Here is a 112,315-nt window from a genome sequence, read left to right as displayed (position 1 = left end):
CCTGGCCATGCTGGGCCCGAATGCTGGCGGACCCACAATAACACCTCACACGTTAATCAATGTTCACCAGGAAATATTTGAGGAAGAAAGAACTAATTTTACTTTATACTATATATAATCCTAAGTCTATTAGAACTTGTTAGGATGATTTTATCCCTTGCATATCACCAAGCAATTTTCATTTAACCTAAGAGGATGAAGGTTTAATTCAATCCTTCATTGATTCAGCAAAAGCTTTGTAGGCTTTCAATAATACCTGTGGTGGACACACCACAGAAAACCCATTGTGTAATATTGTGCTTCAAGCAAATAAGGTTTAAATCAAGTTCAATTTTAGTTAAACTATGATCTGAAAAACAAAGAAATTATGCATGGTGGTTGTTTAAAAAACAATAATAAGTAATGGTTAAACCACTGAAGACAACAATAGGTTAATTCTGTTATTATATATATTGTTGTTGTTGATGGTGCAGCGTTTAAAGCAATACCGTTTTCAAGGAACTTACATCTTTGCATACATATGTATATCATCGCAAGTTTATGGGTGTGTTGGGCTAAGGATTCTTCCACAAAAGCTGTCTGGGATTTGTTGTTGGTAAATTCGACAATAAATAAGCAGTACGAATTCCAATTGCTTTTAAAATAATTATATTCAACAAGAAGTTGAACGTATATTCAAAATTTTGTACACCATGAAGATCACAGTTACATCTTCAACAGTATACAGTTCTCTTCTTTTTGTCATTAGTGCACTTAGGCCAATTCAGTTGACAAGCCTATCTATTTTTATTTCTATTTCTGTCGCAGTAGCATTCGTGTATAGTTAACTTATGTTGTCGTTGAGTTACCTCGTTTTTACTCCTTACTTCCAATAATCGTCTGCTTTTGTATTTCCAAGAGTTGTCTGCTTTTCGTCAAAGTCCACTAAAGCGAATTCAATTACTTTAGAACACCCTTTGACGAGACAGTTTATTTTCTTTACATCTCACTTTAATATATCAGCTGTTAGGCCTTTATTCCCACAATGGTTAACTTTATGTTTAACTTTTCTCCGACGAATCTTCTCTTTTGTTTGATTTTTTCTTTATGTTTCTACTCGTCTAGTCGTCGTTATTTACACGTCATCACTCAGGCCTTCCAGAAATCTCTATAGCCTCGATATCAATCAATTGCATACAATGTTCAACAGTCTTGGCATGAGTTAGTTATAAACACAAAATAAATAAATTAATAATATTACCTTCGCTAAAGTATTTTATATCTGACATAAGTTCCTCTTCAAGAAAAATATTGAAATTTTTTTCACTATATACAAAAACTATTTTCAAGTCACAAACTAAATATTCTCAAGGCCTACACCAACACTTACAGTTCTTTGTTGGTCTCATCTCACGTATTATCTCCAATAGTATTTCATCTTGACAGGATCTCTTGTCTTCATCTTGATCTCATGTTGTTTGGGTTCTGTATTTCTTAATCTACCTGTATACTAACATAGCGGATTCTTTTCCTCCTACTTTTTCTTACTAGTCAATTCTTTACTTGTGTTGATGTCCTTGAACATCTCATCTCCACCCAATAGTCTTAGGTTTAGCAGGTACTCATCTTCTAAGATAAAGTCACTGTCTTCTGGCTCTACATTTATGTCAGTCACACCTGATATGTCCATCTGTACATCAATAACTATACCTGTGAGGTTTTATTCTTTTTTAGATTACCTCTTAAACAGATTGATGTGGTAGACAATGGTTATTTCACTAACTTTCATTTTATAATGCATTATCTTAGCCACTTCCTATACTGTTAAAGGTCCTTTCCACTGCAGGATGAGTTTGTTGTGATCTGTTGGCAGCAGAACTAAAACCTTCTGTCCGACCTTGAAAAGTTTGTCCTTGGTCTTTTTATCATAGAAACACTTCTTACTGCTTTAATCTGCATACAAGATCTGTTGAGCAAGCGGAAAGGATTCCTACAGTCGGTTTTGAGGTCTACCGCATAGTGTTATGTGTTCCTTACTTCTAATTATTCTTCTCACATCCATATTTCTTTCAATATTTAACCAACACAGTTCTTCCACACAGTAACTTGAAGACAGAAAATCCTGTACTTACTTGTGGGACTTCTCGATAACAAATAATACTGCCTTCAAGTACTGTCTCCCTTACGTGGTTTCTCTTGGCACATTTTCTTTAGCATGCTCTTTAAGGTTCCATTGGCTTTCTTACAAAGTCCACTACGTCTAGCATTGTACAGGGTGGTAAACAGCTGATGAGTATGCACGTTTTCTACATAAGTTCTGAAGTAAACTATGTCCCTCTGTAAGTCACAATTTCTCTCAAAAAGCTTTCTTGCACAATACCTCTAGAAGGGCTTCTGATACTCTTTCTCTTTCTATCTTCATCAGTGCTATCGTTTCTGTATAAGATGTCGCATAGTCGATTGCCGTCAGCATATGTTCATTGCTCTTGTCAGAAAAAGGTGCTAATAGTCCAGTAAAGTCTATAGCTACTCTGCTGAATGGCTCTTCTATGAGAAGCATCTCCCCCAGTGATACCTTCATTACTTTTTCCAGATACTGTCCTTTGGCAGAGGTCACGTGACTTGTAGAATCTACTCACAACTTTGATGACTCCCAGCCGATAGAAGTTACTGGTGATTCTGTCTGTCATCTTCTTTGTTCTTAGGCATCCTTTTACAATTGATTCATGAGCCAACTTCATCACTTGAGCCCAGTATTCTGTTGGTACTATAACTGTTACATTTTAACGCCCCCACAGCAGAAAGGGCGAGCATGTTTGATGTGAGGGGGATTCGAACCCGCGACCCTCAGATTACGAGTTGAACTCCTTAAACCACCTGGCCATGTCAGGCCAATTCATTTGTTAGTATTTAATTATAAAGACTGGGTATTACAGTGGTTGTTTATTTTGTGGAAGTTTTGCATTCACATCTCAGTAGAGTTTAAGGATTTTACGTTATTTTTATTATTTTATACTTACTTCTTTATATTTGTTATCATATTTACAACAATCTTTTTAGCACTGGGAAAAAATACAAACAAAATTATAGATTAAATCATAGATATTATTATATAACAAAAAACATCAGTGACTGAAAGTGTCAAAAATAATTTAAACATACTTTAAACCCAAAAGATGACGTCACAATACATTATTATTGATGTTGTTCGTCTTAAGTAAGAGATTTTTTATAACTTTAGTCAAATTATTTTTGTTTGCTTGTTTTTGAATTTCGCGCAAAGCTACTCGAGGGCTATCTGCGCTAGCCGTCCCGCGACCTTCAGATTATGAGTCGCACGCTTTTACCCACCTGACCATGCCGGGCCCCCAAATTATTTTTATAAGTATTTTTAAAGAAAGTTATATCTTCATGCATTTCCCTTCATCACAAAATTTATTACCTTTGTCATCAAAATTAATAAATAGCAGGTTTAGACATTTGACAATGCATAATATTTCTTCCAAAACCAATTTTTTTCGCATCATTTGATAACAAATACATAAGTCATAGTTCTAATCAAGGACCCTTACAGGTAATGACTAAATATACATAAAAAATGCCGTTTTTGAGAAATACTTTAAAAAGATACATATTTGTTACGCATACTTTGTTGCTATAACATAACTAATTTTTAGAATTTTAGTCAGATTTCATTTTGAGGAGAAAAATTAATCATCATTTACCGTCATATGAGGGGCAGTTTGTTTATAAATACAATTTTGTAGCATATCAAACAAAACATTCTATTTCCGTTTTCCTGTTTATTTGTTTTACCACTTTTAATTGTTGAAAGTGCAAGAATTATACACGTAACATGTTTTTATTATTATTAAATCAAAGAAGCTGGTATTTCTCACGTCGCTTGCGAACTCTTTATGAACTGTAAAGTTGCTATAATTTTTATTTATTATGTTTAGTTTAAAAGTGACAAAACGTAATAGAAATGTACATAAATCAATACTGAAGTGAATTTTAACAAGGGCTATATAAAGGTGAATTTTACAGAAAGAAGAAAACTCTGCAGTCAAAAGAACTACTCATACTGATGTTCACATTTTTTATAATACATATGTGCTAGTAAATGAAATATAGAACTTGGTGTAGAAAGAGCCCTTTCCGAGCGGCAATCGGAACGTTTTAGTTTTTACGTTTGCCGCTAGGAAAAGTACTGTGACGTTATAGTTGCCAAACAAACCGCCAACGCCAGCGCGTTGAATGTAAATAAATATGGCCATTGCATACGGAGAAACAGAGGCAGAGTCTGTTTTGACTTTGTGTTCTGAGCAGTGTCGAGTATCGCCATATCAATTCGAACCTACTCTGAACGAACCTAGAACAGTTACTTTTGACACAGATCTGACAATTCTAGTGATGAGGAAAGTTCCACGAGCGAGAGTAGCAGAACTGTGAGTGATACTGAAGAAATAAGATTATATATTAAAACAACTTGCGTTATGAGGTTTTTGAGATTTACATTTAATATGACAATGCCAAAGTACTGTGTTAAGATTAATTTTATTATGATAAGTTAAGGAAATATGTTGTGGAGTTTATATTTGATTGTTTACAAGTCTACAATGTGTTTTTTTTAAATACATAACATGTACTTGATTACTTTAACATGTTCAAGACATAGTCTTATTTCAATTTATCTTGAAATGTTAAATTTGAAAAAGAGTAATCTTCAAACTTTTCCATATGTAAAAATGATAGAGAATGATTTACCAGCTTTTAAACTTGGAATATACTCTATTTGAGATAGATTTCTCTACTGTCTAGACTAGGAAGTCGAGGTTTCACTGACTTTCAGGTGCCATAAATGCAAAACACGCTCATGAATGTGAAATGAGTATGTCTAGTTACATTCTTCAAAAACTTGTACTTTTTAAATTATTATATTATACTGGCTATTGTTCATCGCTTTATACTGCACATATACCTTTAAGTTTGTTCTTTTCGTGATGACAAGGGATGGCTTCAGAGGGGTGGAACCTGTACGCTACAGGCTAAGATCAGTCCTTAGCTCTACACGAGGAAAGATGGTGGGGACAATTCTGTCTACTGCCGATGGTTTTTTTGCAGTCTCAACCTGCCTGACTTGAAACCAACGGAATCCAAAACAGTGGGATCCGACACAAAACATGAGCGTTCAAAGTGATCTTGACAAAGCTTTGCATGGTGTGAAGGAGTCCAGTTCTTCCTATTGACCATCTGCACCCACTGTCGCCACCTTGCCGGTTCCTTCTTTTGCCCGATGCTGAACCGTTTTTACAAACATAAGCAGCGCAGTAAACTATGTTATCATAAAACAAACATAAAGTAGCAATATCAAGACAAAAAATAGTCTCACAAAGTATGTAATTCGAAAAAAAGCACCGATAAATTTACATAAAACACCAGCACTGAAAGGAACAAAAAATGAGTGGCGCGCAACGAAGCGTGTTTGGCAACTATTATGTCATAATTGTAAAACGTCACGGAAACAGCCGAACGACCGAGAGGAACTTGAGTTCGACGACCCGCATATATTGTTTCATTTTTTACTCAAAAACTAAAGTGTTTAAAAATATGGCAACCACACAGGAATTATACCTAATCAAAGTACAGTTTCTAAGGCAATTATTGCATTTGTTGAAAATTCACCTTTAAATAGCTTTGCATGAAATTCAAATAACATCACCAAAAGCTTATAAGGCTGGAAAGAAGTGTGAATTAGGGTATTTAATAACGTATGAGAATAGAGCACCCGAAGGCTTGGAATTTATGGAAGAGAGTCTCGTAACTGTATTAACCATTTCTGGATTGGAGGGGTGTCAATGATATTCACTTTTTTCTCTTTTCTCAGACAATGGCTTCTTAGTCAAACTACATGACAATTTTTAATCAATTGTTTGTTTGTGTTGTTTTTAATTTTACGCAAAGCTATACAAGGACTATCAGCGCTTACCCTCTCTAACTTAGTACTGTGAGACAAGAGAGGAGGCAGCTAGTAATCACCACCCACTTTTGGGCTACTCTTTTACTAACAAATAGTGGGATTATAATGTTCCCACGGCTGAAAGGGTGAGCTCTAAACTTTTAATCAAAATGGGTTCGTAATGAAACTACATTAAATGGCAATAGAAAGTTACCTAAATCTAGATTTGCTTGTTTACGCTATTTATATTAAATACCCTTTCTTTGTTATTTACTTCTGTCTTTTGTTTTCATTCTCGTGCTAAAATCGGTCCCATTATTCCATAGGATGTTCGAAACATATAATACCATAATATATGTGTGCCATTGTGCATCCTTGACTATAGAATTACGTAACTGACTTAGTCTTGTGTTTCATTGTTGGCAAAAATTAAGTCTAGTTGAGTTTGGGCGTGTTGCAATGCAAGGTTAAAAGGCTCAATAGTACGTAATAGTGCAATGGCACAGGTGTAAGCATCATTATGAAGTGCCAATGATAGGATGTATATATGTGTATATATATATATTTGTTTATTTATTTATAAACCGTAAGTGGTTTTATGTATTTCCTGTTATCTTACAATACTAATGTTTTAATTCTGTCTTAAGACTTAGTTTTTGTTGCCGTTTGAAAAGAATGAATACGGAGAATGAATTGACGGTCCTGCCTTGATAGATAGCAATGTTAATTGAAAAGAAAGGAAGGGATCTGTAGTCCAATACACTAAACGCTTAAAAGTAACCTAGAACAGGTTCTGGCCACACAGTGCAGTTTAATATGCTCCATCCGAAATTGAGTTAAACAAAGGTTGGTCATCTATGGTTAAGGCACTCGATTCGTAATCCGAAGGTTGCAGGTTCGAATCCTCGTCACACCAAACATTCTCGTCCTTTCAGCTGTGGAGGCATTACAATGTTGTGGTCAATCCCACTATTTGTTGGTAAAAGAATAGCCCAAGAGTTGGCGGTGAGTGGTAATGACTAGCTGCCTTCCCTCTAGTCTTACATTGCAAAATTAGGGACGGCTAGCTAGCGCAGATAGCTTTCGTGTAGTTTTGTGAGAAATTCAAAAACAAATAAACAAACTGATCATGTGGCAATTGTATACACCCATAGAAGATCAGTTATTTAGCTTATATTTATCACCATATATTAATGGACGGCACATTGTAGTTATTATTGAGATGAAGATTGAGAAGGAGATAAATGATTAGCAAATTATTTCCAGAATATGTTAAAAATTAAGCAAAGGACCAAGAATATACCCTGATAGTGGAGTGCACGTGTTCTCTCTTGATTCTTGGTTTTCTACACTGACGCTATTACTGACAAGCGCTGATCCATAAACAACAACAATCCCTGTTGAATTATAAACCCGTGGAATGTATAAAAGTTTGTGTTTATTGCCCGGTAACTATCTATATGTTTTCAATGGACGAGTCTCCGCCTGAACATGTTTTGAAAGTCAGTACAATATTATAGTTTTGTGTGTGTTTTTCTTAAGACAATCATATGAGTTTGGATCGTTTCCAAACAAATTCATCAACTTATATTTGTTTCTCGAGTGGATAGAAAAATATTTTAAATGGCAATATTGAATATACCAAAACAGAAGCATTAAAAGCGTGACGCATGCTTTCCCCCACGACAAACAACCCCCCACCCATGTGGCACAACAGGTATATCTGCGGACATACAATGTAGAATCGGGGTATCGTTACTCGTGGTGGACAGAACACAGTTTGTTTGTTTGTTTTGAATTTCGCACAAAGCTACTCGAGGGCTATCTGTGCTAGCCGTCCCTAAGTTAGCAGTGTAAGACTAAAGAAAAGACAGCTAGTCATCACCACCCACCGCCAACTCTTGAGCTACTCTTTTACCAACGAATAGTGGGATTGACCGTCACATTATAACGCCCCCACGGCTGAAAGGGCGAGCATGTTTGGCGTGACGGGGATGCGAACCCGCAACACTCAGATTACGAGTCGCACGCCTTAACACGCTTGGCCATGCCGGGCCTGACAGAACACAGATAAATTATTGTGTTGCTTCGTGCTTGATTTCAAACAAACAGAGAACTGAAAGAAAGGGGGAAAATATAAAAAAAAGTGAACAAAAGGAGAACACAAGTACATGTTTACCGCTGGTACAGCGGTAAGTCTACGGATTTACAACGCTAAAATCAGGGGTTAGATTCCGCTTGGTAAACACGGCAGGTTGCCAGATGTGGCTTTGCTATAAGAAAATCACACACACAAGTACAAATTTATACGTAAATGAAAGAATTAATAAAACTTAGAGCAATGTAAGTAATCATGAGCAAAAAGGAAAGTAAAAACGAAAGGATCAGAAGAGCAATAACAAAAGCAATATCATCAACAGCGTAATGAATAATAAATTGACGAGAGGTGTAAGTTGAAAAGAAAACATGTGAAATAGCTAAAACCAAACAATTTCTAAAGAAAACTGAGCAAAATAGACAACAACCATGAAATTACAAAATGTTATATGTATTTGAGAAGACAAGGATTACAGTGAGTGCAATCACACACCCAAAATTGCACTTGTATTCATATAAAGAATGTTTAAAAGGTGTAACAATAGCTTCAAATACTACCACAACGCACCATTTTCAAAGAATCTTGTTTTCGATGGGACATGCTTTCTGAACATCCAAAGTGTGGCTTTGCCACTCATTTCATTTTTTATTCCAGAAGTAGCAATAGCAGCCCTTTTCTAGATTTTTGTTTACTCGATTTACAAGGCATGAAACACAGAAAACATAAAGCAACAGATAACCGCGTATTTTGAATGTAGTAGCTATAACGAAGATTAACAAATTATACTTATCATGACATACATTTGAAATACATTAAATTAATCTTTCATGATAAAGGAAGCTCTAAGAAGAGCAACCTCGTGTTTTTAAACTGCAAACTTTTATCCAAACAGTACAGACATATATGTATGCAATTTTACCAGAATACTTTAAATTATAATGGGGTGACTTTTAATTAACTTTGTTGATGCTTTTTCGTGTTGAAAGAATTTGGTATTTTATGACAATATCCAAAATTTAAAAGTTAACTCAGGTTAAGTATAACCGATTATTTATTTTTTTGCTTGTCTGTTTGTGGTTAAGAACAAAACTAACTATACTATGAACTATCTATGCTGTGACTTCTACAGGTATCGAAATCTGGTTTTTAGCGTTTTAAGCCTTCCGACTAACCCATAATTCCATGGGTGGAGGAAGGGTCTGTAGATATGTGTAGATTCAACTAATGCTACGTGCAAAAATGGAGCAAATAAACATAAGTTTTATACGTTTTGGCTAGAAATACTTTTTAAGGGTTTTGAACATCACTACTGATGGTTATTTTAATTATGAGACACAAGTTCCCAAATAGTTAATACAAATAAACTGATCATAAGGACAAAAATTGCACTCATTGAATAATGGGAATTATCGAATTGAGTGCGAAAAATGATCAAACTAAGAGGTATGTAGGTAAAAATAATTTGTGACAGTTCGTTTGTATATCACGAGATTCAAAAATCACGTCGATAATCTTTTAGGGTCTTTCAAAATATAAATGGAGTAAATGTAATTATTATTGCAAATTATATTATACCTTTATTCGCTTGTACGAATTTAAGCGTCATGAACCTCACAACAGCTTAACTTTAAGCCTAACATTGCTGAGGCACTGTGGGAGCTTTGAATGGTTTGAAAATAGCTTGCAAGGTTAGTCAATGATTTTTACTGTGTTTGATGTTACGGAGTGTTTGTGTAGTGTTATGAATAACAACGACGAGCTGGACCAGTAAATGTTGTAGGATATATTGGTATGGTGTTGCTGTCACTTAATTATTAAGTTAATGTGTAAATATGTAATTAATACAGAAGTTAACACATTGTTGATATTCAAATACAAAAGTATTAGTAAAGTTCAGTAACGCTTTAAGTCACAATAATAGTAAAAGTTGCTTTAATGAGATGCAAGGACAATATCGATTAGAAATTAGTATATACTAGGATTGTATGCTGATAGTACAATAATACTAACGCTCAGTAACTAAAACTAAAATCTAGTATTGTTATAAATATATTCATTAATATTATTAATGTTATTTTAATTGTGTAATATTATTTTGTTAGTATAGCCGTATAATGTGATATACACATTGTAAAACGACTGAAAATTGGAGATCTATGTCTAGTACAAGAACGCGGTTTCTTTTTTGCTTACAAGGAAAAGAAAATCCACTAAAAATGTGCCATTTGTAATTCTTCGTACTATTCTTTTGCTAGTCTACAATAAAAACGGTTTGGTATATTGCTCCCAAACCTTTTGTGAAATACTAAATAAGGTATTGCAAAGGTTGTAAGGGTAGTTGATTTATTCATTCTATATTTTAAGTAAGCTAAAAAAACATAATTTCTGTTGTAAATTATGTTCTTGTTACTCTTTGAAGTTTGCGTTTTTACATATTTCTGGTGTTCCTTTAAAAGCTTAAGTGCATTGTGAAACGGGAACTACCAGTCAATGATATATGAATATTAGGTAACTGTAACATGTAAATACTTAATGCTTAGTTTACTATATAGTTGGTGTCTTTAGGGATTTGACCACTATATTATGTATGAAGTGAAGAAGTAAGAAAATCAGTACATATATTTTACACACATTTGTAGAATAATTAAATTAAGAGATACAAGGGTTTTTTTAAAGTGATGTCTTAGATGTATATGTTTTATTGATAAGGACTGCTTTTCTTCTAGTAAAATTGTATACATACATAGTTGGGGTTGTACCTTAGTCTAGGTATATATTTACTCATTGCTATGATTTATATGTAGAGAATATAGTTTCACAGGAACAATAAATGTTCATTTTATTCTCAAACAAATCTTAATGATAATTTCCAGCTGAAGTTTATCATTTGACATTCTGGACTAATGTGATTAAATAGTCAAAAGTTATAGTAAATTGTCATGAACCATATCAGCTAGCTACTATATGTTTATTATCATCACTGTCTATAATGCTAGCTACCATATCAAGCAATCCACAGCTTATAGTTTAACAAAAAATGCTAGCAGACGGGATAAATAAAAAAAACTGGGAATGTAAAAACCTTTAAGTGAGAATTGTGAAAAAAAAGCTACCTAGGTTGAAAATACTGTAGACATTATTTATCCAAACTATAAATCTCTATTTTGACTCCAGTGAATGTAATTCTAGGTAATAGCATGGATCCATAATAGGTGTTTGTAGTTTGAGTAAGTAATGTCTATGGTATCTCCAGTCTTGTTTGGTTGCTTTTTCATTATCCCTGTTTGCAAGATTTTAAATTCCCAATTTGTTAATTATCTTGTATAAATGGTGCTGAGGATATTGTTGTGAGAGTTGAAGTGGGGAAGTTCTTAGAGAAGAACGATTAGTGCATGATTAGGTTTCATATTTATGAAACCAGCCTTGAGCCATGAAACAAGATATATGATTAGTGAATTGGGACATTGGATAAAAAGTGATGAGGTACAGACATGGAAATTTTCAAAAGTATTTTAAATTGAAGGGAGATTTTTTTTAAACAAGGAAAAAACAACAAGAAAAATTGTAAGTAATTGGCTGTCTAAAGGCATAAATAAAATTAAGAATAAATTCCAAAAGTTTGAATTGATGAATAGGATAGAAGACTTAAAGAACTATGGGAAAGCTAGAGTTTTTCTTAGAGAAATTAGGAAATCAAAAATAATTTATAATATTTAGTGAACATTTAAAATTTGTTAAAACAGGGATTGGGCTGAGTTGGAGACTATGTAGCTGAGCTTTTATGTGTTCTGTTGCTTCTGCAAGAAAATATAATAATATTCTTAAGCATGAACTTCCTATGGAAAATATATGAATTGGTCTACACAATGCACTGTAGATATATTAATCCTTTAATTTCTCCATCTTTCTACTTGTCATCATAAAAATAGAACAAGAGGGAGTCTTCACATATGTTGCACTTGAAATTATTTTAGGTTGTTGTTGTTGTTTTGAATTAAGCACAAAGCTACACAATGGGCTATCTGTGCTTTGCCCACCACGGGTATCAAAACCCGGTTTTTAGCGTTTTAAGTCCACAGACATACTGCTGAGCCACTGGGGGGCTTTTAGGTTAGAGTAAAGTAAAATTAACCTGAGACCTTTTTTTTTTTTCATTAGCTATATTTTTTTGTGCTGGCAATGCCAAGTGTAAGGTGAATGATGTATACCTGATTAAATTTTATTCATCATCAGGATCCCTACCAGCCTACACTTAAATTATTTCAGGCAGGGCTAGAGTAAATTAATCTGATACTTTGGGCATGGTCAAATACACAAGTTGAAAGGGTTTGATCTCTTGAGTCCAAAACAAACTAGATATCAGATTGGTCAAGAGATGATGGAGTTAGGATCTGAAAGTTTGTACTTCAAAAACTTTGAGCCATTCTATGAACTGCTGTGATGCACCTGAAAAATTACTAGGACTGTAAAAAGGTTTTATTCATGGATTTAAAGGAGGTCAAATACCTTTTTTTTTTTTTTTTTCAAATATGGTGTATCAGTATAAATTAGTGAGTTGTTAATGCCATTATTATTTGTAAAGGGGTTCATACAATTTCTCTGGAAATTATAGGCCAGTTACCCTTACATATGTTATAATGGAAAACATTCTAGAAAGTTTGATAAAGGAAGATTTACAAAATTATTAAATGAAATGTAACAAAAGGAAGCAGGACAGGTTCACTGAATGTAAATATTGCCTTATCAATTTTTACAGATAGTTTTTTTTAGGATTTTACATGGTATCCTGATGATGGAAAAAATGGGATTTGGTATACTTGGGTTTATAAAATGCTTATGATAAGGTGCCACAAAGATCAGTGAAGGAATTCCATTCATCAAATTAATAATAACTGGGTTGACTGTCTTTCATGAGGGAGGAAGTTATTATCATGAGCAATGCTGTAAAAGTGCAGCCATTTTATTCAAAGGGTATGGATGAATGTGTATGTAGTACATTAAAATACTTTATATTATTATGTGAATAAACTGGTAATGGGTGGGGAAAAACTTGAGTTGGATTATAGTGATTGAATGAAAGAAAGTAAAAGGTTGTTAATAATGGAATCTAGTTAAATTGGATCCTTGTTACCAGTGGAGTGCCTCATGCATTATTATTTGTGTCTTTTACTTTCTTAATTTACATTAACGATATTGGTTGGGGTATCATTGGTAAATTAAAGAGATACTGATGACATTAAACCCAAGGTAGTTCTGAATATTTTGAGGTACTACAGATTGACTTGAATCAGCTGAATAAGTTTGATTTATATCTGATGAATTACCTTTAGAAACAGTAAATACAGGTAATTCACTTGTTATAATTTGGATCAATGTTTGGTATTGTGACAGAAGAAAAGTATTTTAGCAAAGTGGTAAATAGTTCACTCAATCTGTTGAGGCAGTACTCTGTTTTAAATAGCAAAGCTAATGAAATTTTTGGGTGTATTTAAAGATATGTTGATTGCAAGTCAAGAATAGGTTATTAATTTATTTACAAAATAATGGTTAGGCTTCATTTGGAATACTGTGTACAGGCTTGGTCCTTGTCAAGAGAGGATATGGATTTATTGAAGAGAGTTCAAAGGAGGAGGTACAAGGTTGATTTTGCAGGTAAAATAGTTTTATTTAAAAAAGATGTTAAGATCTTCATTTGCCTTGAGAAAAGAAGAGTGGGAAGTGCTCTTGTGATAAATGTTCACAAGGTTATTTGGGGATTAATAAAATGAAGGCCTCTGATCTTTTACTGTTATGTTCTGAAAGTGGTAGGATAGAAGGACACAAGTTAATGTTTTGAATAGGAAAGTTTAACCTCCAGTTAACCATTTTATTTTTCTTTATTCTGTTTCTCAATGGTGGCATAAGCAAAGATAGCCTTGAAAAAACAAATGATATTGTTCTAAAGTTGTTGAAGAATCAGCTGTTTCAGAAAAGCTTGAGAATGTTTTCATTCCTCACAAAACGTGCCACTGGATATAGAAAATTTCAAGATTATAATAGTACCATGAGTAGGTCTAACTATTAATTTTAAGTCTTTATTATGAGAAAATTCCTGGTAATTGAAAGCTTTAATAATATGATTCCTATTTATAAAAATTAAAGATCTATTAAGGATCTTGGAAACTAGGTTTGTTTGGTTTACTTCTCTAATTGGCAAATTGAAAACACAAGAGTTGATATTCTGTATCTTGATGACTTTCACTGTTTTTGTGAAAGTTTTTAAATTGTACAAATTATTTTTTAGTAAGATGATACTTATGAAGACAAGTTAAATTGGTTGGACACTTTGTTTTTTAGTACTATGAAGCAGAGAATATTTTTATATTTTGTTGCTTGTTATTTAGAAATATAGCAAATAATGATAAAAAGAGCTAGATGATTAGTGGACATTTATAATTGATTATTCTCTCATAAGACTTAATTAATTTGAATCATTTTAAATTGTAATGAGAGTTGGAGTAAATTAAAATGATAATAATTAGAAATACAGTTTAGGATTGGTTGATTTTTGAGAATTTTAAAATTATTTATTGAAGCTGAACAGTCATGCTTGCTGGTGAGAGAAACATTGATGCTATGGGAAGAGAGAGAGGTTTCAGGTTTTATTGTTGAATATTTAGCTGTGGTGATTTAAGCAAGCTGAGTTGTTTGTTTTGGGTATAAGAAGTAAGTGTTTTGAAACCAAAAGGTTATGGTAATTTTGTACAAACCTTTGAGGCCTCATTTTGATTTGCAGTCTTACTCTTTATATTGGTAAGTAGATCAACATTTTGAAGACAGTACAAATAAAGGCTACTACTTCTACCAGAATGATTTGGCAATTCCTGATGTAAGTCATTTATGCTCTTACTAGAGCTTAGTTTTGGATTTGTTTTTCTTGGAGTATGGAAAAATTAGAGTATTATTTATTTCAACCATTTCAGTTTTTTAGGGTTATGGAATGATAAAAGTTTGGGAATAGCAATTTAAATATTAAAAGTAATGAAGTTTGAAAGCCTGGGTGCAAATTTGCTAGCTCTTAGACAAATATTTAGGTGAATTTATAAATATATGGAATGTGTTTCTTGGTGTTTGTTTGCACTATTTTAATTTTTAAAGTTTTTTAAAAAATGGGTATATGGGTATAAAAGGTTGTTATTGAGGTAATTTAAATGAAGGATTTTGTATATTAGGGCTTGAAACTAGTGTTAGCAAACTGTAGCAAATTGTTGGTTAATGTTGCAGTAAAAGGTAGAGACCACTAGAATAAAATTACTGCAACAAATTTCAAAAGAAATATTTGAATTTTGTGAAGATTTTGTTGCATACTATGTACAGCTAAGCCTTGACTAGCTTAGTAATGACACACTGAGTAATCCATGAACTGTTTATTAACACAAAGATAAATTATATGAGACAGTTCATAAACACTGGACATTCATGTGCTAAAGAGTAATGCTTGCAGAATTAATACTAACAAAAACTACTGTTATGGATCTTATGATACACCAATAGGTTATGTGCAATCGTGTTTCAAAGTCAGATTTCTCTTTTGGAATATGAATGAGTTTGGGATGTTATGGATCCTTTTCATCACTTCTTTGATGTTTAATTTATTGATGCTGTTGGTAGCAGCCAACTTGTTGAATTATTTATGGGTATCCCCAGTGATCATATGGTTTTGCAGTTTCTTCTAGCTTTTGTGAAATGTAAACATTTTAATCATTTTAATGTAGTCCTTCTAAACTTCGTTATATGGTAGATATGACAAAGAGCAGTTAAGTTGGGAATAAAAGACTAGAGCAAGTAAAAGAAATTCAGACCAATGTTTAGATGAGCAAAGGAAGGAAACTGTGGAAGTTTATTTATGACTGTACTGTGAGTAGAGTTAAGTATTATTGGAAATACATTTTCAATTTAAGAAAATGTTAATTTTCATATTATTTATTACACATTGTTTAGCTTTGAAAGATTAAGGTGAACTAATAGATAAAATTATTAACTTTGAAATGTCATCTGAATTCTGTTTGAGTCTTGTTGGCCATTTTTTCAATATTCTCGAACACTTTTTCTTTATCCTGTATCTCCATACTCAATCAGTAGCTTCGATTGGTCATTCCACAACTACAGTGGGAGTGTAGACAGATTTCTCTGTGCCTCCAAAAGAATAATTCTCAAAATAAATGAAAAGTTAAAAAAGATGATGATTCAATTTCAACACCCATCTCTGTCCCTTACATACATTCCAACAAATCCCAAGATCCACTTCCTTTGTTTCCAGGTACAAGCATTTCCTCAGATACATATTCTTCTCCTCCCCCAAGATGCAAAACGATCATTTGTTTACATCCTCAGTCCCTGGAATCCTCTTCCAACAATAAAGACCTTCCCAATCGACCCAGGACAGGATTCGTGGAGGTCAATAGACCTCCCTTGAATAAGGACAGTAAGGAAAAATGCCGTGGTCGTAAACAGAAAGGTTCTCCACCCAGCTCGTCTGCACGTAAATAAAAATGGCCACCTTGATACAATGGAACTGTTGAGGTTTACCTTCTAATCTGGATGACATCAAAACACTGATTGCTTCCTACCATTCTTTATATCTTTCCTTACAGGAAACATTTCTGAAACCTGCTGATACAGTCACCTTTCAGCATTTTTCTTTGTACAGAAATGACAGGCTGTGTGGTGGATGAGTGCATGGAGGGGTGGCACTGTTGGTTGGTCAGCATGTGCCACCCACCTGGTGTGTCTTTGCCACTCGACACACCCTTGGGGTCTGTAGCCATCCGTGTTTCCTTGGGTCATACCATCAATGTTTGTTCTCTCTACCTGTTGCCTGGAGAGACCTTTGATCAATCAGACCTTGATGCTCTCACTGAACAGTTGCCATCTCCCTTCTTAATCCTGGGGGAGTTTAATGGACATCATCCCCTCTGGGGAAGTGCTGATATTGATAGGAGGGGTTGCTCTGTAGAGCGTATGCTCTCTGATTACAACCTTTTTCTTTTCAATACTGGTTCTTCTACTTATTTTCATGCACCTAGTCAGTCCTTTACTGCTGTTGACCTCTCAATTTGCTCCCCTTCATTATTCTCCCATTTTTAATGGAGGGTTGACAATATTCTATGAGGAAGTGATAATTTTCCTATAATTTTGAGAGAGACTGGTCATGGTCAATGCCACCCGACCAGCGTACCCTGGTAGAAGCTGGATCACTCAACTTGCCCTCTTTTACTGCTCTCACAGAACTCAATCTTGCCATTATCTGTAAGCCATCAATAGACGGCTGTGTGGCAGCAGTAACTGACTGAATTATACAAGCAGCTGTTGAGTGTGTTCCTAAAACCTCGACACATTCTCCATGATATCCTTGTCTGTGGTGGAATCCTGTCTGCCACATGGCACTGAAGGCTCAAAAACGGGCCTGGGATACTTTTCCTAGGTATGCCACGCTCTTGTACTGCATCGCTTTCCAGCAGGCCTGTGCACATTCTCGGTGGGTAAGATGCCAAAGCCAGAAGGAATCATGGGTTAAGTTCACAACCAGCATATCTTCTACCACCAGTTCGAATGTCATGTGGAAAAAGATTCAAAAGGTCAGTGGGCAGTATAATTTTGTTCTCCTCTCGATCTTGCTCTATGATGGCGACGAAGTATCTGATACTCAAAGTGAAAGATTTTGCTGGGTATCTAGCATTTCTGCTTCTTCTTCCAGGTAGAGCAAACACCTCTGTCCTTTCGAGCTGATTGTCTCTATGACTATACTTGTCCCTTTACATTAGTGGGACTGAAACTGGCTCTTCATTGGTCTGGCAATGCATCGGTTGGACCTGATGATGTATGCTGCAAAATGCTGTGCCATCTATCTCCTGCTTCTCTTACTATGCTTCTGCTTGTTTTTAACCAAATCTGGCAGGACAATGTTTTTCCTGATGCCTGGCGCCATGCTATTGACCTACCTTTCTCTAAGCCTGGGAATGATCCCAAGGTTTGTTCAAACTACCGTTCAGTTGCTTTGACGAGCTATCTCTGTAAGACCTTAGAGAGGATGGTTAATGCTCGTCTCATTTGGTTCCTCAAATCAAACAACCTCCTCTCATCCACTCAGTGTGGGGTCCAACAACAGTGCTCTACCAAGGACCACCTGATTCGACTTGAAACGTCCATCAGAGAATCATTTCTCAAACCACAATATCTTGTATCAGTATTATTTGACATTGAGAAGGCTTATGATATAATTTGGTGGTATGGCATTTAGCGAGTCCTCCATATATATGGGTTACGTGGCCATTTGCCCATTTTTATTAAAGATGTTTTAATGGACAGGAGATTCTAAGTTCGTGTGGGTTCAACACTTTCCCCTTCTTTTCTACAGGGACTTGGAGTCCCTCATGGCTGTGTTTTGGGTGTCACACTTTTAAGTATAAAGATTAATGCAATCACTGAACAACTCCCTCTTACTGTTGCAAACGGGCTGTAGATTGATGACTTTCACATCTCAGGTCAGTTGTCGAATATGAGGTATATTGAGGGGCAGCTACAGACTGTCCTCAATCGTTTACTGAAGTGGACCACGGCAAACGGCTTTAACTTCCCTGAAACCTTTTGCATGCACTTTTGCTTCCGAGGGAGTATTCATCCTGATCCTGAACTCTGTATCAGCAAAGTTGTGTTGTCTGTGGTCCCTGAGACAAAGTTCTTGGGCTTATCTTTGACCGTAAGCTGACTTTTATACCACATATCAAGCAGCTATGGGTCAATTGTAAAAGAGCACTGAACATCCTCCGTGTCCTCTCTTCCACCACTTGGGGAGTGTATTGATGTTCTATGCTAAAGCTATATTGTGCTCATATTCATTTGAAACTCGATTATCAATCACTGGTCTATGCCTCTGCCAGGACTTTGGCCTCAAGGATGCTCGACCCCATTCCTCATCAAGGACTTCAGCTCTGCACTGGAACTTTCTGCACTTCCCCAGTTCAGAGCTTATACGTAGTCTCATGAACCTTCTTTCCACCTCTGCCATTTGCAACTGTCTTTACTATATGCTTCAAAACTTTGGCTCTTACTAAACTTTGGTGCAGTTGGATGAATTGGGTCTGTCCTTAGATAACATTGCAGTATCCACTGGTCAGCCCATCCCACCATGGCTTATTACAGTCCCCAAATGTGACCTTTCTTTAAGTCATCTGAGAAAAGCAGATACTCCCGATTGGAAGTACCCTCTTTTATTTACTGAACATCTTTCGAACAATCAATCCATTGCTATTTATACAGATGGTTCAAAATCAGGTGACTCTGTGGACTCTGCCATGGTTTGTTGCGGTTCGGTGGTTGCTCGCAGAATCCCCTTTACAGCTTCTGTTTTCACTGCTGAACTATACGCCATTTCTCTTGCCCTGGATCACATAGAAGCTAAGCAGAACTCCAACTGCACTATTTATACTGACTCACTTAGTTCTCTACTGGCCCTGGAATCGCTTCACGTTGGTTCACTCCCTGTTCTCGCCGATATTCAAAACTCACTGGCCCATTTCTCTTTAACATCTACTTCTATCCAGTTTTTCTGGATACCGGGCCACGTTAGTATTCGCGGACACGAGCTTGCGGACACGGCAGCTAAATCTTATCTGCTCTGGCACTATCGCCACTGTGCCTATTCCATACATGGACTATGGACCTGAATTCAAGGCTCGGCTCCGTGCCAGCTGGCAGTCGACTTGGAGTGAGCAACGTGAAAGCAGACTTTTCCAAATAAAACCCTGTATTGGACTTTGGTCGTCTTGCTTCCGTAAGGATCGGAAGGAGGAAGTTGTTCTAACTAGACTACGCATTGGTCACAGTTTTTTAACTCATTGTTTTCTTTTATCTGGAACTGATGCACCAGTGTGTAGTCTATGTAACACTCAGATCACAATAAGCCACGTTTTACTTTCTTGCCGTCGTTACGACTCTGAACAACGGCACCATTTTAAACATGTTCTGTCCCAAGGTTTGTCCATAACGTTAGACAGTGTTATTGGTGATGGTGACACTGTCCACCTTGATAAAGTTTTTAGTTTTTTAAAGGTCGTTAATTTTTTTACTGTCATTTAAGTTTTTTAATTGATACATTACACTTTTTTTTTAATGTGGTTCCCTTTTAAGAAACACAGTCCCTCTAGTTCGATTTGAAATTTGAAAATAGTCGTAACATTAAATAACTTTACACCAGGACTGGAAAGGCCAACTTAACGTGACTGTTTGAACTATCCGTTTGAACTACCCATTAGTCATCCTGGCGAGTTATTATTAATATTTTGCTACAAGTCTTTTAAAACTTTTATTACTTTACTTTTTGAAAATGGATATAACGTCAAATAACTCGAAATCAGGGCTGGAAAGGCCGACTTCAGGTGACTGATGGTGGTTTTTTTACTTGCCTGTTACTCTTCCTGGCGAGTTATGATAATTACAATTATGCTACAGAAAATCCTTTACAACTTGTAGTATTGTTGTTTTTCTCTTAACGCTCTAGACTAAATTTAAACATTGGTTTTATGCTGTTTGTGTTTCTTTTTAAGCTTTGTTTTGTTTACATTAATTTCCATTTATAAATTTTACTAAATTTAATTTTAACTTTTTATCGGATATTTGTGCCATGAAACACTAAATCAACCAAACAACAAACTTTCGTTCAGATGACCAGTTATTGCAAATATCTGCAATGTAAAAAAAAAATTATGGTCACGTGCATTGACATACGTTTAATTTTTAGCTCTGACGTACCATCTGTTTTATTTTATCCGAAATAATATATTGGAATACTAATTTGTTCGAACGATTCCATGGTATTGTCGTTGGGTTGGTTATTTTTTTGTTATGCAGTTAAAACAATGCAAGGTGCAATCCACTTAATAAAATGGTTTTTATTATTATTACTACACGTACAAATTATTTCGATGGTTGGCCTAACTTAGAAATAAAACTGAACAGTTATTTTCGTATCTTTACTATTTCGGAGCTTTCGTTAGAAACGACAAATTCTCTCTCTCTCTGGTATTTGGGTATATTTATTTGTATACCCAGGAGGGTCAGGTACACTAGACCTCTTCCTCCTTCCATGACTTTGTTGGAGTGGCCAGATTAATATATTTCGAGTAAATACTGAACGGCTGGAGTGATATAAATTTAGTCAGGTACTTTTCAGGGTAATGTCCATTTATATTGTTCTTTGATGTTTTATTATTATTATTTTTTAATAAGTCTAGAACTTAGGTGGCCTGTTTTATTTTAGCTCTCTTCTATTATTACTATTATTATTATTATTTTAAATGATTTTATCTTAATGATCTAATGTAGAAATTTAACTGGGAGAGGTGTTTAGGTCTCTCCATCATATGCAATACCTGTCTAGTTCGCATAACTCATTTTTTTCGCCAATTTTTATCAAAATATTTTATTGTACTCTGTAGAAGTCTATCTGGTATTGTTTGTGTGTTTGAGTAATTATGCATGAACTTTGATGAAGTGGTTTTAGATAATCTGTATGCTGATGTAATTAGTGTATTCTGTAATGTTTGCAGTTTGGTTTGTATTTGTTTTACACTTACATTGATCCATGCAGGAGCTACATAGTCTATTAGAGGTCTAATGTATGTCTTGTATATTTTAATGATGTTTTCTGGTGTTGTTCCGTAGTTTTTACCAGTTAGACTCTTAGCATAGTTTATTCTTCGCCAAATTTTAGTTTTTATGTTATTTACATGTTTTATCCATGTAAGTTTCGAATCATATGTTAATCCTAACAATTTTGCACATGTAGCAGTCTGGAGGAGCTCTCCGTTCATGTAGATTTGGGGTTAAACTTTTTGATATTTCGTAGATTTTGAAAATATTACTAATTGCGTCTTCGCTGTATTTATTTTAATTCTATATTTTTCGCAATATTCACATAATATAGTTAGTTGTGGTTGTAAGTTAGTGGCTGCTATTTCTGATGTTGGGGCACTTTTCCAAATTGCTACATCATCAGCGAACTGAGACGCGTATCCATAGTTTGGGTCTTTAAGTGGCATATTATTTACATACATGATGAAGAAAATAGGGCTAACCACCCCTCCTTCAGGGACTCCAGCTTTTGGAGTGAAGAACTCCGAGAAAGTTCCCTCTACGTTTTCTCTACATTTTCTATTTTCCAAAAAGTTTGATAACCAGCGAATACTTCCTCGCGGTAGTTCTATTTCATACATACGGAACCGAAGACCATTGTGCCATACAGTGTCGAATGCTTTCTCGATATCGAGGAAGCAGGCGACAGTGCATTCTTTTTCATTAAAGCTGTTTATTATTGTTTCAGTTAACCTAATTAAGTGCTCTGTTGTTTGTCTATATTTTCTAAATCCGTCTTGTTCTTCTGGTAGTTTTGAATTAATCTCCAAAAATGTGGAGTCTATTGCTTATTATTCTTTCGAGAATTTTACCTACACAGCTGGTCAGGCTGATCGGTCGATAACTGTTTAGTTTATTGGCTGGTTTTCCTTCTTTGTGGAATATTAAAATATTAGCTTGCTTCCAAGAAACTGAGATGTATCCAGAGTATAGAGATAAATTAAATATGGCTAATAGGTGGTCAAATAATTTTGGAGTGCCTTTTTTGAGAAGAATTGTTTGTATTCCATCATTTCCCGGTGCTTTGTTTTTTGTATTTTTGATTGCCTGTTAAAGTTCATTTAGTTTGATTTTTTTGGTGAGTAGTTGGGTGTTGTAGTCCTATGTATTGTTAGTGTTACTGTTTTTAATGTTGACTGGAAAGTGTGGTTTATGTAATTCTATGTTATTTGTTACGTGGTTGTTTATTTTATTGTAGTAATAGTTGTTTATGTCCGTGTCATTATGTGTTTTGTAATTGATGTTTGAAGGCTTCTGCTTTTTCTTTGTTGGTTTGTGCTAAGGTGTTGTTATATTCCAGTGTTGGGTATTTTCTTGTAGTGGGTTCATTTGTGAATCTTTTTAAGTGTAGACAGAACTTAACGACAAATTTACGGCGCTGATTGTTTATTTCGAATTTCGCGCAAAGCTACACAGTGGTTACAGCGTCAAAGTAACTAACACAAACTTAATAATCAACCAACAACGATTCTTCTAATGCAAAATTCTGGATCTAGCAGTTAGCCTAAGCTGCAGCCACACGTTTATATTTTTGTCTTCAAACTCGATATAACTATTCTACTCTGTCGTTTTTATATCACTAAAGAGCCTTTTCACCTAATAAAAACCAAACAAAATCGAGATATCACGTCACACCATAACAGACCTCTAGGAAACAGTACAAACATCTATACAAACAACATTCAAGCGTATCTCGTAACATACCTTCTCTTTCTTCACTGCATACATATATTGAGGGTAAATGGATGGATTATGCGAGATTCAAAAGTAACATTAAAACGTACTATTTAGTGTACTGCAGTTCTGGAAGCATTTGTAAAGAAAAAAATGTAATTGCAGGCGTTTACTTTTTATGTAATGGCGTGATCAAGAGTGCTCTGGAAGTGTTGTTTCATTATCACTTTATGGTTTAAATGTCACTATACGTGATTTTGTTCTGTACCTGTTTAAATTGTTATGGGACGGGTATAGCAGAGTGGTAAGCGTGTCTGTCTCTGAATCTGAGGGTCAGTGTTCGCGATCAATTGAGTTCGCACTTTGTGGAAGTGTAGTATAATACTGAGTCGCATCTTTATTAGATTGTAGTAACGCAAATTAGGTACTTTCCCCCTAACTTATCAGTTACGATAGCTCATTAGTAGTTTTGCGTGAATATCCGAATTAAACAACAGAAAACCAACACAAACGAAGTATATGTTGTTGGGAGACGCCCTTAAAATTCGAAAGATGGAATGTTGGGAGAAAAAAATCTGTCTTACGTGAAGCTGAGGTTGTTCATAAATGAAGAAATGGTTAATCAGTGCTGTGAAATATTAGACAGACATTTATACCTGAAACAACTATTTATGAGGAGGAGAAGAAATTGAACATGTTATTTCTGAAAACTTGTCAGTTCTACTTCCACTGATTCGTACACGGGCAAATTAGGATGAAAACAGGTGGCTAGTTTGCTTAACTCGATAATGCTGTAAAAGCAGTAAAGACGATGATAGTAAAGGAGCTATAGAACATTAATTTTAGTGTGTAATTGCAGACTTTTTTTTTTAAGTAAACAAAATATGGATATTTTATGGTATATAAATAAATAGTGGTTCAGTTTGAAAATTAGGTATCCTAGGGCCTAGATAGCCTCATTTTCTGTGATACTAATGGAAAGTAATATCGTCCGTTGTCTTAAAGGATAACTATAATATTTGTATTTTCTAACAGTTTAATCAAGAGGATGTGCGTGAGATCTTTAAGTGGTCATTCATTGCACTAAGAATAGTAGAAACTTGTAAATACTGTGTTTTGATATTCACTTAGAAAGACCTTATTTGCCAATATAAATGTTATATCTTAAGTAAATATGTTTCAAATATATATAGCCTTTTGAAACTGTTTTATCGCTTAAATTTTTAAGTATAATACAACAGCGTATAGATAAGGACATATGGAGCGAAATACATTTATTACCAGAACGGGAAGGACGTTAACTGGTTTTATTGCAACTTAAATGTGATATTGAAAACTTCAGATTAAATGATCGCAAATGTTTTACGGCCCTTTTCACTGCTTTAAATAGTGTAATGTAAATATTTACTAGCTGTCAACTAAAATGTTTTACGAACTACAGCACTCGGCCGCTAATGCTTTGTTACGTCAAACGAATTTTAGCAGTAAATTAATCGTGAAACTCAAGAATGGAAAATTAGTTCTTAACTATGTTAATAAATACGTTAATGTTAATAGTTTCGTATTAACTAGAACTTAAAGTTATCCAGTGTTTTTTCTTGTTTTCACATTTAATCATTAGCGTTATTTGTAAAAAATTACATATAAAGTACTGGTTTTATAAATATAATAATCTTGCTGTTTCGTTAGTGCCCCCCTTAGTGGCACAGCGACATGTATGCGGGCTTACAACGCTAGAAACGGGTTTCGATACCCGTTGTGGGCAAAGCACAGGTAGCCCTTTGTGCTTAACTACAAACGTTGGAGTGTTAAGTTAGGGTGTGGTAAGTCAGGAATGAATAAATAAAAAGAAAGTTATAGCGTTTATTTTTCATTCTTGTTATATTATGTTTTTTTGCGAATCTTCGATACGGTGAATTTTGTTTTAATAGCGAATTTCGACATTCTTTTTGGTTTTGTCGGTATTACATCAAATATACGCTTAGATCGTAATTGTACTTCAAGTATAATTAAGTATTGTGTGGATTTTCGAGTTACCTTCTACAGCATTTAATTCACTTCCTGTTATTTTTTATATTGAGTGACGCATTACTATCGAGTTTTAAACTTGTTAAACGCGTTTTGGAGTTGTTATGCTTCCCTCAGGTGTACGTTTGTTAGTGAGTGTGTACTAATGTTGCCCTTGCATGGTTTTCTCTACCAGTACCAGGGCAAAAGTTACACCTTTTATTAAAGTTATTTTGGATTTAATTGTATACACAACATTTAAAAGAAAGGTATATTTGTTTAGTATCTTGTCAACGACGAAAGTTACTCGAGTTACTAAGACTAGATTGTATACCTGAAGGCGAATGACGTTTGTCTTGATTTGTAAACGTAGGACGCGTAGCGTTTGTTACCATTAGCATTGGTGCGGTCGATAGAATGTAGAGGTTCAAACTATGTTGCACAGCCTACCTGTCTAGTCGGAAACGTCAAGCATCTTTGTTCTCTTCAGTTACATTTTCTTATTAAAGAATTTTGTGAATAATCAGCTGTTGTATAAGATTAGAAAGAACTCGTGCGGTCGATATCTTCCATTTAAAGCAATTGTTTTTAAAGTACTGAGGAATCTTGAGTGTGCCTTTGGGACGACAGTGGACTTCAGTTTTGCTTTTAGCTTTTTTTTTTTTCACTTTGATTATCTGCTTACGTGTGTGTGTTAAGTTCTCTAGTATTTCTTTTTTCACTGCATGTAATGTTACTGTATATGTGTGTGTGTATATGTAGTATAAATGATCGATTTAACATTGGACTGTTTTAAATTCTGATTAGGCTTTTGAATGGGTACTTGTACGTGAATTTAAATGACGTTATGGTAACTAGATCGTCATTAGTGATCAAAAAAGTTCGTTCAAGTACTTTTTAGAATGTTTACTTATATTTAACTACAGTGTTTACAGACAAATGGTTCACAATAAAATATTTAGTTCTACAGCCTTAGAATTAAATACATTCTTGATTTTTATGCTTTTAAAACCAGTTGTCAAAACAATTAATGCTATCTGTTCTATAGGTCTAAAATTGGGTGCTAAAGCCATATGTGCAGTGTATGTTGAGTATCCTGTTGTGAAGCTTTGCAGTAGTTTGAAAGATGTAGATATTTATACTTTACCCATATTTTTATTCTTTATTTTTAAGCTTTGTACAAATATTGATATTTTTAGTAAATGTTACAATTAAGAACAAAAAAACTTAAGTTTATTTATATATATATATATATATTATTTTTTCACCCAAGGCATACAGTTATACTTTGTGTTGTGTCAATTTTTCTCCAGCAGAGCTGTGCATGCAAGTAAGATACATTATATTTTTTAAAATCAGCTTATCTAAAAAAAAAGTTACTTTGCCACTGGTTACACTAATTATCAGGATATTATAAAAATTTGAATAATTTCATTGAAATTGCATTTGTATTAAAACTAGATGTTTTTTTGAATGACCAGTTGTTTACAAGTGATATTCATATTATTTTGTATGTTATTATTGAATAATCAGTATTTAATAAAGGATTAAGTTTTGTGATATTTATTAGTGTGTATACATGTATCTAATAGTTCCATTTTTTCCAAATGCTTTTATGCTCTGAAATGAGCTTTTATTAAGGTTATTATTAATTGCTTTGTTACTGAGGTTTACCCAAATGTGAACACCACAAAGTATGTGAAATCATTAACTGAGTAGTTGTTATTCAATAAAGAATTTTAAAAGGAAAGTTTACATTAAAATTAAACATTTTTATTGTTTTTTTTCTCATTCAAAATTAACTTTGGATGTTTGTTAAGTAATAAATTATGGTCTAAATATTTTTTTATGGTTTGAGTAATGAATTATCTAATTAAACCTTTCCAGACAGATCATGGGTTTACTTGTTTACTTGCATTCAAAATCTTACTGAACTACTATTTTATGAATTTATGTTGGTATCAAACTGTAAAAACTAATTCAGATTTTGGTATTATATATTATTTAAAAGTACATAATAAAAAAACATTGATATTTTTGTGTCACATAATACTGAATGCAGTTCTGCTTCAAATTAGATGTTTGTGATGGCAAAGCACAAAGTTTCTAGTTTTGTGTGAATTAAAAGTTGACATTATTTATATTGAGAAATGTAGAATATAAATAATAACCTCAGTCATGTACTAAACCTAACTCAGATGCCCCACTCACTTCTTTGTTTTAGAACATGGTTTCTTATACCCTTACTTCTATATATGACATGTGAATAACCAATCAGAAACTTAAAATGTCCCACTAGTGGCTTTCTCAGCCATTCTCAAATATGAGGGCATCATCTCTTTCATTCAAGACAAAACTTTGTAATGGTAAATTGAACCTTTAGCCTCTTTGAAATTTCATATCGTTTGAAACTCAAATACGGCTTAGTTATTGAACTTGGTAAATTATAGTGGAATACTACAGTATTAATATAACTATTTATGATGTCTTGGTTATTTCCAATGTATGTATAAAACCTAAATAAAATTATTTTGCTTCACATCCTCCACATGCAATATTTCTTGAGGCTTAGCAGGCTAAGACAAGCAGCAACAAATGTAAAGGTTTTAACTAGAAGAGATAATAGTTTGCCTTATTTCTTTTTTCTATTTTTTGTTTTTGGAAAAATAAGTTTAAGAAGGTGTTTGTAAATCATAATAATCTATATACAAATATATTGTATAATAGAAATGTGACTGTATTTTTCAAAATATTAGTTCACTAAAACATGGCTAAGATAGGTCACTGTGTAAAGACAAAAGGTTGGTTTTATATAATTGGATACTGTAACATGAATGAACATGTGCTGCACTATTGTAGCTTCTATATTGCTAGCCAGGAATGGCTGAAAGATCTATATAATAAAAGTAATAAATATATATGAATGTATAATATTTAAGCTATTCATATTTTTTGTTATGATCTTTAGTCATTGTAAAATAAAAAGTGCACAATTAATATTTATTTTGTAATTATTTTATGGTGGTAGAAAGGATGATCAAATCAACTACATATCTATAGAGATTCATTAGTGAAAATAACTGATAAAATATTTTTTTTCTTCAGAAAGATTTTAACTATCTGGCCATTGTAAACATTTTGCATGGGAAATTCGAAAAACATTCTGATGCAAAACTTTTTTTTTAAATCTAAAAATGAAAATGACTTTGGATGTTGGTTAGACAACATTGAAATTGAAAAAAAAGCATGAGAAAAATATTGCTTAAAAAATTCAAGACTAAATTTAAGAAAAAGTGATTTGGCATACAATAGCCTTGTAATGTGTTTGATAATCTGCCAAATTACGTGAATGTACTCTTACTAATTTAAATGTTAGAGCATGAAAACTGTAAGAAGTGCAAAATGGATGTAGTTGGCCCCAGGAACTGAGCCCATGCTGATAAAGTTAATTAAATAACTAAAGTTGTAATGATAGAAGTATTTTTAATATTATAGTAATGTAAATGTTTCCACAATACTTCATAAACACATTTATCCTTGTTATATTGGAATTGAAAAGCTGCTTAATGATAGTTTTTTTTTTTTTTTTAAATATAACCCATTTATACTCTTAACTGCTGCTATAGAGTAAGGCAATGAAAAATAAATCTGTATGAGTACTATTCATTTTTCTTTCAGTATATACTACATCTTTATATTCTAATTTTTATGTGTTAAAATGAGATACTGAATTTTCTGAAGTTGGTATCTGTTAGAAAAGTATTGTAAAAACTGTGATATATCAATATTGAAAATAAATTAACACTAAATAAAAAGAATATAAAATTTAGAGCCTGAACTGTCTGTGGAGAAGATACGTGTAAGGAGTGATTTATAATGTTTTTTTTTATTAAAGTGAAATATCATTTATAGTTTTTTTTCCACAGCAGAATCATTTTTTATTCAAGTATGAAAAAAATTGTGTGTATGTGTGTAAACCTGTTTATTTATATTTCTGTAATTTGACATGAACTGTCTTGCATAAATTATTTTTGTTTAGTAGACACAAGATTTCTGGAAATATGTATTTAAAATAATTGTTATAAATTTACACTTAATTCGAATAACGTATGGCTTTTCATACTACATGTATTTAAATATCTGTTTTTATACTTTAAAAAAATTTTAATTAAACATTTCATATTTTTCTAAAATTGATCTGGAAATGTTTTTTTAGCTATTTAGTATCAAAAGTATGTAATTTAGAGTGAATGATTACTCCATTTCAAAAAATTTGAACAAAGTTGATTTGAAACATTTAATTGTTTTCTTATTAGTTTTCTTGTAAGTTGGTATGAAATATCATACATCCATAGAGTAACATATATATTCTATACTCTCAGAAGACTCAAATTACCTTCAGTATCAGCAATCACCAAGTTTATTACTGTAATGTTACTAATGTAAACAGAATATTTTATGTGCAGTTTTAGAACATGTATGACATGCTTTGTAGCCATTATTATTGTACTTGTGTTTATGAAATTATCTGTAATATCTTTATGGTAGCTTAAAATCTTGTCAGTTCATATTTCATTATAAACTAGTATAGTGTATATTAATTGTTCATATTTCATTTAGTGTCCAAGTAAATATCAATAATTTGAGCACTTTGAAATTGTATCAACAATTTAGGCTGTTTTATGTTTCACATTATTTAACATGAAAATGACATCCAAAATAATGGTAGAGAAATAATTTGCAGTTAGCATGTGGAAGTAAAAGTGAAATTCAAGCAATGATTAAACTGTAAATAATTTATGGACATAAATACTAGTGGTTCATTTAAAATAAGCTTTAAAATGATAAAAAAAATTGCTCTGTGACTGAAAAGATAACTCAGAAAACAAAGAGGACATACATTAAAACTTACACATATGCTTTAGCAACTATCACTTCTAAAAATGCTTGAAATAATATTTCATTGGCACATGTTTGTCCTGAATCTGGAAACTTTTTCCCTCCTATACTGCATTTTTGCAGAGAAATTGGGTTCTAAATTTAGGAATTTTGCCATATATATATATATATAAAAAATACACGTCCTCTTTTAATATATTTTAAGTAGGAAATACTTTTTGTATATTTTAAAGAACCTTATTTTAGATAGTTTTTTTGTTGCTTTTTTACAAATATTTTATCTGGTGATATTTATTACAATTTTATCACTATCAACCATCACATTGAATAATCTAAAGTATGTTACAGAGTTTTTATTGCACTTAATCAGATCACAGCATAAATCGATGTTAATTAGGTAAAATTACAGGGAAAATTTGAAATATCAGTATGTTTTATGCAAATGTTTACAGGTCTTGAAAGTCAATGGGAACATTGTAAAATTTGAGGCCAATTTTTTTTTTTGCTGGCCTTATGTATATCAATTAAGTGAAACATTTGTATTTATTGATTTTTAAAAAATACTTTGTGCTGGGCTTATAATAAAAAGATGTAAAAGTGATTATGAAAATGCACGCATCTTCTGATTTGTCAAAGCCAAATCATATACAACTTTATTTTGGTTTGGGTTTACTAATTATCACTTTTGTTTTATTTGAAAAAGCTTTTTTTTTTACTGGTAAAATGTTATATGCACATAAATGTTGGTTGTGTTTTATTTTAGATATAATTTGCTCATTGCTGTAATTAAAAAAGGATCACATTGGAATTTGCAAAATCTGAGAGAGTAGTTTAAACTTTATTTTACCTCCTTAAATATCTGTAGGTCCTTCACTTTCTGACATCAGAAAATCTTATTTCTGTAGGATGTTAGTTGAAAACTGCCATGATTGTTTTGTTGCATATCGTACGTTTGCTGTCTTTGTAGGGGTTTTCATGACTATATTTCAGCAAGATTTTAATATTAGATAATTACTATAGTAGATTTTCCGATTTAAATGATGGTGGTGATTCTTTCTACTGTTTCTTACACATAGCTGAAATCATGAGTATGTATACAGTATTTTATCTCCATTGCATATGGCTAGTTTTACTTACTGTTATGCTCCAAGTTGAACAAAAAATGTGACCTGACTAAGTAATGAATGAGTTGCTGTAAAATATTTACCAATACTGTAAGTGTAGCTATGAGTTTGGTCACCAGTTTTGATTTCATTCCTTTAAATTACATACTCTACTTTTTGTTCACACCTTTCTTTTCCTGTGTAAGGTGTATTTCATTGGATTATTTTCTTAAATTACACATCCCTATTTTGACTCCATGTCTACATTACTTTTCAAATTAGTGGATTAAGTCAAAATAAGGATTTCTAGCTTAAGAAAATGAGGTATACACTATTTCCAGTCTAATTTGTTTACTTTTTTTTTTAGAGTCCCTGTTTGTTGGCTTGAAAATATAACCTTTGTGTTTTGATTCAACTTGTTTCTGTACTGTTTTAATTTCTATCCCTCCTTTTTCAAATAAACAATTTTATTAATCTTGTTTAGTTAAATATTATTTGCTTAAGGTAGCCTACAGAACTCAGTAAGTTTATTAAATTTGTTATGTAGGTACATTCATACATGTTTGCAGACTCTAAAATAAAGTGCTACTTACAAGTATTACACTGTTACATTTCTAGTAATTTTTGTTGTTTTCATTAATACTGTGAGTGACCAAAGTCCAACATAATGTAGCATCAACCTTGTTCTCCTGATGACAGATGATATAGCTCTTAACTGCATTTTTCAGCTTTCATTTTATAAATGTTTTTTTCATAAATTACAACTTTCCAAGGCCAACAAAATTATCACCATCTTCAGGACACATAGACCTAACTTTACTTGCTTTTAATTATTTACTTATTTGGAATATGTAGTACTTCATAATACAAGTATACTTGAATATAAGACAACCACTTTTAGTCTTTAACTTACCGCATGCTGTGAACATAATAGAACTTTATTAATGGACCAATAGTTCTTAAGATAGCATTTCTGCTAGAGAATAGTAATAGCACCTACCAACAAAGAGGATGTCATCGCGTAATAAAAGTGTTGTTTTGCTTCTTATAATTTTCTTTACAGTCTTTCTTCGTATTTAACAAAAACTATAAGGAATATTAAAATAACATTATTTCTTCTTAAAAGTATTATTTACCAGCCAAATTGTTTTTTGCTTGTTGTGTATGGCTTCTAACTGTACGTCATAATCGGTGTTCGGAATTAATACTTACATTTTGTGGTATGTTTTCTGTTTTGACGTGAACAATAGAATATGCAGATTTTGTAAAGAATAGGTTTGCTATGAGATTTAATAATAGTTTGTAACAGTTAATATTAACTTCAGATTAGAGAAGGTCTCTATTTTGAGCGAAAATACGCATGTATGTTTACACTTGGCAGTTACGTATGACTGTCTTCATGTTTATATACAAGTCATTCGTTACATTATGAATACTTTTGATAATTCCATATAGATATTAGCATTTGTTATAAAATGTATTATAAATACACCAAAGTTGAAAGTACAGTCACTTCGAAAGTTAGCAATACATTATTGTTTTTGTAGTACCGGTTTTTCGTAGGTGCTGACATAAATACTAGTAAAATGTTATTCATATCAGAAAATTAGTTATCTGTCAGATGTATATCTGCACCAGTGTATGTGTTGAAAAAGTTTCAAGCGAAGCTTTGCTTGAAAAAGATTCAGTATTTTCAAGTATACTTTTTCACACCCTTCCAACCTTTTAACTACCCTTTCATTTTAATTCCTCATCGCCATAGCAGCCTGCTAGAACTGCTAGTACCTCAATATAACAAGACAGTCTGGCATTTTACCCTCGTAGCTAGCTCTATTTTTGGTCTTCTTACAAAAAAAAAAGCAGTAGAGGTGTTAGCTGTATGGTTACTGATACGCTCAGTCAACCAACCGCGCACTGTTCAGGAGCTACTGAGAACTTGTAGGAAAGGTATGTTTTTGTGCAACCAAACGGGACGTAAAATTTTACATGAGTTGTACACTTGGAATTTATATGTATACTGGAAATTAATGTTCAGGATAGTTTTACGTACAGTGATGTATAAGTGCTGTACATTGGTGAAATATGTAAGCTTCTACATCAAAAAATAGATTGTTGGGAGGTAAGCACTAAAATTTCATCTTTTTAAAAATTAGAAACGTAGGTTGGTTGTATAAAACTAATGGTATCAATAACTGGTATGTTTTTAATTCACAAGTTCAAAGTTTTAAATGGGTATTCAATAACCAGTTTAGATGGATACAAGAAGTGTAGTGGAAAATGGCATTGTCAGCTGTTAAACAGCAGTTTTATGTCTCGGAAAAAAACGTTTTTTTTTTATCTACACACAAAACATCATAAAGGATTGCATCAGCAATCGTTAGTACGATTAGTAATATTAATGTATTTTAACTGATTTACAAGCTTATAAACGGTTTTTAAAAAGAAGAAATATTTAGCTTATTGATACAAGTTTTAATATGCAGAATCAAATTATGGATTTTGTTATCGTATATCTTTAGTCTGAATATTTTAAACCTGTTATTACGCATAGAGACTTAAAATCGTACAAGCGAATATCCGATATCTAGTTTTAGACATGAGATAATTTTAAGTGCGTGTTAAAATTTGTTGTTTGGAAGGTAATATAGCTTTTTAAATTTTAATTTACATGTTAAATTTTTAGACTTTTATACTGGATTCAAATGATTAATCCAAATAATTTGTGCTACTGGTCCCACCATACTTTTTATTTCACTGGGATTTTCAGATAATTTGCAATGTTAACATTTCTGTCGTCTTTTGACAACTATATTTACCCAATCTAATTTGGATAGTATCTTCAGCACATTTTATTATGCGTAATCTCTGAAATATGACATGTTTACTCCACCATACATTTTAACATGAAAACTGTTATGAGTTCAGTTTCTATTGATGTGGCATTACTTCGTTATAATCATATGCACAGTTTATTATGGCAAGGTATGTTTTGAGGTACTGTTTCCCTGTAGGAAAGTAAAATATAAATACATGAAACTTTAAATTAATTGAAGATGATACACAAAATACATGGTTATCATGATTTCAAGATATTCCTTATAACAAAAAGAAGTACTGGGTGAGAGGTGGCATTTTTGTATGTTTTTTATCAATAGAGAAATAAGTATTTAATTTGGCAATGTTCCACACACTGGAAGTATTAAGATCTTCGATAACTAAAGCAGTACACCTTGCTTATTCAACAGAACATGTTGACAGTCATGGAGAAAATGCGCTTTAAACATTGTAGTGTTCCCATAAAGGATGATAAGCTTATAAATTAACAGTCGTGTGACATGCAGTGCAAATTACTGGCCTAAGGCTGATAAAACTTACGGAACTTGTTACAAGACAAACATCTGCAGTCTTGTGGAATAAGTAACACTTTGCTTTGAATGTAATCTAGTTTCAAGTATGTGATTTATAAATTGACTTAAAGGGTCTATTGATTAAAAACAGCGGTGCTTGTTCTTAAAGCATGTGTAGGCCTATACGTTGTTTTTAATTGTTTATATAAATCGGATGACGAGGAGTGAACAACTGTTGAGCGTACGGAAATTCGTGCAAGGGAAATCTTGCACGCTTTAACGATAAATGAGAAGTAACGATACTGTTCTGCAGTTAGCTGAAGTCATTAAGATACTTTGATGAACTAGATTAAGCAAATTGCTAGACGTGCATGTATCGAGTGACTTTAATGTTAGAAAGATGTATTAATTTTAAATGAGAGATTTGATGTGGTTTGTGCGTACAGACGATTTTTTTTTAATCCAAAACCCAAGATTATTTTTTGAGATTTATGTGGAATAAATAATAACATCTGGTAATATAAGCAAATTGTTACATTTTAAAGATCGTATTGTTACCATAGCCCGTGAATAATCCTATATTTTGAGATGCAATACATCTGCCATCCCCATTACCTGAGGCAACAATGTTAATAAAAACAATTCAGTTAAACTGCAGTAATTTGCGGGTGCATATGATGTCTTAAAGTGAACTATTTGTGGATAGTTACATATTAAAACTGTCCGATGCAAAAAGCGTGTAAGGCACCAAATTTCAAAGTTTGGAAGAAAGAGAAATCTGTAATGTTGATTTGTAGCAGTAAAGCAAAGGAATGCGTGATTCCATTAGTGGAAACCAGACTACCACAAAATAAACGGAAAAAAATAGTAAAGAAACGGCTTGTCATCGAAAGTAACACAACGTGATGATTGACATGAAATTATGTTAAAAAGAAGACACAAGAGTCATGCTTACAAGCATCTAAAGCACATATCTGAAGGGAAACCAAATGTCGGAAGATGTTCGAGCAATATTTCAATATCTGCCAAGTGGACGTTTGTTGTCATACGATAACGATCGCGTCTCTTTAAGTACTCGAAAAGTTGGGACAAATTATTATTGTCCTTCATATAACACAATATATTAAAGGAGCATGGGGCATATCGTACAAGTTCGTTTTTTTTATTCAAAGATACTTAATGTTGGTTGCAGGTTGCACGTAAAGTAGTAAGTTAGATTACCGAAAAGTCGAGATGTCGAGACGAATTCGGCGTAATTAATATCAGGCTAACGTGCGTAACAACACTGTATCGCGAAGAAATACCATCTTTGTTTGATGCTAATGAGATATGGCAAAACATTCAGACACAAGTTGAAGTCAACAAGCCAGTTCCATCGCAAACGATTTAAGTTTGAACGATAATTCAATGCTATACCGCCAAATGTATATATATAAGACTGTTTAAATGGGCTTTCAAAAGTTGTCGCCTATGCATGAGTTGTTGGACTTTGGAAAGCCTCGAAAGGGGGGGAGAGAGAGAGACATTGACCTCGGTATACAAAAGCCTCCTGAAGTAGAACTTGCACTGCGGAGCAAATAGCCCGTATCTATCGTCTTAAATATTGAACAACGTGTGGTGGAAGAAGGAAGTTGTAATCCTTAGGTGCTCGTCCTTGTTATTTTTATCAGTGATCGTGAACGTCCCTCTCTCTCTCTCTGTGTGTGTGTGTATATGTAGTATTTATAAATACATATCTCAATTTCCATTAGTTTTAAACATTTTTGTAAGTAGTTGCTATAGCATTTAGACTTGGAAGTAATTACATATTTTGTTGTTTAATGTAACGTTCAAAAGATGTTTCTTTGTTGTGTTTTTGACGGTGTGAGGATGGATGCTAGTCATTTTATCGTTCTGCTGGGGTTTGGTAAAATGCGGATCGTTCAACCTGCTCTACATCATGCTTTGTAATGTTATTTCAAAGCATTTTTATCGTAGTATGATTATGGTGAAAACTTCTGCTATGATGTTAACACTTTTTCTAACCTGGCGAAGAATGTTAACTTATAATTTTAGTATTAGGTCTATTATATTTTTAACACTATTTATTCACTCTTTATGGACAATATAAATATTGCAATTTAAAATAATCAGCCTAATATTTCCGGCTTATGACAAGTATAGTTCATTAGTAATACGATTATTTTATACGCCATTTACATTTGTAGTTATGACAGTGTGAATATAAAAGGTAAAACAGCAATATAATTTTGTCTTAAAATGCCAATTACGAAAGGTTGTGATATAAATATAAAAACGACAAATTTTTAGATATAATAGTAATTATATATTCTAAGATGCACCAAAAAAACATTTTTTGTTAATGAATAAATAATCATACCTAGAGGTTGACTAAAAGACCAGTTTGTTCACACACACACACAATCCTTTCATGTTTTCTTTTTGTTTTGAATTTCGCGCAAAGTTACGCGAGGGCTATCTGTGCTGCCATGTTTTCATACTAACGATTTAGTGATTTCAAGCTTTAAATAGTTTATGTTCTACGAACGTTTATTAAAAGAATAATCACGTTGTAGAAATTAGTTATTTTGCTAAAGACTTAAAAATACTTAAGTCATGCACATTCTTTTTACGATTTTGGTTTAATTTAGTGTTTCTCATAGACACAATTTGAGGTACGAACGAAGCAATTTTGTCAGCTACAAAACATCTGAAAGCTCTTACGACTAGCTTGTTTCAACCTTACTTCGAGAAAGGCGTAGCTGAACACGTGATGATGCAGTTGCAACGTCAGCAGGAGAGACGCTTTTAGGAAGTTTTATTGCCTGGCGTTGCTTAGCGAATTTCGTATAATGGTTCGTTAGTGACTAGCAGGATTCATTAAGATAGATCTATAGTAGTTTTGTGTCTTCCACGAATATTGCTGGCCGATTTCCTTTGTTAAAGGATTTTGATATTTGTGTGTTTATCACAAAATACTTGCGTCTTTAATTTTATGTGGTTAACTGAATTGATCATTCTCTTCAAAACTTATGCTAATCGTTATTGAAAGTTGACACATAAATTATCGCTCAGTGGTATCAGTCACAACAAATCAGAATATGAAGAGATGCTGTCCAGTCAATGTATTATTTTCATATTTTTTTTAATCTATAAACGGTTGCTAACTGAAAAGTCAGGTGTATAGAAGTTTGCAGCTGCGCAGTAAGTATCCTCCGTCCATGTTTGCTAGCGTAACGAGGAGAGAGCTTTTAGTAAAAGTCTATGTGGGTACTAGTTGCTGTGCGCAACAAACTTAACAGTAAAATTACAAGTAGTTAAGTGTGGTCAGTTTTTTCTTCAAGATTCAAAATAACAGTTCACGTTTAATAAATATGTTGTTAAGAACAAGTTAAAAAAAAGATAATCCTGTTGAGTTTTTACTTCCAGAATTGATTTACCAACTCACACAGACACACATAGTAACTTATTATGGTATGTTGGAACATCTACATTCAAAATATCCCCAAAACAGGTGACTGATTTATACTAAAATTTAAAAGTAATTGCTTTCCACAGTGTACTTGTGTATCTTGCAGTATTGCATATTAGAGGTGGTACAATTAAAATTTGATGTTATTAACATTCATGAAGTTTCTTATATAGTTTGCTTACAATTAGTAATTTGAAAATTACATTTTATTAATTTTTTTTCTGCAGTTTCTGTTACTCATTTTAATTACAAAACTACAGTAAGGGAAAATTAATGTACTGAATTTTTTGTAAACAAGGATTTGTCAAGGAGCAAATGTTTGACAGGTTTTTTATTTACATTAGGAACTTCAAAAAGATGTTGCACCATAGAATGGCCCGACATAGCCAAATGGTTAAAGCGCTTGACTCGTAATCTGGGGATTCGAACTTGTGATCCTCATGCTCGCCCTTTCAGCCGTGGGAGCATTATAATGTGAAGGTCAGTCCCACTATTCATTGGTAAAAGAGTAGCCCAAGAGTTGGTGGTGGGTGGTGATGACTAGCTGCCTTCCTGTTAGTCTTACAGTACTAAATTATGGATGGCTAGTGCAGATAGTTCTCATGTAGCTCTGTGCAAGATTTAAAAAAGAAACAAACAAACCATTATAGGAATTAATTATATATTTTTAGGTATTTGATTTATTTGTAATTTAAAAGTACTAGATGTTGAATTAGTGGAAACTTGTACAAGTGAGATCTGATCTGTCACAGTGATCTTTTCATAATGTTATGTCCTGAGATGTTATGAAAAATATGTTGTTGGAATTTCTAATTTGTTTGTTGGTGGTTTCTTCACCAAAATGTGTATATGAGACAAAAACCTAGTTTTTTTGTTTTATTAATAATTCTTGAATAAAATGTGTAAAGCCTTTTTTACACATCATGAAATATGAGCTGCTTAAATCTTAATAAATTCAGAATTTTTTCATTGATATGAATGTTGTGTTTTAACTTAATCCTTGAATGGTGCATTTTGATTTAATTTAGAATTGAGTTCATTTATAAACATAACATTCTCTTGAGACCTACAAAATTCTAATAAATTGCACATTTATTGCACCTTGAATTTAATGTACCAAACATAACATAGTTTGTACTCATTCAGTACTAGTTATGGTAGTAAAATGTATTGTCATAGCTTTAAATTATAATTTATCTTAAGTGTTATTGAACTTTTATGAAAAAATATTAAATTGTATATTTTAATTGTTGAATTGAAGCCAGAAAATGAGTATCAATGGATGTAGTTTGTTCTCATGTTATCTCACTGTAATGGATATAACATGTATGTCACTGTGTACGTATATAGCCAGAACTCTTGCCTCATCTATTGAATGACATCACAAGTGAAAAACTTTTAAAAAATTTGAATTGTGGGTATTCAAGGATTCGGATAATTAGAAAAGTAACTGATGTATGTGCAACAACTATTTCTTTGTAAAGAACAAAACCTTAAAAGTACTCTTCCCCAAAATAAGAACACGATTTTTACTAGAACTGTATGTGAGGGTTTGATCATATTTTTATTAATGTGACTTTTTTTTAATGTAATAATGAGAAACTGAAATTTTTTGTTATTTTTAATTTCCAAAACATTATCTGCTGACACTAGCTATTTCTCAATTGCCGGGGTTTCTACTCTTAGTCCATCTAAGTATTGAAAATGCTTGCTCCAGTTTTTCTTACTCTACTCAAATGCCTTAGGCAAATTCTAATATGCAAATTTCTCCAACTTCAGTGTGCCCTTTGTATTGATACTGCACATAAGCATCTTATTTCAATAATGTAATCATTTTTTTCTTGGAAAAGGCTTCAGTATGGGTTTCTATCAACAGGAGTGTTGTGATTTTGAATGTGATTGGCATTTTTATGGTTATCCTCTTTTTTTTTTTTTTTTTTTTGTAAATTAATAATAAAAATCAAAACACCCTACCAGTGGTTATGAAAGCCGAAGTTACTGTTTCTACTACAAAAGTCAACCATGTCCTTCCACCTCTGTTATCTGGTGTTTGTCAACAGCCAGGGAACAGGGTCACTTTCAGAGGAATGACTGGCAAGAATTTAGACTCACTTCTTCTGGCTCCTTCTTTTACTAGGTCAGCCTTAACTGAGGATTGTTTTGATCAGGCACCTCCAGCCCCTTTTCTTTAGTAAATTACTTGGGTTTGTGAGGTTTTGGCAGGGGTCTCTCCTTGTGCATTTAATTTTCTCCTTGTTAGCAGAGAAGATGGCAAGTGACTACTTGGTTTTTCCTCTTCCTCCTGATATTGCTGTTCAAGCTGGGAGATTTGCCACTCAGTTACACAATGGAATAAATACCTTTGCTTTATTCCCACATTTATCAGATCAGCATATGTTGGCTTATCACCACCAGGAGGAGACATATTTAGATTTACAATGGATAGATCCCTTTTTGGACCTGTGAGGATCTAGATTGGAACCTGTGATCACTTTAAACAGATTAGTTTTCTTGGATTTGTCTTACTCTCATGATTGTCCTGAGGTATTTATTTTAAATCCAACTTTTGTCTGAAGCCTATCAATGTTCCCTTTGGCAATTTTAGGATGAGCTTCTTAAATCTCATTCTTTGGGATGAATACAATTCCACACTAGCAACCACTTTCATTATAATTACTGTAGGTTGCAACATGCTCTGTCAAAATGGTGTGTTCCATAAGACCATCTAGACACCTACTGGATGATTTTACTGTATTATGGACCATCACTTATGAACAATCTTGAGTAAAGCTAAAGGGGATCTTGCTTATCCCTGAAAATCTTCAGGTTGAATAAATCAGGATTGGTTTGCTTTTAAAATTGAAAGGAACTTGGTTCATATACTGCACAGTTTCCAGGCACTGTTTTTAGGACTTCCTAACATGTTTTACCTCCAAGACACTATAAGTTGAGACCAGAAATCCTTTCCACCTCTAGTTTTCAGTTGCTGGGGTGGCAGATAGAGCTTTTTCTTCCAGAGTGTTTGAGTGTGTTTTTCCACTATTGGAGAAAAGGGCAAAACTGGTGTCTTCTTACTAAGGTCCTTTAATGTTTCTTCCCATATGTTAGTAGGAGTGTCATCAGTCTCCATGGGAGTGCACTCATAATTCTAGTTCAAATTTGATATGAAGCTGTCCGATTGGGGTATATATGGCCCTTCTCTTTGATCAGTGTCAGTTTCATATATTGTTCATGGAAGGTGATCCATTATATCTTCATAATTCTAAACTCTTAAGTGGTCCCATCCTAGGCCCTTGATTGAGCACATGTTCTACTTCCTCTCCACAATTCTAGGGACGATGAAAATTCGAAATTTCAGACCAGATAAATTCTGTTCCTTTGGTTGAGTATGACATATACAGTACCATCATTCTGAGCTCAGGGTATTACCTTTTGGATTTTTCAGGTGAAGGAGAATGTTTGTCCACTTAGGTGTTGCTTAATTTCTTTCATGATTCCAGTAGTGTGAAACTTGCCATTTTATTACTACAGGTTGATATCCAGTCAAAAGTGTGTATGTATATAACTCTGTGGCCCAATAGCTCTAGCCACCAATGTGGATTTAGGTATATTGACCTCTTAATTTTAACCCTGAGTGGTGAAACCTCTACTACAAGGTTGGGGTTGGCCTATACTGATGATTACTCATGTTCTATATCACATTTAATGTAGGAACTAAGTTCTAGGTGAAGAGCATACCTATTGTGGATAAAGTTTGGTTCACTTTACTTTTGTACCATTTTTATTTTACTACTCTTCTGTTCTGTACAGATGCTTTCTGTGTGGATCATGCCTGCATTGGCCTTTCCATCTTCTCAGTGTCAAATTATTGCTGTAGTGTCAGCAGAAGTATTAATGGAGATACATTTTCAGTTTAGGAAAATGGTGACTTTCAGTAAATGGCACAACTTTTAATACCTTGTCAGTACAATTTATGAAAATTTTGAGCTCTGTATGTTTGAATCATTTTGATTTAATGAGCTGTGTATGATCAAAAACCATAATCCACACACATTTCCTGTGCAGTGCTTTCCAGAAAAGAATTCTTTTTTAGTAAATGTTTTTTCAACTATATATGAATACTGCAATTAGTAATTACTAGTACAAACAACAGCCTATTAAGGTGGCATTTCTGCTAGTACAGTATAATTATATAAACATCAAATAAGTTTGTAGCTGCAATTCTAGTAAACACTAGCCCTTTACATTCTAATTTAATTTGGCATACAACACACATTAAAGATTTAATTAGTTGCCATACTTTTGTAACTTTTGCTGTACACACAGCATAGTTTGGTGCACATAAAAATATGAAACCCTTTTATTTCTTAAATTTAAGCCTGCTTATAATACGTAACAGTGAGAAGTTTATTGGCAACAACTTAAGTTTTTCTCTTGAATGTCCTACCTATATTCTAGAAAGTTAATTTGATTAATTTTTTAATTAATTCCATTTTTTGGCAGTGGTAGCTAATTTTTGACTGATTTAAAATCAAAATGTTTCTCAGAATGGCTGGTATGGGTATTAACACTTATAGATAAGAGAGAACAACGTTTCAACCTTTCTACATCACCGAGGAAGGTCAAAACGTTGCTCTCTCCTTATCAGTAAAAATGTTAATGTGCATACCAGCCGTTCTGAGATACATTTTTATTTCAAGTGGGTTTCTCGTCATCAAGAATGACTTAAAATCAGTTTGAATGTGAAATTAAGAAGAGTTGTTGGTGTATGGAGCTTTTTGAAATCATGTTGAGCTTTGCACTTAACTGTGCATAATTCTGTCAACTACATGCTGACATTTTATGAATATATGTATAACTTAACCAAAGCTATGTAACATTCTATTTAATACTGAGCTTTATTACTCAAAGTATTTAAGGTCTTTTGATATTGATAAATACACACATACACATGCTGATTTTTTTTGCTCTGTTCTTTGATGTTGGACGATGCTTATTTCGCTTGATATATTTAAAATCCTGGATATTTGTTTTGTAGATGTTTTAGTTCCTGTTTTGCTCTTTTACTACGTACTTTATTCCTTCTTCTGTCTTTTACATCACTTGAATTCACTGGTTTACTTTCCCACCCACATATATGCACTGTTCATTTCTCATGGTGAGCACATACAAAGTTAATATTTTTTATAATACTTCTATAGCTTCTCTATCTTTATTATATATATGTAATTTCCAGTTCACCTCTGTAAGGCCTGCCTTCTACAAATACCAAAGTAATGTGTTTGTATTTTAATACTGAAATAATGGTAGATTTCCTTCATCACTTTGGTGCTACTGTCTCTGTTATTAAGCACAGTTAATCTATATATGTTATCTGTTCATTCTTAATTATTTGCCCTGAGAGGGATGCAAAGGCTGCCTGGGAGGGTTCACCTGTTTCAAACCACTCAAACCATCATACACTATTTGCATTCTGTGTCAATCAGTCAGTGGACACTAAAATTATATGAAATAAGGGATGCTTGATGTTGCAGTTTTGCTGCCATGACCTCAGTAAAAACAATGCTTGCCATAAATCACTAGCAAGAAATAAAAAATATTTGTTGCTGTTACTGTTGGTTTTATTTACTCTTGGAAGAAAACACTTTCAGGAAACCTGAAGAAGTGAATCTGGTATAATTTCATAACTCACTTTCTTACATTATTTATACAAATTTATATAATTTTATGAACTTGTTTCAAGTAAAGAAACTGTTTCATCAATATATTGGTATATTGTTTTCATACAGGTTTAGCTTAGTCAATGAATAAAGCTCTGAAGAAAAAAACAACAGTAGGTTGTTAAAAGGTCCTAATTTATTTGAAGTCTGTGGGGAAACATATGTCATGGAACAGCCTATAGAAGAAAATGGTTCTAATAGAGAAGGTGAGTGGTATATCTATCAACATAGTTGAACTCATATCCACAGTAAAACGTTTTGTACCACTGTAGAATTATTTAATTTTATTTCTTAAATGTAACCTGCTTAATAATGTAACACTGAAAGGCTACACAGAGAAACTTAAAGAATAATAAAAGCAACTAAGTCTGTTTCTGAAAGGATTAAGAAAAAGCCATGGAATGCTCTGCAATTCTTAAGTATTATTATGGCATCTAGTGGGCTTTTGTATTATTTAATAGTTGCTTTGACTAAATGATTGTCATACAGTCTTTTTTTTTCACACAATGTTTTAAGTCTCATTTCTAAAATTCTGGTGTGATGCAAAATTTTATTTATTAGAAGTAGTGTTTAGCTTACTGTACTCACAATAAATTTTGTGTATAATTGTGTAAGAGGTATGGCAAAATATTAATATCATTAAATAATTTAAAAACATACAATCAAAGTGAAGTAGTTACGAGTGTGTAAAAATAGGTGGTATAAATGAATATTTGAAACTACTGGTACTTGGTGAAAATAATTAATTTCAGAATTGAAGAAAAGAAAAACAACTGTAAACAAATATTTTAAGTACCCTGGCATATAAGAGCAGGGATTTACAAGAATTACAAATAGTTCACACACCAAAACAAAAGTGACACCCTATCGAATTCCTGATAAAACTGATCATTCAAAGTATTGGTTATGATATATTATGAATCTGTATGTATCCACAAACCAATAATACACCAGGAAGTATGATACATTTTTGGTATAATAATTCAAAAAAATTCTAAAGCAGCAATTTCCACCTACTTATTTGCCTATTTGATAACATCAGTGGGGCTAGTGCCTAGATGTGTCAGACTACTGAGACTATCTGATATATATAAACCTGTATATTTCAACACCCAATGTTGTCTTTTAGGACCTCAAATTTTCTTTGATGTTTGAAAGTTTTTCAAGTCTAAATTCCTTCTACAGATTATTTTTATATATTTACCAAATATATTAGGCATAGCAATAAATATCCCTTTCTATGAAGTATCAAATACAATCAGCAGGATATGCTTATTTTCCACAGATATCTGATTGTTCTTAATTGAGCAGAATTTTTATTTGAGCAGTTTACATGTTCTCTGGACATTTTTTATTTGAAATAGATCACTTATTTTTAATTATTGTTTGTTTGAGAAAGGTAATTTCAAAGTTCTCAGTATGGTATCATGAGGACCTGGAGCTGTTCCATTTTGGAAACTCTTTATAAAAACTGTATTTTTTGTTTTCTTTGTTCACTCACGTGCGTGCCATTTTTCTGCTGAAACGCGGATTTCCGCAGTTTTCAAACGGCCAACGATCACCCACGAGATTTGTGTAAATTCGAGGAGAAAATATGAGCGATTTGGGGGCTGGGTAGGTGGTTTTTGAGGAGAATTCGTATTTTTTCAATGTTTATTGCAGAAAAAAAAAAAATCTGACCACCATCTTGGAGGCAGTCTCGTTTCGTCTCATTGCAGGTCTTGTGGTCTGGTATCGTGTGCATACCGGACGATAAAATATTCTCTACACTCCAAAGAAACAACAGCGATTGAAATGTTTAAAAGGAAAGATGTTCATTTTGATCCTGTAGACAAGAGAATGTGTAAGGACATTAGTTCAGCAGCTTCAAAGTATACCTCAAAGCTGAGGGAGAATCAGAAGAAAAGGGCAGAAAGGCTTGAGGCCTATGGTTCTGTGAAATCTGGCCCAGCCACCTTGGCTAAAGAAAAAGCCCAGAAAGCCGCAGAGGCACAGAGAGCTGCCCATTCAGAGAAGAAGAGAAAAAAAGCTCGGATGAGAGCACTGGAAACCCTTGTCTCGAAAAAGAGGAAAGTAGCCAAGATTGATTAAAGGAAATTAAGTGATTTGAAATTTGACTGTAATTTATGCAGCAGAGCAGAAGTTGATATCAGTGACTGAAAAAGTTTTATTATTATCTGCAGCATACAGTGCCAATGGTTTATTTTAAAGCATATCATTAATTTTATTTTGAAGCAATGTCAAAGCTTTCCTTGATTTGCTGTTTCAGTTTGTATTGTGAAAGAATGAAAAATATACTGATATTGAGGTACCAGTAATTTACTGACAAGATTGTATAGATGAACAAGTTTTACTGTAGGTAGTCATGTGGAGTAATTTTAAGTAATTTGAAATTTTAATGGAATACATGCAGCAGAGCAGTAGTTGTTGATGTCAGTGACTGTACAAAATTTAATTTCTGAGGCATATCACTGATATCAGTAGTTTAATATTGAACCATATCAGTAGTTGAATTTTTAAGCAATACCATAGCTTTCCTTCATATGCTGTTTTAGTTTGTATTGTCAATTTGTGAAAGAATGGAAAATTCTCTGACATTAAGGTACCAGTAGTATAATGACAAGATTGCATAGATGAACAATTTGAACTGTAGGTAGTCATGATTAGTCAAAAGAGTTATTTTATGTGATTTGAAAATTGTATGGAATATATGCAGCAGAGAAGTAGTTATTGGCAATGACTGTAAAACATTTAATTGGCAGCATACCAGTAGTTGATGATGATGATGTTATTGATGACAAAAAGGATAATAATGAAATGATTTGTATTTGAAATATTTACTGAGTTATTTTGGCTTTATTAACTCATATTACTAATATATTTTGATTTAGAAAAAAATTAAACTGAATAAATAGCAAATAGACAATCTTAAATTTCATTTATTTACTTTTTATTTTATTTGTTAATTTTAGATATTTTGATATATCTTCTAAAAAATGAATGCAAATTAAAAGAATAAATCAATCTGCGAAAAACTGTAAATGAAAGTTATAGTTTTATTAGTTTGATTTAGTCTTTTAATTTCCTTTTGTTATTTTATATGATATATATTGTGTACTTTTCCAACATTGCAATGTCAAAAAACATGAAATTATGTCCCAGATTGCACCAAATCACACCAAATAGCATCCATTTTTTTAAAATTTCACGGGGGAGCATGCCCCCGGACCCCCTAGTCAGGTGCGGCTGCACCGCACTCTGGCACCAGGCGATATACCTTTTCCTCTTTTTTTCATAAATGTCATTGGCATAGCTGCACTCAAACAACAAAGAAAAAAACATAGTTTCAAAATTGCTATGATGACCCACTCAGCCCAAACTCCATTGTTAGAGATCTGACTAGCTTTAGTGCTCCTAGTGGTTTGATGAAAGACTTATTCCGCTGTTTCTGCTTAAGCAGGCCGACATTAACCCTCTCACTGTGAGTTTTTCTTGGGTCATGGGTTAAAGGGCATATCACCATCTTTGTAGACTTGTATTAAAAAGTTTAGTGATCTACTATTTTATTAATGTATACTGATAATTCTATTATCAAATTGTAGATCATAATTCAAATTTTAGTATTATACATTAGTTACTCTCTTAATTTAAAAGTAAATATCAAAAAGTCCTAAATATAAAGTTTTGTTTATCATGTGGCGTGTTAAATGCAACTTTTGTTTAAATTAGATGTAGGTGATGTCCAAATGTAAGGTGTATAGTTTCTTATGAATTAGAAATTTATATAATATTGACAATTTAGAATATAAAATATGAACCTCCAATCTTTTCTCTTTGCTGAGATACCACTGCAAAATAAGTGGTTGCTTTCATTAGAAAGGTGCTTGAAGAAATTAGAATGCAGCAAGTTTTGGTAATCCTATATTTGTCAAGATTCCTGATGCATCCACGGTAGATCTAATGCTTTAGTCTGATATTGGTAGACAGCCTGAATGAACAGTGAGGGTTTTTATGTTGACATGTTTGTTAATGTCTTGTCTGATATTGATTTTTGCAGAAACTTGTTACATTAAAAATTAAGGTGTGAAGTGGTGGTAGTCCACCATTGTAGTGATATTATCAAAGAAGAAGAAGAATGATGGAGAAATTTTTACAGGCATCACATGACCTGGAACATTATTCTTATGAAGTGTAATAAACCTCAGTATAAACTTAAGATCTTATTAAGCTTTTTTTGTAAAAACTGGTTTTAAACTGTTATGTATATTGTTATATTTATGGTAAGATTTTGGAGATCACATATTATTTTCTTGTAGAATGATCTTTACGTTTGCTTTTGTAAGAAACTATAAAAGTATTTGGCATTTAGATTTTTTTTTTCTGTGTTAGATGGAGCGCTAACTTCTCATGGTGAGGCTAATGGAAGTGATATATTGAACCATTTTAATACAAACTTTGAACAGTCTTCAGGAGACAGCCATACTGTTTTTATTCAGGGTCTAGGGATTTATCCCCCCATCTCCACCTCTGGATCTGTGATAACTAGCTCAAACTTTCCTGGTGTACAGGGTACAATAAACTTTTCAACTTCCATCGAAAGAAACTTTTATGATTACAATGCTCATTTTGAGGATGAAATACCTCGGAAAAATTCTAATCGAGCCAGTCACTGTTCAAGTTCTTCTACGGAAGTCAGAAGCACCCAGTATGAGGAAGGCACACACATGTGCAGCAATAGTCAGAGTGCACAATCTCCCAAATTAGACTGTGGGGAGGGTGGAACTCAGGGCAGCAGTCTCACTGCAACTACAAAAAACCCCTCAGGGGCCAAATTTTCTGAGTTATATTGCAATTCTCAAATTTATTCATCAAGTACATTACAGCCTGTACCATGCCAAAATATGCAACAAGCTTTAAATCGTTTAAAAGATATAAGTTGTCTATTGTTGGAAAGTTCACTTCCAGAAATTGGTACTGGCTCAGATACACAATGTCTTGTTAAAAAAAAACATTGACAACCATTCCACTGGAACACTGCTGGATGTAGCTAAAATGAAAAAGTATTTCTCAATGGCCAGAAATATAGTTTTGAACAACTTCAATGAAAATGACCTCATAAAAGATAAAACAAAATTGTGCAGTGTTCATAGCTCCCTTTACTCAAAGTGGGAGGGAACAACAGATGATATGTCAAGCTCATTCGTTGGGTCGCACATTCCAAATGCCGATTTTTCACATTTGGACATTATAAGTAATCAAAATAATAAAATTGTTAGTTGCGGAAATGATTCTACATTTAGTACAACTCAAAATTCCTACATCTTTCAGAATACTAGTGAAATATTCGAGTGTTACGAAGAACTAATAGGAGCAGTTGGGGGGTGTGACCCATCCTTTGAAAATAATAATTATGAAGAGGGCAAAAATCAGCAGAAAATCAAACAAAAACGTGTACCTCCGATCCGCCTTGGGCTTTTGGGGGGGGAGGAGAAAACTCTTTGAGTAATGGAAATTCAACATGGGGTCTTACTCCATCTGGAAGTGCTGCAGCATCTAACTGGAGTGTAAATAGTAATGGTAATGCTGGAAATCAATGGAATTCTTCAGGAAGACAGGGAGGATTAGCCATGCCTCCAGATAGTAACTGTAGTGGTCAAGGTGAGATAGTTTAAAAAATTTGGAGCAATTTACATTTCCTGGTTTAGATAATTTAGTGATCCTTTGTCTTAATGTTTTCATACGTTTTGTATTGAAACATAGTTTTGATAATATTTGAGTAATATACCTTATTAATTCTTAGGAAAAGGATGTTAGTGATTTTATACAAGTTGGTTGGGATTCACCTACAGTAGGTATCTGACATGTTGGCAATAAATGGACAACATGCAATCCACTTATATTAAAATAACATATTTAAAACAAATCAAAATTATGTACAAAAATTCTTTACACTATTGATCATTGCTTTTGTATCTAAAATGAAATAATTCTATTTTCTTGCCAAAAGTCCACACATACCAAATCAGTTACTTTTGAACCAAGTTGATAAGACAGATTATTTTTTCTCTCTGATTTATCACAATATATTGGTGATAAATTTACTTATGTTATTCCATGAGTGACCACAGTTTTATGCAGAACTTCAAATATTTGTTCTTTTCATCAAAATTCACACAGGTGGATTTAGTTACTTTAGAACACTTGGACAAGACACATTATTCTCTTTTTTTTTCTCCATTTCTACAATACTGCTGTGAAACTCACTTTTTAAATATTGCTTGTTATGATTAAGCTAGCAATTGTTCAGTTTTACTTAATCTTTTATGACATAACTTTTTATCACATTCTTTATATATTGCCTTTCAGAGCTAAACTGTCAATCACTAAGTCCAGATCTGTTTAATTATCTCTCACTTGGTGGCTTATATTTACAAATTTTCAACTGAGGCTTATAACTCTATAAATAAAGATGTGCTATAATGCAACAATTTTCACTTGAGGAAGTGAGAAAAATAGAGAAGGTTTGAGTAAGGTGACATCAATTTACAACAGTTGACTTACACATGCAGCATATGTATGACTCTTACAGAGTTAAAGAAATTTGTCACAGTTTTCACTCTTAAAATAATTGTAAACACTTGTTAGAAAAACTAATCATTAGATATTGAATTACTAAATGAAATAAATAAGTCTTAGTTTAAACAGGTTTGTATATAAAACAAAGAAATACATTGTTTAAAACATTTGTGTGCTTAGTCCATTGCAAAAAACAGTTAGTAAACTATTCACTTCTTTGAGAATGATTTTCCCAATGAATATAATATGAATTATTAATCTATAGGTTTCTTGTTCCTCATGTAGTTTAAGAAAGCTATTTTTTATATTTTTATAAGTACTTGAAACCATTTTAGAATCGCTTGTAGTGAAAACAATACTGAATTATTTGTTTGCAAATTATTTATAATTGCTTAAATGTCATTTTGCTTAAGAATTTGGTGTAGAATAATGTTAAAAGTTTGTGATGTCTGTACACAAAGTTTAGAATGGATTAGTATTACTTTCGAACGAAAGTTAAACTGTTTGACATTACAGTGAGATAAATCAATAAAGTTATATTAACTGTCATACTTAGAAGCCTGTACAGTCACCTAAGTCTTATTAATAGTTTATTTTTTATTGTTTTTGCAACATAGTTTAAATCCTACATTCAACTGCTAATCTGTAGTTATTTTGAGGAAAAGTTTTAGAAGGATAAGTGATATCAATACTGGGATTTGATTCCACTTTTTCTGTTTTTGTGTTAGAGAGGCTGGTATGGTATTCACATGTGCAGAATCTTTTTCATTAGAACTTGAATCAACTATTTTAATCTATGTAATTTCAAGAAAATTATATGCTCACACAACCATATTTCTTTATATGAGAGATTTATGAAAGCATAAATAAGATATACAAACAGTGTAAAGTCTTAGCAGTACTCAGAAATAAAACTGTGATCATAGAACACATCAAAACACCTTTATGGTAAAATTACCATTAGCAACATCTGTTAAGAATATAGATTTCTGTACATTGGAGAGGCAGAAGGACTAACAAAAGTTAGGATTCAGGAATATAATTCACACATAAGACATGCTCTAGATAATTTTTTTTTGCAAAGAGTAATCACTCAGAATTATATCAGTGTGAGTAATTTTAATTTTTTTGTTATAAAATGCAGTAGTAACTTCTGATTAAAAGCAGTTTAACTAATGATGAATTATTTTACTATTTGAAAAATGTGACATTTTTATAGGATTAATTTAACAAATCCAATCACCAGATGTAGTCATAATAAACACAAGTAATATTACAACTTTTTATTTTTTATATTTTTTACACAAAACTAAATCATTAATGAGCACACCAGTATGAACTTCTAGCAATTAGAGAGCACTTATTTGTGTATCTCTACAATATGAACTGCAGATATCTTGTACAGAACTGTGGAAAGCTACAAGGATGTGATCATTAATTACTATACTAATGTTAAAGTGAAAACAATCATATTTTTCTTCCATGTCAGTTCAATAACTTGCCTATTTTCTTAAGGCTGTAAATGGCTAATTTTTGGTTGGGAATTACACTGGTAGTCATTTTATCTGAAGCACTGATAAGATGTTATACTTTCTGCATCAGCTTATGCCAGTGGTGAATAATATTAAAATAGTGAGATATAAACCATACCTGAGAAAATTATTTAAGAAATCATCTGTATCCACCTAACTGACAAAATGCTTAATCAATCTTGCAAATAAATCACTGACTACCTCACTTGAAACCACTGAAACAGATATTTAAATGTAACCCCTCATGATGGTGATTCTGGACAAATGGATAACATACTAACCTTTGCAATAAGAAGATCCAGAGCAAATCTTGGAACTACAGTACATACTGTCTTCCTTTTGTTACTTTCCTGAAGAAAACAGAATATTACCATTCAAAGTATAATATGTAAGTGAATTAGTAATTAGTTTCTAGTAATGCTAACAACAGTAATTATAACAGTATAAACATAAATAGTAACTAATTTATAGTTAGACTTGAGTATCATTTAGGCTTCTGTGACAATGACTAAGTTGTGCTATCAAAATAATAGTTACCACTGTCTGTTTTTGAAAGTTGCAAAACAACTTGATGAAAGCTTGTGTTTTAAATGTTTGACAACAAAGTTGGTATAAAATATTTGTTTATTTTTAAATTGTTTTAAAACTTTAGGCATCCTTTAATAATTTAAAGTTATAAAGCTAATTACATATTAAATCATTCATTTAAATTTTCTTAAACTTTGTAGTCTTTGTAGTTGTCTGAATGTGAGGAATAAATGAAAGTAATTCATACAAGTAGTTCTATTTCTGTACATGACTGAAAGACAAAGTGAAACAAAAATCAGTGTTTCTTACCTTACTCTTCATGGTCACTATTAGCAGTTATTTTTTGTTTTACAGAATAACATTTTTTAGTCTCTACACAGTATCTCTTATGTGCATCTAATATTAATAACTCACATTTTAGCCATGTGCATTATTTTTATTGACATTTAATAAAAGCTGTGATTGTGAGATTATTGCTTTTCAGATGTTTAATACATTTTCATTGTATTAAGTACTTGTATTTCAAAGTTATTTTTTCAGTGGTGAAAATGTTAGTTCTGAATGAATGTATTTACTCAAACCAAATAAAGGAGAAAAAAGCACAGTGCATACATAACTTATGATAAAAACGTTTGAAGATATGTAGGGTAAATGGAAGTTAAAATTGGACAACCAAACAATGGCGTATCTTGTACAGGTCAAGTACTGTAAAACAATTAGCACTTAGCTTCATATTGGTTATTGGTTTGTTAGTGTGAATTTGTTTATTTTTCAAGTCAAAGTCAGCGTAAAGACAATGAACAGTTATTCTTATCAAGTTTTGATAAAAAATAAAAGTAAATTTTTATAGCAAAAAAATATTCAGTCTTTTTATTCCACATTTCACAAAGTACATGTTTCTAGTGTTTAATTTTTATTTAATTTGTAATCAAGCATTTACTATAGTGAACATTTCAGGAATGTCTCCTCCAAAGCAACATAGCACCTGGGCACAGGCTGCTGGCAAAGGACTTACTGGCCCTTCACAAACAAATGGTAATCCTACTGTTGGAAACTGTAGTATTGGTTTAGTAGATCAAGGTTACCATGGTGCAAATGACCAACTGGCCAAACCTTGTATTGAAGAATACTTGTCTGAACACCAAATGTCAGTAGCTCTAAGTGAAGGATGGGGACAGAGTGTAAGTTGCAGTTATATGTTGACTGTAAACCTTTGGAGTTTAATTTTTCTCTTCTAAGTATAGAGTATTGTGTTTGTGTGGTTTGTGAATAGCCAGTTTATATTGTGATGTCCATTTGCTTACACTACTGTGGTTGTACATTGTGTCAAAAATTTAAACTTTTAAGATAAAGAACAAGTGAGACTTATTTTCAGTATTTTGATTAAGGTTAATAAATGTAATTATTTTGTTTAAAAAATTATGTTTACTTTGTAGAATACATTTGATATGTGTGAAATTAAAAATTATAAGAATTTTTGCTTTTTTCTCATAATTTGAGACTTATTTCCAGTTGAACTGTGATATGTAATGATTTTAAAAGTATTTTTCATCTCTTTGACAGTCACTGTTGTATAAATTGCTAAAGTGTTTTCATGCAATACGTTGAAAGTGGGACTTAATTTTTCAGTTAAAACATTTGTTTATCTGTGGATATGTGAACTGTGTATTGAATTCTTGAATTAGTTCTTATTATGTTGGTCATCAAAAGTATCAGAATCTTTGATAATTTTGAGATAATATTTCAAGAGAAACACTTTTCTCAGCTCAATATTGAATTTTTTGTTTTTCATAAAATGTGACAAAACTATTCTCTAGACCATTAATCAAGACACAAGGTGGGATGTCCCAGCCTCACCTCATTCAAACTCCAAAGAATGTAACAGTTTTGTGTGGAAAGTACCAGCTAATAATGGTACAGAAATTTGGGAAAATAACATTCGACATCGCAATAAGGGAGGTAATGTGAATGTTCCTAGCCGTAGTAACTCTCAGCCTTGGGGCCACACACCTTCAACAAACATTGGAGGCACATGGGGTGAAGAAGAAGATAACACTAATATTTGGACAGGTGTTCCCCAGCCAGAGGGAAATAATTGGAGTATCACTGAGAATGGAACAAATATGTGGGGCAACTCTTCTCATAGCAATAGGCAGGGACAGTGGATTGGACCTGGTCAAGTAGGATCATGGGGTAAATATTATATATTACAGTTAATATTTTAAGCTGTAACAAAATTTATGATATTGTAAAATACAGCTAAAAGTGCTTTACAAAATCAGGACATACTTTAGGAATTTCAGATAGGTTTAACTCGACAAAAATGTTGGGTGTATATTAGTCTATTTTGAACCTCTTAGTAGGTTCAGTGCATATACTAGAAAAAACAAAACAATGTTTTCTGAATGTCACTAGTACCAAAGATTTGGAACTATTAATTCCTTTTACAAAAAGAACCATATTTAAATTATTCTGTGTAAGTCACTATTACATTTAAAATGTAATTAAATACCTTTACTATTAATGTATTTGAATGAAATTAATATTATAATGTTAATTATGATTTGAAATTTGAAGTTCTTTATATCAAAACATCAACCTTTAAAAACTGCTTAAAACTTCATATGTATTACATGAGCAACAATCTAAGAAAATTCTTTAATTTGGCCCTATATCTTCAATAATGCAATGTTAGTTGAAGAAAGGTACCTCTGAACAATAAGATACTTACGTAACCTTTTGACTCATTCATTTCAGGGTTTGAATATAGTTGAAACAAGTAAATGTTTTTCAACCTCCCACAGCTGCCATACCCCCTTCAACAGATTTGTAGATGTTATATACACATGTGTATAGTCATTGGAAAGAGCTCATTTTATGCTGTAGTCTAACAATGACTATTTTGAAAACGGTGCACAATTGTTGTCACAGAAGTGCTTGTAACTGACTGTAGTATTGTTGGTTGTTTGACTATAACACTTAATTGTTTCTTGCTTAAATATGTTGTAGTTAGAACTCTTTCAACTTGAGCTTGGTCAATTTGACCAACCATGTGACCTGTTTATATTCATTTAAAGTCTTTATAGATTTAATACTTCTAATTTTCAATATAGTGTATATATTTTATACAAAATTTAACTGTCTTGTAGTAAATATTGTCTTTCATGTACAAAAAGTCAAGTTTTTTAATGAAGTATTTGTAATAAACTAAAATAGATTTGTTCATGAATATATTGAATATTTGTTTTGAGGCACATGTGAAAAGAAATTTTAATGTTAAGAAGAAAAATGCTTTTTGTCTAAAAAATTCCAGATTTTCTTTGTGTAATACATAAAACCTCCTCAATACATTTCAAACTCTTTTCAATAAATCTTTATATATTGTGTGTTTATTTTCTCTACCCTATCTGAAAATGTGATCTATCAAATTGACTGACATCATAACCACCCCAAAAAATTTAAATAAATGTAATTACCATTGTTTTTCTTCCTATAATGAGTCCATATTGTAACATGTAACTACATTTATTTATTATAAGTAGTTTTGAGCTCAGTACAATATCTATTTATTATTAAATTTTGTTTTTTGCTATTTTCATTGCCCTTTGAATCATGTTTAACTATTATTAATGCCAATATAGGTTGTAGATCACTGGAGGCACATACAGATCATATTACATTGTCATTGTTGAGTTACATTACCCATGCACTTTGCTGCTCACGTACTTACCTTGTGCCTGGTGAAACATTTTTATTATATTATTTATTCTACCTAATCTAATCTTAAATAACCTAAAATGATCCCTGTTATTACATTGTAATTACTTTCATAATAATAAAGCATAAACACAAAAAACAAGAAAAACTTTCCAAACTTTTTTTATTGCTGTTGATTAAGGACATTTAAGCCCCCTTTCTTACATTAATAGTAATAAGGCAATGGCTTTATATTTTATTAAATATACATCAAAGAATATAGACTAATAATATGTAAAAAGCAGACAATTTCTCCTTACAATAAAAAAAATTCTGGTTTTCTAATGAAGTGACAAGAGTCATTACAAATTTATCTAAGCTGGCTGTTGTGATTATTATGGAAACCTAAGTGGTATTATAAGTGGAATTGACATTTATATATTCATTACAATATCTCATTTGATGTGTAAAAACCTTGAATTTTAATTGGTTATAGGTAATATAAAAATAAACCTAAGAACTGTCAACAACTTCTGAAAGAGAGAATGTAACAGCTGGGTGAAGCAGGAGGGGTCTGATTTTTTATTTAACAGCTTTGTAACTCAACAGAATTGAAGGTATAAAATTATAGTTTATCTGAGCAATGATTTTATAGTGAATAATATTAATTTAATTTAGTACTTTTCTGAAGGGATGGTGGATAAAAATAAAGATGATGAATATAAATGTCGTGTCACACTAGTGGAAAAAATGAAGGTTTTTTTTAAGATATTGTTTTATGCAATTAAAAACTTAACAGTTACATACAAGTAAGATATGGATATGTCTAACTATTATTAATGCCATTATAGATTGTAAATCCCTGGAGGCACATACAGATCATATTACATTATCATTGTTGAGTTACATTACCCATGCACTTTGCATGTCTCCCAAAGAAACTAATATGCCTCATGGTGTGACCATTAATTTGTGTTGACCCCTTGGTGTGGATTCCTGTACGTGGTGAGGGGACCTCCCAGGGAAGGTTCTGTTCTTTCAGTTTACCTCCTCTGGGATCTAAACATCCACCCACATGTTTGCCGTGCATGGCGACCTGTGAAGGGGAGGAGAGGATCCTGGTGGTTGAGGGGTCCAACCATAACACACCACTTTGGCCTTGAATTCCTGTAGACGGGCAGCCTTTGGGTGGCCTCCCTTGGGTCAGTCAGTTGGTCCACTTGGGCTAGAGTCAACCAAGTACCAGTGTTGGAAGTTCTCAACGGGTGTTGTGGACATTGTATCTGATGCTGGTGTTTGGGTATAGTGCTTACAAAACCCTGGCGTTGCTGCAATGTCCTTGCATGATATTGTAGTGCGTTTCCTCGTAGGGCTCCATGGTGGGTGGAGTCAGTGGGTACTGAAATTTTTCTTTCTTCTGTGGATCCTCCTTCACAAAATTTAACTAAAATAGTGAAAAACAGTCAATTGGTAAACGACCACGTCTTGAAGACTCTGAGCAGCAGTCTTCAACATCTGTAACACACGTACCTCATTTTCTTATATTACATTCTCTTTCAGAAAAATCTTTAGGACAAATGTCCCCCTTTTTTATTCAGAAGGGACTAGAGGGTCTTGCTGGCCCTCCAAAATCCGTAAAGAAGCTTCAATCTGGAGACATATTGGTTGAAACATCCACAACCCAACACTGTGAACTCCTCTTGAATTCAAAGGAAATTGGGGATATACCTATTGAGGGTACCCCTTATGCTACCTTGAATTCATCACGAGGAGTTATTGTTGAGAGGGATTTGAAGAACGTCCCCCGAATCAGAGATTCTCGCTGGTTTCTTCACTCAAGGAGTTTATGCAGTGAGGCACATCTCCACTCACAAAGATGGAGTTACACTGCCGACAAATAACCTCGTTTTGAATTTTACATCACCACATTAACCTGCCACCATCAAGGCAGGTTATCTAATTTGCAGGGTATGGCCGTACATTCCAAATCCTCTCCGATGTTTCCAATGTCAGAGTTTCGGCCACTCTAAGACGTCATGTCGTGGTTCCCTGACAGGTGCTCGTTGTGGTGGCAAGGACCACGATGCCTATGAGTGTGATACAGACCCACATTGTGTCAACAGCAATGGTCCTCACCCTTCCTACTTTCGTTCTTGCCCAAAATGGTTGGAGGAGAAAGAGGTGCAGCATTTGAAAAAGACACATAACATTAGTTATCCTGAGGCTCAGAAATTGCTGGCTGCCACTCCATCTCAGACATATGCTGCTGCACTTTGTTCCACAACTACAGTGGGAGTGCAGACAGATCTCTCTGTGCCTCCAAGAGAATCGTTTTCAAAACTAATGAAAAGCCTTTTGACCTCCGTGGTTAAAAAGGTCGATGACTCGACTTCCACACCCATCTCAGTTCCTCCCATTCATTCCAACATACCTCAAGATCCACATCCATCAGTTTCAAATACAGGCATTTCTTCTGATACATCTTTTTCTCCCACCCCAAGATGCAAAACAATCATTCGTTCCCATCCTCAGTCACTGGAATCCCCTTCCAATAACAAAGACTTGCCCAATCGACCCAGGGCAGGATTCATGGAGGTCGATAGACCTCCTCCGACTAAGGACAGTAAGGAAAACATGTGGTCGTAAACAGAAAGGTTCTCCAGCCACTTTGCCTACCCATTGTTAAAAATGACCACCTAGATACAATAGAACTGTTGAGGCTTACGTTCTAATCTGGATGATATCAAAACACTGATTGCTTCCTACCATCCTGTATGTTTTTCCTTACAGGAAACATTTCTAAAACTTGCTGATACAGTCACCATTTGGCAGTTTTCTCTGTACAGAAATGACAGGCTGTGTGATGGATGAGTACATGGAGGGGTGGCACTCTTGGTTGATCAGCATGTGCCCACCCTGTCTTTGTCACTTAAGATACACCCTTGGAGTCTGTAGCCATCCGTGTTTCCTTGGGTCATACCATCACTGTTCATATGATCAATCAGACCTTGATGCTCTCGTTGAACAGTTGCCTTCTCCAATTCTAATCTTGGGGGACTTTAATGGACATCATCCCCTCTGGAGAAGTGCTGTTATTGATAAGATGGGTTGCTCTGTAGAGCGTATGCTCTCTGATCACAATATTTCTCTTTTCAATATTGGTTCTTCCACTTATTTTCATGCACCTAGTCAGTCCTTTACCGAGATTGATCTCTCGGTTTGCTCCCCTTCATTATTTTCCCATTTTTCATGGAGGGTTGACACTACTCCACTAGGCAGTGATCATTTTCCTATACTTTTGAGAGAGACTGGCCGTGATCGATGCCACCCTACCCGCATGCCCCGGTGGAAGCTGGATCAGGCAGACTCATCCACTTTCACTGCTCTCGCAGAACTTGATCCTGCCATTGTGAATCAGCCATCAATAGACGACTCTGTGGCAATGGTAACTGACTGTATTATACAAGCAGCTGCTCAGTGTATTCCTAAAATCTCAACACGTTTTCCACGATATCCTCGTTCATAGTGGAATCCTGCTTACCACTTGGCACGGAAGGCTCAAAATGGGCCTGGGATACTTTTCTTAGATATCCCACACTTTCAAAGTGCATTGCTTTCCAACGGGCCCATGCACGTGCTAGGTGGGTAAGACGTTAAAGCCAGAAGGAATCTTGGATTAAGTTCACAACTAGCATATCTTCTACCACCAATTCCAAGGTCATACGAGACATGATTCGAAAGGTCAGTGGGCACTACAATTCTGTCCCCCTCTCCATCTTACTTTCTGATGGCCAAGAGGTAGCTGATGTCCAGAGCATTGCCGATACTCTAGGTGAAAGTTTTTGCCAGGTATCTAGAACTTCTGCTTGTTCCTCCACCTTCTTGGCCATCAAGACAAGGGCAGAGCATTCACATCTTTCCTTTTGAACTGACTGTCTTTTTTACTATAATTGTCCCTTTACACTGGTGTAACTGAAAATGGCCCTTCATTGGTCAGGCAGTACATCTGTTGGACCTGATGATGTACACTATGACATGCTGCACAATCTCTCTCCTACTTCTCTTGATATTCTTCTAATTGTTTTTAACCGGATCTGGCAGGAGAATGTTTTTCCTGATGCCTCGTGCCAGGTTATTATCTTACCTTTCTCTAAACCTGGGAAAGATCCCAAGATTCCTTCACACTACCATTCAATTACTTTGATGAGCTGTCTCTGTAAGACCTTAGAGAGGATGGTTAATACTCGTCTTGTTTGGCTCCTCGAATCAAACAACCTCCTCTCGCCCACCCAGTGTGGGTTCCGACGACAGCATTCTACTACGGACTTCCTAATTTAACTTGAAACATCAATCAGAGAAGCCTTTCTCAAATGCCAACATCTTGTTTCAATATTCTTTGACATTGAGAAGGCTTATGACACAACATTGAGGTATGACATTTTGGGAGACCTCCATAGATATGTGTTACGTGGCCATTTACCCATGTTTATAAAAAAAAAAAATTTTAATGGGCAGGAGATTCCAAGTTCGAGTGGATTTGACACTTTCCCGTTCTTTTGTACAGGAACTTGGGGTCCCTCAGGACTGTGTTTCGAGTGTCACACTTTTCAGTATAAAGATAAATGCCATTACTGAACAACTCTCTCTCACTGTTGCAAATGGGCTCTATGTTGACGACTTTCACATCTCATGTCAGTTGTCGAATATGAGATATATTGAGTAGCAACTACAAACTGCCCTTAATCATGTGCTGAAGTGGACTATGGCGAACGGCTTTAATATTTCTCTCTCTAAAACCGTTTGCATGCACTTTTGCTGCCAACGGGGTATTGACCCCGATTCTGAACTCCGTATCGGTGAAGTTTCGCTGCCAGTGGTCCCTGAAACCAAGTTCTTGGGGCTTATCTTTGACAGTAAGCTGACCTTTATACCACACTTAAAGCAGCTACGGCTCAAATGCACAAGAGCACTGAACATCCTCCATGTCCTCTCTACTGCCAGTTGGGGAGCAGATTGATGTTCTATATTAAAGATATATCATGCTCTTAGTCGTTCAAAACTCGACTATGGATCAATGGTCTACGGCTCTGCCAGACCCTTGGTCTTAAAGATGCTGGACCCCATTCATCATCAAGGACTTCGACTCTGCACTGGGGCTTTCTGCACCTCCCTAGTTCAGAGCTTGTATGTGGAATTTCACAAACCTTCTCTGCACCTTCGCCATTTGCAACTGTCTTTACTGTATTCTTCAAAACTTTGTTCTTTACCAAAGCATCCCACCTGGGGATATGTTTTCCTTCCTCAATGGGCCTTACTTTTTCAAAACAGACGATCTGCTATTGCTCCTTTTGGCCTTCACATCCAGGTGCAATTGGATGAATTGTGTCTGTCCTTGGAAAACATTGCAGAATCCACTGGTCAGCCCATCCCCCCACAGCTTCTTACAGTCCCCAAATGTGACCTTTCTTTACGTTATCTGAAAAATGCAGATACTCCCGATTGGAAGTACTGTCTTTTATTTACTGAACATCTTTAGAGCAATCATTCCATTGATTTTTATATGGATGGTTCCAAATCAGGTAATTCTGTGGGCTCTGCCATGGTTTGTTGTGGCTTGGCGGTTGTGCACAGAATCCCCTCTACAGCTTCTGTGTTCACTGCTGAACTGTACCCCATATCTCTTGCCCTGGATCATATTGAAGCTGAGCAGTACTGCAACTGCACTATTTATACTGACTTGCCTAGTTCTCTACTGGCCTTGGAAACACTTCACGTTTGCTTGCACCCTGTTCTCGCTGATATTCAAAACAGATTGGCCCATTTCTCATTACCATCTACTTCTATTCCATTGGTATTCGTGGGAATGCGCTTGCAGACATGGCAGCTAAATCTATCTGCTCTGGCACTATCACCACTGTGCCTATTCCGTACATGGACTATGGTCCTGTATTCAAGGCTCGGCTCCATGCCAGCTGGCAGTCCACTTGGAGTGAGTAACGTGACAACAAGCTTTTTTAAATAAAACCCTATATTGGGCTTTGGCCATCTAGCTTCCTTAAGGTTCGGAAGGAGGAAGTTGTTCTAACTAGACTACGCATTGGTCATAGTTTTTTAACTCATCATTTTCTTTTATCTGGAACTGATGCATCAGTGTGTAGTTTATGTAACACTCAAATCACTGTAAGCCACATTTTACTTCCTTGCCATCGTTATGACTCTCAACGACGGCACTATTTTAAACATGTTCTGTCCCAGGGTTTTTCTGTAACTTTGGACAGTGTTATTGATGATGGTGACACTATCCACCTTGATAAAGTTTTTAGTTTATTAATGGCCATTAATCTTTTTAATGTCATTTAAGTGTTTGATATTTATTCATTACACCTTTTTAATTGTGGTTCACTTTTCAGAGTCTCTATCTCTTTAGTTCAGTTTGACATTGTAAAATGGCTAGAACATTAAATAACTCGACACCAGGACTGGAAAGGCCAACTTCAGGTGACTTACGCTGCTGTTTAAACTACCCATTAGTCATCCTGGCGAGTTGTTATTACACTTTTGTTGCATGTCTTTTAACACTTTTCTTCCTTTACCTTTTGGTACTGGCCATAATGACACATAACCCAGAACCAGGACTGGAAAGACCAACTTCAGGTGACTGACAGTGGTTCTTGTACTTAGCTGTTAGTCTTCCTGGAGGGTAATGATCATTACCATTCTGCTACAGAAAGCCCTTTACAACACTGTAGACTGGATGTCAACATTGGTTTTATGCCATTTTCCATTTTTAATTGCTGTTTTGTTTTTACCTTTGTTTCCTTTTACAAATTTTACTACATTTACTTTACTTTTACCTTTTTACTGGACATTTGGCTAATTTTTATTACGATTTTGCTATATGTCTTTTAACACTTTTCTTATTTTACCTTTTGATAATGGCTGTTATGACAACATAACCCAGAACCAGGACTGGAAAGACCAACTTCAGGTGACTGACAGTGGTTCTTGTACTTACCTGTTAGTCTTCCTGGTAGGTTATGATCATTACCATTTTGCTAGAGAAAGTTTTTCACAACTTCTCTCACTCTGCCTTCTCTCTTAACATTGTAGACTAGGTGTCAACATTGGTTTTATGCTTTTTCTGTTTTTCAATGATGTTTTGTTTTACTTCATTTCCTTTTTTGTATTTTACTACATTTAATTTATTTTTACCTTTTTACTGGATGTTTGGCACAGATAGCCTAGCTGCTTTGTGCCATAAAACACTAAATCAGTCAATCAATCAATTTGTGTTGAGATGAATATTAAGTGGTAAAAGCAAGGAAGATAAAAAAAAAAAGTTTAAAAAGTAAATGAAATGAATTTAACAAAATGAATCTCTTTATAGATATTGTACAAAAAATGAAAAGGTGTGTATTTTTGTTGTTTTTTTCATTTTAATTATTGCATTGTACATTGACAATAATGGTTAGTTTGTGATGTGGTAGAGAAAATGAAAAAATGTAGGGATTTACGTTTAATAAACTTCATCCTTTTGGAGGTTGTAGAGATTATGCAAACAAAATATGAAAACTATAAGACAAAGAAGAGCATTTTTATACGTAGAATGAAAATCATCTTGCACCCTGTTAAGTTTGAGTGTAAGTAACTTGAGTGCTTTATTGCCTTTTTTTTAATATCATTTTGTAGCATATGGTGTGAACAATTTCTAATGAACCTTAGCTTTCAAAATAGCTGTAACCAGTGTTTGAATGTGATTTGTATAGATCAGTCTGTATACATTTTTCAATACATTTTGTAAAATTGACACAAAACAAATTTCTATGAAAGATTTCCATAAATGTTTAATGCATCACTAGTTGTTTACACATACTTATGATGTTAATATACTCTCTTTCCCCTTCACACATGTGCACATGCATGCATGCATGCACATGCAAAAAATTTATATGGCAAATTGTGTTAGCACTATGTTAAATCAGGATAACATTTTGTATCTTTGTTATATACAAAAACAATTTGGAGTTTTGTAGGCAAACAAAATGATTCTTGTTTGTACAGATACATTACTATGTACAAAACTTTTTTTTAAAAAAAAAGATGAATCAGGAAGAGCAGAAGGAAATAGTGTTTCAAGCAGTGGACAAGATGGTGCAAGTCCAGCATGGAATATGGTAAACAAAACACCAAATATTGGTACTTGGTCACCTGTAACCACTCCAAAAAAAGATATACAAGCTTCAGGGTGGGAGGAGTCTTCTACTTCAACACTGTGTCATTCAGCTTCTAATTTTGATGATGGTACTTCTGTGTGGGGAAATCCTCAGAGGCAAGTGAAAGCATCAAATTGGAAGGAAATGCCTCTTGCTAAACCACTAAATGGAATGGGTGGGCCTGGAATGGTAGGTAGCAATATGATATCTTGTGGACCTAGTATTCAACCAGTTGGTCCAGGTATGATTCACCTGCCTCCACCTATTAATCCATCAGGTAAACTAGACATGGGAACTTCAATGTGGGGAAAAATGCCACCAACAAGTCATGGACAAAATTGGCCAGACATGTCTCGCAGAGATGCCCAAGGTTCAGGAACTTGGGATGAATCTCAAATGCAACCTGTCTTGAAAAACACATCAGGGACTACAGGTTGGGGTGAGTCAGTGCGACCACCTTATTGTGGTGCTAAACCCAAGAGTACTACTTTCCCAAGCTGGTTTGAAGGACATGTTGATACTAGTACCTGGATTCCAATGAAGGTGAGTAAAACATTAGTACATGAACTGTGTGGTTAAGTAAAGACAATCATAGAATCTTGAACTTTTTTCTTCCATTAAAAATAATGTGGTAAAGAAAAAAAAATGTTTCAAAATTCATTTGTTGTATTGTAAATGTTTTTTGTGATAAAAGCTACAAAACATTAAGGAACTGAAAATGAAAGTAACAATTTGCTAGACTTTTCCTGTCTTGGGTTTTATGGCTGAACAAATTCAAAGGATTGTGTACTAATATAATGTATAAAGCTAAGCTTGTGTCTGTCTATTCACACCTTTCTACCACCTGTTCCTTGTACGTTTCCACATTTCTTGATCAATCAGCACCAAACTTGACACTGATATAGGATGACAGGAGGAAGGTCATGAAGGGGTGGGGATTGCACCACTCCTTCTGCATAAATAAATATCAATATTGCATACATATCTGTTTCTTATACATTTCAACATTTCTTGATCAGTCACCAGTTAACTTGACAGTGTTACAGGATAACATAAGGGAGAGCATTGGATACCCCTTCTAATACACTGCTGGCCAAAATCTTAAGGCCAAAGAACATAAAGAAAAAATATGCATTTTGCATTGTTAGACTCAACCACTTATTTGAGTTGATCTTTGAAAGATAAAAATAAGAAAAGGGAAAATAAAAATAAACTTTTTTAGCATTTCACAGGGAAAATGGGAACACTGTGAAATTAGCCAAAATACGAGCTGGTCAAAAGTTTAAGACCATGCCAAAAAGAAGTCCTAAACAGGGTAGGAAATGCCCAACAAGAGGACTCAGTAGTGAGTTGCACAGCCATCATTGTGAATAATTTCAAACATTCACTTTGGCATGGTCGATACAAGTGTTTGCAGAAGGCTGGCTGGAATGTTATTCCAAGTGGTGAAGATGGCTTCACGAAGATAATGCACTGTTTGGAATTGATGTCCATTTCTATAGACTTCCCTTGCCATCAACCCCCAAACATTTTCAGTGGGGTTCAGTTAAGGCAAACCCGCTGGATGGTCCAAAAGAAGCACGTTATTCACCATGAAAAAGTCCTTTGTTCTGTGGGCATTGTGGATTGCAGCATTGTCCAGCTGAAAGATCCAATCATTTCCACACAAGCGATGGCCTTCAATCAATAAGGATGCTCTCTTCAACATGCCAATGTAGCTAGCTGCTGTTTGACACCCCTGTATAACCTGAAGCTCCATTGTTCCATGAAAGGAGAAAATACCCCAGATCTTGATGGAACCTCCTCCACTGTGTCGTGCAGAAAATGTTTCCAGTAGGATATTCTTATTGTGCCAGTAACATTGAAGCCATCTATACCATCCAGGTTAAATTTTTTCTCATCAGAGAACAAAACCTTTGTCCACTTTTCTACATCTCATGTTTGGTGCTTCTCAGCAAAGTTTAATTGAACTGTTTCGTGGTGTGGAAGGAGGCGTGTCCTTTGAAGACGTTTATGGTTTTTAAAGCCTTTCTCTTGTAGATGCCGTCTTATTGTTTTTGAGCTGCATTCTGCATCCGTAAGGGCCTTAATGTGGTTCAACAGTATTCTAGTCTCTTGCCAGACAACCTGTCGAATTCTCTTGCTCAATGCCGGCGAAATTTTCTTGGGCCGATCACTTGAAATTCTCATTCCATATCCTTCAGGGTCTTTTAAGAAATTTGTAACTGCAGTTTTACTATGCTCAATCTCACCAGCGATGGCATGTTGAGAGAGAGACCTTGCTTTTGCAGCTCAACAATTTGCCATGTTCAAACTCTGTCAAGTTTATAGCCTTTGCCATGTTTTTACCCAATATAACACAGGAGATGTCAGTGGGAGATGTTGACAGTGCTAATGCTTGAACACAAATGACTAAATTTCATTACGTGTTTACCGATTAACACTTTGTTTCAGTATGGTCTTAAACTTTTGACCAGCTAGTATTTAGGCTAATTTCATAATGTTCACATATCCCTATTAAATGCTAAAATAGTTTTTTACTTTTATTTTCCTTTTTCTTATTTTCATCTTTCGAAGCTCTACTCAAATAAGTGGTTGAGTCTAAGAATGCAAAATGCATATTTTTTCTTTATGTACATTGGCCTTAAGATTTTGGCCAGTAAGTGTATGTCTAATTGTGGAAAAACTACCTAATTGGCATAACTTGACACAGATACAGGATGACATGAAGAAAGGCATGGGGTACCCCATAAAATTTTATATTGATAGAATTCTTGAAAGCAGTGGGTCTTTCATTTTATTATTCTTATCTTTGTATATTTTTATCGCACTATTAATGTTTGTTATGTTAACAGAAAGATTGGAATCTTAACTTTTTATCATTTGTGACAAATGTTTGTGTATTTCACACAACCAATAGATTGGTTCTCCAGCTAGTACTGTATAATTTGAAAAAGCAACTGTATTTTTAAATTTGCATATTTAACAAACCTAATGTTGGTTCTGTAGTAATTTTTGACCAGTAATGTTTGTGTAAGATTCAATATTTTTTGTTATTCATTTTAGGAGTGTTTTTAAAACTATTTTAATTGTATTCATAAATGTTCCCAATTTCCTTTTCCATCACAGCAACTTCAAACATTTGTGTGCTAGTCCTTCTGATGGAGGAATCAGAATAATAAGCAAAATATTTCTGCTATGCAACTCACCAGTTCTCTTATTTTAATGATGTTTTTCTTTGTACTTTTTTATTCATTAGGGTGGTAAACCATTGACTAAAGATCTGATTTGTGCAAGTAAACAGTTCCGCCTTCTTTCAGAAATGGGCTTCAAGGTAAGCAGTAAATTACAAGTTGACATTTTTCTTTTCTAAGAACAATAATTTTGGTTATTTGAGAAATGGTATTGCAGGGAATGATTTACTTATTTACTATATCTTTTTTATACTTTTGCTTTGTGTGTTTACTGAGATAACAATCAGTAGGAATTATCTCAAAATGAAAAAAAAACTAAACAGAATGAGACTTAATTACCTTACACTAATAACTTAATTTTCAAGCATTTTGCTCAGGAAAATATATTATTGTTTATCATGTGTTAATTTCAAAAATGGTGTCAAGCAAATATAAAATAATAGGTACATCAAAATATTTTATTTTATAATTACTTTGAGGAACAGAAAATAATATTATGCAAGATACAGAAAATTCAATTGCAGCTAACAATATTAATGCTAGTTGTTCTGTCAGACCAGTATATTTAACCCTATGTCCTCTGGCACCATTTTTGAATTCATTTCTGCATGTGGTACTGCATTACATTCAGAATTTAATTAAACCACTTTACTATAAATGTGTCAATGGAATAAACATTTTAATATTTGTTGTAATTTATAATTTTTATGTTATCTAAGTTATAATTACTTTCTTTCAAAGGAAATCTTTAAAAAAAAGTTAACCTGCAGTTTTTGTCACATGATTCACATGCTAGCAATATGTATATGAATAGTTACATACAAGTTACACATGTTTGATCTATATGACATGTGATATCTGAAGTCTGTAGCTGATTTGTCTGGGAAACAGCTATACATTTTCCAACCCTTAACAGGTGGCATGCCCACTTTTTGTATTTTGCCTTGCACCAATGATTAATATGAAATTTGCATGCAGTTTTCTCACAGTATACACGTAACTGCCATTATTATTGTTGTCTGCTCAATCAACTTTCGCATTTACAGTGGTTTCTTACCTAAAAATGCTGTACTTAGAGTTAAACTGTATTTTGGTCTTACTTTTATATTTTAGTGAACTGAATTATTTATATTTTAAAATTCATATTTGAAAGGTTTAATGATTTTTTTAAAGTTTAACTTGTTCTTATTTGGATAGTAGAAGTGTATAAACAAGATGGCATCATTTACATGTACAAAGTATAAATGAAACAAGTTTATATGTGGGAGTTGCTGTATTATAATAATAATAGTAATAATTATAATATAATAATAATAATAAAGCCTCCTGGGGCACCAGTTGACATACCTTGCATAAATAGTAAGACAAAGAATTGAAAATGAAAATTGAAAATAAACTAAGTGAAAAGTTAAAGATGTGAGATTATAAATGTTAAAAATCAAATTACAAAACTTTTACAAAGCCAAAAGATATGTACATATTTCATTTTCTTAATTTTAAGCATTTTATTGCAGTGTACATTGATGATAATAGGTAGAACTTGTGATGTAGTAGAGAATATGGAAAATAAAATACAAACATTTATCGAAAAAACTTTTCATATTCACTCAGAACATTTTAGAGATTATGCAAATGAAATTTGAAAACTGAAAGATTTTTTTTGTTGTCCATATAGAAAACTGCTTAGCAGGTAAACTATTCAAAGTTCAAATAATTACATTTAAAATAACCTTTTTTTATTAGAAATAGTAGAAAAAATTAAAATTGAATATTTTTTGTCAAACTATAAACTTTTTGGAACTTGTCAAATTTTAAGTAATTTCGTCCACTAGTTTTATTTTTGGAATTAAATCTGGAGAGGGCAATGTTAGCTACAAGTAAAATTTGTAACTGAGTCAAATAAGGCTAGTATGGTGATAGACCATCAGTTATTTGTAAGTGTAGGGACATTAAAGTAAGTAATATATATGCTGAGGGCAGCAAATATTATTAGCATAAGTTAATAGTTATAATACACAGGAAAATACAAGGAATTACAACTTGCTAAGTTTATGCTGGACTTGTGTTTTGAGATCAGTAACCTGGATGATGGACCACCAGCTTTCCTTAAAGTACTTGTCCAACAAACCAGGGGTAGAGTGTGACTTTGTGGTTAACATGTTAAATTGCACAGAGGGTTTGTGCCTTTTTGTTACAAAATTTTGCTTTGCATATGGATCTATGGGTGCATCATGAAAGTGATGGTCAAATTTCAAAATTTTATTTTAGTAGTCTAAAAACTGGCATTGGGTTATTTGTGTTTTATCCATAAAAGTTTAGAGATTGTACAGTTGTTAGTTATACACCATCAAGAGAATTAGGTAACTTGGGTGCTAAACTCCTAATTTCACTAGAAGGAAAGCTTTTATTATCTGTGCATCTATTTTTTTTTTGATCCATGACAAGAAGGAAGTATACAGTTCTTACTGAAATAATGTCTTATCAAACTAAATTGCATCATAAAAATATATTTAAAATAATAATAATAAAAGAAAGAGAGGAACTTAGCATGTTCAGCTAGATCAACTTCTTAAAGGCTATTATTCTTGCTTTATTATTCTAAATAAAGATATTTTCACATAATTTTGTGAATATAACTAAGTTTATATTATGAGAATAATAGGCTTTATTTAATAAAGCTTTTCATTTTATGTGTTAAATAGGTCAAATGACTGAGTGGGTAATGTATTGCATATGTAGTTTCATTGTATCAAAAATCTAATAATGGGGAATTTTGTGTTGTTGAAAAAAATCAACTGGTAGCATGGTTAAGCACATTCAATACATCTTGTTATTTATGAGACACTGTAGAAAGAATATAGCTAATTATGGTAAAAACATTCCTTTTATATAACAATCAAATAATAAAACCAAATACAAAGAGATTTCTTAGTTTTTAAATGAAATACTCAGGCATACCAGAATGTTTCTCGTAACTCAGAAATATGATACACTATAATTCAGCACTTTTGAAAGGTGTTCCTTTCTTCTTCTTGGGCAAACTAAGAAGATGGAAAGTCAACCTTTTGAAAACACTTGTGTTGTTGGATGTCATATTTTTGAGTTAACCCCTTTACTGCAGGTGGATGGATTCTACCCAGTCTTGCCTGGCATGGCCAGTTGGTTAAGGCGTTCGACTCATAATCTGAGGGTTGCAGGTTTGAACCCCTGTCACACCAAACGTGCTCACTGTTTCAATTGTGAGGGCATTATAAAGTGATGCTTAGTCCCACTATTTGTTGATAAAAGAGTAGTCCAAGAGTTGGCAGTGAATGGTGATGACTAGTTGTCTTCTTTCTAGTGTAAATTAGGGACAGCTAGTTTAGATGGTGCTTGTGTATCTTTGTGTGAAATTAAAAACAAAAAACAAAAAAAAAATCCATCCAGCCTGCAATCATAAAGAAGGTATACTGTAACCTTTTGCATTTTTATCAGTAAATGTTAAGAAGCTTTTGTACACAAAATATCAGGTTTTTTTAAAAATTGTTTTAGGATTTTTTAATTAATTATTTGCATGTGCATTTTTCTTTTAAAATGTTGACCTTCCAACATGCAATGTAATTTTGATTTTAAGATTAAAAATACTTTTCTATGAATTAGAAAATTGCTAAATTTCATATGCAAAATTTCTAACCTCAAGATAATTATCAAATGTTGTTTTAGAAAAAAAAAAGTTTTATCTCTGTATTGGTTTGGTTGTTTTAACCAACCTTGTAACCACCATAAAAGAAAGAAAATAAGAAAATAGACATAAATTATCATTTTCTCCTGTAATGACTACAGATTGACATAAACCCTTAATGTCAATACTAAATAGATTAAATCTAGTATGCATCTATATATACACCCTTGTGCAAATTAATTGAAACATTAGGTTATTTTACAATATTTTCAGCATGATTATATGGCTCAATTGTAATCTCTATACTGTTTGCACTACTACTGCTACAGTTGTGTGTATATAGGCCTATTTTTTTCCACTGCTTTCACGTTTTCTTCTACTGCCATTTATTACTGTAATTCTTGGCTGTGGCTTGCCAGATGTCAAGAACTTGCACCCTTGTGCAAATTAATTGAAACAAATGGTCATTTTACAATATTTTCAGCATGGTGGCCAGTGTAGGCTCGCTGGACCCGCTGATTTCCTTTAATAGTCATTTTTTCACACAGACGGCATCATTAGCTGTGTTTTGTAGTACGGTCGATCTATTTTTGGGGTATATGACGAAATTTTGAGGAATATTACTTCATTCGAAATTGCATTAGAAGGGCAAGGAGACTAGTCAAAAACAACTTGCCAACTCAATGAAGAAAAAACGGTATCAATGGGGTCTGAAATACAAGAACTGGACGCAAGAACAATGGAGGAAGGTGTTATTCAGTGACAAGACTCATTTCTTCGTACAGGGTCAAAGAAGTCTGCATGTTTGCATATATTCAGGCGAGAAACTTCAAGAATCTCACATCAATCAGTTCATAAAATATCTTTTGAAGAAGATGTTTTGGGGCTTTTTCAACTACTATGGCGTCGGAGGCTTACATGTCATAGAAGGTATGATGCGAGGACCACAGTACTTCCAAGTTTTGCAGAGAAGAGTAATTCCAGAATTGAAAAAGAGATTTCCAGATGGATCTGGCATTTTTCAGCAAGATCTGGCTCCATGCCACACATAGAAACTTGTGAAGAATTTTATGACTACAACGCGAATAAAGGTGCTGGACTGGCCTGGAAACTCTTCGGACTTAAATCCTATTGAAAATCTTTGGGCGATTTGTAAAGAAAGACTTCAGGGAAAAGACTGTACTACAAAAGGTAAGCTAATTGAGGTGTGGTACCGCGATCCAAAAATTAGTAAGAATTGCAGTCAACTCGTGGACTCAATGCCAAAGTGGAATAATGATCTTCTAAAAAATAAAGGCGGTCATATTATGTATTAATTTGTGAGTAATTTTTGGATTCTCAGAAATAAAATGCAAGAAATTGAAAAAAAAATTGTAATTTTCCTTCTTGTTTCAATTAATTTGCACAAGGGTGTAATTACTTTTTTATTTTATTGATATTTCAGCTGTTTCTGACTTGCACCACATCAGTGCAACTTCTGTAATGCAAGTTCATACATGTTACTATATCCAATAGTATAAAACTGGACTGGTTTTATTACTTTATATAAACATGTATAATATTACTAATTACAAATAAATTGTAAAATTTCAGTTATTTTTCTTGAGAATATACAATACTAAATAAAGAAATATAAAAAAAAACTGATGTTTTCTATTTACAAAGTTTGTACTTATTTGCTGCTTGCTAAGCATGTACTAAACCTTGTCAAATTTTATACATGGAGGATGTAAAATAAATTTTCTTTAGATATTATATATGTATATTTAAATAACAAAAATCGTAAACTACTGTATTCAACTGTAATTTATCATGCTTAGTAACTAAGCTATGTTCGGGTTAAAAACTAGGATAATTCAGGCTTCATTATATCTAGCCTCTACTTTCATTCTACCTTGTAAAGGAAGGATTTTGTATACAAACACTTCCCAAAAGCTGAGAAAACCACATAAGGAACATTCTGAGCTTTCAATTAGTTATAAATACACAATAGAGCAAAGTAGTGTATGGTTTATTTCCTAAATATAATATCTCAGCAAATAAAACAAGACAGGTGGTTCATATTTGATATTATAGCTTGTCAGTATCATTAATTTGAGTTTCTAATTCATAAGAAAGTGAAAGACATTGTATTTGGACATCACAGACATCTAATTTGAACCAAAGCTATGCATTTAACATACCAAGTAATCTACAAAATCAATATTTAGGACTTTTATTTTGATATTTACTTTTAAATTAAGAAAATAACTGATGTATAGTACTAAGATTTGAATAGTAATCTACAGTTTGATACTAAAATTATTGGCATACATTCATGAAATAGTAGATGGATAAAATTTTAGTATAAGGACAAACCTGATAACATACCTTTCTGTTTGTAGCAAAAGAGTTAAATTAATTTCTTGAACCTCTGTGTTTTCCTAACATAATAACCATAGCTCTGTATTTAAGTATCATGTGGATGAGAAATAAGAATTTATATTTCTTAGAATCAAAAACCAAACGTAAGGTAAAAACTGTTTGTGGAAGCATGTTGTATTCATATCTTTAACCATAGAATGCAATAACTTAGTATACAGTTTTAACTTGAATAAGGTCAGAATGACCCTACATTGGCATTCTAGGATTAAAGGTATAGACAATGAATGAAAATATTATTATATAACATAGTTTTCTTCTTACATTGTGTGATCTTTGTTGTAAAAGCAATGCCTCCTACTTTTGTTAAAAGGGAAGCTTATTTTTAAATTATTTTTTGTTCGGTGAAACTTTTGAAGATTTTAATATACATATGTAAATCACTGTAATAATGAAGCATAATACTTATCCTTAGAAAAATGTCAAAGGCTTGTCACTACTTTTGTTTTGCCATTATAAATTGTGGTGTATATAACTATACAAGTTGAGAGTGAAAACAAGAGAGAAACTGTTGATATTTAAAAGTGTTTTGAAATAGGGTGTTTTTCTTTTCCACTAGCTTATACTGTTAGGTTATTCAGGACTTCCCTTTAGAAATGTTTACCATAGAAATATTAAGTTATTAATGTAGTTTCTTCTGAAGAAGTTATTAAAAATACTGAGTTTTAATATCTCATTCAATTTAGTAATTATTTTTGTAGTCTTTACTTTTAATTGTAGATTTAAAAAATTGTGTTGCATGGATTCTAATGTATGAGAACATATTGCACAATCTAACAGTGTTTGGTGCTTTTTGATGCCAATAGTAAAATTTTTGTGTTGGTCCTTGAGTAAATTTCCATAAAACCCATTTTAGGCCTGGCATGGTCAGGTGGGTTAAGGTGTTCGATTCATAATATGAGGGTCATGGGTTAGAATCCCTGTTGCACCAAACATGTTTGCCCTTTCAGCCGTGGGGGTGTTACAATGTAATGGTCAATTCCATTATTTGTTGGTAAAAGAGTAGCCCAAGAGTTGGCAGTAGGTGGTGATGACTAGGTGCCTTCCTTCTAGCCTTACACTGCTAATTTAGGGAAGGCTAGTGCAGATAGCACTCATGTAGCTTTGCTCAAAATTCAAAAACAAAACAAAAAAAAAACATTTTATTTTTTGATAATTTCAGAAAGAAGATGTAGAAAATTCTTTGAGAAGTAATAATATGAATTTCGAAGAAGCACTTGGTAAGTACATTTTTCTACTCATCTGGTAATTTTACATATACCAGTGTGATTTTAAATTTTGGAAACTGTTTATTATGAAGAAAGCAACATGCGAGTATACTTTTTTTCCCTATTAAATGTTACTCTGGAGTTTGTATTTTGTATTTATCTGTGAGTGTCATATCTGTTTATCAGAGTTGCATTATTTTTAAAAATAATGTACTTGTTTCAGTGAGAAAAATGTTCTTTTCATTATAGAAGAGAATATGCATTAAAAAACTGAACAGAGTGGCTAGCTTAATCAATGTTATTTACATATCTTAAAATCACAAAATACTAAGGTGTATTTAGCTACTATAAATTCTGATGATGATAATAACATGTTGTACATGGTATTTGGAGCTGATAGGTGGGAATGGTGAAATGTTCATTTTAGTTCTCTGATGCAAGATTTAATTTGTTTTACCCACTTGTATAATAGTCCTATCAATGTGGTTAGCAGAATAATAACTTAAATAGAAAAAGTTGTGTAGAAAAAATATGTGCCAGGATTATCATATACAAACATTATTACACTTGCACATTTTTGTTGGGCAATGACAATTTAAATGGTTATTAGGTAGTTGAACATCTCTTGGGAAGCGAGTTATAGTTTAACTGTGGTAAGCACGTATAATTGTGTACATGTTCATTCTGTAGTTGATTTTCTGTTTTCAAGTAAAAAACAAAACAAAACTTTTATTTTGATTATTATTAACCCTATGTATCACATCATTTGGTTGTTATGTCACATTTACACAATGACTAAAAATTTAACTAAACAACTTTGCTAGCAACGTATCAGTCAAATTGGTATCACAATATAATTTAGTATTCTAATTCTTATATTAACTCCCTTTTAATTTCTCAGTTTGAAAGAAAAATGTTTTAAGTTCTCAATCTTCACTTGTTATGAAATGTGCATGTAATCTAAACTTTAGTTTGTACAACATCAACAGAATAGTTCCTTCATTATCTAATATAAACACAGGCTGTAAATAATGTTAAAGCCAAATGTACAGTTTCAACATTCCAACTGTTCTGTTTGCTCTGATATTTATATATTTTTTCAATCTACAACAGAAGCCATGCCCAACTATCCTTAATTTTGAAGGCAGTTTTTAAAGCCAGGGGCTCTTATTTGACATGCATTTTATAATGAATGAAAAGAGTGATTCTTATTGTGTTTTTGAATCTAAATGTACAACCATTCTTATGAAATTGGCAGCAGTAGATGTTAGTTGAGTGATATTAATGTATGTTTGTGTGAATTTGTTGCTTATAGCTTTAACAGAATTATTTTACCTTATTTATAATTTAATTAGAAAGCCATTTAAATGTTAGTATTTTTGGAACAATTATTTTAGTGATTGATATACTTTTTGTTGTAAAATGCTTATTTGAGAGGTACATAAGTTTTTCTTTGGACAAACACACTCAAAGAAATATTATGCATAATAAGAAAAACATATTTCTTCTAATTTATAATTTCATCTTTCAGTGTTAATTGATGATTTAGCTGCAGGCATTATTAGGATTGAGAAAATATCAGGGTATAAAGTTTTATGAAAATCAACTTCTGATGCCCATTTGATAGGTTCTAGAGGTTTAGCAAATGCAATGTAAAAACTGTAAGATGAAAGCGAATTTTTCATTCAGAGTGTGAAATTTTACTTGCACTCAGAATTGAGTTTTGTTGGCCACTAAATATGTAGGAAATTCGAAGATATGTATATTTAGTATAAATAGTTTATTCAAACTTCTGATTTGTGTGTATGTGTACAACAGATTTGTGATGTTTACCTAAAGCTTGCCAAAGTTTGTGAAGATATACTTAGTAAATTTAGTTCTAGTGTGTACATATTCAATATTTTGGAGCATGTGCAAACAATTTGAGCAATGTTGAAGGGTTGATGATTGAATGCTTGACTTGTATGATTGTATTTCATTGTTGATAAATAAATTAATCATATCTTAAGGAAATATGTAGTTGAACTGTACTGTATTAGAACTTCAGTCAAGAACATTCTGTAACTTCTTACATAAGAATTTTGGAAGACACATGTGTATCTTTCATTAGCTGAACTCCAGGCACTTGCCAACAGAGAAAATGCAATAATGGATGTGTTTGGTGGTAATCAGAAAATGCGACACAACATGGTAGAGGATGCAAACTTCATTGATCACTCTGGTGATATATCCTGTGGACCAGGAAGTGTACATTCATATAGTGGTGGTCAGAGTTTTAAGCATCAAGTTAAGGTATTCAGTTTGCTTTTGGAATTTTAATTTTTTTTATATTTTAGTAGGTATAATATTTTATTTCAGTTATTTGACGCCTGATGTAAAGATTTGTACACAAGTCATCCTTTAGGGATTAAATTTGATATTCAATGCATTATGCAGTTAATTGCAATCATGATCTTTGAAAAATTGTTACAGCCATATGTATAAACATCAATGATATAATCTTGTTTTCTAACATGGGCAGTGTTTTTAAAATTTTCTTTGTTTTTACATAAGGCAATACCTGTTATGAAGGATTGAAGAAGTATAAAATTTATTTAGAATAAATGTTGCTTAAATCTTGAAATCTTTATTGTGATCTTTACTAACCTGAAGAAATTTGATCTTGAGCAAAAAAGTTTTTGATACTGTCTTACAGTAAGATAAAAAAAAAAAAAAAAAAAAGAAGAGAAATACCATTGGTACTTTTTTATATATATATAAATATTTTTAAAGTTGGCCAAGTATTGTACTTTAAATTAACACTTACCAGTTGCTGACAATTTCTTTAATAACAAACATTCAGGTATTTCCTGTAAATGGAAATTAAATGCTGTTTTTGAATGAAAAAATACTGATTAATATATTTATCAATTGAATTTTTTGTAATTGATGATATTTTGACAAAACTCATTTCAAATTACATTTAAAGCTGTCATAAATGTTGTATTGATCTAAATAGTTTTATCATGAAAACTATCTGCCAGAATCTTAGCAATTATATTAATTTCTTTTAGGGCTCAGCCATAAATAGCAATTCTCCTAGTCTACTTAATAATGCAACCATTGGTGGGCAACAGTCTAGTCTTTGTGCCGGAAACAGTATTACTGGCATGAGTCAAGCTTTGATGCAGAAACTTCTACAGCAACAGTCTTTTCCATTTGGTCTTGTAAGATTTTTTTTTCCTGTTGATGTTATCTAAGATGAAACAGCAAATTTAACATGCAAATTTGTATTCTTTGTGTTTGTAATATGTTTATTTTGTTTTATTTTTTTACAATGAATAAAATATGAATTGTTAGCTATTTAAAATTATGTATACAATACTTATATTACTGGTTTTTAAAAATTCCTTCACTGAGTTGGTTAACTCTATTTAAGAAGTCCTGTTTTGACTAGACACAATAATAAAATCCCAATAATTTAAAAGATGTAGTTGAACATTTATAACCATAAATTTATGATTTAAACAAAGCCTACATTGGTCATACATTTAAAACATTTGACATTCAGAATATAATGGATTTTACTACAAAATATGTTACAAATAGCATATGGCCTGTCAAATATGGTAGGGTGAGTACTGTCACCCCATTCCCTAGTATACCCTAACCACACATTTCATAGCTAAATGAAATATATAAATTTTGTGGAATCACACTTGATCAACAAAAAGGTAGAAAAAAGCAGTTGAAGCAGTCAAACACTGGTATATTTCTTTGTGAGCCAATCAAAATTAAGATCATTTGTGAAATGAATTTGTGGCATATTCTTAGAATAATTAATTATTTGTAAAAAATAGACTAATAGTTTCTAATACATATATATATATATATATAAACCAGCACTTTCATAACACCATTCCAGAAATAGCTGTTATTTCATGTTGCTTAACAACAAAAGTATATCCCAATATTGTTTTCAGTCTGTGTACTGAAAGTGTAAAATAAAATGTGTGAATAACAAAAGTGGAAAAATATTTGTTGAATTCTTAATTCAGTCTCCTTTGATAAAAGAGTTTTGTTTTGTTTTTAAAAACATTGGTGATATAATAGAAAATAACTTAATTCAGGAAAGATTTAAGTTTAAAATTGAATTAATATTTGTACTTTCATGGTAAATTTTATTCACTTGGCTCTAGACTAGGTGATTCCACACTGTCTTTGCTTCAGGCTTATTATATAACACTCATTGCATTTATAAGGTTTCATGACCACCACCACCCTTGCACCCTGATAACTAAAATTATGATGGGCAATCAGTATTAAATCTGGATAAATGCATTTTGGCTTTTATGACTCCTATTTCAAGAAACCAAGTTTTTTCTGCTGCTGTGACTCTGAAAGCAACTGTTGACTTGGGGCTTGAAGTTGATGATCACTCATTTTGTGAAGGTCACCTTGCATGCTTTATCTGTTACTGCTCATATTTAGCTGAAGTATTATATGTTTCTTGCCGAGTTCACGTTGAAAATAGCACCAGTGAACTTTGGCAAGTAATTTGGAACTTTTCAAAATCAGCTTTCATGTTTGTGCTAGTACCAAAGTCTAAACAATACAACAATCAGAAGTTAAAAATAGTACTGTTCGATTTCATAGTTTGTAAATTTATTGGCACATTTTAGGAATTTTGGCTTAGTTAAGTCATAAACTAATCCATCAGAATATCTGCAAAACAATTAAAAATTAACCTGGAACTGCCTTAGTTTTGACATTTGTATTCTTAGAAAATAATTGTGCACAATTGCCATTTAAATAAACAAATTTTTTAGTTACTGTCAGTATTTGATTACATTGCTTAAACCTGCAATGTAAAGCTTAAAGAGAGGATGATAGAAAGAAGTACCCAAATAATTTTCATTGGGTATAAATAGTTTCCTAACAAAACAAGAGTGCTTACTTTTGGTACTAGTTAATGCTTGTTTATAAGCTGATCACATCATTGATTATAGTTCAGGAGAGTTTTAACTACAAAGCTGTTACATTTAATTTATAATTATCAAAAGTTCAGGTATGATTAGTTCATTTTTTACTAAAGCTGCTTTACCAAACAATAATTGATTTTAGATGTACTAAAATAAATTTTATTTGCCTTGGAAAGCAGTAAACCTACTAATACATCATGTTAAATTTGTCTATTTCCTGTTGTTTTTAAAAAATACATGAGTAACAGAATTTTTGCTGGTATATTAACTTCTAAGTGTAGTCACAGCATGTTGTACTCCATTCTTTTAACTTGGCTGGGACCACAACCATTCCTCTAGATATAATCCTTAACATTTTCTTTCTATTAAAATGAAATAACTGGACATATTTTGAAATTTCTGATTTAAAGTTGTTTACAAAGATTTATTGAATTTAAGGAAGAAACTTGAAAAACTTTAAAATGTGAAAAAATGCATTTTTATGACCAAGATTTTAAGAATTTAAGTTGTCATGCAAACAGAATTTATAAATATAAACTTCCGAATGTAATTATCACATTTTGCATATAATTCAACAAGGAAACTATGCTTCTTTTTAAATTTTGCAAGTATTGAAATTACTTAAGTTGTAGAAACTTAAATCTAGTCAGCATTATTGAAGCTCTTATTGTGGTTCATGTTCAGTCATACTGTTATTTTAAACTTAAGCTTTAACAAGAGTTAAATATAAAGTCTTACTGTATTCTAATATCATAGCATTTGAGTTAAAGAAACTTGTATCACTAGAATTTTATTGAAAGTGCTGTTTGACAGACATTCAAGTTTTATTATGTTCTTGTTTATGGGTTTTTCAGAAAACTTGTACTGATAAAAGAGAGTACTCCGGCATTGCTCAAGGCACAGATTTTTTTCAGTCGAAACCCATAACTATAATAGAGTAATTGTTACAACTTGATACATTATAATTATTAAGTCATTCTCATTCTGTGTTTAAAGAAAATATTAAAATTAGTCTCTGTTCAACTCGCAGGCAAACGTGCATCAAAATGCTGTTGGTGGACAAGGAGGAAGAATGAATCAGCCATCAGCTGCTCATTTAAAGGTTCTTGTTCAACAAATACAGATGGCAGTACAAGCAGGACATCTGAACCCTCAGGTATTTCATCTTTTGACTTCTATTCCAATGGACTTGAAGTCTACATAGGGGATGACTTTATTATGGAGATATCATTGTATATTAGAAATTTTTTTAACTGTATTGTACAGAAAAAGTTTCTCCTTTGTTATTACTTATCCAACAGAAATCCTCCTCACCTGTTAGAAGAACAAATTTGATGCAGTTTTACCTGTTTTAAATAGGTATTATATATACAACGTTAAATGTTTTGTCAGTGTTTCAATTGAAGTTCTTGATCCATCAAGTCTTCTTTTGATTAAGCTGGTAACCTGATGAAATTTGCAAATTTGAAATTTTTTATAATTTTATAATGCTGTTAATTCTCATTTATAGCCTTCTTTTATACTCTCCTTATTATTGAGCATAGCTGTTCTTGAAGTTGGGAGATTATGTTTGCACTGATAAATCTGTGGATAATACCTGGAGAGCATTTTTGTAGTGTTTCAGACCTCTGAATTATAAAAGCAGTGACAAAAAGGTCCTATACAAAAGATGAACAGGATGTCATATTATTCTCAGAACAGCTAAATAACTAAACCCTTGAAGGAGCCGAGTCACAGTGCCTAAAAGTCCAATCAAGAGAGTATCGCTAAGAAAAAGCAAAGCCAAACCATTTATTTCAAAGCAAGATTCCAAGCAACCAAAAAGTTGATAAAATTAAGTGATAAACTTCTGAAAATGCAGCTTCTAGGTAAAGTCCAAAAAAAAGTGATAGAAATATACAAGAGAAAAATATCTGTAGAGGAGTCCACTGTTAGTTTGTCAGGTACCACTGCAAGATGTGCAAATGAGAAATCTGGGAAGAGAATACTGAGCTAGCAAGGCTAATTCCACCAGCCAGTTCATTAAAGCCCAAAAAACTATGGCTAATTCTGTTATGAACTTTTAAGCATCCATGTGTGTCATGTTACTCTTCCTAAACTGCTGGTTGTACTCTTAAGTGACACTAATCAAATCACCTCAGTTCCAAAGTTTGCACAAATGTAAAAGTTTTCTTTCCACCTTTTGTGTTGGACAAGTCAACTTCTATATGGTCCCAAAAGAATCATCTTAGTCCCAAAATTTACACAAAGATAAAAGTTTTCACCCCAACCTCTTAGGGAACCTGGGTATTTTTTCCCCAAAAGTAGGCTCCAGATCTACTACTTATTTTCCTCAACTTGGTTAAAGAAATTAAAGTTCCATTATAGCAACAATGATCATTAAACTGAAGAGTGCAAAATAATTGTTAAGGTATTAAACTTGGATTATAGTGGCCCTGTAGATGTGGGCCATAGGTCTGCGAGTTTGCTAGTTAGAACACAAGAAAGGTTACATATAAGAATAAGCCATTCAACCTATTTTGCTCATTTGAATATTGGCTTGTTGAACTGTTTGTTGGCTGGACAGTTTGTTCCAGTCACCCGTGATTGTGTGTAAAGGAATGCCTTCTATTATTGATCCCAAATGCATGTGCACTTCATTTCCAAATGTCTTCATTAGGAACTGCTTTAGTTTTGGTTTTAAGATAACAGGATTAGAAGGCTCTTGGACTTAGCCTATTTTTGTTTGAATTTTTTTAAATATTTATCTTTGCATTTTTTTGTACAGTTAAATACTTTCTTGCCATAGAATGTCTGATGGTAAAAACATGTAATTTCAAAGGAAGTATTAGCTAAGTATTTCTTCTTGGTGAGTGAAAAGAGAGAGTATAAGTGTGTGTGTGTGTGTGTGTGTGTGTTACATCAATACACTTTCCACACCTAAAGTCATATAGAAGGCTTTTGGGTAACATTTTTGTCACTTTCTTGTTTAGCTACTCATGTGAAGATTAGATTACAATTTCTTTTTTCAAAATTCAAATGTAGCCATAATATGATTTTGCCTTTTTTATAGAGGTAAGAAGCTTCTTTAACTCTCTTCTTATGAAACTATACATATTATGACTGAATTTATCAAGTACATCTTCACAAAATGTGTTAAATTTTTAGTCCACATTATTAGTCTGTTTGAATATAGTATTTCTGTTCAGTCCTTTATTGAATCAGTCTGTGTGAAAGATGATTTTTTTGCTTCTCATTTTACAGTTTTTGTTTCACCTGCTTAACCTTTAGAACCCCCTTAAATGGGTATCACCAGTTTTATTAGAAAACTTTCAACCTTGTATTTTTTCTGCCCTTGTAATAGCTGTAATGTAACACTTAAATCTTTTCCAAAAATGAAACAAGTAGATGAAATTATTTGAAATTTGACAAGAACCTTGAAATTATGTAGTTTCAAAACAATTAAATGGTTAATTTTGATTTTTTTACTATTATTTCTAATAAAAATAATTGTTATTTAATAGTTATTTGCACTCTGAATATTTCATCTGCAATGTGATTTTCATTTCGAGTAGAAAAGTATAATATCTTAGTTTTCATTTGTATGGTCTGTAGAACCTCCTAAATGAATATCAAAAGATTTTTTAAGGTAAATGTTTAAATTTTGTTTCCCATTTTCTGTACTATACCACTAATTCTAGCTGTTACCATCAATATACAGTGCAGTGAAATGTTTAAAATTAAGAAATGAAAATATGTACCCTTTATTGAATGGTCTTAAAATATCTTCTTTGGATCTGTGCATAATTTCATGTTTTTTATCTCTTCACCATCAGTTACATTTTAGTGTTTCATTTGCAATTCCTGCTATTTACTATTTATTGCTTGTATTGACTCACATCAGTGGGTGCCTGTGGGCAAGATAATTGTATGAAAAGTATAGATACTTTATTTTACTAACTCAATAATGTTAATCTTGCAGAGCAAGGTGAAACTTTATTTTATAAAAATTATCAAACCTTTCAAATATGAAATTTAAAACAATGATGAATAATTAACTAAAATATAAATTTTAACACAGTTTAACTGTCTCTCTAATTATAAAATACAAGGTAGGAAACAACTGAAGTGCTGTCTTGGATGAACCAGTGACATCTATCCAACAACAATAAGTTGGTATTAATTTAAGAATAATTATTGTTGGATGATATGTAGTGGAACTAGTGAAATGTGTTTATTATATGCTGAAATGTTCATAAAGTGCAGAACTTTGTAATACTGAACATTAATGATGTATACAATATAGTAATGTAATTGTCAGTACATGCATGGGCATTGCTCTGAAAAAGGCTGGAGTAAATGTGGTTTACTCTGGCCCTCATGTATCAATATCCACATACATCAGCAGTTTGAAACCTAGCACATGAGGGAGGGAAGAGGTCACACAAACCTGCCCATCCTTGGTCTTTAAAGACCTAAATTGCAATACACTGAAGTGTAAAATGAGCTCTTTCATTAGTAATGACTATATACATACGTGTTAAGTAACTACTGTGACTTGTAAAGCCCAAGGAATAATATAAAAGGTGGTTGTTACACCTATAGGGTTGACAGAATTTTTAACCTGTTTCTTTTCATTGAGTCAAAGAACTTTGAAACATAGTTGTCAGTAAGGGAAGTAAACATACTCATTGACTTAAACATACATTTACAGGACTGGGGTTATCTGATTCAAAAAAGAGACTGTGAAAGTTGAGATTTTTATAGCTTGTGGGTCATGTGATGACAAAACTGAGATTAAAGTATTTTTTAAAGGTTTCTTTTTAATCACTGGAATGAAAACTTACAATATAGAACTTCAAATTATAACATATATTATAGTGTTAATTTCATTGACATGTATGGATAGTAAAGTTGTTTAAGTAAATTATGGATGTAACTCAGTTACATGTCCAGAAAGGAATTTAAAAAGTGCATCATGCTTGAAAGGCTAAAATGCTTCACAGACAAATTCTGCTTATCTATGTTATATCTAGTGTCAAAATTTTATGCTGAAATATAATGGGATGTGAAGTAAGACAACTTCAGAAGCCATTGTAAGAAGTCTGAGATAATATCAAAGTGTGAATTAGCTTTTGCAAGTAGATCTTGTAAGACTTCATTTGTTGTATGGGATGGTGATTCTTAGTTGCTGGCTCACAGGGAAATTTCACTTGGTTCAAGGCAATTGGGGGAAAAAATGTGTTTCCAAAAACGCTTTTGAAATGTATTGCAATGAGATCTAAAATTACTTTATGAAGTGATCTGTGGAATGTTGAAATTGGAACTTGCTAGTCCTCAGTTTAAAAAAGATTGGGAACCACTGGTATGGAACCTATGAATATAAATATTTAAAGTAGCACCAAGTGAGTTATGCAACTATAATTCTTGTTTCGTATGTTTTAAAACCATTTGCAACTGATTTATTGATGGGTTTAGAAATAAAACTAAGTGTTTATGAGACAGTAAATAATAGCTTAGGTTTTGCATGAGATGAAACATGGAAGTAACTGACCTGTTTTAGAATGTCATATTTTCATGGTTGAAATACAAAACCTAAGGATGACTTGTAAAGAGTGGTAGAGGAATACATACTTTATAGATAATTTTAAATCTTAAATGATTGTACTTTTACTTTTTAAACTAACTGGAAAATCAAATATAAAACATGCTTATGGATTATTTTTTGCATAGAAATAATTAAATGTTCATAGAAATAGCTTTTCTATCAAAATTTAAGTATAGGTCTAATATTTTGAGTTAAGTGTATCTGAAAGGTTTGTCTTAGAGGCTTAATGTTACTTGTCGATATTCCTTTTAACTTGAGAAATATTTAGAACTACAATTATTGTAAAATAACAATGTAAGATTTTAAAAAAGCTTTTGATGCACGTTCATGATTACTTTTAGGTTTTAAAGGTAGGCATGTAGCTGTTTGGTTACATTATTTTCAAATTTTTATTGATGTTTTAACACTTCACTTTTTTCAGATTCTTAATCAGCCACTGGCACCTCAAACTCTGCAGCTTCTATATCAGTTATTACAACAAATCAAAGTTCTTCACCAAATCCAGCAGCAGCTTCATGCTCCTCAACAGTTTGGTAAAGGGGGTCCATCTGCAACACAGTTGAATGTATATGTTACTCAGACCAAACAGCGGATTCACAACTTGCGTAATCAGATTTCTGCTCAACAGGCTCATTTCATAAAACAGCAAGTAGGTGTAACTGCTTATCTGATCTAGACCCTCATTAGGCTGAGCTTTTATACATATAAAATTCTTATGCACTTATGTAACAAGGGGGTTTAAGACCATGTTTTTGGAATTTGGAGCAATCAGATGATTTTATTTTCTTTCTTAGTGTATAAGCTATTACTTTTTGTTAGAATCCAATTAGTTGTTTCTTTCAAGGCCTTTCAGTAATTTACTTATTCTTCAAATATAAAAATTTGGAAAAAAGAACAAAAAATCTTTTGTTTGACTAACATAAACATGTTGCTGTGACAAAAAAAATAATGTGTTCGTTTTTTGGTGTAGAGCATGAAAAATGCCTTAATTTGGTATGCATTATGTTCATCTGTTGAAGATGTTTTGTGATAGTAAAAATTGTGTATTTCAAGTGAGAGACACATTCCAGTGTGATAATGTTCACGAAGTTTATTGTGTTAAAAATGTGTAAAACACGTTTTCATCAATTTTCCATCAATTATATTTCTACTTTATCTTTCCAAGTTCATTCTTCCATAGTGACTTGATCCATCTGGATCAGCCAACCCATGGCTTCTAAAGCATAAAGCAAACAGGTAAAGTAAGAAAGTCAAATCAAGAATAATTGCTGTGGTTTCATTTGTGCTTTACAAAACTCGTTAGAAATGCGTCTGTGCACTTGCAACTATGAAAAATAACACATCGGAACTAATCTTGTATATACTTCTAATATTGTGTATACAGTGGATCAACATAATAATTTTAAGTTCAGTTTTGCAACTTGTTAATAGTATACAGTATATTTGTAGCATATTAATGTTGAACCATGAAGATTTGTTTTACAAACATTATAAGTGCATTGTCATCAGAACCACATTCAAGATCCACAAGATGAGTTATGTATCAATTTAAAAAAATTTAATATTTCAACAATAAATGGGTGTATCACTCATTATCAGATCAAGTGATTTTATGCTAAATGCTAAAATTGAACATCTTTTTGTTTCATTATGAGCTTAGTATTAAACAAACAAATAAGGAATATGATACATAAAAGTTCAAAGGCTTTGGATTTGATGGACCCCAGCAAAAAAAGAAAAAAAAATCGGAAGCAAAGGAAGTATTTAAACAAATTTTGTAAACTTCATGACTTGTGGAGGAACTTCTCTTTTGAACATATAACATTCTTTCTTTTTTTATTGTATTTTATGTACCTATATATAATAAACATTTTCCACACTCAGCAATCTAAATGTTGCAAGATGAATAGTTGACAGCTGAACTTATTTGTTATTTACAGTTACTACTCATATTTATATATTCAACATGAATATCATGTGAATGATTTTCTTAGTTGAAAAAAAACAAACTGCATAATCCTGAAGCACAATTGCACAAATGACAAACACAGGATCTAGTACACATGGAAAAAATAACATCACAATAGATAAGAACATTGCAGTTAAAACAACTTCCATAATGTGTATTTAATTTTTGGCAAAGTTCTCATCTTACAGACCTTTGTTCATAAAATATTTGCATTGAAGTGAACTAAAAGTAGGTGTTTATATAGTACTAATCATGACACTAGGTTTAAAATAGTTCTGATTTGCTTTTTTAAGCTTTTAGATGCAATAGTCTAAAACTGACTTATTAAAACTTTCTAATTAACAAATAAAAAATAAAGTATATTATTTCCAAATAATATATTAAATTGTAAACAAAATATTCTGCTGTTTATTAATAATTTTAAGAGAGGTCACAATATGAATTTTTTTACTATTTTGATATATTTTACAATTGTGAGCTAATTCTAATAACATATGATGTACAATGTTGCAAATGTCTTTATCAAATATTATATTGATTTGAAAATTAGTGTTGGTTAGATGTGCATGGCTTTATGGTCCAATTAATGTTTTGTACTTCTACTGTTTACCATTGCCTGAAACTGTCTACTGTAATGTTATAAGAAGTAAGTGATTTTAAGGTGCGAACATATGACATAACTTTTTTTCACAATGCTAATGGTGAACCTTCATGGTGTTGGGGAAGTATACCATTGTTCAAAAGGAATCCCAGTTTATAGCTTTAAAGGTTAAAAATGAATTGTGTACCTTTTGGTTGTCATGGAAAAAGCAATTTTCACTTACCAAAAGTCGTTGACTTTTATTATGTCTAAGGTATATAGACTTTGTAAATCCCTTCATTGGTAGTATTTGAAGTGACAGATTAGTCAAAGACATTTCACTTTGTAAGCTCCATTCAGCCTTAAACTTCATATTTATTTTGAAAAGAAAAAAACAGTGTAAAAATGGTAAGGTAATATTCTGTTGGCTTAACACTATCATAGAAGTGAGCTCTTTGGATGAAATTATCCTTTTAATAGTATTTGTCCATTTCCTTTCTAAAGATCTGGAGTCATCTTTTATACCTACTTCAATTTTTGATGTGTAATGTGCAGTGGTTACTTAACAATGAACTTGTGCATTTAGTTATGAGAATTATGTTCAGTTGTGTTGTATCCTAATCATTAATTTCTGTGTATTAAATCCAATTTGTGATTTAAATTTTAAGCTAGAGAAATGTAAATCTAAAATGTATGAGTGATTGCATTGTTGTTAGTTTAGTGTGTTTTTGTGGGTTAGTTATTTTTAAGAAGCACAGAAAAGTTTATACCATTATTTGCAAGAGACCGATATTTGAAAGTTATGAAAGAGCTGAGTTTTTTGCCTGTTAATCAGTTACTTAGGGTCATTGATCTCCTGTTCATTGATTTATAGCTGGTTATTCAGTTATTAATTATTCAAATGTTTATTACATTTTTGTTTCTTAACAACTTTTTGTCATTTCTTTATTACAAATTGTCTTGGTAGTGCTTATTAATGTTGATCATTTTTAAACCTAAATATATTTAAGCAATACCATTTTTCTCAAGGCTTTCCAAGCCCCATGAAGCAGGTAGAATGAAGTAAATTAAATAACAGAAAATGTTCAGTTTTAAAGTGGGCTCTAATGATCTTAGTACATTTTTATTGTTAATCTGCTCTTATGTGATGATATCATTTGATGTAAGATTTTACATGATAATACAGTATCCTGTCAGATCTTGAATAACATTACCATATGATACTAATTTCATACTACTAGTTAAAATTTATTTAACTCTGTATGAAAAGATTAATTAAATTACCAATTTAGCATTATCTGAATTATTAATAAAATTAGTTCAGGTTGTTTTTAAATGAGGTATAAATTGCTTTATTTATCCTTTGACTAATAACCAATATTTTTTATTTTTATAAAAGTCAACCATTATACTTGGGCAGCTGCATTTTACATAAAATATAAAGTTTATATTATATCGCACTGAATATAAAAGACCTTTTTACGTCTTCAATTTGATGTATTGGTGCTATGTTTTCTCTGTTTCTCTCTCTCTCTCTCTCTTCACATAACAGCAAATACATCAAGCACCTCAGACAACAAATCTATCAGTTCCATGCCAGTCTTCTAAAGATGTGTTCATTCCCAGTTTAGATCATTTGACAAATTTAACATCTGACCTACATGATCTTTCCATCCAGGAGCCTCCTACACCTCAGACTCATTCACGACTTTCCCAGTGGAAGTTACCAACTTTCAACAAGGAGGAAAGAAACTCTTATATGGGAAGTACCGAAAGTAGTAGCTTAGGAAATTTTAGCCGTGCTCCTGGAACTATGTCGAAGCCTGCAGCTTCAGCACATACTTCACATTCTTCATCTAACATGCAGTCGCTATTAAGTAATAATGATAATACTTGGTCTAGTCTACCACACACATTGAACAATGCTGACACCTGGACTGAGTCCTCCTTACCTGCTGATGTTACTGGTAGTACTAGAGTTAGTCCTCCAAACAGCAATATTAATATAAGAAGCTCTACTTCAGTAACTTCCTTGGAACCAACAAACAATATTACCAACAGTATTGGAACAAATGAAACAAAAGAAGCTGCAGTGTCTACTGCTCCTGTTTCTAGCTCAATGTCTCAGCCTTCTTATAACTTGAATGACTTAGTAACAGAATTTGAACCTGGGAAGCCTTGGAAAGGTAATTCACGTATGAAAAACATTGAGGATGATCCTCACATCACTCCAGGTAGTGTTACTCGATCTCCCCTCTCACTAAATACTATTAAAAATGTAGATCTGTTGGGTTGGACCTCTAAATCCAGACCCCTCACTACCAATAGTGGAGACTCCCTTGTAGCATCACTGGCTTCTTTGACTTCAAACCCTTGGACATTTAATTCACCTTCATGTAATGAAAGGTAAGAGTAAAGAGTAATTACATCTTGTTGTGAATTTTGTGATTTAAAAATGTAGAAGTGTACTACTTGTCCTTCTTGTAATCATGCATTTCTGTTAGACTGCTTACTCATTGGTTACTTATTTGTTCACAGATGAAAAGTGACAACAGATAATCTTACATGATACTTTGAACTTAATGCATGCTTTTATTTATTTATTTTAACCTGACACTATTATTCAGCATTTTTATTATTTTATATTGTATTGTTTTAGTCTTTATTGAACTTGAATGTATTACAAAAATAAGGTTTAAATATATTATCTTAGTCCTCTCACAAATGGGTAGGTCAAAGTGCACATTACATTACTTTTTTAAAGTTGCATTCAATATCTAATTATACTTTATTATTAGTGTGTACAAATAAACTCCAAAACATAGGTAATAAGTCAAATTTTAAGTTTATATAAGATTTAAGTTTTTAATTTCATAAGGAAATATTTAAAATAATCCTTAATCTCACTTAGTATGAGAATTGTAACATTTTCTTTTTATGTATTCCCCTTCTCTTATGTATGGAATTTAACATTAACTGCTTGTTATAATAAATGTAAATATTACTTAGGAAAAGTCTGTTTATACCCTTTAATGTTACTTGTTTAGTCATAAAGCCATCATGTCCAACTGTCACATCCTGTCTTTCACAAATTGCAAATAACTCTCTCTGAAATTTTACATTATATAATTTATAATCAATAGACAAAGTTTTAATCTACCAAATGACATATAATGATAGTCTTTTTAGTGCAGAATACTGTTAATTTCACCTTTAGTTCAAAAGTTTATTGCTTGTTGTTCAGATCGAAGCAGGTAAGAGAATTAATTTTAAGCCTTCCTTGTCTTGGATAGAAAACCAGTTAAATTATAAGATTTAGACAGTTTGCATTGTATTATTATTTTGTGTTCATAGGTGCATTATTTAAATAGATAAAATTTATTCTGTTAGCATTGTTATTATTTAAAATTAATTATATATTAATTTCACTGTCAATCAACAACAAAAACATTTTTCAATTTCCTTGTATACTTTTTATTTATTTTGATAAATTATTAATTATACTGGATGAGGTTATATTGGGTAAGATAATGCAAAAAAATAATTTTCTTGGGAAATGCTCCTGACCAGTTCATGAGTGATTTACAATGTGTGTGTGGTGAAATTTAGTTATACATGAGTCAAAGTGCAATAAACAATAAAAATTAAGTATAAAAATATGCAAATTGTTATGAGCCTTAAGTTTTTAGGATAAACAATTGTAAATAATGTTACAATTTTCAATCATTCTAGAAAGAGAAAAGGGTGATTTTCATTTGTATTAAATTTATTTCTTTGGTAAATCAAATCGGTTATGTCAGTGTAGAGGTAGGGTCAAGAAAATAATGGATAAAATATAAAGCTTTACTAAAATAGTTTGGTATTAGGAGATTTTAAAGGTTGTGCAAATGAAATTTGTAACTTTTCATCTGAGAAAAAGTATTTTTAATTGTAACATGAACACCACTTTGCTCTCAGACAAATCTTTTGTAAAAATATGATTCTATTGTACATAAAATATCAGATTTTTTAAAATAAAGAAATGTCTGCTGAAAACTTGGCAAGTTCTGTGAAGACGTATAAAACATAACAAAAAATATAGTAAGATTTTTTTTTTATTATTCCAAGGTCAGTGAAATCTACTGACTCCTGTATGGAAGAGTTAAAACTGTGGTGCCTGACTAAGTGAATTCTGCTATGGGGCAACTCTTTATCATTAAATTTTAAAAAATCATAGCAAATAAACTTGTAGATGTTCTTCTCTTATTTTTTTTGCAGACACTTCACAGTTGAAATATATTTAATATAAAAAAATTGATTCCCATAATTATTTACATAAAAATTTCAAACAGTAATAAATTTCAGTTTTCATTTGGCTTCACCAAGCTCTGAACAAAAACACAAGAGTTTGTGAATTATTGATTCTTTTTCTCTCAGAATACTATATCTCTCAAGACTCCCTGCGAGGAAATTTAAAATAGATTTGAACAAAACACCAACTTGTAACGTTGGTAAAAGTTAAGTATTAATTTTAACTAATCACTTTTTCTCAGCTTTGTTGTCATGGTGTTGTGTAAATTTCTTAACTCTAAGAAGTCTTAGACTAGTGATATAAATACTTAATACAAGCTACTTTTCTTTTCAACTGTACAAGTCAACTTGACTCCCATTTCAACTAAATATCAAGTAACTAAAGAACAAAGTAATAAGACATATCTTGGTGATATGCTGTTGGATGAAAAGATGTTTGCAAATAATTTCTGCCATAATTAAAGTCCTGATTTCTTTTAATAACTTATTTTATGTTTCATTTGAACTATTATATTGTTGTGTGATAAAAGAAAAAATAGGTTTTTATGAAGACTGAGATCACAATGAGAAATATTGGGCTTAATTAGATAATTTTGCACTTAAGTTGATCAAGTTTTGTTTCCCTCACATGGCCATTGTTAGGTTGTGTTTATATTAAGCCTAATAGGTAGAGAAAATCATTTAAAAGAAATATGAAAAGTAAAATAATATAGAATAGGTTTAAACTTAAGTATATTAAATGAAATGATTAACAGTAATAATAATAAAAATTGGCTTGCTTATAATTTTTTATGATAAAGTTGTATGTATTATAGGTCATTTATCATAAAAACAATGAAAATGCATCCACTGTTTCCAGTTTATAACAATAAAAATTTATAATTTTATAAAATAAAAATCTTTATTAGAAAACTTTCAAGAATGTAGGAAGACAAAATAAAAACCAAAGATTGATATTTTCAATAAAAGTAATTTTCTATTGTTTATTTTATAATATTCACAAATTTTGAACTGAGAGTTATAAAAATGTCAAATGTAAAACTTGTTTCATTTGACAGAAATTACATAACATGTAAAAAATTCATCTTAAGTTTGAAACAAACCATATTTTAGGCATTGTTGATTCAGTGCACCTGAGCAATGTAGAGTTAAGGCTTAATGAACTCTTTTCATTTCATGTTCTAAAAAGTAATGTTTTATTTAGTTGAAAATTATGATTATATAATTTTAACAAGTAATACCTTGTATGGATCAGTATACTTTTAATATTTGATATTTTGTGTACAAGATATGTAATTGTATATCACTACTGATATTGGTGTCAAGTGATTAATTTTTACAGTTTAACTTTATGAGGAAAAAGCCATTGGAATATGTTTTTCTTTACTGTTTATATTATTTTGCATAATTTTTCCATCCCAACATGGCTAGATGGTTAGGGCACTCAGCTTGTAATTCAAGGGTTGCAGGATCAAATCCTCACCACACCAAAACATGCTTGCCATTTCAACCATGGGAGTGTTATAATGTTATGGTCAATCCCACCATTCATTAGTAAAAGTAGACCAAGAGTTGGCAGTCTGGTCTTACACTGCTAAATTATGGACAAGCTAGTGCAGATAACCCTCATGTTGCTTTGTGTGAAATTCAAAAACAATTAAGCATAAATTTTACATTGACAAAGATAATGTTTCAGACTAACATTTAATCTTATATTGAATGTTTCAGTTGTTAGATGTGACAAGGGTCAAAATGAAGCTTATTAGTGTGATAATCATATGGACTAACTAGCTCTTAATTGTGGGATTCCATACCATTTTTAAAAATACCTGAAAATGTTAAGAGATGTGTAAGGCTGTGCTATTCCAGAAATTAAGTGTACTGCATTTTATGCAATGGCTTATATATTGGATGTAAAAGAGGATTTTTCCCATAGTTCTAATTTCTGAAGAGGCCTTGTTTATAAATATATGAAATGCATAAACTGTTATTTTGACTCTTTGTACATGAATGTAATTGTTAAAATATCTTGGAATTAATAATAATAATAAAAGCATTGTTCATTAATTATAGAATGTGTGGCAGTGATAAATCAATTGATAGAAAAAAAAATTACAATTTTGCAAATTGTGTATTTATAGATTATTAGATCTGTAAACTTCTGAGACATCTATGTTTTAGCAGTGTAGAAATCCTTAAATTGCCTGTTTTCATTAATAAGAAATGGAAATGAATTTAACTGTTAGTTACATTAAACCTTGACTGGTATTTCTAATGTAAAGTGAAAAGATGAAACTAATTTGTATGTATTTTGAAATAACATTTGAGTGCTGTCTTAACATTCCAACCATTTTGCCAGTGATTTTATGCTTCAAAGCAAATCATATGTTATTAATTAATGACATAGCTTAATTTGTGATTTTAAACAATGAGACTGTTGTCATTTTTTATCACTTTTTTCCTTTGAAAATACACAATTGAAAAAAGAAATACAAATAAAAATTTAATGCAAAGATCTCTATAAAGACAAAATTTTAAAACCTTGTGTACAGTTGCCATTGGTTTGCAGCTCTTTAATGGTAAACTTGTTTATAAGTAATTCTCTCACAATTTTTGAATGTTGTTTTACATTTATCATGTTTAACAATCATTTAGTAGCTTGTTTTTTGTTTAGCTTTTGCCACTGTTTTTGACAAAATGGTTTGTAATTATGTAAGGGTTGTGAAGCACCACTGAAAACGAGGTTGAAGAGTTTTATTTAATTAGATTACTTAAAAATTGTTATTCAAAAGTTAAAAAATTCAAAACTAATTTAAATTCATTTTTTAGAAATTTTAGAATTTTAATTCACAAGGATGAAAATAGTAAGCCAAAATCTTCAACTAATAGGGATGCTTGTATATCTAACAGGAAAAGTGTAAAAATTATAACTTCATAACACTAGTTTTGTAAAATGAGATAAGGAATTATAATTTCAATTTTTCATGGTTTGTCAAATGCTTATTTGTTAAAATATGTAAAGTAAATCTAAATATAAGATATGTATTTGTTATAAGACAACAACAGATGTATCTTGTCATCTTAGCATATCATTTAACATAGTATGATGTTTTGTAAGTTAACAGTGAAGTGGTACATAGTAGCTTAAATAAATACACTAAGTACTAATGTTGCACTTTATCATTATATCTTATATTCAATTAGTGCTCTTAACAAGTACAATGGCCCTAAATCAAGTGGAGGTCTATCTTCTGGAGAAGTCTGGGGAGCACTAGGATCAAAGATACAGAAATCTCCTCCTGGTTTACCCAGGCAAGCGAAGGGAACAAGTAATTCTTGGGGCTCAAATTCATCAAATCAAGGTATTTAAAAGACATTTTACTTTAATTCTTAAGACTTTGCATATAATTGTAATATGTATTTTCTTAGCCTAGAGGATTAAAGCCTCTAACCATTTTTATTAAGCTTTAAACAAACTAATAATTGGTTTTGATTTATAGTGTAAGTAGCTTTCCTGTCTAAAAATATTGTTCATTACATACAATTAATAAACACAAGGAAATTTTATTCATCATCAAGAGAAACCTTTATAAGATGCTGTTAGAATTAATCTGTTTTGTTTTTATTTCAGCATGGGATAAACAAAATTCCTTCCTAGTGCTTCGAAATCTCACTCCTCAGGTATTAATATTTAAATATGTACTTGGAAAGTATATGTAAAGTTTGTTATGTTTAGTTTCAGAAGTTTTTCATGCTCCAGTATATCCTTGGTATTTTATTTGGGTGTTTCACATTATGTAACATTTACACACCAAATTACAGGAAATTGAGCATAATGATCTCAATAAACTCGTCAGTAAAACTTGATCTTGAATGAAACTTTTTTTATTCTTATTGGAATGTATACCATTCAAAGGTTACTTGCAATTTATTATTTATTTTTAAAATCCCATTTGTGAAATCAAAGATTAACAAAATTCTTTTTTAGACATGTTATTATAATATTAATATAATTTACTACAACTGACCTCGGATGTATGTCAGACTTTTTCTTTTTTGAAAAGAAAGTGAAAATTTGTGAAACATTCCAAGTAAGAATTTCACTTAACATTACTGTAAATAAGTTTATAAATGTAGGTTATCATTATATTTAAAAGTGCATTTCGTAACACAGGACATTTGTTTGTAGCTGTTGACATAACAACACATAAAATAAATATGCTGTTTACAGGATTGGTAGTCAGATTTTGTTTTTGATACAATACATGTATATTTTTACTGTGTAACTTCCCAAAATTTAAAGTATATAAAAATTGTAGTTTTGTATTGAAATGTTTCATTAAACTTCCTTTAAAGAAAACCATATTACTAAATCACCTTTTAGGTAAGTCCATTGAAAAGAAGGTTATTTGTAGAGTGCCTTACACATTTTTAATTAATCCAAGCATGGGAACTTGCTAGATTTTTTTTTTTTTTTTGCAGCTGGCTTATCTTGAAAGTGTTGTAAATTCAAGGAAATATTTTGTAATGAAAGTGTGTGTGGGATGTAATATATGGCATCATTACAAATTTTCTTGAGATCATAGTATAGATGCAACAAAATGACTCCCTGCATTGTAAGGAACATATGCTCCAGCCAGTGCCATAGCTTGGCATAAATATCTGTGTTGGCTTTAGCATATACGATCTAAGTTAACCACAATTTACTTCATTTTCTTTTTCACATTTGATCGACATGGGCTTTGGATCTGCACGAGTACTATTCTTGGAAACCAGGATAAAGACTAATGAATTGCTTGTGATCAAGGATGTAATGAGAAACCATTTTTATCAGGTTTTCACTTCACAACAAAGATGTACTGATTTGATGCATGTTTGGGAGATGTCACCTTTGTAAAAATATATCACAATATTTTGAAACATAGTGTTTTGTAAAAAAATCTGTTTTAATGAAGTTCTGCTAGCCATTCTTTATATCATTCTTGAAGTATGAAGACTGTTTATTTCAAAATAAACTTAAGACTTTTTAGTGATGAATTATTTCTTTCTTTGTAACTTGACACTAAACACAAATATGTCACATGGAGTGCTTGTTGGTTTACAAACAGGAAATGTAAATCTTTGCTACTATATTTAAAGTTTTGTGGTGAATACTTGCAAAAATGTAGAATATAAAGTTTCTGCCTAAGGTTTTAACTGTTCATCTCCATTTTTGCTAGGAATAGTAGTTGAAATGAAGAAAACATTGAACACATAAGCATATTTGTAAATTTAAATGGAATCTAGTGATTTTCTTTTATAAATATTTTTAGTCTTCATGTAAACTAACTGTTAGTTATGTTTTTGTGAACCCAATTCATTTCAGATTGATGGTTCTACCCTGAAAACACTGTGTATGCAACATGGCCCACTTCTGCTGTTTCATCTTCTTTTGAATCAGGGAATCACATTAGTTAAGTATTCCACCAAAGAGGAGGCTGCAAAAGCTCAGTCAGCTCTCAATAATTGCGTCCTTGGCAACACCACTATTTTTTCAGAGATTCCCTCAGAGGCTGAAGTGCAGAGCTACTTATGTCATACTGGTGGTGGACAACTGGCAGGTGCCAATGGGATGAGATGGTCAGGTAGCCAATCACCAAATAACAATACTGTTGGTTCTTATTTTAGAGGAAATGCCCCATTCTTATATGAGGGTAATTGTGGGGTTAGTTCCTCTGAAAAAGGTGATTCAAGTACTTGGAATGGTGCAAACCATCCTAATGGCTCTTCTCAGTTGTGGTCATTTTCAGGCTCAGGTGGTGGTGGTGGTAGTCTCTGGAATACTCCACAGTCTGTGAACGAACGAGATCAAAATGTTGCAATGAATTGCTTCTTACCTGTGGATTTGCTTGGTAGTGAGGTCATGTGACCTTGTCCACCAATAATCTTAGCTAGAAGTGGTGTCATTAAGTCCAGTCACAACAAATTTTGAGTCATTCACTTCTGGCTAGGTTCAGGGTCAAAATGCTTATTTGATAAAAAAATAATTGTAGAATTTTAATAAGATAGTGTTGTGAGCTGAAATTAATTTTTAGTTATTTCTTTGTTGTTGTTGTTTTTTTGTCATTTGAAAACAATTTTTTGTAAATAAATTTTAAACTTAATAGAGTAGGCTTCTTAGAAGTCTGTGTGATAAGTAACCATTTTCTCTAAAATACGAGAAGACATTTTATGGGTCTTTCCAAACTGTGTCTTCTTTATTGGGGTTGTGGGAATGCAAGGTTAATACTTAGTGTGTGATATTTTAAGCTCCATGTTTAAATCATTGTTTATAACTGTTTGACATCATAAAACTTCCTTATAAATATGCTCAGCTGTGCTGTGAAATAATTTAAATATGAGGATTAAATAAACTATCTGAAGAGAAGTATTCTAGTATTTCAAGTGCCAGAATTAACAAGAGAGCCTTAATTGAAATTTTCTGCCATATTGATTATTAAGGTAACTTTCAGAAATCATGTTTATATTAGTCATTCTTTTGTAAGTCAACATTTTTTGTGCATGTGAACCTCAGTGGCTTTTTATTTCATAAACTTTTCATATTCTTATACCAGAACCTCAGTTTTATTCTGTGTTTATAGATTCTTAAGCTCCAGTTTTGTGTGAAGAGTAAAATTGTGTCATTTTTATATTGGAAAGAAATGTATAATTGCATTTAATGTACAAGTGTTCTTGTCTGATTAGATGGCCTTTTTCTGTTTAAAAAAAAGAAAAATATGTAGAGATGGAAGTTATAAGTTTTTGCTTTTACTTTACAAGTTTCTTCATTTGTTATTAACTTAACAAGCACTAACAAAGAAATGGAGAACTAGGTAATTTTCAAAATCCATTCCAAAATGATCTGGGAAATCTTAAAGGTAACTTGTTCATGTTTGTGAACACTGTATGTGTAATATATACTGTAATAGCTGAAACAAATTTGTGGTGACAAATTTCAGTTTGGTCACGTTTTTGTTTATATTTTGCTTGATATGAAATGTAAACGTACTTAATATGACTAAATACATCAGAAAGTGAGTGAAACTTCTTCTGAGATTTTATTATTGGAAAAATATTGTAGGTAAAAATTGTGCAAAAGAGCTTTAAATTCATAATCTGAAAAATGTATAACATCTTCACACTAATCTTGTCTAGCCAAGGAGCAAGGGAAGATTGTTTCAGAAGTAATTATAGTAGGAAAACATCCTTATTGCTTGATAATGTCTGAATTTAAACAATTTATTTGATTGATTGAACATACATTGCAAATGTTTTATCCTCAACAGTCATTAACCATTTTTTAAAGCAGCATTGCTCATCAGGACATGGAAAGTCCCAGTGACATTATTAAAATAATTTTAGACTCTGTATTTTAAATAAATATCCAATACATTTGTAAATTTAACTTGGCAGCAGTGTCCAAACCAGTGTTTCCATTATAATTTAACTTGTTAGTGAAGGTAGTGTCACAATACAGACTTTTGTCTTGTCTGGTACATTACCATGGTGTAAAAATACATATCAGACTTTAGATAATTTTACTTTATATTTGAATGGTAGATGCTAATTATGGTGTTATCAATTATGGGTCATCAGAGTCTTTGTTACTCTACTAAAAGTAATCAATAAGTATTTTGCACCTCTTCAACTTATAAGAAAAATAGATGTCTGTGCATGGTTGTATTATGTTGCAAAATAACAACACATAAATTTAGAGATCATTCTAAATCATAATTACTTAAATCTGTCTTTCTCCATTCACTACACTACAAGAAACTTGTGGAACTAAATTTGACCAAAGATAATGTGCCATTTTATGTTAATTAATCCAACCAGCTTCTATGAAGATAGCCTTTATTACATCCATCCCATGTCCTGCCAGTGTGAAAACCTTCTTGTAAGGCATTCCTTGCCAGGTTTTGCAGACTTTTTGCTGCATGCAAGCTGGGTGACTAGGCTTTGATCAAAATAACTGAATCAACAACCAGTATATAGATGTATAGTTACATAACCGTCCACTCCCCTCCATATCCAAAGGATATAAAGATAAAACAAAAACAATTGCCAATTTCCATTGTCAGAGTCACAAAGTAGTAATTGTTCACTCGTAAATATACGTGGTGCTAGTTTTAGATGTGTGATGTTGGAGAACTATTCCACTCAATGTTCCTGTATTCTTTCTGAAGTTCTGATAATATTTTGAATTTATTAATCATAAGTTTGTGTGAAAATTGTAAAAAGTTACTGCCATTTTGTGCTTGTACTAAACATGATTCACCTGTGTTAGTCCACAGCTTACATGATGTTTGAACTAGACATGAGCATACTTCCCACATTAGGTGCAACTTGTGATATTTTAGCTAAGGGTTGGTCTCCATGACAATAGGATTTGTTTCTCTTTGATTTGCAATCAAATGAGATTGGAGTGATGATGGTGAAGAGAGCTCTGTTAAAAGTTTGACATACTTGTGTTACTGTAGATTGAAACCTTGCTGTGAAACTTATTCTGTATTTACAGTGAACAAATGATAATTCATTGTTTTGTGTGTGATTTTGGTGATGGAGTAGGCTTAGTTATGTGTTTAGATTTAATTGTAAGGGTAGTGTTCCATAAATGTTTTGAGCTGTTCTAAACATGAAAAAAAAGTTTCTCAGATTACTAGTTTATTTTCAGTTATATGGAAAGAGTTAAAAGTATTCTAGCTTCTCAACTCACACTTGGAGGTGATTTCTTTTTGCTATAAAATGTTCAAGGATCAAAACTAATTGTGTGGTAGATTTAAGGTAACATAAGATGTTGTTTGTTATCTCAAAATAATATTTAAAAAAGAGTAAAAAAAATTATATTAAATATTTGTATTACTAAGGCTAGCTTCATTGCCCAAGTCATTATTCCTGTATTTCATACACTTGTGATTTGTTGTGAGTGTTCTGCATGCCTTCCATTTAATTGTACCTGCAAACAACATTGTATATATAAGAGATTCCTAATGCTCTAAAAGTGCAAATCAACCCATTTTAAGTTTATTTCTTATACCAAATTAAATTTTTGGATTTAAATTTGTATAATTATTTCCATTATGAAACTTATCTCAATGTTAAAGTAGTGAAAAATCAAGTGTTAGTAGTTATCAACCATTACAAGTTGTCTTTGAAAAGTTGATACTGTAGCTACTCCCTAAAAGTTGAAGCAATGTTTTCTCCATGTGTGCATATTTCCATCAAAGTATTTGGCAATCAGTCTTTGAGCAGAAATCTGATGCTGTTGTCAAGTAAGTGATATAATATTAATAAGACTAGCATCCAAAGTTACAATATTAATGTAAATACCACTGTTTTTAGAACTACATGAATGATGTAACATTTATTTTGTTGATCTCGTGGTTGTAAGTTGTACCAATTTAAAGTAATTCCAAATTGTTTCTGTATTTTTTCTATTCCTTGTTACTAGTGATCTTTTCAGAATACTCAGCTAAAAAATGAAAGCTTGAAATGATACTACTGACTTAAATTTGAAAATTAAATCAAATGTATTTAAACTTATTTTGGGGATTTATTTTGTCTTAAAACTTGTAAACATTGTTAATCTGCATGTTTGTATGGAAAGGAATGTAAAACTCTGCAAGCAGACATGTAAAATATTGGTGATTTTCAATTTGATAACCAGGGAGACACAATTTAAGTCTCTTCAATAACAAAATTAGTGGGAAGAGTAAACTAGTTTGTTTGGTGTGCTTTCAGGCAGTTGCCTATTAATTGTGTTAATTAATTATTATTGTAGTTTTAACTGAAGATGTTCAAATCAACAATGTGTGGGTTTTTGTTTTCAAAACATTTACTGTGTACAAAAGGAGTGCAATCCTTAAACATTTTGTTTTAATTGATATTAAGAATCCAAGTTTGTTAATAACAGACTGTGGTTGCCTCTTTTTAACGCACACATTCTGAAGAGATGACTACAAGATGCTAGAATTTCCCATCTGTATAATATACCTATTTTCATGATGAAACCAATTAGTTTTGGGCATATTTTAGAAAACATGGTATGTTAGTAAAATATTAAAATGGCTACATACCTCATAGCTGTGATGAGTAATTATAAATCTCAATATATTCTTTTATTTAATTATGTCAACCAATTTAAATATGTGATGAAAATAGCAATATAGTGTTTCATTAAACAGCTTCATGAAATTTTTAGGTGAAACATTACTTACATGTTGAATTTGAATGCTATATTTTATTTTTAAAACTGTAGATGGTTTACAAAAATGTTCAGAAAATAACATACTACTTCTAACCTTCTTATCAATGTTCAAATGTTAAGTGTAATAGTAACGGTAATTGTTCAGGGAATTAACATGATAATTTAGTGTATGAAAAGAGGATTTTATTTTATTTTACTAGTTTTATGGTTGCCTAGTATTTTTTGTACATCACAAGTAATTTTGCTGTATAATGATGCAGTGTTTAGGTGACTTTGATGGTCTTTGTGACTGATGTCTCTGTTTGCCAGTTAAAAGATGGGCTTCCATCATAATGGTTAACAGGAGGTGTAGTTAGATCAGACTGTTGTTACTTTGTTGAAAAGCATTACTAATTATTAACAATTCCTCCTCTTATTTTAGACATGTCTGATTTTAATGTTGTTTAATATAGCTGTCTAATGAGAATTCGTTTATTAAAAGTTTATTTTGCTGTTTGCTTTTTAGAGCTCCTTGACAATCACCTCTGTATTTTGTAACACTTTAAACAGTAAGACTTACAAACAGAACTGAAAAATGATTGTTGAATGTGCCAAAATGTAACGAGTAAAAACAAATTCACGTGTATTGTAGATCTTCCTGATTATACTCCTAATTGTTCTTTATGGTGTTATAATAAACTCGGACAAGAGTTGACTTTTGTTCGTATAGGGCAAATCGTGTTGAAAGTACGTAATCAAGTATCTTTATTTTATAAATATGAACGATTGTTAGTTATCAGGCACTAGCTTGTTCATAAAGTAAAGTTCATTAATTCACTCATTTTTTTTTTATTAGATACATCCTTTCACTCATACAGCTTGGAAGCTTCCTTGGTTTTTAAGAGTAGACTTGCTTCCCATTTATGACAAATCAATCATTAAAAACAAATAAATATTTTAATTTTCTTATATTGAGAATTTATACATGTGTATTATTAAGGTATATAAAATGAAAATAGTGAATTTTCTAAGCTTGTTGTTCTTGATCACATAAACTTAAAACGGGAGTAATTTAACCTTACTCTTTATATAAGTTGATAAAGAAATAATAGATCAAACATGCAACCTCGTAAGATAATATTGTAGGTCAGAATTATTCAAGCAAATACTATTAAGACATATCGTCTTAACTCCAACCAAGTGGGTATTTAATGTTCACGACCAAACCTGGCCAATCATGTACAAAACACCAAGAAAACGTACATTTGTAAAGGTATTTTTGTTCTACCGTTTCTGTTATGATGGTAAAGTTATAAGTTGCTATAGTAGTATTATAACTTTAGACTTGTTATCTTCCTAGTCATTTTGTGTTCTAAAACTATCACCTGTAGCTTTCCGTGATTTATTGTATAAAATTGTTGTTTCTTGTACGGGTGGTTAACTTTCCAATGTATTGTTTAACTGTGCGGGTGCGACAATTTTCGGATTCTTTATCGAAACTTTCTGTGCAAAAAATTGCTTTTAGTAACTTGTTTGATCTTACTGCGCGCACTGTAACGCCCGCATTATCCAATGAACCTAATTCAAAACATTTAAATGTGTGTGTTTTTGAATTAAAATAAGGAGAATAGATTAATGTGACAGATATGAACTGCATGTCAAGCAGTTCTTCATGAGCTTGATTAGAATGCACGTTTTTCAAATGTCCTTGTAGTTTGTACTGGTACATGGTACACCTAATTAAGAAAATGTAGCGTATGAAATACCAGTTGAAAATCGTATGAGCCCACAGGCATCATTAACTGAAGATAAATTTCAGTGAAATTATACCATAAACAAGTTGTAACGGTATGCGCTAATGGCAAAGAGGTAACGATAATTTAATTTTTAGAAATAAGGATAATTGGTTTATTGTAAGAGATTTTTTTTAACGTGGGTAGAATATGGTATTCACGATTGTGTTAAACATAGTTTAAATTGACTGCCATTAAGAGCAAGAACGAATAAACGATAGAATTGTGATCTAGGCTTAGGTAAAAATGCAAGTTTCAACTTTGACACTTTTTCTGCAAGTTTGATACGAATATATCTCTACTCTTAAGCAGTGAGTTGAACTTTAATTTCGCATACAACGGTGACATTTATGTATACATGAATAAACGAAATGTGGTTAGGTCGATGGTGCGAAGTTTAAAATTTGAGAGACAACGCTACCGATTTGTATCAAACTGCGAAAGTGAGACGTAGTGATGTATAGGATCAGTGTTAGGTCTCAGTAAGTTTTACATCATATATCTTCATACACGAGAATATCCATGGTGCATGTAGCGGGTGGCCTTTCTTACTGTTTTCAGCCAAAGCTTGTTAAATGTAGTGTTACCTGTATTAATCTAATCTGCAATTGAATTAATTTTAGTGCACTCCTTTAGAGTGAAAGTTGCTGCTGTTCTCAGGTGTTCTCTTCCCGTTAGCCCTGAACAAGTGTACATCTTGTTCCTCATGATGATAAATATTATAATCACCCCGAAGCCCGTTACCAGCTATTATTGTATATACAAAGTTATATACACACACACACACACACACATATAAATGTGTAATCATGTGTAGCTATACATAAGTAACACAATTGTGTGCATTCCTACAGTTGTGTTAGCATTATCGAGATTTTGAAAACAGTCAGGGGCCTTCTCGAAGTAGAACGTCTCTAGCGAATATTTTAAGGCTTATAATATTTTGCCGCGAACAACGTTAAGTGTGATGTGTTGATTTTTTGTATATTGTATTGGCAGTAAACTTTGGAATTAAAGGTTTGTGTATTACATATGTAACCGTGTGTTCTGTTAGTTATTGTGTTGGAGCATATAGTAATTCAATTGTCATTTGCAAAATGACACCGTGTTTAATTGTAGTATAATAGAAATATTTTGAAACTGGCATTTGGAATAGACTAATGTTACAAAAAAAATTAAACCTCTATAGTGTTCTTACTATAATGATGTTGCGTCATTTATTGAATGGCACCATAAACAAAGCATTTCACATTGTGGGTATTCAAGGCTCAGATAATGTAGTACGTGCAACAACCGCTTATTTATGGTAGAATTCAATTTTAAATAAAACTACTTTTGTCATAACGAACACAAATTTCTTTAAGACTGTACGTGAAGGTTTTATATCAGTTGTTCATAACATTGTTGAAGGTACTGAACTCCGAAGTTTCGTATTTGCATTCACTGAACCCTTCGTAATTGGAAAAATAAAATGCTTTTTTTCAAATTCAAAACATAAGTAGATATTTCATTAGTGCACAAAATGAACCGTGCATCAGTTGCACACAATATTACTGTGTTCAAAGAACAAAACCAACAAAACATGAATTTCACACAAAAACAAAAACATAATAAATATTTACTGCAAATCAATGTGACTTTTGCTGTTGCCTTTTAGAGACAAGTTCAAAAATGCGCGGCTTTACCTTGGCAAGTAGCCTGGCATGGCCAAGCGCGTACGGCGTGCGACTCGTAATTCGAGGGTCGCGGGTTCGAGCCCGCGTAGCGCCAAACATGCTCGCCCTCCCAGCCGTGGGGGCGTTATAATGTGACGATCAATCCCACTAGTGGTAAAAGAGTAGCCCAAGAGTTGGCGGTGGGTGGTAATGACTAGCTGCCTTCCCTCTAGTCTTACACTACTAAATTAGGGACGGCTCGGTGCAGTGGGCTAACAACTTACTCACTTAAATACCTGTTGAAGAATCCGCAAGCGATTGCGGCCCTATGTTCCTTGATGGAATCTAATGGTGATAACTAGCTAATTAACTAACTAACCTTGGCAAGTGCCATTCTCGTATCATTTTCGCAACAAAATCTGTTCCTTTTCTTCGTTTTTATGTCTACCATCCTCGAAAAGGATTGCTCGCAAAGATACGTTGTAACAAACGGTATGAGTATCTCAAGGGCTTTTTTAGCAATAAGAGGGTACGCTACGATTTGGTGACACCAAAACGTTGAGAGCGTTGTTGTTGTGAAAAGTTTCTGTTGAACCTGGCTCTGCTGAAGTTCAATGATTTCGTCGAGGTATTCATCATTGACATCTGCTGTCGCAACACTAAACGTGAACGGCTGTCTCATCCATGCTGGATATGACTCTCTGGTGGGGAAGTATCCGTCGAGAGACTTTGCGAGCTCATTTAAGTGCATGGCAATTGCTTGCTTAAGTTCCCCGGGTACAGAAATGTCTCCGATTTCAGACACATCTGCGATCTTACTTACATAGTTTTACAGCATGGGAAAGTTTGCGAAGTTATCATTCTCTGTTCGTCGTTTCCATAACGGTAGGTTGTTTTGAAAAACCTTCAGGTTTTCTTCCGTTTCGATGATGTTGACTTCACCGCCCTACATCTGTTGATTGAGAGCATTGAAGATATCGGCCATTTACGCCAAAATGAGAGTGAACTCAGATTTTTCGAAGCAATCTGCATGACAATGTTGGTGCTTTCGCAAAAACAGGGGTAATTCCACACGCATGGCAAAAACACGATTCAGCACCTTTCCCCGGGATAACCACCAAACGTTAGAATGGTACAATAATACTTCGAATTCAGAGCCCATTTCATTACACAGCTCTTTGAAGATGAAGTGCTTCAGGGCACTATTTCGCACAAAGTTCACACATTCCACTACAATTTTTAATACTTCTGCCAGTTTTGAAGGCAAGGTTTTTGTTGCTAATGTATGCTTGTGCAGAATACAGTGCGTTACAATGATGTGTGGTGCACCGGCTTTCACCAGCGCACCAAAACCAGAGTTTTGTCCCAGCATGACTGGAGCTCCGTCAGAAAAAACTGCAGAAACCATATCCCACAAAAGATCGTTATCTCTGAAGAAGTCATCCATAAGTTTCTTTACATCGGCTGCCTTAGTTGTTGTTGTAAGAGGCTTACAAAATAAAAAAATCTTTTATCTCGTCGTTCTTCACATAGCGCACGAATACAACAAGCTGGCTTAGATTGGAAACGTCGGTGGTCTCGTGGAGTTGAAGGCTGAATTTTGCTCGGCTTGAAATCAGATCTGCAACTACTTGAGCCAAGATGTCATCGCTCATGTCATCTCTTCTGCTGCTGATGGTGTCATTTGAAAGAGGAATTTGGGATAACTTATTTTTAGCAGCTTTTCCCAGCATGATATTCGCCATCTTCAACGCAGCTGGTTTTACGAGTGCTTTACCAATGGTGTGTGGTTTGCCTTGCTTTGCGTTCAAGTACGCAACTTCATGCGATGCTGTAGGGGTCGGTTTGTCGATGGGTACAAATCCTGGGGGAGAGAATGAACCCTAAAACAAACATCAATATGGATCTACGGGTCTATAAACTGTGCCTACAAGAAGAAAAAAATCATGCCTCACAGTATGATGTTATGGATGTGTTATAAGTGCGAGTTCATACCCCACTGTTCAACAACACAGAAGTTAGCAATGAGTGCTGATGACTAACTACCTTCTATCTAGTCTATCATTTCAGAATTATAGGCAGAGAGAGAGGCGTTGAGTAGCTTTGTGTGAATATCCAAAATGTAATGCTTAATGAACGGATAGGACTTTATACATATCTAACAGTTTTTGATCCCCACTACTACTATTTTTAAAACATGAAAAAGTTACTTAAGTGGAATAATTAAAGAATTTTGAAAACTAGCTTCTAAAAAAAAAAAAGTACTGACTTATACTTCATACGTGATCACAATAACCTACACTGTGAAACCTTTATTTTTAAAACTGATTTTTAAGTATTTATAAATGAAAATACTTTAATACTTTGCCCATTTTAACGACGTCAACAAACGCATTGTTTAATGCTAGTGCTACATTTATACTTACTAACAGTAATGTTATTCTGATAGTAAAACGTGATTTCCCCTATCCACTTTTGAACAAGGTGATAAACTTGGAAGAACTTATTGACAATGAGGTATACCAAAATACATTAAACAAGCAGGCTAATTAAAACTACAAACAACGAATTTCTAAGCTAAGTTAAATAAATACAACTCAAGCAGAAATGAGATTGGCACAAAATGTTAACATTAACGCTCATCTACTGTCATGTAAATTCAATGAAAGTACAAGAATATTTAAATGCCAAAATAAACATTTATAAATTGACTGTTCCATGTTTAGTTGCTGTATACGAATAAAAAAAACGTCTACATGGAGTGAGTAAAAACAAAAATTCGCAAGAAAACTAGCTTTGCTTAGGATTTCCTATCCAAACCACTAACCAAGTTCCACTGACAGGAAAGCGAAACCAAAATTTAACCTGCCAAATGTCCAACCGAGCCCTGCTCACCAAGTAATTCTACTAATAGACAGTGAAGTCCTGGGCTTACAGCTAAAAATGTGGAAAACATTTCCTCAAAACAAGTTAAATTAATTCAAGCTAGACAATTTCTTATTCCAAAAATCATAAATATATAAATCTGTACTAAAAGTTTTAAAAGCAGAAATGAATAAAGATAAACTTAGTTTTTACAGAGATTTGGTATATGACATCTATATTATCAATTTTTCAGGTTTTTTTTTTTTTAAATATTCATACTGTTCTCAGTTGCCCTCAACTTAAAATTGTAACACATTAGAATTGCCACCATAATTCTGAACAACACAAGACGTACATAACGTAACATTTAACAAACGAACAATCAATATACTCTATCAACCGAAGAAATAATCCAAAGTAAACACAAAAGTCAATTTCACATTGTAAATGTGTGAGCACCAATAAAAACTCCCTGTAGTGATTACGAGTGACAGTGAAGCCACGAAGGAAGACATTCTGCTGGAAGAATTCACCAACAGAAAGACTCCATCTAATGCTTCTAACGGCATTATCTCAAAGTTTAAGGAAATGCAGGCTCCTCTCTCACTATTGGTTTCAGTGTCGTTGGATTGACATTTGCCAGTGAGATACTGCTTGCCCGTGCTTCGATCCCAGGACCTGGACTATCTGCTGCATTACTCTTGTGATCAGTCTTATTCTAACATAATTACAGACTTAGTATTATTTATATATACATATGTATATAATATTACTAATTTAGTGTTAATGAGTGTTGTGTTCCATATGCCTATGTGCGCGGCTTTTTCGTATATAAAGATTCAACACTGAGTTTGGTCATATATAACTCGTATGACTGTGAAAGTGCTAAGTTTCTCCTTTCCATGATTTCGTGTATTAGGATCATTGCAAATACATTTATCTATTTATATATATGTTTGCATCTTGTACTGTTACTTACATTTTCCATCTTAAGGGTCTATTTTACACTTGTAAGTTTTGTTTTCAACTGAAGGGTTTTGTATTTTTTATCCTAATGAAATTTGATTAACTTACATTAATAAATGGTTTAAAGTTTTTATTATTCAGAACAAGAATGGTCGTCTTGTGACATATTTATTTAACGTTAAAGTATTAATTAATACTGAATCCCCTTCGGTGTGGATTCCTGTACGTGGTGAGGGGACCTCCCAGGAAAGGTTCTGTTCTTTCAGTATACCTCCTCTGGGATTTTAACATCCACCCACGTGTTTGCCGTGCGTGGCGACCCGTGAAGGGGAGGAGAGAATCCTGGTAGTTGAGGGGTTTAACCCTAACATATACTGACATTAGTATTAAGACAAATACATTTTTAAACTCTACATTTCTTATCTGATCTGTTGGAACATTACTTAACAAACTTTTTCAATTCGCGGCACTCTTTTAATGTCCTAAACTTTTTACAACACTTGTTAATAAGTTCGTATGACAGACCTCGTGGCGTTACCCTGACTAAGACGGAAAAAGTATTGTTATATTGTGTACCAAGGAAAAAATAAATCAGATTCGAAATATTTAAAATTTATTCAATTGATAATAAACTTAAATTACTAAATAAAAGTTACTTTATGATTGCAAAAATTCTGCGGCACACAATTTGGGAAGCACTGCCTTAGGAATTTGAGAATTACAAAAGAGTAGGTTAATACAATGTCAGAATACACACATTGACAACCACTCTATATTTTTCATATTAATCGCGAAGAAAGTATTTTGCTCTATTTATAGCCCTTAAGGTCAAGTTGTATACAAAAAATACGTTAATGGTTAGAATACTTTTTGTATAAGATATTTGTTACAAAAACAATCGTTTTGGTTTGCACACGCCTTGAAGAGTGATTGAGTAATAGTTTTAGTTAATGGTCGCTTCTAACAACACCTTGACGACTGATCGCATCTAATAGAAATTTAACGAACGATTGAGTGATAGTTGCAGATCGCAACCAACAACATCTTGACAAGTAACTGAGTCACAGTTTTAGCAAGAGTTCGCTTCTAATAGTACTTTGATGACAGGTTGAATAACAGCGTTTGCTAGAGATCGTTCCTAACAGTACCTTGACATCTCATTGTATAAAGTTTGCAGCTAGAGACCTTTTCCACCAACATTCTGAAAACTGATTATGTAATACTTGTAACTACATATCGCACCACACAGAAATTGGACTAATGAATAAGTAACAGTTGCAGCAAGAGATCGCGTACCACAACACATTAAAGAGTCTTAATTAGTCACTGTAGCCAGCAACACCGTAATAACTAATTGGGCATTAGTTACAGCTAGAAATCGCACCGAACAATATTTTGGTGACTGATTGTGAAACAGTTGCAGATAGATATTGCATCCATCAACATCTTGAAAAGTAATATAGTGACTGTTGTATCCAGATATCTCATCCAATAGACCCTTAACAAATGATTAAGTTAGAATTATAGTTAAAGAACGCATCCAACAGAAATGTAACGACTAAATAAGTAATGTTGCAGCTAATAATCACACCCAACCACACATTGATGACTGACTGTGTATCAGTTGCAGCTAAAGACCGCATCTAACAACATTTTGACGACTAATTGACAAACAACAGTTTTAGCTAGAGATTTCATCTAACATAATTTTGGCAGATAATTGAGTGATAGTTGCAGCTACGGATTGTATTCATCAACACCTTGACGACTGTTTGTGTAATAACTGTAGTTATAGATTTCCCCTAGAAAAAATAGAAAAATTATTAAGTAACAGTTTTAGCTAGAGATCGCTTCCTAAAAACAGCTCTGAGGGGTTGACCTCCCCAGAACATTAATACGATAATGTAATATGATATAATAACTATATACGTCATTTATGAAGAAGTGGGTATCCTACAGCACCCCCAGTTTCGACGAATTTGATGAATGTGTTCATTCCATTTTTGTTGTAAGATGTTGCAAGAATTATTTCGACAACATGTTGACGTGTTAACTTGATCAAAACATCTCGGGCAGTAGTTTTTTTGGTTTTTTTCAACGCCTATTACAAGACTTTCTTAGAACGTTTCCTGTAGTTCGGTGATATTTTAGAATTCTGGATACAGCATGCTGGTGGTGCCCCACTGTTTTGGTAATGTCTGTTTGGTTCATACCAATTCTGGACAGTCAAACCATTTGATACCCTATAACTTCTGGCATGTAATGAGGCATGACACTATACCAAGTACAGAGAAACTGTCTGAAAAAAAAGAAAAGAGTTGATCTATTTCGGAAAAGATTATACCAAAAGCACATAATTTTATATAAAACAGGTGTGCGATTTGTCGAACAAATGCTCAAAACAACTTGTACAAGCAAGAATAACAACCCGTACATCTTATCCGATTATACACTATCTTCTCTCCTTCTACGTGGGCATTTGCCCAA

General features: G+C 32.6%; 1 pseudogene across 1 annotated transcript; it reads left to right on the top strand.

The window, feature by feature from the left end:
- The first annotated feature begins 37,511 nt into the window (after window positions 1–37,511).
- On the top strand, window positions 37,512–105,380 carry LOC143232862 (protein Gawky-like; annotated as a pseudogene). The gene is made up of 17 exons (XR_013017835.1): window positions 37,512–37,941; window positions 38,554–38,689; window positions 43,999–44,135; window positions 49,258–49,587; window positions 53,523–53,746; window positions 54,383–54,758; window positions 64,323–65,017; window positions 67,734–67,808; window positions 74,913–74,970; window positions 77,069–77,250; window positions 78,012–78,164; window positions 80,950–81,075; window positions 85,928–86,155; window positions 89,608–90,461; window positions 95,550–95,707; window positions 95,977–96,026; window positions 97,711–105,380. The product of XR_013017835.1 is annotated as a protein Gawky-like (transcript).
- The last annotated feature ends 6,935 nt before the right edge of the window (window positions 105,381–112,315 follow it).

This window comes from Tachypleus tridentatus, chromosome 11 (assembly GCF_004210375.1).
Source record: "Tachypleus tridentatus isolate NWPU-2018 chromosome 11, ASM421037v1, whole genome shotgun sequence".
In the NCBI taxonomy this organism is placed as follows: domain Eukaryota; kingdom Metazoa; phylum Arthropoda; class Merostomata; order Xiphosura; family Limulidae; genus Tachypleus; species Tachypleus tridentatus.
The sequence above is the reverse complement of the archived record's forward strand: the minus strand, read 5'-3'. Positions and strand labels throughout refer to the sequence as shown.